Source organism: Diadema setosum, chromosome 1 (genome assembly GCF_964275005.1).
Source record: "Diadema setosum chromosome 1, eeDiaSeto1, whole genome shotgun sequence".
In the NCBI taxonomy this organism is placed as follows: domain Eukaryota; kingdom Metazoa; phylum Echinodermata; class Echinoidea; order Diadematoida; family Diadematidae; genus Diadema; species Diadema setosum.
In genome coordinates, this window is record NC_092685.1 from 32015650 (window position 1) to 32159828 (window position 144179).

The 144179-nt window shown below is 37.7% G+C and overlaps 3 protein-coding genes across 3 annotated transcripts in view; 2 read left to right on the forward strand and 1 right to left on the reverse strand.

Annotated features, from left to right (window-relative positions):
* Nucleotides 1-1693: 1693 nt before the first annotated feature.
* Nucleotides 1694-91090, forward strand: LOC140229804 (kinesin-like protein KIF16B). Its single transcript, XM_072310039.1, has 31 exons — nt 1694-1824; nt 4434-4503; nt 18691-18807; nt 23206-23322; nt 28216-28248; nt 28672-28727; nt 31122-31225; nt 31822-31891; nt 32505-32577; nt 33269-33336; nt 35465-35565; nt 38304-38438; nt 41054-41151; nt 41655-41726; nt 43138-43200; nt 64280-64339; nt 65006-65177; nt 66354-66491; nt 67182-67341; nt 69571-69624; nt 79537-79901; nt 80546-80742; nt 81539-82633; nt 83487-83632; nt 84205-84384; nt 85025-85070; nt 85499-85546; nt 86056-86169; nt 86760-86849; nt 88865-88948; nt 90871-91090. The coding sequence occupies exons 1-31, from the start codon at nt 1778-1780 to the stop codon at nt 91024-91026; spliced, it is 4329 nt and encodes a 1442-aa protein (XP_072166140.1). The 5' UTR covers nt 1694-1777; the 3' UTR covers nt 91027-91090.
* An 8203-nt stretch (nt 91091-99293) lies between these two features.
* On the reverse strand, nt 99294-124532 carry LOC140235446 (cilia- and flagella-associated protein 70-like). Its single transcript, XM_072315476.1, has 26 exons — nt 124509-124532; nt 123606-123745; nt 123011-123197; nt 122283-122464; nt 121363-121539; nt 120498-120625; nt 120053-120107; nt 119160-119254; nt 118471-118558; nt 118104-118173; nt 117489-117550; nt 116982-117143; nt 116032-116213; nt 115423-115545; nt 114814-114943; nt 114150-114221; nt 113050-113235; nt 112445-112525; nt 111896-112064; nt 111063-111347; nt 109868-110002; nt 104961-105142; nt 104108-104260; nt 103059-103220; nt 101893-101982; nt 99294-100822 (listed from the first exon to the last, which is right to left on the reverse strand). Exons 2-26 carry the CDS (start codon nt 123681-123683, stop codon nt 100592-100594), a joined length of 3465 nt encoding a protein of 1154 aa, XP_072171577.1. The 5' UTR covers nt 123684-123745; nt 124509-124532; the 3' UTR covers nt 99294-100591.
* A 4844-nt stretch (nt 124533-129376) lies between these two features.
* The window catches only part of LOC140235456 (serine/threonine-protein phosphatase PP1-beta catalytic subunit), a 26510-nt gene continuing 11707 nt past the window's right edge, over nt 129377-144179 (forward strand). The window contains exons 1-2 of the mRNA XM_072315486.1: nt 129377-129476; nt 134617-134745. Coding sequence (XP_072171587.1) covers nt 129425-129476; nt 134617-134745 — 181 coding nt within the window. The 5' untranslated portion in view covers nt 129377-129424. The remainder of the gene's footprint in view (nt 129477-134616; nt 134746-144179) is intronic.

A 144179-nucleotide genomic window follows, 5' to 3' on the forward strand; every position in this document is an offset into this window, starting at 1 on the left:
ACAAAAGAATTGCTTGCTAGACACATAAATCTGAACACCGAACGCATTAACGGAGAATAAAGAATCCAGACTTTTGTTCCATTTATAACTTGGATAATATAGATTGGCGTGCACATGATTGTGAAGAATAGAGTAGGGTAAGGTGAATGCGAAGGACATCCGGACCGATGTAATCTGCATAAAAGAAGAGAAAAAACACATGAGAATCTGTCACAACTCAGTGGATTCTGTGAAAACCAGAATGTTTGACAAAAATTGACTAAAATCGGACAGGTATTAAAAAAATGACAGCATGTAAATCATTTTGGCAGGTCAGGTGAAGTGCCATTCCTTGTCAACTTCGAGATTCAGGTCATGGTACCATCACCGTGCATCACTTTCATGCTTATTTAACCTATTCTCATCAAAATCAAAATATTTATCTGCTGACTCCAAAAACAAAGAATTACATGTAACCTTGATCATCCAGTAACTGTTTTCTTTGTTAAAGGTCTTTATCAATGTGACATCACGATGATTTACATGCATTGTAAAGTTTTGAGTACTAAAAAAGAAAAGAAAAACGAATCAAACGCAAGAGGGCGTAGTACAATGTATTACTATACAAAACATGTACCGTTTTGACAACAGAAGGTGGTGCGGGATGCGATACCCTTACCCTGGGTTCCTCGAGATGTCTCGAATTTCATACCACTGGTGACAGTTTAGTCTTGTCACAAAATGTCGTCACAGAATGATATAGAGTCTCACAGGTAGCGTAACATGTAATTTCAATATATCAAACTCACTCCTAGCTTGACATCAATACTTACAAGTGTTCTCCGTGACTGAAGGATAGTAGCTTGGACCACCGATGTCAAAAGCATTCATTGGAGTTACCTTATTTTGATCAGCGTAAGATTATTCTGTTAAATTTTTGTCTTGTAATCGAAAGTGAACGGTTATATCCTGGGAGATAGCTATAGCTAAATAGATGGAAATTGATAAATTACAGAGATATCGTCTTTTGCTGCAGGTGCTATTATTTCCACTTCGATATAGAGATAATAACTTTAGGCCCATAGATTCATACACTGCAAGAGTTAACTGTTTTCTCATCTCGTTACAAAAATTAATTTTCTGTTAAAAGAAAAAGATAAAGAGTATCGGATTTGTGTGAACGAGGTGAGATAGGAAAGAACAGATTTTTAAAAATACAATTATATATTTTGAACATGTACAGTATAAACCGCAATCTGTGCATTATACAGTAGTTTGTGGATGCATTGTAGTCTTTTTTTCTTTTTTTGTTGTTGTTGCTCTGTGTATAGTACAGAGACTGCGTGGATGACCTCCACAACGGAGACAATAGCTCCATTTGCATTGTTGTATATTATTCTGTCCCATTAATCACGGTTAGGAACTGCGAAATGTTAAGGAGAATTCCAGCAGGAGCTGGATTCTGTGCCAGCAGGGAGGTGAGACACCTCCCTTGTGCCAGCAAAGTGTCTTTGTGAGCAAAATATTCTAGCGCCACCTATGTTTATGTGAACAGTACATCACATGTGTGTGCAGCTAGCTGCTGCCAGCTTTGGTGTTTGCTGCATGCATCCTATGCCAGCGCGCCTGGCCTGCTACACACACACACACACGGTACGTTATACGTACGTCGCGTGTGTGTTGTTGATCAACATTATTTTGTGGGAAATACATATCATGTGAGAAGTGTGGCAAACAGTCTGGTAGGCGATCTCGGACAGATATTTTACTGATTAAGGACTGTGTGATCACAGAAATCATGGCTTCGGTGAAAGTAGCAGTTAGAGTTAGACCCATTAACGCCAGGTAAGTATATAATGCGTGTAATGTAATAAGCTGGTTGAATGTTGGTGCAAATTTATGTCAAGGTTTACTAGTGTATGTTTATGGAGCGAGCATTGGTCTGCTAGCCGTTGTTGAAGGTTACGCCAGGCCGCCGCCTGCAGTCGCACCAGAGCGCGCTCAGCTCACTGGCTGTCTCAAGTGTACCTCCTTGGTATACACGGTATAAGTGGCGGGGCAGTGGCGTTGCCAGCAGGGATTATTTCGCACAAAAGAAACCTTACTAACTCTTCGCGTCTTGGCGTTAAATTGCAATGTTAAGCCGCTTTATACGACAAATGTTTTGTCGAGTGAATACGTGAAGAAACATTGACAAAGCCACAGGCACAGTAGTAACGTGTGAATGCCCCCTACCTAGACCCCTTTGAGTGTTGACTCTTGCTCTGAACAGCTGAAAGTGGTAGTACTAGTTTAGGCCTACTAACGTTAGTGCTGTAATGCTTATGGGCATAATTTGTGTGGTTGATGTTGGAGCTTTGAAATTATTAATTTCTGAAAGGCAGTTAATCGGAATCTTGAGTAAGCATGCTCCGTAACTTCACCATTCTTTATATGACTTGATTTTATGAACCTAAAGTCTGGGAGAAAGTTTACTTTGATTTTATTAGTGACAAAAAAGAATCAATGAATTTTCCGACCAAAAAAAAAAAAAAAAAAAGAAGAAAGAAGACAATACCAGACAGTTCTGAGAATGTACGTGACCACTTATGACTCCCAAGTTGCAAGCAAGTTACCTATAGGGCAATACCATGTTTTCCAAAGATAGTGTAATTTACCTGAGTCTTCTCGTGTACAAGTGTGATTAATGTGTGCACATATAGTTGACGTTCATCTCTTAATTATGTATTAACTTGTTTATAAATGTTAATGCATTCATTTTTCTGTTGTATTTTTATGCATCTGCTTATGTATTTGTTTTTAATGCCACAATTAAGTTTTCTCTCAAAAGGGGAGTACTTTGTCCATAATTCTACTATTAAATATTTGTATCAAAGATATTCAATAGCTTTCAAATCAAGGAAAAATTATCTTCAATGCCATATTTGTTGTGATTGTGAGTCTAGAGTAGATTTCATATTGGACTGCTCTGCTTGAGATATTGTAGTCATATTATGGGTATGGCCAAAACACACCATGCCATGCACAGCAGCTATGCAAATCTTCATGTCCCATGGCATAACAATTTCAAATGGTAATTGAAATGATTGTAACTTTTCATCATTCATATGATTTCACAAAGATTTTTACTTGTCTTCTGCATGATAATGAGATATAAGTCGCATCCAAAACTACTTTTTCCTTGGGTTTTACAAACTTGATCTACATAGACTAGAGTCATCCGGAGTAGGTGTGCAGCATAAACAAGTACTAAATTGAGTCTGTTATAAAGTTCATTTTTAAAACATGAAAACATACAAGTATGCATGATACAGCATATCCATCAGTACACAAGCTGTTGTAGGTACCATCCAGATGTCTGCCATCTTGGAAGACTGTATGTTTGTGTAAACTGTGGTGATTACAATGTATTTCATGTGCTGCTCGTGAATACTGCATGGCATCGTGTAGAGCAAACATCAGAGCTCTTTGGTTCACAGGTCTGCATGAGAAACAATTACAATGTATGTCTCTCTGAGTTTTTGTGAGATTGTAGTGAAAATCAAGCAGGAAATGTGTGTATCCAGTAAAGTTTGTCTTGGGGTAGGTCACAACAAATCATATTTGGTTCAGGCCACTGACAGAGGCAATAGTACAAAAAGAGAAAATAGATTGTTGCAAAGCAGGAAATATTGTTTGCATTTTTAAAATAACACAGTGGAGTTCAATTTGTAGCTTTTTGGTTACCTAGTATGTTCACTCATCTTGAAAATTTGAATAGAAAAGCTTGTTCACTTCACTGTATTGTTCATTGCACTGAACAAAACAAACAAACAAACAAACAAACAAACAAACAAACAAACAAACAAACAAACACATGGCAATGAACAAACAATTTGATGCCAAGTAAGAAAGGTAGTTCAAATGAGAAACCATACATTAGACACTACATGTACAATTTGCAATACACTGGCCCTGGCAGATTGGAGCATTCACATCAAGAACTGCAGTTCTTACTCAATCAGCCAATGAATCAAATGCTTGTTATCAAAACATTTTAAACATGCCCCTCCCCCGTAAAAAACAAGCAAAAATAAGAAAAATAAGAAAATAAGAAAATCTTGGAGTATTTTGGTTAACAACCAATCTTCCTACCAACCCACAACATATCTTAATGTTTGTACATAAGGGCTGAAACTAAATTTTCATGGGAATGTATTAATTGCAGTGATGCTATTTATGTTAACCCTTCAAAAAATGCTCTTGACATGTTTTTCTTCCCTTACATGTATTTTGATACAGATCTCCACTTGTGTGTTTGTGTGTGTGCGTGTGTGTGTGTTTGGTGCAATATTATGTAATATGAATGGCATGCATTCTTGTTTTTGTGAATGAATCAGATATGTTGTACATTGTATACTCATTTTGACCTCCTTTTCCATCCTTCTGGACTTTGATTTCTTTTTCCCCCACAGGGAGATAAATCTTGGATCATCATGTATCATATCCATGGAAGATAAAAAGACCAGCATAACAAATCTGAAGGTAAGTTACAAAGGTCAAACATGCATCTTGAAATCTATTTATTTCAAGGAACGGTGCAGAAGAGTGTGATGTTATACAGTCAGGTTGCAATTAAAGCTTGGTCAATGCAAAATTAAGTATTAATATATCAAAGTGCCTTACAGAAGATACTTTGATTTATCCATTTGTCATTTTTTTTTTGGTGTGTTAACTTTCCATTGAAGATACTTTTTGTGTCTGTTATATTTATCATTGACTGATTCAAGAATGTAAGATGTAAGAATAAACCACAATTAAAATTATAGAGAAAGAAACCAAAATTGCCCATTGAACAATAAAATGAAATAAGAACACAAAAGCTTCAAAAGTAGGAATTGTGGTATAATTTTTCATCCTATAGATGATTTTTTTTTTTTGAGTATGGATGCTTTTTTTTTTTAGTATGGATGCTTTAAAGAAGAATCCTGTAATTTTGTCTACTTGTAATAATGTAACATCGTAAAAGAGAATGAACTACAGCCTAGCTGCAGTTACAGAGCAGCAAACATTATTATCAATCTGGTCGCATCCATAGGTGGGTGATCATGCATAGCAGGTTCTGTCAACATACACACCCACATACACGTAGGCACAAAGAAAACGGTTGATAGTATTGCTGAAAATAATGTAAAGGGAATAGTAAGCATTCAATCACAAGGTAGAGAAAGATTCTTTTATTTCATTTTTATATTTTTGATATGTTTACATGTAACTATGGTTGAAAGAGAAATCTCTCAATCTTCATTATTAAACTAAAATCTCTTCCAATGAAGGAAACCCTGCCTTCATACATCATATATGATGTGTATCACATGCACTTTAACAAGCCTGCTGATATTGTCATTACATATTAAATTGTGCCTCACAGTAGTACCCCTTGTGTTGTCATGGTGACGGTGTGACACATTCCTTTTTTTTTTTTTTTTTTGCTTTAGCTGTAGATATGATATTGCCAAGACATATCAGTGTTTAACTTGGACTGCAAATATATTCTGTAGAATGAATGAATTGTCCTTGAAGCTGATTAAATTGCCTTTTTCTGTAATACATGTAGTAGAAAGCAACATGAAGGGTTTGGTGTTATTGGCTGTGATGATAGAAGTTGGTGCTTGATCACAATGATAGGCCTTACCAATTTCCTCTCACTTTGAATGAGAAATAATTCTGAAATCAGTAATTAATACAGGTTGTATATACAGTACCTCTATGTATTCCTGTGAAGCAGATGAGGTGGAAGAATTTGTTCTTCATATTATCAGGAAAGATCTTAAGAATTTGTGCAGAAGGTAAAAACAAAAATAAATGGGAGTATTATTTTTTCCTCTATGTTGAGCAAATCTATAATTCTTAAAGGTCTGTTTGGGGAGGTATATAGTATGAAATTCAACATGTACTCAGTACATTTATATGGGACAGAAGCAGCTTTCACAACTCAGCTGAATTCAGTGGGCAGGAATGTGTCTAGCACAGTAGAGCTGTGATTTCACAGAAGCATGTGTATAAATTATTGGCCAATTTCGAGTATTTTATTTTCCTACTAGTACATCTATGTGAGAATTCTCATCTGTCAAAATTTAAGCCTTCAAATTGATTTGGCATTGCAATACATATAAGAATGTAAAATGTAGCAATTTCTGATTTTGGCTAAAATAATATGACAAAACCATGTACTTCTGTTATTTAGAGTTATGGTTTTGCCAGTTTAAAAGTATTTGATCAGAGCTGCTATTTGATTTGGTCAAACCACATACCCTCTCTAATTACAATTTAAGCAATGTTCAGAAAATCCATCAACCACAGCATTTGTATTATCAGTTATTTTTTTATTATTGTTATTCTTTTTTTTTTTTACTTAAGTCAGATTTGATGATGATTAAGAGAAAGGAGACAAGAGTAAGAATAACATTGCAAATGTTTCATGGTTTCACAATGCATTTAATACATGCTGTTACAAATACAAAGGGGAGGGAAAAGGGAGAGAATTAGAAAAGATAGCTGAAGGGGTGGAGAGATGGTATGAGAGAGAAGGATGAAGACAAAGAGGGGCTTGCTCACATACAGTGTTTCCATTCTTGAAATCAGATGAACATTTGGCAAACTTAGCTGTCTGTCCTGGCTTTTTCGTTGGCGGTATATACTAGAGAACCCTGCCAACAGAGAATCTCCTTTGTTGAGACCCAGGGGTAGTAGGATAGTAATGACTTTACCAGTTTAAACCGGCCACGAACTGAGGTCAAGCTGGGTATCCTACAGTGATCTGCATGTTTCTATTCTTGTAACCTGAAATTTGATTCAGAGGATAACGACAAGAAGCCATTATATGGTAAAATTAGGATACGAAAATTACATTTTCCCAAATATGAAAGATAAATATAGTGGTGTGTTTGCTGATATTTCTTATGCTGCGAGACAGTCATAATCCGTATGTTACATTCTGTTAGATGCTTGCTGTGATTGAACTTGTTTTGTACTTCATCATTACCATAGATCTATGAATTTGAGCGATGTGACTTGCACAAAGAGTGGTAGAATTCAGATAGATATCTCTATTTTATATGTTAACACAGGCCAACAATTGACAGGATATTGTAAACCAGAAACTGGATATTTGCTAAATTAGAGTAACAGACCCGTGAGAGTGTTTGTCTTTTTTTGTTTGAATACCACATGGAATTCATGATAAGCAAGGGTTAAATGTTTAACTTTATTTTTCAAAACGTCATTTAACCCATATCGGGCCAACGCACCTGTCGCTATACAAACACCCAAGTGGCCCAGCACCATTCGCGCACACACGCCGACAAACAGACAACTCTCCAAACAATCGCTTTTTATTAGCAAGCAATGAAAAAAACATAGACAAGTTATATATCATTTGAAAGAGGAAAAAAATCTCTTTAATATGGTATATGACATGATGCCATTCAATGCATAGAACAGTCTTGTAGTACTCAGCGGAAGTGAATGACGTCATTCATACAGTTGAACCTCTCGTATCCGGACAAGTCGGGACCGGGGCTCGTCCTGATAAGTGATTTGGCCGGATACGGGAGACTCAATGCTTTATATATACATGTAGAGTCTACATATACGGGTCATGTACTGATGTAGCCCATTGTAGTACCACATGTAGTAATGTGTATACTGCAACCTTTTCATTGTTACACACAGTAACAGACCCCAAAATAGAGGTTCATGTTTGCAAGAATGAAATCATTTTCTTTTATAAATTCTTGGGATGATTTTATCTAAATAATTATTAAGAAATGTATCCGTTGGGAATCCCCCTTTCCTCCCGTAATTATTAAAAAAAAGATTTAAAAATCACGGCGAGATTGCGTCCGGATAATAGAGAGATCCGGATAAAGGGAGGCCGGATAATAGAGGTTCAACTGTATGTCATTTCATTCACTACGGGATATGGTGGCCCCTGCGGCGTACGGACGAACTACGGAATATCCCGTAGTTGGACCGATATGGGTTAAGGAGCTTCTAGCAGGGAGAAGGTAAGGTAAATTTTCAACACTGCATAAACAAGGCAGGAACAAACACACAAACAAAAATGGGTCATGACTCATTCAGTAAACTTGCAAAATTATGTTTTGTTGTGTACTGAAAGGGCACCATGGCGAGAAATGCCCCTCTCTCTGGTCTGATGTATACCATGAGGAATCCTGTAAACTGTCATTTATTTCCTGACCTAAAGAGAGATCAGTGTGCAGTATAGGAGGAATTATATTGATCATTATGGTGTACTCTGCTGTCTGTTCAACAGATGTTGCGTTGCAAGAATTCAAATGAAAAACATGCAAAGGAAAGTGTTGCTTTCAATATACACATTCAGCATGCACATGTGTAAGATGTATATATGCATGAAATGTGTAAAATGATATTTGTATATATATATATGTATATATCACTAAAGACTTTTTTTCTAGTTTACGCAAATATACATACAGCTGTACTTTGTAACAGAAAGATAACAGATTAAAAAAAGAAAAGAAGATGGTTCTTACATGTACTTGTTGTGTACATGTAAAACAATTAAGGATCTGACAGGCTGGCATGTAAATGGTCAAAATCATTTCATTTATATGCTGTTGCCCATATTTTATCAGAGATCTATGTTACTTACTTAGAACTCTGCAATTACGACAAATGACTTTTTCTGTAAATCTGCTGTACTTCCTCATTTGAAATGAATTTCACTTCGAAAACACTCATGAATATGTTTCTTTCTTTTTTTTTTTAATTGTGTGCTTGCTCATGTTGACAATTAAAAGTACTTTTTGCACTCTCATTTCTCCAAACCAGAATTTGGTATCTTCTCGTTGAAAAATAAATATGATGAGGAAAAGGTCACTATCACAGTCACATACGTGTACATGTACTGTACATGTACAAATGTACAACACATGCTGGCTGTCTAGTGCATGCAGCCCTATAATGACTTTGATGAGTCTTGTTTCCAGAGATGGCCCCCAACAACCCAGGATTATATGAATCTCTGCCATCCACTATAACTTTCAGGAAAAAAAAAAAGGAAAAAAAAGGAAAAGAAAAGAAAAGAAAAAAACCCTGAATAACGAGAAGGGTTGCAGAAAGCTGAAAAATGAAACAGTTGTTTATGTCCTCAAATCTTGTCAACCCTTAAGAATCATGGTATATGATGCTGAAAAAAGTGACTGGTACTAGTTCCTAATCAATGAATTGAGTAGTTACTCTGTCCAGTTGACAGGCCTATTATGGGCCACCTGTGATGGACCTGTGATAGACAGTCTGTTGGGTTCATCTTGTCATTTCCCCACATGGTTCCTGGTTCTGGCTTGACCCCAAGTTTTGGTCAGTCCCATTGTTTGCCAGCAAATCTGTCATCAGTAAAGTACAGCAGAGGATTAAAGGGAATGGAGGATTAAAAGGGGAACACTCCTTCATGTTGATTATAAATCCAATACAAAGGCATTAGTGAAATGAAGAGGCAAAAGTGCAAAATTTCAGGAGAAAATTCAAACTTGAAAGCTTCCTCAAACTTTCTGCATAAAAAAGTATATTTACAATGTATGTCTTGGAGAAACTCCCCTTGAGCATGTGGTTACCCTGATGATGTTAGGTATGTCAGTGGTTACAGGGTCAAAGTAGGAAAATTGACAAATTCCCTTTACCACTTTTTACCAATTATTTTAAATAGCATTGTGAAGTGCTCAACTTGCTCTCAGATACTGAGTTGTCCGACTTTGCAAAATAATTGAAATTTACATCAACCTGACTCAAAGGCATTGTGAAAAGTTGGTTGGCTGAAGATCAGAGTTTTACAGTAGAAATTGCAGGAACTGATATCAAATCTGGGCCCATGGTATAAACAGAAGTGGATCTAGAGGGGGGGGGGGGGGGGTTGGGGGGTTGCAACCCCCCCCCCCCCAAAAAAAAAAAAAAATGAAAAAATAAAAAAATCTGGGGACCATTTTTTTTTTTATGTTATCTTTTTTTTAAAACTTGTAATTTTATTTTTAAAATTTTTATTTATTAAATTCTCCCTACTGTGGGAGGGAGGAACCCCCCTCCCACACCCTCCCCGGTTTATAGTAACCTCGCCTACAGCCACTATGTCTATTTTCCAATTGGTCTACTGGCATATCGTCTATTACCGATTAGTCTAATACCCATTTGGTCTACAACTCGTTTTGTCCAGTACCCATATTGTCTAATAGTCACTTTGCCCACTACCCGTATTGTCTAATACCCAACTCGTCTAAGGGGCATTTCGTCTACAAAACAATTGATCTAATAGCCAAATCGTCTACACTCACAATGTCTATTTGCCATGTCGTCTAATATCTATTTTGTCTACTACTAGTTAGTCTACTCCCACCTCGTCTACAAGTCATTCAGTCTACATTCACTTTGTCTAGTTATCATATCGTCCAACCCTTAGTTTGTCCATACCCAATATGGTCTATACCCATCTGGTCTACTCCCAACTCGTCTACTCCCAACTGGTCTACTACCAACTGGTCTACTCCCAACTCGTCTACTCCCAATTGGTCTACTCCCAATTGATCTACTCCCAATTGGTCTACTCCCAATTGGTCTACTCCTAACTGGTCTACTACCAACTGGTCTACTCCCAACTGGTGTACTCCCAACTCGTCTACTCCCAACTGGTCTACTTCCAATTGGTCTACTCCCAATTGGTCTACTCCCAACTCGTCTATTCCCAACTGGTCTACTCCCAATTGGTCTATACTCGTCTATTCCCAATTGCTGTACTCCCAACTGATATAGTTTTACTCTCAACAATTTACCCAAACTGATCATTTCCATCTGGTCATGCTAATAATGAATATACCACTTTGTCTAGTGTCCAGTCCGTCTCACTGTCATGAACTATTCATATCAAACCCTGCCCTTGATTAGCACAAAAATCAATATTAGACTATTCTAGTTGTTACGATGTGGGCGTGTAGTTGGATGGATTATTATTCTTATGATTGTGTATCAAAGTTGAATGGATGGAGTGTTGAAGTTTGGACATATAAATGCTTATTTAGGGTTCCTCGCGAAACGTGTATTGAGTACATTGCAGGCAAGTAAATTATTCATCTTAGTAGTAGCTATATATTGGCATGAATCATATTTTTGTGTATATGTTTCAACCTTTTTTGGTGCATTTAACCGTTTACATACATCAGTACGTGCCAGACAGAATAAAAAATACTGATAATGTACTTATAAATTGTTCCTTTTCATTTTTACCATTCTTATGATTGTGTATCAAAGTTGAATGGATGGAGTGTTGAAGTTTGGACATATAAATGCTTATTAAATTTTAGGGTTCCTCACGAAACGTGTATTGAGTACATTGCAGGCAAGTAAATTATTCATCTTAGTAGTAGCTATATATTGGCATGAATCATATTTTTGTGTATATGTTTCAACCTTTTTTGGTGCATTTAACCGTTTACATACATCAGTACGTGGCAGACAGAGTAAAAAATACTGATAATGTACTTATAAAGTGTTCCTTTTTATTTTTACCATACTTATGATTGTGTATCAAAGTTGAATGGATGGAGTGTTGAAGTTTGGACATATAAATGCTGCATGATTGCTTCTGATATAAATTACACATCCAACACAAAAATAACACAGCAAGTTTTTCACACTGTGACATTATCTTTTTTTCCTAAAAAATTGTCATAATTAGAACATAAAAATCTAAACCAAATGGGGCACCAAGAGTGTTCAACCTATTTAACTGGGAAAAAAGAAAATGGATGAAGTAAACTTAAATAACAAATATATATATATATATATATATATATATATATATATATATAACTAGTAGTAGACCAGTTGGGAGTAGACGAGTTGGCAGTAGACGAGTTGGGTGTAGACCAATTGGGAGTAGACAAGTTGGCAGTAGACGAGTTGGCAGTAGACAAGTTGGGTGTAGACTAGTTGGGAGTAGACGAGTTGGGAGTAGACCAATTGGGAGTAGACGAGTTGGGAGTAGACCAATTGGGTGTAGACCAATTGGGAGTAGACGAGTTGGGAGTAGACGAGTTGGCAGTAGACTAGTTGGCAGTAGACTGACTGGTTATTAGACTAATTGACTATTAGACAATGAGTTGTAGACCAATTGGGTATTAGACAAAATGAGCTGTAGACTATTCTATTCATAGACCTTATGATTACTAGACGAAATGGTCAATAGACATAATGGGTGTTAGACGAAATGTGACTTAGACAAATTGGACATTAGATAAAATGGCTAGTAGACGAAATGACAATTAGACTAATTGGCATATAGACAAAATGGTTGGTAGACGAGTTGGTAGTAGACGAAGTGGGTTTAGACGAGATGGCATTAGACTAGGTGGACAGTGGACAGGGTGGGTGTAGACGAGGTGCCAATTTACCCCCTCCCCCCCCCCTCGCTCGCTCCGCTCGCTCAGGCTCCGTCGCTACGCTCCCTTGCATACCGCGCCCCCAACCCCCCTCCCCTTTATAAAAAGCTAGATCCACCCCTGGTATAAAACTTTGGTAACTCCGCAATCAGTGGTTATCAACACCACTTTATTGTACTCCATGGTCAACCAAAGCCAACAAATTATTTTGAATGGTTTATTACCACTGCTTGGCATACCTACTGTTTGTCTAAAATAAGCATAGTAAATATGCTTTACATAACCATTAACCGTTTCAGTACTGCCACCTCAAAATAGGCCATGGGTATTGTACACAGACAGGTTGTTGGTAGTACTGGGAGAATTAACCGAATCATTATTTTGTAATTTCCATGAAAAAAAAAGGAATTTAACTGATTTTTCTGGTACATGTACAGTGCATACAGTCCACCCTCAGTTATCCTGTCATGTCATGACTGGTGCCCATCCGGATAAGTACTTGCTGGATAAGCAAGATACTGAAGCACAACGCTTTTGAGCAAGTTGTGTTGGGGAAATACACTATTACATGTAGTACGGTACTGTTGTTGGGACACTGTAAATCTTTAACTATTCACTCTACAATGATTTACATGATATTTGCATGTTTCATAATTCAAATAATGTGGAATAGAATTGGTCTTTGTTCTTTCTAGCAACATCATTTCAGTAGGTATAAACGTACACACAGTCTACATTGTAACATGGTTATTGATATTTACATGTATCTCCCAACTTTCTTATTTCCTTGTATTTGCATGAGAATCATTGCTTTGTTCTGTTTAATATGAAGTGCCATGCTGAAAATAGAGAGATTGAGATTTAAAAGTGATGGCTGGATAACAGAGATTTGACTTAATGATATTTCTGCTACGAATACCAAGTAGTTTTCAAAGAAATGCTTGAATTTTCAAATTTAGAACATATCAAGCACGTTGAAAGACATGAAGACTGAGATAACTTAGAGTTCATTTCTATACTAGTACTGCAGATTTGTATATATTTTGATTTGTGACAGACACCTTTTGTGTCAGGTGATGATGGTAAATGATGAGTATCATTAGATTACAATTGTATCTCTAAGAGTGGATCATGTAAAGCTCCTCGGTATTAAAAAAAAAAGTGAATGAAGCAAGTGAAAGAGGTTGATTGTCTTCTACGCGTTATCAGTCATCTATCGCTGTACTTGTATCACATTGGAATATTGCCTTGTGCTATACTCGTATTTACTGACAGGCAGAAGAGTATTGCAGTCTGTTCAGATTACAGTGTAGACTGATTCTTGAAGATGCAAAGCCATCAGTTTACTGCCCATTACAGATGATCAACAGCAACACACAGTCGAGTGTTAATAGTCTACCCACTGTACAATGGAGAACCCTTTTGGATGGATACTCATATCATAGCCTTGTCCTCTAATGAGGTCAAATCCACTGTTACCATCCTTGGTTTTACCATGTAGAGTAGCTCCATGGTTTTACAAACCCTACCAGTACAAGGTGGATGCCTCACTGAGCACTACGGAATAAACAAACATGTCTGCACTAGGCTCTGGCTCCTCCTCAAACCAGCTGCCCTCGTTTCAAGTTTCATGGCCAGAGAAACAAAAATATTGTGCTTTGTATGGGTTGTTGGTATTTGGATAAACTGGCCTGCTTTTAAAGAGGCAAAACATCAATATATAATTTTTGCCTTTATAGGGTAAAGGTCAGTATACTATATGTGAACCAGTATCTTTACACATTTCATACATTACAGGTTGTTGATATCAAGATAGACATTCAGCACACATAACCCTCCCTTGGAAATATAGTGAAAAATTCTGCCTTTTCTTTTCTTTGTTTCCAATTTCATCTTCCATCTTTATAACAGAATTTAAGATGAGGTAAAAAGAAGTCAAGGTTTTTTGTTTTGTTTCAACTGCAATGTCTAAAATCTATTGAAAATACACAGTCTCATGAAATTAAAGCAGTCCTATTCTGCCCAATTAAATCCTGTTGAACAGAGATGCAAAGTTTTTGTAACATACCCATATTGATTAATTACACATGCTGCCATGGACATTCGTAGCAAGAGCTGATGGAATTATACACATAGTACATTGGTGGCACATGCATAAAACATCCATTGCCATTGTTAAATCCATACATGAATTTTGAGTCTCGGCAATGTGAAGGTTTGCAGAGGTTAGTGCTACAGTATGAGCCGAGAAGATGCTCTGAATTTATTGCTTTGGAATGCTTCGTGTTGGAGAATTATCATTTCTTGAAAGTATAGTCACATCCTTTACTCAACTCACAACTCCCCTTCCCCCCCCCCCCCCAAAAAAAAAAAGCTCATTTTTTATTTGTAAAATAGGTGGTGAGATGAATGAAGGTGAACAAGATGTCTGATGCCAGTGGTGACTCATTTGTGTCTCCAAAACATGCCAATAAAATTCTCTTTGAAATGGAATAAAGATGTACTCCATAGCATCATTGACATGTGTTTTTATAGGATACTATTCCAACCCAAACCCTGCTCAGTTCAGTGAAGCTTGTTTTATAATAAGTCTGTCATGAGTTTACAATCGGCTCTTTACAGAGATTCAATAGGAGGTTCTAGACTGTCTGTGCATTGTGCAGTATTCAGGCTCGGATTTCTGTTCGATGCAAAATACATATTGACACTTGTTAGCAGCAATGTGTTTGGTTTCATGTGAGTGTAGCCCTAGTCTCATTCTAATCAGCTTGACACGAAGGCTGGATTTGTGTGCACATTTGTTGAGCAGTGCCTGTATGTTGTATCTCCTGCTTGGAGTTCCAACCCTTTTTTCTTTTGACAGTCACTTGGGCTGTTTCTTTTTTTCTTTCCATTTTGATGTCCGTGTCAAACATATGCAGATTAGGAGCAGGAAGCAAAGCTCTGAGTTTCACTTATCAAAGCCAGGCAGCAGACAGCAAGATCACACAAATATCCAACGAGATTTTTGAAAATGAGCTCTCGTTAACCCTTTCCTCATTTTTTTTTTTTTTGCCTTTGCTTCATTCCAGTGGCAGTGAGGAACTCTTGTGTATTTAAGCCGAGTCTGCCTTCGTGTGAGGGATAGTGTGTCTGCATGGATCTGTGTAAAACTCGCTTAAACGCTGATAACTTGGATTTCCACTTCTCAGCCGGGGATCAATGGCGGCTTTGAAGTACATCGAATTACTTCCTGGTTGTGGTGTCTCTCTGCAAAAATTTGATACCACAAGACATCCTTCCTTCCCGTCTCTCTGTATCTCCTCCACACCCCCCCCCCCATTTCCATCCCAGCTGCCTCTTCTAAAAATAAATGAACCTATTTCCACATACTTTTGTCATTTCATGTAATCGTGTGTCTACATTTGTCTCTTCTGCAGGCTGTTTTTGTCATTAAATGAAAAAAAAAGAGACATGCATTGATACCTGTATATATGAATGTGACTGGTATGAATCAATCTTGTGTTTCAGAATGTGTTTTGTCTGAAGGAACATTTCATGCAGTTGTTATTGACATCAGGAGAGATACAGCTAATGTACCAAGGCCGACCATGATTTGTTTATTTATAATTGTAATGGCAGAGTAAATATCAGTGATAGCTACGTGCAAGTCTTTTTTTTTTTTTTGAGATACAGTTCGACCTCGATTATCCGGCCTCCTTTTATCCGGAAATCTCTAATATCCGGACGCGTTCACGCAGTGAAGGACTTTTTTTTTTCATCCAAAAATTGAGAAATAACAGTGACTTTAAACTCAATTAAAATTTCTACAAAACTCACACGATTTACCTACAATATTCCTGACAGAACTAACATAAATTCACACCACATTATCATTGTAAAAGTAAGGGACTACAATTTTGTGCAGGCTAGCATAGATTACACCACTGTTGCGGGGTACGCTACCTGCCTAGCTGCCAGTGCACTGGGACGGCAGCTTGGACGGCAGCTATGTACATTAACATTGTGTCTCCCATATCCGGCCAATTCGCTTATCCGGATGAGCGGCGGTCCCAACATGGCCGGATAATCGAGGTTGAACTGTACCATAGTCAGATGGTATGATTCTTAGTATAGAAAATTAATTTTATTTTACAGAATATGAGATGGTATTGAGAAATACTGTCATTACAAATCTTGGTGTATCTTAGGGTTTGCTTTTCATTATATCTATGTGAAAAGGAAAACGGAAAAATTGTCTCATTATATGTAGAGAGTTTAAATGCAAAAACAGATACATTTGTAAAATATCCAGTTGTATGAACTTGAGATTTGTTGAGATTAAAGCTGCTGTGATAATTCAAAAACTATCTTCTATGATATTTCTTGTTACATTATGTATGTGTAATGAGTGTGGGACTGCATTTGTCACATTTTTTGCATTTTTTTCATTTTATGCAGATTTCGTGAGTCAAATGCTATTCACAAATTTAACAACATGTTAGATTATTTACATGATTGCGAACTTAAACACTTGTGAAATTGTCAGAAAGTCCTTTGTAATTCATGAAAAATTACAATGTAGACTTACTTGAAATGTGGTACGAGACTGATGTACAGTGTCATTGATTTTTTTTTTCTCTATTTGGTGATGACCTCATTGTATGAAATTTGGAAATGACATTTGTATTTTATATCAATCTACTCCATTCTGAGAGGGATTTTACCTGTAGCGTTGATTGACAATCCTCCCCTTCTTAGAGTCAAACTGCTATGGAAGTCAGAGAATAATTTTCCTGGTATTGCATACTGTAGCAATTTGCTATGCATTTTTGTACGATTGCTATACAAAATGCTATTTGCATGTATAGCAATTTCATTACATAGACTTGTACACTATTTTGTTCGAAATGTATGTCCATCGACTAAAAGTGCTATTCAATTTTAAGAAGGAAAATTATTCCCTGGAAATGTTTCCTGATAAATACTGCAGATGGTGTCAATCTGGTATACCCTACAATGTACAGGTGTAGTATACTAAATACCATAGTAAATGCACTGTATATGTACGTCCCTAGGAATAGGGGGAGTAGACAGGGGATTGTTGTGGGGGGGGGGGGGGGCTATTAGAGGGGGAGGGGCTATTGCATCCCAGGTACCCAAGGGTCAAAGTCCAACCAGGGCAGACAAGAATGTGTGTGTTGTCAACAAGCACTAGTCAATTCAGCTGTTGACATGCCAACGTCAATTTGGGGATCTGGGTTTACCATAGAATTCATTTAGCTCCTACTACTGGGTTGAAATACAAGGCAAGAAGTTACAAGACTTTACCTGAAGTCAGTGCGGTAATTGGACAAATTGGCAATCAGAAATGCACTTAATTTTACCAAGGAGATATCATGATTTTCATTGGCTAATTAAAAATGACACAATCATTTCATATTGTCAGAGTTTACGTTGTATCACTTTTGTGTTGTTGAAGGAATTCCATTTACCATTTACAGATGAAACAAAAGCCCAGCTGTAGTGCTTCAAAATAGTTCTAAATGTGAGTTTAGGGATAGAAACAACCAATATAAACATTCTAATCAGTATAATCAATGTTAAGTAAACCATACAAAATGTGAACAATAGTTATGATAAAATTGTTTCTAGAACAAATTGTCTACAGTTATGGTTTAGTGAGAAAAATAATGATATCTCCGTATATTTCAGGCTTTATTGCAAAATGTTTACATGGTAGCATGTTATGTGATACAACTGACCTACACATAGGCCTATATATATATATATATATATATATATATATATGCATCAAATGTGATAACTGTTTTTTTTTTTAATCACTGCTTTCAATGGTAAACAGTACCTTTAAAACTCACGATGACAATCATATACCGGTACATATGCTTCTCTTGTCATATGGCATTTTATTTTCTTTCTACATCCCTTCAGTTAAGTTTGTGTACATAGAATATCTGCGTCCCCTTTGCTAGCCAATATTCCATTTCTTTTCATTAATCATTATAGTATTCATTAGTCAGTCAATCTGTCTACCAACTGCATCCCTTTATGTTTCTAGATATTAAATACCTCTTGTACCAGCCAATCCTCCTACTCTTCCTTCTCTGACTGAGTTGACCTCAATCCATGTGGCTGCCCTCACAATTTACAGATTGATGAGTGATAGAATTTGATGCAGATTCTGGATTCTGTTCTCACTATTTCTGCTAGCATTTTTGTTATTTCTTTCTTTCTTTCTTTCTTTCTTTTTTGTTGCCAGATACCTCCATCATCATCAGAGAGAGTGACAGGGAGAGAGCGAGTCAAGACCTTCACCTATGACTACTCCTACTGGTCTGTCAAGAAGGGGGATCCCCACTTTGCATCTCAGGAGAAGGTGAGGGGTGGATCTTTAGCCGTCTCCTCAAGGGGAGACCGGTTTAGGGGTACATTGACACACCCCCTTACACCGTAACAAATGTAGAAACAGCTGTGAGAATAGTGCCTGAACCTCACCATAGCATTCTTCCAATCATCAGCATAACAACAGATTTCAAATTTTGAGATGTCTGAAATGGGGGGAGGGGTGGGATGGGAGGTGTAAGGACAATGTAAGGAAATGGTTGGTAAAGAGTCGGCATGGAAAATGTTTGAAATCTAGGGTAGGAATGAAATCAAAGAGATAAAATGTTTACAGATCAGAATAATCAGTGTATCATGTTCTGGGGAGAGGGTTTCTTCTTGTGAGTACATGAACTTAATCTAAAGTGATATAATGTGATCATCTGTAGTAGGGAGGATGAGAGGGTATGAGGTCAGAGAGTGGATAACGCCCATCATCCTGAAAAAACACACACACATCACACACACATGATTATAATCTTGCATGTCATACTCGTGTACAAATATGCAGATGTTCTATCCACAAGCAAGCACACACAACATGCATGCATCTACTTACATGCATGCGTATGCACATATACGTTTGTACAACTATGAATGAAATGTCAAGAGACATATTGGGTGAAATGACATTGTCCAAGAGAAATTACTTTTTTTGTAAAACTTATATATGTAGGTGTGCTCCTGGTAAACATAATAGTACTGTCTTTTTGGAGTTTGTGAATGGTGGGGGGGGGGGGGCAAGGGGGAAGGGAAAAGTTGTGAGGAACAAACCCACACCCCTGGAATGTTCTCCTTCCTTGTTCAACTGCTGTTTGACTGGATACTCCTCTGTGACGGGAGGGGGTAGGAGCTTCCTCACCATGACTATGACCTCGGCACGACCTCGGTGGAAAACATTTACAGTCAGTGACTCAGTGGTCTCCAGGGTCATTTTAGGACAAAATGCAAAGAGACTGAGATCATTTTCCATGGCATATTAGGAGTTAAAGTGATGGGCATAGTCTCTGTGTGCAAATAGTGTGACAAAGCCTCCACTGAGTATATGGTCACTTCTTTTTAGGGTAACTTTTCATAATAGCTGGACAAATACCAGTATGGTAAATTCGGAACATTTCAGGGTATGGAAATTTGCATGCATTTCATGGTCTAATGCCAGCAATGAGAGCCAAAGAAATACAAATATTTTGTTAACCTTGTTTTGTCATTGTAAGTATTTACTGCCACAAGAAAAAAGTGGCTAGAAATGGCAAATGAAAAACATGTAAATTACATCTTGAATAAAGTAGATTGAGTGCAATGAGAGTATAAAAGCCCATGAAAATTTCCAGTTTTTCCAGTGTATACAGTTGTGTGCTACAACAAACCACAAATGTAGCACTATGTATTATAAGCAAGTGAAATTCTTAGCAGTGGTGGAATGCCTGATATTATACAATCCATAGGAGAAGAATGTTCAAAAGTAGGAGCAGCTAACATGATTTTCCTGTGAGATTTTCCACTGATCAGTGATCTTGTGAACAGTTTGCGTGATGATCCTGTAACATTTTTGAGCATGTTACTGTGCTGGTGCTGAAGCATATATATGCACGTTTATTGCTTCGCAGGTTATCAATAGAATGTGAAATATTGTCCTCTGTTTTACAAGTAAACCAATGGGACGATAATGACTCATGATATAGTGAAAATCATTATAAAGGAGAATTGCTCACTGCAGCAAATGTATTCTGAACTATGCTATGGTACCGGTAGTTTCTTTCTCTTATTGTCAAGAAAAACAAAGAATAGACTGATATTACAACAGTATGACTGAAAAACAAATAGCTTAAAATACAAAAATAACTTTCTAGTGCCTCAATGACTTTTTAGACATTTCATAATGTGTGGAATAGTAAAGAACCAAAGAAAGGAATGCTTTCACACATCGGAAAAGATTATGGAATGAAAAATGTGAAGTGAAGAAACTGTAGAGGAATTTGAAACTTTGAAATGATTTTGACAGAAATACTGTATGCTCCAAATCCTGACAAGGTACCTTGAGACAGAAGGTTAGTGCAGCTGTGTGATTATTGGTTTTGTGCTAGTTAAGCATTACTATTAGTATTATATGGACTAAATGGCAAAATTGTCACATTCGTCATCAGAATTGTGAGAAGTCCAAAGTCGCCTCTCAAAGGCAGTGAATGATGTACTACCAGTACCTATTTATCACCATCTTGGTCCATCTCGTCTGGTGCATCTAACCGTTTCATGATAATTAGGTGTGATGTGTAATTAACTGCTAAGTAGCACTGGATAACGGACAAGCATTATACTCTGTACGCTGCTTCTGGCAGTCTATGTCCAGTATAGAGAGGCTGTTTCATTTTGTAGGGATTATGTTAGCATAAAAGCTGTGAGATTTTCCATGACAGAAAGGAAAACTAGTGCTTGTGAGAAACATTGAAAGGAAAACAAGTATGTTTTTTTTAGAAAAATGTTAGTTTCATTTGCCAATCTTCAGGAAATATTTGCCTGAAATATTCTGTAAAAGCCATGACGTCTTCTCCTTGGTAGTGTGTTTTGTTGTATTTGTTCTCTTTAGTGAGAAAAAGCAATCTGCATCCTTGGAAATTTTTGGCTCAGTGTTGTTGAAATGTTCCTCAAATTCCATTCTCACCTAATTTTCATTTACCTTGAAAATGATATAAATTGTGTTGATTTTTAGAATGCATTTTTAAAATTTATATTCATTTTTTCCCCCAGAGATACGTGTTGTACATTGATTTGAAATGATCTAGTATAATACATCGTGAGCTTTACACCTACAACTATACCAACACAATGTATAATATATCCCAGAGATAAAAGAAATGCAATTTAGCAAAAAGTTGAGGGGAAGGAAATAAAAAGATTTTATATTTTACTTGCTTATTCTCTTATAAGTAAGTAACTTGCAAAAATATTAAGAATCTGATTTTTGGATCGCTAGCAATTCAAAACATGAATGAATGCATGAAATTTATGTGCATTTCATGGAAAAAAATTTAATAGGTTGCTGTAGGTACAATGTGTGTATTATTTCTGTCAATGTGCATCCTGTTTGCTTATCTGTTTTGTTCATTTGTTTGTTTGTTTTTTTTTTTGGGTAGGCTACATATGTATCATACTTTTTGGGTAGAGATGGTATGGCTTGGATAGCCTTATTGAGCTAGATTTTGTACATCAGACTTCAGTTCAATCTCTTGTACAGTCTTTCAATATAGGTATTAAAGACAAAACATGATGAATTTTCAGAAGCAGGGCAGATATTTGCTTTGTAGCAATGATTAAACATATCAAAACTAATGGCTGATTATCTCATTTATTAGAAATATTCAGCACACGTGTTCCTAGTTAACCTGCAGGGGTGCAAATGTTTGCAATATGATCATGGAGTAGCTCCATGATCAATCAAATACCTCTTTATTAACTTCAGTGAATTTAGTCTTGTACAGGTGCTGTAGTTTGTAAATGTGATGTATTTCATTTTTTATCATTTCTTATATATTTTGGCCAATGTGTGTTTCTGTAGAGAAGCACTTAAGTCAATTTGATCCATGGTTGTTGTAAATGACATCGTGGATACATCCTGTGTGTTAGGATACCTGTGTGCAGATGCTGAAGGTAAATTTGTGTACTGTACCTTGAGTGGATATGTGCGGCAGGCTGTACACTCCTGTGCACTGCATGCCGCTGTTGGCAGAGTGAAATATATTGACTGATTCAAGGTTGTTACGGAAATTGAGTGGCAGACCCTTCTATGGAAAAGAGTTAGGGGAAAAAAGCTGTGCATATGTTAGCCAAGTCATGAATCACTGGCTGCAGTAAATGGTCAATTGTGTCACGCGCCACAAATTATCCTATCAATCTCCTGTCACAGAAGATGTGAAGTTAGTGTAGGTGAATGCTGTCTGACAAATGCTGACTGATATGCAATGTGTACTCATTCAGGTGGCAGTGTTACCTTAATGTCATTTACTGCACACCATATGCTAGTCAGTTGAACATTAGATCACAGAATGCTATGTAAAGATCAAAGGTATTATTAGTGTGTAATCATGGGACAATTTGAATGCTTGTGTTTTTGTAAAGCAATGTGATTGATAACTCAAAATGAAGACAATTTTACTCATGTGCATTCAGATTTATTTCTATTGCCCACAGTCTTTGATGATTGGACTAACTGTCTCAAAATAATCCAAGATACATAATACAATGTACCTTCTTGGTACCTAAGTGCAATGGAGCAAATACTGCTTCTTTAGCATTCTTGATACAAGTAACTAATCACTTCTCTTTATTTCTCTCTCACTTGTGCTCCTCTTGTCTGTCTGTCTGTCTGTCTGTCTGTCTTTCTGGGTTGACTCCTAAGGTGTACTCGGACCTCGGTGAAGATGTTCTCCAGTCAGCCTTTGAGGGCTACAATGCCTGCATCTTTGCCTATGGGCAAACTGGCTCAGGAAAATCTTTCACCATGATGGGTGAACCGGTAAGTTCTTACTGCCTTTGTATTTTAAAAGTCTAATCTATCCATCTATTTATTTATGTATTGATAGATTAATTCACTTATTTTTCCTTTTTAACAATTATGTACTCTTCAATTCATTCATATGAATTTATTTGTTTATTCATTTGTTTATAGAAATAATTTCAATATTCATATTCATTTATGTATTTATGCGTTCATTTACAAATGCAGGGGTCAAAGCTTTCAAACTTCTGTTTATGACTGGCATTCATACAAAACACAAGAAATGTATACTGTATGGTGTGATGCATGCTTCTTGTCAGTGCTGCAAATACAGTTCATGACATGCTTGCATGAAACTAATATCCCCAATTTTGGTGTGTATGTGTGTGTGTTTTTTTTTTTCATTTAGTAAATACATTTACCATGTGTGGTGATGAACCTGAACCAAATGGCTCAAGTGAGCTGTGCGGTCACTCACCGTCCAGCATCTGGTTTGTGATGTGGGTCGGGATAGGAGATCATAGTTTGTACAAATGATGGGAGGGGAGAGGGAGGGGGGTCATACAGTCTTTCATGTAGGACCGATGTTTATTGGTATGTAAAAGAACATCAAAGCAATACACAACAGTTATGAAAAATTTGTTGTATGTGTGTGTGTGTGTGTGTGTTGGGAGCTTTCAATATGGACTCTCCATACAGTAGATGTATGTATTCGCTTCTTCATTTTTGCAGATGTACATGTAGCCATAGCTGTGACTCATTTCTCCTCAAACAGAAATATTGCCAGATGTTTAGCCTATAATCTTCTTCTGTACACCAATATCTGCAGTACCAGGGCTTAATGAATCAAACATGCATACAATTGTAGTGAATCTGTGATGACACATGGTTTGCATTGTTTTGACACCTCCTTCAGTGGCTCTGCCTGGCTGGCTTTGAATGAAAGGGAAATCTCAGTGTATCGTAGCATATATGAATTTAGTGCTTTTATAGCATATACATGTGAGAGCCCCTTCAAATGTCACAATGGCATAGTTTCTCACAAGCTGATGGAAAATGCTATTAACATAATATTTGTAATATCTAAATAAACAAGTTGAGAGAATCATGTGTCTTATTTAGAAATCTTCCTTATTTCTGTAGTCATGTAAAGCAGAAAACTTTAAATGAACAACTTTTGTGTGTATGTTTGTGTGTGTTGATCTATTGGCTTTTACACAAGCCTACAATGTATGAGTTTTGTTTTTCTTTTGATGCAATATTGACAAAGCATTGAAAGTATCTCTTTCTCATGTTTTTTTTTTATAATTTATATTCAGTGTACATTGTATATCAACAGAACCAAACATATCTGCTTAGAGTATGAATAACATCCAAAACTACCTGAAGTGAAATATTGAGGAAAATATCATTAATAGGAGATCCCGTATGAAACCCCTTCTTCCTGAAACCATTTTCAATGGCAGATCAAAAAATATGTGTGCATCTTTTCAAGGAGTCTTTCAATAATGCTTCACTCACCATCTCTCCAAGACAAGCAGCCACAGTTGATTGAAAAGGCTCTTGAGAATTTACTCATTTCCATAATGATGAATTTAACTTGTGAGAAATTTGATAATTTGGTAGAAAAGCACAAAGAAATACTCAATGTCATCATTGTTATCACATATATAAAAATGTAAATTGATATGATAATCCATGCAGCCATGAACCAGAAGCACATGATATGGTCAATATACATATTCTTTTGTAAGGAAAGAATATTGGTAATATGTTGTTAAATTCTGAAGACTGGCGATGATCATTATATGACAGAAAATTGTTGCATTCAGCCAGGTTTCACCCGCTCAGGTTTTAGCAAAACCACCTATAAGGCTATAGATGTTATCAGCTCATAAAACAGCAAATAGGGTCATTGAGTGAAGGTTAACAATGCTTGAGTGGTCATTAAACCAGGAGATGAATGTACACACAGTTTGGTCAACAATTAGTGTACCAGTACTCATGTGAGGCCTGTGGGTGATGGGGCCCATTCCTACTTACAGGGTTGATATGTGACTTCACATATTTTTATTTACTTTACTAGCTTATGTGAACATGAAATGTTGTTTACCTTGCACAAGTGAAGTTGCCTTTCTGTTAGAGCAATTTGCAGGTTTGATTTTCTTAATTTGGTGACCAATATCAAGATTCAGGTGTTTTTAATTCATTTTTGCTGATGCCAAAATGGTGTGATATCTTCATATTTGTACTATTGATATTTTTCCTTTATCAGAGCAGAGGTATTGTATTATGATATTGTATGACAATACCAGAGATATACATAGCAGGGTGCTACATAACTTTTTTTAACCACTTGCCCGGTCGGGCAAGCAGATTGTCAAATTTGCTGCAAAACACTTGCCCGAATAGTAATTTTGCTTGCCCGAAAAGAAAGTCCAAAATATAAGGAAGTAATATAGAAAATCATGTGTATGTAAGTCAAGGGCTTGATAAAAGTAAAACACAATCATTTAAATAAACAGCGCATATTGATTCTCAAAACAATGGAGTAACAAACTTGGTCTGATCAAGTGTTGTTGTTACATTGCTTTGCTTCATGTAAGTTTTGGAAAGTTGTTGAAATGAAATATGAAGTGTCTTGCATCACTAAGGAGTCATTGTCTTGGGCTTCTGTATGGTAGACTTTGTGGGTTTGTTGGGGGGAATAAGTGGGAAAAAAGGTGGCTTCAAAACTTTGCTTGCCCAATTCGGGCAAGCATTTGTTCTCATTGTTCAAAAACACTTGCCCAATTTGATTTTTGCTTGCCCCGGGCAATCAGGCAAGTGCTTTTGTAGCACCCTGTACATAGGCCTATAGCTTGTAAGTAAGACAAACTCCCATACTGTATACCCTTTTGCTCTTTTTTTTTTTTTTGGGTGGGGGGAGGGTCCTCTGCAATGTTATTATACATAATAATGTTTTACAGGGCAATCTTAATAATCTCTCACATTATAGCTGATGAAGCAGTACTTCATTCTTATTTTCTTCACGGTCTCACAGGCTCATTAAGGGCCTACATGTATGAGTCATTCATCTTGGGGAATAGCCTGAAACAGGGCAAACGATTAAGGTGTAAGTGTGTGCTGGCTTCATTGCTTCTGACTTTGATCAGAAAGCATGAATGAGTAAGTATGATACGTGATGGCCATATTTCAAGCTATCACAGTATTTTGAATCATGGATGAATCAGACAAATTGTGAATCCGTTTACTGCAGGAGTTAGTCAATTTTTACAGTCAGATATGACATTTTTTTTTCTACCCAGTAGACAAGATATGGATTCTTTGTTGGCTTTTTATAAAGCATATAATATAAAGTACACTGTTACCTGTACCATGATGCCAGAAATCTAGATCATAGACCTACTGTAACCTGACTAAACCAAGAACTAACTTGGCATCAACAAAGAGTCCCAAACTCAGACCCCAACACAGAACCGATGATGAGGTTGCCTTGCCTTTTTGAATCAGGCATCTCAGGTATTCTGTTTTGGAGTTATGGAGTTAATTTTGAAACTGCCTCTCTCCTATAATTATAAAGAATGCTACCCCCTCCCCCCCCCCCCCAAAAAAAAAAAAAAAAAAGAAGAAGGAAAAAAAAAAGAAGAAGAATGATTCCTGGATCAGAGCAGTGATATGAATTTAACTGCCAGAACTAATAATTTGTTTTGAAGCCCATTTCTAACTTTTCTGGAACCTTTTTTTCCCCCTGGGTCCATTCACAACTTTTAGCAAACATTTGCCAACAGACATACATGCAAACATTCAAAAAGACAGACAGACAAGTACAGTAGAAATGTGTCAGTGAAAAGAAGAACCTTCTTGGTCAAGTTGATGAACTGATGATGACGCTGCTCAACCCTTTATGTAGGTAGAAGGAGGTTTTGCAAGGAGTGTCATTCATGTCGTGTTCTCCCTCTGGTGTCAAGGAAAAGTAATGCTAAATACATGTAGGTATTAAACTCTGGAGTGAGTTTGGGTTATGAATGCGATCATGGTTGCTGAGCATTGGGGTCTGATGCTGTTTCTGTGTCAATGTAAAATGTTCTCTTGGAAGAAAGCTGTCTCCATGTCATATATCTCATCGCGAGGGAAGATGTTTTGTTTTCTGGACAAAAGAGGGTTGTCTCTCATACTTCTTACCACGTTGCCACCAGACTGATGAATGCATGGTGCCAGAAGAGACGTGGTCGGATGATGCACCGGGGGAAATAAGATTCTGTTTTTACTCTAATGACTAGTGATGAATTACCCATGCATCAACTCTGCGTCCAGTCATATCAATGACCGCCCTCTGCATACGAGATGAATGCAGAAACGAAATGAAGTTGACTTCATTAGTTAGGTGCTTGTTCTCTGCATTCAGGATTGGGGCAGGAATGGTGTAGTGTTGACTGCATTAGGCAGGTGACTCACGTTTTCAATTTTGCTTCATTTGCGATGTTACTGACACACCTGACCCATGTATAAATTTTCTGCATGTGCACTTTGCAAGCTGTGTGCAGTGCCATCTAAAATGATATATTTCCAAATGAAATGATGGTATGGGATATCTGCCTTTTATATATGAAATATATTAGCTTAAATTATTATGAATGTTTTTGTTATTACTGTTGTTGTTGTTATTATTATTATTATTATCATTGGTAGTAGAAACTACTACTTCCATCCATGTCATCATCATTGCCATCTTCATCATTGTCGTCATCATTATTATGAAACACATGACATTCATGATGCTACCATTTCTTTCAAGGTGGTTTGTCATCACATTATCCATTTAGTAATGATGTTCACAGTAGAAGAACTTGGTGTCTGTGCTAATTCTTTTTTTTTTTTCTTTCTTTCTTGTTCTTCTTCATTGTGCAGGAGGGCCCAGGCCTGATCCCAAGAATATGTGAGGTGAGTTTCAAAGTCTGGAGGAAAAGCAGGGATCCTCCCTGACTAACCTACTCCTGTTTTCTTGTTCCTGACATGTCTTGTCTTAAAAGAATTGTTTGTACTGGATTTTCATTGCAATTAATTTTCTTCAGTCATATTTGAGATGATTGAACTTAAGAATATATGTGTGATGTTTTCTAGCTGTACAGTATGTATGTGGAATTTGAAAATTTGTCCCATAGAAGTTTTTAGTCCTGGTATGATTTCAGGTTTATGATTAATGTTGAGTTGATTGAATGTTTCAAGGATTATGTATGATTGCTTTTTAAAGTTGTTGTTCATTTGGCATCATATATGTCTCTTGTCAGATCTGGTGTTCAGATTTGAAACTCTGCTCTTTCCTACTAATCTTTACATTTTTACCCCTCCCTAAATGAATTGCAGGGTCTGTTTGCCAGAATCAAGTCAGACGACGATGTGTCATACAGAACAGAAGTCAGGTAGGCTCGGAGACAAATTGTTTCAAATCCCTCAAATATGAAAACCACAAGACAGTGAGAGGGGGAGAAAAAGGGATGAGAAAGTAAAGGGAGAGAGTGGGGTGAATGAGGGAGAGAAGAATAGCAAGTCAGAGAAAAATGGGCAAAAATTGAGGGAGAATGATGGAAGACAGAGGGAAAGAAGAAGAGGAGATCAAGACAGATAGGGAGAGATAGAGAGAGAGAGAGAGAGAGGTGAGGGAGGGAGGGAGAGAAGAACGGTAAGAAGGAGACCAGTAGAGAGAAGGGAGGAGAAAGGAAGAGAGATACATGAGGGAGATGATTAGAGAGGGAGAAATATACTGTAAAGGGGGGAGAGAAGAGTGAGAGAATAGTGCCGTTCTCATTGCAAAAATTTCAAAATTTGGGTCACCATCACAGTCATATCTTTTTGATTCAGCATTTTCACTGTAAAAAGATTTTAAAACTTTTTGAGTTGCGATTATTTGCGAAGAGCTGACCCGTGCATGTTATGAATGGTATACTTTCTTGTCTATGTCACAGTGCTAAGTCAGTAGTCAGTATGCCACAGTCAGTAAGAATAGCAAGGAGCGATGAGCACATCGCATTGCGGAATATAAAATTTTGACATTTTTTGTGGTTGCTGTTCTCACTGCACATTTTTGTATTTTTTTGCAGCAAAAAAAAAAAAAAAAAAATCATACAAAGTATTACATTCTGGATCGTGATGCAAATCTCGCAAAATAATGCGTTATTTCTGTTCTCACTGTTAAAAATTGCAGAATTTGTGTCGCAATCCTTATCATGTCCAGAAATAATGTGCCATTTTGAATGCAATGAGAATGGTAAATGATACAGATCGACAGAAGGAAGAAGAAAGGAGGAGATGGGGAGGGAGGGAGAGAAATGGATAGGCATAGAGATAGATAGGCAGACAGGGGAAAAAAGGAGGGGAGGAAAGTTAGAGAGGGAGAGAGATATGATGAGAGAAGGGAAGAGGGTGAGAAGGGGACAGAAGCAAGTAGTCATAGACTCCCAATGGAAACAGTGATACAAACTGAGCCTGGCTGTGAGCCATGTCTGATTCAGTCTTAACCACAGAAACAAGGCATGGGAGGGGAAGTGGGAGGGAGTATAATGCACAGATGATTGACATAAGAATAGATATTACATGTATCCACCAGAAATTAACATACCCACCATTCAGTCAACTACAAAGATTTAGTACTTGCTTAATGCTGTAATCTTCTGTGTAGGGATAAAACGTTTTACAGTATGTGTCTCCAGCTACCAAGCAGCTAGATTGTGTGAAAATATCTTTGTTGAGAGGCATGTAAAAGAAACGAATAAATTAATCTTTGAAGCTTATAATAGTGTTATGAATTCAGTTGAAGAGAACAAATCCTCTTGATGCTTTGGTCCCATCTATTTATCATGATGTTGTCTTTGCTGTGAAATTCATCCCTCCCCACTTCTGTCTTCCAAAAAATGAACATTGCTATTGTTAGGGCACACTCATAAGACCTTGTAGGTGTATATTTAGTGCCTGTGCAATGTTGTTAGTACCCTACATCGTGGGGAGTGTCAAGGGGAAGTGTGACGCACTGTGTACGCAAACAAGGAACAACTGGCCAACCATGTACACAGGGCCAGACATATTTGCTGTCATAGAGTACAATAGACCAATTCATACTGTTTTTATTGGCTCAGAAGTGTGTGCCAGAATCATTGTTCTCACCATTTGCAAGAGAAATATTCTGAAAAGCAATGTTTGCATCATAATTTTGACATGAACTGTACTCTTTTATGATAATTTTATGATGCAAAACTCCCATTTATAAGCATAACTAGAATATGTGTGTTTGTTTGTTTTTTTCTCTTTGGTGGGGGGCAAAACATTAGTGTGTAGTAAAAATATGCATAACATTTCAACAATCATCTAATTATATGAAATTGAGATTGTACATCTTGTGTGTATATTTGCTGCTGTAGTTTCATCTTTCATCTTCAGTCTGATTATGATATACGTACAATCATTGCACTGCAAGGATATTAAGGTTGTCCACATATCCATACTTGTTTATGTATACAAATAGCTACATTATGTCATGTGGCTCTTCTGCACAAAGAAGTGGGAGGAAATGAATTATAGGAAGTGTTTTCAATATTCAGTAACAAAAAGTCCAGCTAAACAGAGAGTTTGACTCTGCAAGTTTCATGGTGCAACTTGTCACCGATGGTTAGAATGGCAAGAAGCATGGAATGATTGCCATGTGATTGCAATAACCCTTTGCAAAAGATGTACCTGTAAATGTCATGAATTGTGGATGTATATATTCAAGACATGTCTGCATAAAATCAGGGATCTATGTTTTTTTTGTGTTCGTTTTGCAGCTACCTTGAGATCTACTGCGAGCGTGTACGAGACTTGCTGAAGACAAGACGAGAGCACACACTTAGAGTGAGGGAACATCCAAGAGATGGACCCTACGTGCAAGGCAAGTTCCACCGCAATGTCACCTAGAAAGCTCACTTAAGAGTAGTCCAGGTCTACTGTCATTACCCCTTTGAAAGATGATCAGTTTGTTTGTTTGTTTTTTCAATGATGCCTACTGGCACTCTGAATGTCTTTGGAAGCACCATGAATATGACTTTTACATCATAAAATCCTGTTCCCTGTTTACTTGTTGCTGTATGAGCTGTGGTTTTCACGAGGGTTTAATTTTCGCTTATTTCGTGAATTACTCGTGGACGGCAAATTTAACAACATGCGAAAATATTGTCATATGCCAGGCTAATAGTGCACTTACGATAAGCCCCAGTATCAAATTACAAAAATGTATGTGACTTCCCCATTTGCGAAAATATCTGTACACGAAAATAACATCTTATGCAGTACGTGATCAAAACTTTGTTGAATCATAAAGATTAGACAGGGAAACATACGACATTTAATCCATGGTTTTGAAGGTGTATTTAATGGATCACATGTTCAATTCTATGTTAATATTTGTGGATACACAATGTGTGCACTAGTCAGGAATTACCAGTTTGGTGTAAAATGCATTTGTTCTTTATTTCTTTCTGTCAACAGATCTGTCCAAACACCTTGTATCAGACTACTATGATGTCAAGTCACTTATGGATAAAGGAAATATACAGCGGTAAATTTTGAAAGTGTAAATGAAAAGTCTATCCAGCACGCATACGATCGTGAAATGTAGACATTCTTCAGTGTGAAAACTCGGTTTGCAGTTGTTGTACATTAATCTGATGTGACTAAATCATGGGTCTTTCCAACCCAGTGAATCACCTGCTCAACCAGCACACATAATTGTGTATGGGACTATTCAAAATAGCAATGAGCAACTTTAGAGCACCCAATGACTCAATCAATCTTACAAGCAATACTGTGTTACACAATCAAGTCACAACTGTATTTTTGCCATAAGCTAAGTACTAATCACTGATGTCTTAAACACAAAGTGCAGCATGAACAAGTACGTTTATTTACATCGTAGCTATAGCAGCTATGGCAATAACCTGCCCAGGGTGCATCACACAGTAGCGCTACCTCATGCAAAACATTGGCTATTGTAAGAAGCTATATGGTGTGAGTGAATTAAAGTTTTGATAGAATAAAATCGTACTCATGCAGGGCTATTTCTTTTTTATCGCCAATACGTGAATGCAGCTTGTAGGTTGCTGCAGCCTCATCGGCAGCAAGCAGTTTGCCTGAGAGATATACTTATAGTCTTTGTGTAATTGTTTTCTCAGGACAACTGCTTCCACCAACATGAATGATACCAGTAGCAGATCCCATGCAATCTTCACAATCACCTTCACTCAAGTAAGTGGAAGTTACGCAAGTTCTGAAACTTGTGATTCCCTTTCTATTACCTTTCATGCATTTTTGTTTTTGGTCTGTTTATTTGATGTATTTATGTATGTTTTTATTATTTTGATTTATTTTATTTATTGTCATTTTATTACATTCATTTTATTTAATCTTATCTATTTATTTGCTCATATATTCAATTCTAAGACTGAAGAATTTTGTGATAAATTTCTCATTTGAATGTGAGAATTATTCTTTGTAAATTTCAATGTTGATGTTAGAAATGTACAAATTTATCCAAGAGGAGACTAATTAGAATTTAGTCATTTTGTAGTGTTTGTGTTGTCCATATCAAACTTTTTTTGTTGTATAGTAATTTTTTGTCACCTTAGCACACTACCCCACTTTTCTCTGTTAGCAGAGATAAGAGAATCAAAGTCTTCCAGCATTTGTTGTTTTGAGTTCATTTTTCTATTTGCCTAGATTTTGTCCATTACTTTAAATGTCCAATTTGTCTCATAGTGACAAGTTTGTTTTCGTATCAGTATCAGCGGTCAATCATTTGTATAAAATGCACAGAATGTTGGCAAATCACATAGTTCGAACTATCAATGCTCTGTCATCTCACAAGATCTTACCAAAAGCACACTGCAATTAGGCATGACATCATTTCACCACACTGTTTATTTTGTCTCCTCTTCAGGCCAAATACATTGCCGATATGCCAAGTGAGACAGTTAGTAAAATCAACCTTGTCGACTTAGCTGGCAGGTGAGTTCATTGAAGAGAAATATGATGACAGCAGATTGAAAGTGGGAAACCGAAACTGCTTAGGTCGAGAGGAAGCTATTAGAAGAGAGAGAGTCCATGGAATTCAACACCCGCCCCCCCCCCCCCATACCAAAACAGTCTCATGCAATAGCAACAACATTTTATGGACAGTGATTCCATGAGCATTAAAAGACAAGTTCACCTTAATATACAGTTCAGCCAGCGATCAAGTTCCCCCTAGATCGCGATCACGGGCGATCAGTGATCGCATACGCGATATGTCGCAATTAATTGATTGTATGCCGAATTGCATACAATCAATGATCGCATATGCGATCACTGATCGCCCGTGATCGCGATCTAGGGGGAACTTGATCGCTGGCTGAACTGTACATGTGAATTGAATACATACTGTATATGCTGTTATTTTCGCGTACAGATATTTTCGGGAATGGAGATGTCATAGACATTTTTGCAAGATGTAGTTTTCGTGAATTGACACCAATGCTAACGTAAATGCACTATTAGCCTAGCGTAAGGAGACATTTTCGTGTGCTGTTAAATTTGCAATCTCATTGTGATTTGCGAAATTCGTGAAAATTAAACCCTCGCGAAAATAACAGCTTATACAGTGAGTGAAGGTTTGAGGAAAATCAGACTATCTGTTCAAAAGTTATGCATTTTTGAAGTTTCAGTGCTGGATGAGAAGTCTACTGTAGCTTGTGATGTCTTATGAACGATATGAAGGAAATATAAAGAAATTCAACATATTTTCACTTTTTTTTTTCATAAGAAAAGAGCACTTGACTTGCCTCTTTCAGAAGGTGGGGGGGGGGGGAATAATATCACCTTTAACATATGACAGTAACAGGTCAAGGGAATGTGAACTTTTTGCAAAAAATTTAATTTTGTGGAATTCTCTTCATATTTTCCCAATATTGTTCTACGCATGCAACATCATGAACTTATAGGAGTCTTCTTATCCAGCAATGACTGTGCAGAAATGTTAAAAATTCATAACTTTTGAACGGATTGTCACATTTTCCTCAAACTTTCATTGATGTGTTCTACCAATATTGCTGCATTCACTCAATCCTCATGTATATGAAGGTGAACTCGTCTTTTAAAGGGAAAATCACTCTTGTTGAATCCTATTTGCACTGTGCTTTTCATGGCTTTATTTTGTCCATGACAGTACGAGTAGATGTGAACTAAATTGGGAAAGCTAAAATAGGACTGTGATTATGACAAAGTAACACATGTCTTACTGACTATTTAATCAGTGACAGTTTGTATCCACCGTTTTGCTCTTGAGTCTTTGTTCTTGAATCATTGTACTCGAGTCCTTGTACATGAGTCATTTCACTCCAGTCTTTGTTCTCGAGTCTTAGCTCTTGAGTCCTATCTCTTGAGTCCTAGCTCTTGAGTCCTAGCTCTTGAGTCCTAGCTCTTGAGTCTTAGCTTTTGAGTCTTAGCTCTTGAGTCTTAGCTCTTGAGTCTTAGCTTTCAAGTCCTAGTTCTTGCATTTTAGCTATTGAGTCTTAGTTCGTGAGTCCTAGCTCTTGAGTCTTTGCTCTTGAGAGTTCTATTTTTTGCATTTGGTTAATTTCATTTTGTTTTTGTTTTGCTTTCTAATTCAGTCCTGCTGCTATTTGTTAATTGATTATGAACTGAAAGTGCAACTATTTTCATTAAAGAATGGAAACCTTGTTTGATGCTGATGAAGCTGTGTGTGGTGAAGCAAATGACTTAAGTCAAATCATAGCACTATTTTTTACACATTTGTTAATCATCAGTAGAATTTTGCAATTAATATTCAACAAAATGTGTGTCACCCATCACCTTGTGTAACCGCCAAAAGTCAAACTGTAATTTCAACATTGTCAAATTTCTGAATTCCTGTGGTTTCCAGTAAATCATGATATGTCCCACTTTATTTCCAAAAACTTCCCTGAAGGAGGTAATTTAGCCTGTCAGCAGATAAGCATTATGTTTCAGAAAGTGACTGTGACATTCAAATGCAGTCTGGCCTGTAGGACATTGCATTTACCTAAACGTTCAGACAGGAGAAGTTCAAGATTGGAAACTTAATTTTCGGATAAATTTTGGCCCCTTTATTTTGTTACAGTGAGCGTGCCAATGCTACAGGTGCTACCGGAGAGAGGTTAAAAGAGGGCGCCAACATTAACAAGTCACTGGTTACCCTTGGCAACGTAATCTCGGCCCTTGGTAAGTCATGTTTGGCCTACTGTCCAGTTCATCAGACATTTCTGCGTTGAATGAAATAAGAACTTTTAATACTGGTGCTGTTAGATACTGACATTAGTGCTTGACATTTACCTGTTGAGGATGAGTACCGAATATACTCTTGCAGGGGTCTATGGGAAATGCGTGTTGTAGCAAAATCAGCCTGTCCTCAATGGGTTAAATTCAGCAGGCCATTGTAATCCTGCTGAAATCTGTACTATTGGGTGATCCATCCTTAAAAAGTGTCTAAATGCATATCCTGTGATTCTGCAGTTGCCATGAGTAGAAAATTCATTGTTTTTGTTTTAAGTTTTACAATTTAAAACTGCATTTTGGCCTGCTGCAGAACCAGCATGGAAAACTAAATGTTAGATATGCCTTCATATGTTGTCTAGAGAGAATAGTTTTGTCATTGTTAAATGTGGATAGAATGCCTCAAAGGTTTGTCAAACTTTATTGTACTATTTTCAAAGATTTTCGTTCATGCTGGAGTGCTTTCATTGCTGATGGAGCTTAGATATCTAGAAACTGACTGTCAGTGGATGGAGATTACTTAATTCCCCCCCCCCCCAATCGATATTATGTTATCATGACCTTTGGGTGGAACTGATGCACATTGTTACACCTGATTGGGCTTGCTAACTTCACAACCAAGTCAAATTTTGATGGATTACTGAATGTGGATGAAAGAGTGTGGCAAATAAAGTGAAGTGCCTGGGCACACAAAGGCTTAAGTTGTTGGCAATCAAAAATACAACATGAAATTTTAGGGAAATACTGATGTATAGATGCCACACATGTGCATGTATTAGTTTTTGTAGTTTTCCCATCATTCTCCAATGGCTGTAACTGTTTCACCACAGGAGGGGCAGCCTCTAAGCTTTGTCTGTGGCTGCTGAGGGTGTTTGGACTTCTGCAATATTTATTCCCCTGCACCACAATATTGCTCACTTGATAAGCTTTTATATGATGGTGCTCAAATCAGATATCGTCAGTCAATAGACATTATTGTGGAATAAGTCTGTTATTGTCCAGGGGAAAAAAAGTATACCCTATATGTATTTGTTGACGTTCCCTGTTTGCTTTGCTCATGGCTGGCAGTCAAAGTCTGGTATGTCCCGTGCTTGTGGTAATGTGCTGTCCAAGCTTGTGGGTGTGTGTTTACCAGATGCGACTTGTACAGTGGCAACAATATTTACTTTTGCGTGATTGTGGTATATGACCCCATCAAACTATATTTTAGTGTCAGAGTCGGTTATTTGACACTCTGGCCATCTTTCAAGGTGCAATAAAGTGTAATATTGCACCGAATGCGAGATTTATAGCTGTATGAGCACCTCTACCACAGTATGGAAAAGGAGCAAATAGTGTACTTTTTTCCTTGAGAGTTCACTCTTACTCATTTATGATCGTCTCATATTTGTAACTTTTTCTTGTTGATATTTTTAGATGCATTCTGTCTTTTACTTACCAGTCATGTTTCTTGATCATATTTTTAATTGAAGATTAGATATATTGTTTGTGCCTTTTAAAAAGATATAATGTAATAAAATGAAAAGTAGGCATATTCTTCGACCTTGTAATAACTTAAGAAAATATTATGTCATTTACTGGGTTGCTAGCCCTTTCAGTAAAAGATTAATTTTCAGAGGGGTTCATGTATAAAAAGCAATGATGTACAATGTAAAATAACAAATGTAAATTACATGTTTGAATAACTATGAACAACAAAGCAACACAAAATCTACAATACTAAACATTATGTATACATGGTGTATATGGGTTGACTGCATAAGCATGGAAAGTATCCTGGGATGTCTTGAAATTTTAAGCCATTCTTCCATGTTTGTATTCTCAAGCAATTCTATTCTCATTTCGATATATATTGTACAATGTATTGTTTAAATTTTTCGATACCCGATACCGCTTCTATTACAGTATTTTGCTGTGGACAGAATCATGAAGGCAAATGAGATGGGGTAGATGAAAATGGGCCATATCTTTATGTTACTATACATTTACACCATGGTACATTGTATGGAATTCATTGAACAGTGGGTCAAAGGTTCTGCAGACTCTTATCTTTCTTAAAGGTACATATATATATATATATATCAAAGAGAAATAATTCCTATGGCCAAGGGCATCATAGGGTATATTTTGTGAACCAGCAACCCTGAAAGGGATCATATAGCTTTGGTTGATACCCAACATCAAGTTTCTAACATATTTTGGTGAGATAATGAGAAACTACTTATGAAATATGAAAGATCATATAATTCTAAGAGGAATTCAATGTTTATTTGATGAAAATTGGTTTTGAAATCCACGGCTGAGATGTCCAAAACAGAGTAATCTTAATAAAAGGTGGGACTTACCTTTTATTATGATCGCTTTATTTTACTTTGTTTTTGAATGTCTCGGCCATTCTTACACCGATTTTCATTAAATAAACTTTGTATTCCTCTTAAAGTATGCTGTGCACCGTTTCTTAAGTGGTTTCTTGGTAGGTATCTCACAAAAAGTTGAAAGCCCACTCCTCATCCCCACCAATCCCTTTAACTTGGGCATTCCTGTACCATCCCTTTAACTTGGGCATTCCTCTGTCTTTTGTTGTCAAACCAACATTCTTCTGGTGCCATCCTCTGTTGTGGCTGTGGCTTACCATTTTCTGTGCAAACCTGTAAATTGGTGTCCACTCTATCTCTTCTCTCCACCAGCCGATGCCTCCAATACAGTGACTAGTCCAGGGGGGAACCGGAAGAAGTCTCTTTTCATTCCTTACCGGGACTCGGTCCTAACCTGGCTGCTGAAGGATAGCCTAGGTGGAAACTCCAAGACTATCATGGTAGCAAGTAAGTATTACACCTTTGTATTAAACTCAATTACAAGTAATGTAGTATTAACAAGAGTTGAAGTACTGGTAGTAGTAGTAGTACTTGTAGTACTAGTAGAAGTAGTTGTAGTAGTAGTAGTAGTGAAGATGAAGTTGTAGTTGAAGTAGCAGCAGTGCACATTCAATAGTTGTAGTGCTAGTACTAGTACTAATAGTTGTTGTAGTAGCAGTAGTAAAAGTAATAGTACCACTTGGTAGTCATAGTAGTAGTAGATGTAGTGAAAGTAGTAATAGTAGTGATAATAGCATAGTATTAGCAGTGACATACTATTACTATTACTATTACTAACACTGTTAACACAGCAACAACAACTACTGCTACTACAAATACTACTACTACGACTATTACTATTACTCCTATTACTACTACTGCTGCTACTACTACCACTACTATTATTGCACTACTACTACTACTACACTACTACTTTTACTGTTACTGTACTAATAATACTAATACTACTTCTGCTACTTCTGCACTACAGTAGTGACTGTTACCTCTAATTCTATGACCTTCATTACTACTACCTATGCCCTTGCTGCTTCTTTTATGGGTACTGAATCAATTATTCCTTTTTCTAGTTCTCTTTACCCACAATTTATAGTGGTGCACTTGAGATTACATCACTAATTGGAAGTAGTTGAAATGTCATGCATTCTTAATTCATGGTTCATCAAGAATTGTCTTGATGGAGGATTTATACGATGTGTGGTATACAGGGTGGTTTGCAGTCAAAAGATTAGGCGTGTGTGTTTTATATCTTCAGGGAATCCAATTCTCCCGCTTTTGGCAGGAGATCTCCCATTTTGAGACCATTTTCTCAAAATCTCCCACTCTCTTGATCTCCCACTCACTCTCTTAATTAATTTTGCTATGTTCAAAATTAAGGCTAAGATAGCAGCAGAGAACATCTACAATCTTAGAGCTTCCAGGACCCGCTTTAGGGTCCTGGAACCCTTGCTGCAAGGGATGTCACACTTTATGCTTGTGATGTGCACTATGCTGGCACAAAATGTAGTGTGCGCATAATCATGCAATCAAGAATCTCCAGTTTTCTAAGGGGCCCAGGCAGGATTTCCTGTTTAAGAGGTGCTTGAGGTTGGAGTTTCTGTTTCTTTCTTTCTTTTTTTTTTTGGGGGGGGGGGAGGGGGCAGAACATGAAGTTATGTTGAAACTAGACAGAAAACCCACATGAATGAAAACTAAGTCCTTGTTGTGCCAGGTGACTCCTAGACATTTTGTGTTTTGTGACACTTGCTCTGAGGGAGAAGATGATTAAGTGATGAAGTTGTGTAGAACACAGCAGATGTGTTTCCTGTACTAAACACTCATCATTCTTGTCTTTTTTTTTTGGGGGGGGGAGGGGGCATTTTTGTATCTTGATAACATGAGATCTTTTTGGGCAGTAGACACCATGGTGACCTCTTAGTCATCAAGAATTTTGGCTCACTCAATGGTTTTTTTCAGTTATCAAAGGTCAGTGCAGCCACGGGCCTCAGAGCAGGTGGCTCTTTGAAATTTTGTGGTGCTAATTTTCTGATTACTCAAACTTTTACTTATTTGTAGGTCAGGTAATACATCTCTTTAGGTCTATCATACTTCTATACTGACATAGCTAAATCTATATGATCTATTAATCTCTCTAGATGTATCTGTCTTTCATTCTTTCACATCTTGTAGTTGATTGATAAGAGATAAATAGGTAGATTTAAATATGAATATATTGATTAGGTACATGATTGATTGATCGATCAATCAGTTGATCCCTTGATTAATTGGCTAATTGATTGATTGGTTGATTGATTGGTTGGTTGGTTGGTTTATTGATTGATTGATTGATTGATTGATTCCCTAGGGTACCCTATGATGCAAAGCTGGTTAGTTCTTCAATTTTAATGTTTAATCAAATATTTTCAGAAGTGCTAAATACCATGGTCTTGTCTGAGAAGATGTGGCAAGGCTTTGCCAAGAATAAACTATTTGCCATCTAGCCCAGTTTTGAGTCTAGTGACTTTCATAATCCCTTCATGTAGAATCCCAGTTTATTACTGAGTGGCTGTAACCTACAACAAAGTCAAATTGACCTAAGACCGATATGTAATGTTGGAATATATTTCTACTTTGTAAAGGACTTCCCATTGTCCTTCTTTCAGAAACCTGGGGGCTGTTTCACCAAGCTCTAAAATCCATCCGAAGTTCAATTGAACTCATCTTAGGGATAAGTTTGGGATCAAGTGACCCTCAGGAGTTTGAAACTGTTTGAAGTCATTTGGGAACAATATCTTGACTACGCCCTGCCACATTCTAGAATACATCATGAATGTCTGTGTATCCTTCTCAACTACATCTGATCTGAATCTGTCCCAACTTTGGGTTCTTCATTCGGCACAATTTAGATCTCATTCTAGTGAAACAGGGCACTGGACAGCTTCTTCCATCTCTCTTCTGTCCCCTTTTGAATAAACCATAGATTGTATTTGTCAGTTTTTCTGCAGCTTTAACTCTTTCTTCCCATATTGCTTTTTTGTATGCTAAAGCTCACCTTGGCTCTCTCTGCCTTTTCTCTCTTCCTGCAGCTATCTCCCCTGCAGATGTCAACTATGGGGAGACACTGAGCACACTGCGGTATGCCAACCGTGCCAAGAATATTATCAACAAACCAACCATCAATGAGGTATGCTTGTCCATTTATGTGGATGAAGAAAATGAAAGTATGTTTGTGGCTTTTGTTGGGCTGAACTGAGAACCTTCAATATAAATCAAATCACTCAAAGCTATTTTGTCATGTATGTTGTTGCCTGTGTCCTGGTATAATGATACACAATGACGCACATAATGAGTCTGACATCTTTAACCTGTGTCTAGTGACCATTTCTTCAGATTTAAACCATGGTTTTAACTGCCTCTCAGCTTATGATGTCTTTGACTAGCTTCAGGTTACCCTCACCCTGAAATTGTGGTTTTGGTTTAAACCATGATTTCAGCCCTTTGCTTCAGCAGACATGGATTATGGTAAAAACCTTCACAGTAAAAAAGAAAAAATCTGGACCACCATTTCAAATGTAGAAACTGGTCATCAGAGTTAAGATTTGCAACCAGCCGGACTAACGTGGGCTGTTGTAAATGACTTGTAACTTCATTAGCTTCATCGAGAGTGATTAATTCTTTTCCCCTTAGGATCCCAACGTCAGGCTGATCAGAGAGCTTAGAGCAGAGATCGCCAGACTCAAGAGGAGGCTTGGAACGTCTGTAAGTATTTACATCACCCATATGAAATATGATATTGACAGGAATGTTCTCTGTGAGATTAGGATCAGTAGCTGTCATTCTTAGACCTTTTTGTGATAGCCTCACCACTCTCCCAAGTACAACTTCAATTTAAGAAAGATATATTTTTCCCCAAAAAAGTACATTTTAAAAACACTTTGAAGAAAAATATCTAAATGTACACATTCTTATTAGGAGGACGTTTTGCTTTCAGAAGGGTATCCATATATTTCTGATGGCCTGGGAAAATGATAAAACCAACCTCAATTTAGTTCATAGCAGCATTTAACTTTCCAACAGTCTCTACTAGTTGAATAGATTTCTAAGATAACAAATTGTGAGAATTTGTTCTAGCTTTCTTAATATATGCAAATTTAAGTGTCAAAGTAATTTTGTGTATAGACAAGGCAGTTTCATTCTGTTTTATCTAATCAATTTTCATGGAGAATCCTTGACTAGTTGATGATGACTCCCAAATGTTGATTTGAAGTTTGTCATGTTAATGAACAGAAAGAGGATAAGTACAGCATTTTCCTTTCCGAATACTGCTTTGTCATTCCATTTCTGATACACCTTGTGCTTGGCTCGTCCTCCCTTCCCCCACCCCACCCCCACCTTTCCCCTCCTTCCCCTTTCATTAACACCTTAGCACCCCTATGCTGCTTTCATATAGAGGCCAAAACATTTCCAGTGATAGTGAACCCTCGTAGCCTCCCCCCCCCCCCCCCCAGGACCCATCTGCATAGATTTAAGCACTGTGCAATTTCTGCTCAGGATTTCATTTTTTCTTTTTTCTTTTTCAAGCAAACGTTTGGCAGTTTTTGAATGCCAGAAGGCACCATGATGTTCATGTTCATTTTAGGGTTGAGGTTTCTATATTGACCTTATGGAGAGCTGCATATGTCTTCATATGAAAGTGATCTGAGAAGTTTTTCAAATTTCTTGGTCCCTTTTTGTTCCAATAACAGTATGTACTACATTTTTTAAAAATGTTTTTTTGATAGAAGTTCGTGGCTATCAAGTTGTACATTTTCAAGTTCAGATGAGTGGTTACTTAAATATCACAGCCGTTTGTTCCTTTTAATATCCGCCATGAATTTACATACTATCCAGATCATACTGACCCATGTTTAACAGTGTTTGTGTTTTGAGATATAATGGTGCTTATCACATCTCTATATGGTGAGTTGTCAATCGCTTTCAACACATGCAACCCAAGTCCACAATCGCAGGTTTTATCTGCCAACAAGATGACATGCTGCCCATGCCATCTGCAAAGTTAAACATGAAGATGGCATCTTGTTTGATGTTAGTAACAACATCTTGTCTTAAGATTAAAGAATTAACTTAACAATAAATCAAATGTTTCCCTTTTCCCCCACTCACTCCGAAGGACTTTGACGATCTCCAGATTGGTAGTAATATGAAGGACAAATTGCATGAGAATGAAGAAAGAGTGAGTAAATCACCAAACATTTTGCACGGGTGTTAACTGGTAGTCCTACGACAAATGTGTCTCTTGATCTGTATGTCTGTCTGTGCGTGACCTGATGTTTATCCTTGTGCTCTTGTGGATGTGGCATATTACTGCATAATTTGTCTTCAGTGGTAACTGCAGTTAACAGAGGGACATTGCTGCAATGCAGATATGCTCATAATTTAGAAAGCACCATTGAATTAACTCTCTTTCACCCAGTGATTCTTGGCACAGTCTTGAGTATGCTATCTCATCTATCCTGTAATGCAATGTGTTGAAACTGCTTTCTCATATCACAATGCATGGAACACTACTGACTCATTTATTTTATCTTCTTCCCACTTTGTCTATTTTTTATTTTATTTTATCTTATTTCATTTTTTTTACTGCTTCATTGCCTTTTTCTAATTTTTTTTTTTTTTTTTTTTTTTTTTGTTCAAGGGGGTACATTCAGGGTCTGACATCTGTATTGGCAGAACAACCTTTGAATTTCAGAGTATGTTGAATCTGATAATCATTTAGATTTGCAGAAAAGCTGCAGTGGTTATTGCTCTTTGTTTCATTTTTACAACTTTTATGCTAGATAAGGCAGCATTTTGTCTCATGTTTTGATATCTTTTTCTTTTTTTTTTTATTCTGGTGAATTGTGATGCTATGTGGACTGTCACACTAATGTCTTGGTCATTATTTCATCGGCACATACACACCGTCATACACACTAGGGGTGCAAGATATCTCTCTTCCACTTCATGGCACACACATGCAATACACACATTTTTTTTTTCCCCTTTCAAATAATATTTATTCACTTCCAGTCAAATAATACACATCAATTCACTTTGGTATTACTGTACAGCATACATGTCTATATGCACATATGAGTAGTATAGCGAGGTGCCCGCACCTCGTCAGGGGCCCGAATACCGTCACCCCGCTTAAAATTGTTTTAAGCGCACTAAACAAAAATTTATGCCCGGGACTGTGTTCAGTAAGCTTGAAACTTGGCAGGGCTACCACAACCAAGCAAACTGTGGTGAAAACCGAACGATTTTTCGCGAAAATCTGAAATTTAATCGGAATACGTGTTATAAGTATCACAACTGTCCCCGCACGCATCTTTTACGTGTATGTCTATGGGAGCATCACGGTCACCCGCACACGTCTTTTACGTGCTTTGTCTATGGGAGCGCGGGTGACGAGTTGCGGGCCCCCTTCCTTAGCGCGCAACTTTTTCGCATCGTTCGCGTTTGACGACGATAGCAGCAAATTTTCGATATCGATCAGTGAAATTGTGGTTCCATTGGAATTTTCAGCATTTTTCCTGTATGTGAGTTGGATTTCAAAGAATTTCAGTGGCGAAATGTGATTCAAATATGCGCAAACATTAACTATGACGAGGTGCGGGTCACCCAAGTATACTGTGGATGCTGAATATTTTCATAGGGTATTACTATCATTAATTTTGTGCGTTAAAAAAAAAAAAATTAAAATAGAAGAATTGATAAAATATTGCCCTCCAGTGTAGAGTGTGAGCACTAAGTGTGAGAGTAACAGTACAAGTTGTAGGTACAAACATGCAACATTGGCAGAAGACAGCAGTTAACTCAGAGACCTTGCTTACTATTTACTGTGTTCTGCTAATAGGTGGTTCCCAATTTTAAATTCAACCAATTGTCTTACAACTCCTGATTCATAAAATATCATGCCTGCAGATACATGGCATCTACAGTACAATACAGTACAGACAGACCAAAAACAAGTAAAAAGGACATGAATTGTTAACATCAGCTTGACTTTGCTTGCAATTCCATTGCTGTAAATTATGGAAACATACTTGGATTTACAGATCATACAAACACAGGAAAAGATGTTACCAGCTGTTGAGTTTATGCCCTATATCCATCTAAGTGTTGGATGCATTATAGTTGTAGGGCTCAGGTTCTTTTTAGCTCTCTAGCAACTCATCACACCAAAAGCAGACAGGGCAGTGATGAAAATTACACAAATTACAATTGGATTTAGTTAACTCCTTCACTTTATGAGCATTTAACTTGAGATTGGGACATATGACTAATATGAATTAAAGATGCGCAAAAGACATCTTCCTACATTGTTCAATGTGTTGCCATGGTAACAACATTTTTATGAATGAAAGTCTGACAAAGATATTGAAGATTTAGCTAACTCCCTTAGTTTTTGAACATTTGACTTTAGATTTGGTGCAAGGACTAATATAGATTTTAGGTACAGGATGCAAAACACATCTTTTGTCAATGCTGAACAATGCATTACCATGGTAGCAGCATATTACTTTGAAAAGCACACACAAATTTTTGGATTGAACAGAATACCTTGGTTTTTGAGCATTTGGCTTGAAGTTTGGCAAATGTAACCATGATTATGTAGGTGTGTAAGCTTCATCTTTTGTCATGTCAAACACTTTTGCCATGATAACATTTTTTTTTTCTGAATAAAAACTACAAAAATATTGTGGCTTGGGCTAACTCCCTAAATTCTTAAGCATTTAACTTAAAATTTGGCAAAATGAACATTGTAGTTTTTTAGATGTGCAAAACACATCTTCTGTCAATTTTGAGGAATGCGTTTAACATGATGATCTCTTTTTGTTTCAAGTAACACATGTGCTGCCCTGTCTGCTTTTGGTGTGTTGAGTGCTAGAGAGCTAAGAGAACCTGAGCCCTACACAGTCGTATTGTCAGCCTGTCCTTTGTAATGGGCCAGAGTCTCTTTATATTGCATAAAAATTGATAGTATGGTAATCAGATGTCAACTTGATGTCATATCACATGCCGGTACCCACCAATAGACATACAAAATATTGCATTGAGTGGGCATTTTGAAGTGACATTGATAATCTCTGCAATGCTTGAAGGTATTTTTATGAAACTGAGTGCAGACAAGTATTACCAGCTGTAGAAATTCTCTAGGGAAAGCTTTGAGCCATGGGTTTGGAGTTCAAAGGTCAAGTAAAAATGCTAAAATTTCACATTTGTCTCCATATTTTGGAAATGGCTTGTGTTAAACTTTTATATATATATGCATGTTCTGCTTGACAATTATTCTTTCAAGAATTCTTGCATCCTGTGGTCAATGTTCAAGGGTCAAAAGGTCAGGTGAACATCACAAAATTTGCTGTTTGATGCTGAAATTGCACTGTTTTCTCCATGTCTTAAGGATTACCCAGTGCATACACTTAATTAAGCTGGGTATGTACAGGTATTACTGCACAATGATTCTGTAAGGAAAGATTTGGGCCATCAAACTTTGAAACATGTGATTTAAATGTTTTTACCAATCATGTGAAACTGTCATCTCGCACTATCAAGGTGTACAACAGACCTTTGGGAGAATAATGCAGTATGGTGGAGGCATACCAGTCACCATAGTAACATTTCTAGTTTTCTTTTATTATGTCTATCTAATCTCACCCATTTGCAGATATTAATGGTAAGTATTGGGATTAAGATAAAAGTACAGTGCAGCACAAGTAGGCTTGCAATGCATTCGCAACACTTGCAGGAAAATCGGGTTTGTCCAGTGCTCACAGTTACCTCAGAAATGATGATATTGACTATAAAACTGTGCACATATGTTTGTGTGCCTCCTCATGTGGGGGTTAAGTCTTGTGCAGTTCTCCTTTGTACTCTGCAGAGGCATGGACAGTGCTTTTTGAAAAAGACTCTGCGAAATGTAGAATTTGTGATCATATAGATGAACGGGTTTATTGTGCTGTTGAACTTAGCCAGGAACCCAAATGCGGCGCTGAGCTGCCACGGGAACTGTTTTCCAGTGATGGCGCGGTACTGCATCCCGACTACAAAGGGCCCCCAGCAGGTGAGGAAGGCTACAAAGACAACAAACACCCTCAATGCCTTTGTCACATGCTGCTGAGTCTCCCTGATTGAGTCAAGTTCCCCATCCTGCATGGCTGCCCTTTGGAGATAGCTGCTCCGCTGGGCTCTCCAGCTGATGCAGGCGATCCGGTAGCAGCAGAAGCAAATGATGCAGAGGGGGGCATAGAAGCCACATGTAAACAGAGTGAGAGTGTAGAACAAGGTCCCCTTTGTTGTCACGGCGACTGCACAGTTGGAAGCTCTGGGCTGGAACTCGGTGAAGTGCGGCACAGCTGCAGAAGAAGCAGCCACTGCCCCTCCATAGATCCAAGTGAAGAGAAGCAGTCGTGTGACACGCTGCTTGGAAAGGAGCCGCTGATAGCGCAAGGGCCTCGAGATGCAGATGTAGCGGTCCACGCTAATAAGGGCGATTGTCACAATGGAGACGATGCCAGCGACAATGGATGTAGCAACCATTAAGTGGCAGAAGAAATTCTTGTCTCCCACCTGTGTGACAGGGAAGCAAAATGGAAGGCAGAATACCCCAACTGTGATGTCAGCAATAGCCAGGTTGATAAGACAGAACCCTATGAGGAAGGAGGAATAAGAATAGTAAATATTAGGAGATGATGTTGATGTTTTCTTTTCAATCACATTGTTTTCTAATCAACCATATTGTTTTTCAGTACTTGATGAAATTAAACCCTAGATGATTGTTATGAACAATTCATTTACTCTCTCTAATTCCCTCAAACTTTCCATTATATGTCGTAGGCTAGTATACAGGAGAGAGGGAGAAAAAAGTGATGCATTCAGGGATTTGTACAATATGGCCTTTAAATATCACTTTTTCTCTGAAATAGCCATTTCCCTGCCCTCATGTAGTTCTCCTTTCTGGATGGTGGAAAAATAACCAACTGGTACAAAATAAATAAAAAACAAACAAACAACGTACTTCCAACGGTTGTGAATCGCCTCACAATTTTGTGAGCAATTAAGCTACCGCCTTACAGTTACTGGTATAGTGATGCCACTCACCTGTTTGATTGAAGAGACTGGACGAGGAGACTATGGTTCTGATTGACAGGCAATTGCTTGTGGTAATGACCGCAATGAGGATGCAAATTATTGTTATTAAGGTATAGTTTGGTACCACGACGCCAGGAGGCACCAACTCTGTTGTCTCATTGAGAAGTTCTGTTGTGGTTGCAATGTCCTGTAAAATACACAGCCAAAACACATGACAAAAATTAACAGTTGAAAGGAAAAGTGGACCATTTTGTATTTGCTTACATGTACGTAAATGTAATCATCCAATTTTATCCATATGTATCCTGAGAATCTTTTAAAAGTAAACCATGTGATTAATCTGCTTCAAAGCTGTGCATTTTCAGTTCTAAACTTTGAGTTTTGAAATGTTACTTTGTTGGATAATCATTCCAGTTTCATTGCTAGTTACCTCCGCCAAGGGAGGAGGTTATGTTTTCATCGGCGTTGGTTTATTTGTTTGTTTATTTGTTCATCTGTATGCAAAATAAAATAAGAAAGTTGTGAATGGATTTGGATGAAACTTACAGGAAAGGTTGAGAATGATACAAGGAACAGTAGAGTGGAATAGTACAAAAACAAAAACACAAGTGTCCTTGTGAGCTTTCTGCTATAATGTCACACACCAGTTTCAAAAGTGCAACTTATTCCCAATTATTTTGTATTTTGATACTACAGTGTCACTCATGTCACTCTTGCTTTTCATGATTTTTACATTTTCAGCTCACATAGATTAGTGATATTGCTTCTACCAACATCTCCTTGAAGTTAAAGGTCCTGTTTACCCTTGGGAGCAGTGATTTAAAAGATGTTCAAGATATCACTTTTGATGCATATATATTGGTCAGTTGTTTGACAAAATATCCTACCATATAAGATTTTTGCAATAAAGCCTAAAATATAAGGAGATATCAGTATTTTTCTCCTTGAACTGTAACTGTAGACGGTTTAGTCTGGAAACAATTTTGTTATAACTATTTTTCACATTTTGTATATTTAACAATAATTAACATCGATTATACTAGTTCAAATTTTTACATTGGTTGTTTCTATCCCTAACTCACAGTTTAGAACTATTTTGAAGCACTATTGCTGGGTTTTTGTTTCATCATTCTGCAAAGGGTAAATTATGCCTTTTAAGGTTTGTATCAAATACCCCAAGGGACTGTAACCACAGGAGATTGTTCAGTTTGTAGTTGGGGGGGGGGGGGGGGAGAATGGGGATAAGATATGAGTTGATCAATGGAAGAGACCAAAAGTGGTATGGTCAAGGCTGCAGATATTGGGTGGTAATGAGGGGCATTGAAGGAGTAAATCCTTTAATACTGTACTTTGTGTGCCCATTGCCATAGCAGGCTGGAGTGCTTTCTTTGGCTGGATGGGTATAAGAGATTACCTCATGAACCTCATCCCCATTGTGTTACCATGGCCTTCCTGTTGGGCTGTGGAACATTGCTACACCTGAATGGGCTTTGTCTAATCTACAACTGGTGGGTCAAGTTTGATGGGATTACGGCATGCTTATGAAGAAGCTGGGCAGTTAAGCTGCATTGCCTGGACACATCAAGAGTTAACCCATTGAGGACGGGCTGATTTTGCTACAACACGAATTTCCCATAGACACCTGCTCGATATACTTGGGACTCGTCTTCAGCGGGTTAAGGAAGACACGTTTTAGTGACTGGAAGTGTAAATATGATGAATGTGACGTACATGTAGTCTTGTTGGTCATCTTGTGCATTGCATGTAGGGAGCTTTAGATTTTGCGACGTGGACGCTTAACACAACGACTGCATCGACCATTCTCTTCTCTCCCTGCATTGTGTTGCATAATAGCTTTGGATTACCCGAGGTCGCAACCTCTAAAAAATAAAATGGTGCCTCCATATGATCAGTGTATCAAGTAGCTCTCTGCGTCGTGAATTGAGTGGACGGGAAAATAGTCCAGAACGCGTAGTGAAAACTCAGATGATGTGAGGTACTGTAAAAGTGGAATTTTTTGCGGTGTTGAAATTTTCGCACATTTCGCGCAAAAAGAAACAAGCGCGAAAATAAAAGTAAGCGAACGTTTTTGCTTCCCGTATGTTCTAGCAGTTGATGTCTTGATTCCACAGAACTAAAAACACACAAAACTCTTCTGACCAAGCCAATCGCGAAAAATTAGTCACATGAAAATATCCACTTTTACAGTATATATATATATATATATATATATATATATATAGTCATAGATGGATTTTGATAAGCTGTTTTACGCATGTGCAGAATGTTTTTTTCTTCTGAAAGTGTGCGTCGCAAAAATCTAAAGCTCCCTCGTGTGTAGTGCTGTATGTCACAGTTATCAGTGCCCATTGGGCTAGCTGACTCCATAGGTATTTATGTCTTTCAGAATTACATTGGCGCTAAAATCAAAATTGTGTGCTTTCTCCACTATTTTCTGTTTCCGTTTAGGGGTGCAAGAAAAAAGTTGATCTATGGGAAAAAAGAGGAGAAGGGAGAGAGAAAAAAAAAAGAATTTTATAATATCTATAAGAACATTCAATACTGGCATGCAGTCTGAAGAGCGTGTGTTATACAGAAGTCATGTTGGGTATGTCTTCTGCTCATAAGGGGGAAACAGCAAAAGGGTTAATTATGTAATGATCAATTTTCTCTGATTGAAAATAATGAAGTAATTTGTGTTTCAGTTTTTGGAGGGGAATATGAATAAGATATTTCACTTCTTTTTTTTTCTTCTTGCAATATAAGACCAAGGAGGTATTAGGATCGCCTTAATTAGACTCTATACCCATGTATTATAATTCACCTTTGATGAGTTTTTTGTTTTTGTTTTTTGTTATGTTTTTGTACCCCATCCACACATAGTGTGTATGGGGGTATATAGGAATCACTCCCAGGCTGGGTGGCTGGATAGTTACCGTATGTGAATAATATACAAACTTCATCTTTTGTCATTGTTGAACAAAGTGTTGCTGTGGCAATAGCATTTCTTAAATTATACAAGTATTGTAGATTTCGCTAACTCCCTCATCTTTCGAGTACTTGACTTGAAATTTGGAATATGTGACTGCTGTAGCATGTAAATCAGGAGACTTCATCGTTAGTCATTCAAGTTGTTACATAGTGGTTGCCTTGGCAACAGCATTATCTTTCATGAAAATCATACAAATTGCCTGTGGATTTAGCTATCTCCCTCAGTTTTGAAGCAATTTGACTTGAGGTTTGGCGCATGTGACAAAAGCAAATTTCAGATGTGCAAAACACATCTTCAGGCAATGTTGAACAATGCATTGCAATCATGGTAACAGCATTTTTTTTTTTCGATATAAAGCATGCAAAAAATTGTGGATTGAGGTAAGTCCCTCAGTTTTTCAGCATTTGAGTTGAAATTAGGCACATGCAACTGCTATGCTAAAATGTGCAAACTTCAACTTTCATCAATGTCAAACAATGTTGCTATGGGAACAGCATTTCTTCAAATGAAAATCATACAAATTACCAGTGGATTTAGCTCAACTGACTCAGTTTTTTTTTAGCATTCTATTTGCAGTTGGCATGTGTGACCAACTTCAATTTTAATGAGCAGAACACACCTTTAATCAATATTGAATATTGCATTGCCATGGTAACAGCATTTTTTGAAATAAAGAGCATACATTAAATATTGTGGATTAAGCTAACTCCGACAGTTTTAGACGGGATTATTAATCTCTGAGCGATAGTTCTAATTTTTTGCTGATATGTAATAGGATTTCCAGACTGCCAATGAAAATAAAATACTTGTGAGACACTATATTCGGATCCAGGAATTCTGGTAAGGGGGGGGGGGGGGGGCGCAACTAATATTTCTGGTGCCACTTTCGGGTTTCACTTCATTTTTTTCGTTTTATTTCTTTTGTTTTTAACAAAAAATAAAGGGGGGGGGGCGTGCGCCGGTTGCGCCCCCCTCTGGATCTACCACTGGTGTGTGTGTGCGAGCGTGTTCAGTGTGAAGAAAGTAAGTGTGTGTGTATCTTTGTGTGTGTAAATGCTGTACTGTGTTGATAGACTGTTTTTTCTTGTAGTGTGTTTGTGTATGCCTCTCTTTGTTTGTTTATTTGTTTTATTTTTTCAAAAAGGTAAAAAAAAAAAACCCACTATCAGCCTCAGGGCTGTTTTTTCAGTGAGTCCATATAAATCAATTTACATGGTATAAAACAACAAAATATAATTCAAAACAAAAGATAGCATTCACAACACGACAAGGGACATAAAAATGACAAAAACAAAAATACAGTAACAAAGCCTGATAAGGTAAAAAAAATCGTAAAGATACAAAAAAAAATATGATACCATCAATGAGGTTACATTAAATCTTTGCATATACATGTGTTTATGAATTATTCAAACTGACATATTTCAATGAGGATGTACATGGACTATGGACATTTGTAAAAAGTGAGCATCTCACTTATACAAACTTTTAATCTCAGTCCTGAAAGTTATCAAAAGTCCAACAAATGAGGAAGACCCATAGTCAGGTATCATAAAATATCTGCATGTAATATAAATTCCAGTGGCAACTTTGTGCTTGATTCAAGCTCAATTGTACAATTACTGCATGCTCTGTGTAGTCAGTATGTAATGTCACAATTTTATGTATAGTCTTAGAGGCAAGCAATGTGAACTGAAGGCCCCATTTTAGGTCTTAACACAACAGTATAAGGTATGGAACCTATCATTCTATTTAGAATTGAATGACATCTGTATTTAAATCTTACAGTGGTTTATACTGGTCACCCTTATTTTTTTTCCTTTTAATAGGAAACTCAGGCTTAATTTTCCATGGACTGCTAGTAGGCATGCAGGGTATTTTTATGTCAAACAATGACAGAGTTACAGTTTGTTGTAAGCTAGAATTTTTGATTGTTTGTGCAGAATCTATGGTCCTGGTCTAGGCTATCCTAGAGCTAGAAAAATAAGTGTTAAAAATACACTTTATTTGCTATAAAAAATTACATGCTCTTTCATGCACTATCCTAGCCAATATACTGTACACTCCAAATACACAATTAGCCTTGTGCAATTCCATCTTTTCTTGCCTTTGGCCTCCGGGAAATAAAACTATACTTGGGCTAATTGTAAATTTGTCATGCATACAATCTAGTACAGTGTATTCAAAATCGTGCAATATTTGTGTATTGTAATGCATATTTCCATAAAAGAAAGTGGATGACAGAGGTAATTGGGTTACATTCTTGTCCAATTTCTCATTTCCCTCCAAGAAATACATGCAACCACTCTCAAACATCCAGTCACAAATGCACACACCTTTAATAGCTGCCTTGGTCTTTCACTCTAATGCCTTTTTAGAGGTTGTGTAATACATTGTATAATGTTTCACATTCCCACAAAAGAGTTAACGATTTTCCCCCTAGAGATACAAGTACTGTCTCAAGAGGGAAATACACACAAGGCAATATACATACAGTTAAACTCGCATAAGTCGATCTTCTCGGGACTGAGCAAAACACATCGACTTAGGCGAGTTTCGACTTGTACGTAAGTCGAAAAAAATCGACTTAAAGTTACACCACACGTACAGTGTACATGTATGTTGTCTACTCTGGAGCCGAGAGCTGGAGCGGTGTGCCCGATATTTGCCCTTCAGCAAGACACTTTATCCACATTGATGCAGGCTAGGGCTCCACACTAACTTTTATTTTGGTGGCCCCAAAATGATTGATTTTTATATTTTGGTGGCCCGAACAAAACAAAAAAACAACAACAAAAAACAAGCAAAACTAAATCGGTCCTACGTTCGGTCCGAAAGTTACCGTTATTTATTTCTGATTGTAAAAGCAATCATCCGCCATTTACAAGTATTTTAACACCTTCCGGAGCCGAATGTTGCCGTTAATCATTTTCAAATGTAAAAACAAGCAACCGACATTCATTCTAGGATCTTACGGAGCTGAATATCATCCTTATTCATTTCCGAACGTGAAAGCAAATATCCGCTTTTTATTTCATCATCTAAATGAGCCGATTGATACCGTTAATCATTTCCAAATGTAAAAGAAACAATCTGTTACTTACTTTAGCATCGTACGGAGCAGAATATTACCGTTATTCGATCTCCAAATTCAAAAGCAAACTACCGACATTTATTTTATGATCGTAAGGAGCCGAATGTTACTGCTGTCCACTTCCGAAAGTGAAATGAATCATCTGACATTTATTTTGGCATCTTCAGGAGTCGAATGTTACATGCTATTTACTTTCGAACGTAAAAGCGAACTTTCGGCAATTATTTCATCATCGTACTGAGTTGAATACCATAGTTATTCATTTCCGAACGCCAAAGCAAACATTCAACATTTATTTTAGCATCTTCCGGAGCTGAATGTTATTGCTATTTACTTTCGAACATAAAAGCAAACATAAGGCATTCATTTTATCATCGGACGGAGTTGAATACTATTGTTATTCATTTCCGAACGTTAAAGCAAATATCAAACATTAACTTTACCATCAAACGCAGCTAAATGTTACTGTTATTCATTTCGAAATTTAAAAGCAAACATCCGACAGTTATTTAGCATCGTATGGAGAAGAATATTACTGCTATTCACTTCCGAATGTAAAAAACAATCATCTGACATTTATTTTAGCATCTTCTGGAGCGGAATGTTATTGCTATTTACTTTCGAAAGTAAAAGCAAACACCCGACATTTATTTATCATCGTACGAAGTTGATTATTATTGTTATTCATTTTCGAACGTCAAAGGGATAATTCGACATTTACTTTAGCATCTTCCGGAGCTGAATGTAATTGTTATTTACTTTCGAACGTAAAAGTAAACATCCGGCATTTATTTTATCATCGTATGGAGTTGAATATCATTATTTTTCATATCCGAACGTCAAAGCAAACATTCGACATTTATTTCAGCATCTTCCGGATACTTTTTTCATCCTTATTCATTTCCGAACGCAAAATCAAATCTCTGACATTCCAAAAGTATAAGCAAACATCCGACATTTATTTTAGTATTATACGGAATCGAATACTACCGTTATTCATTTCCAAAATTAAAAGAGCAAACATCTGACATTTATTCAGCATCTTATGGAACTGATTGTTACCGCTTCATTTCCAAAACTGAAGGCAAACATTCGGCTTTTTTGGTGACCCGGCGTGCGTTTTTGGTGACCCCGGTCGCAAATTAACCATTCGCGAAATCGTGATTCGATTCGCGAAAAGACTCCGCTAAAATAAGGCATAGATCGCTACACTCGGCAGGGGCTACGTCGTCCTTTCACCAGGTCTCGTTACAAAACCAAAATCTCGCGTGAGTTCTTGCGTTACCTATCGTTAATGTTAACGAAACATCGTTAATTTGCGCTAGGGATCGTTACTCATCGTTGCTACAAACGTTAATTTTCCCGATCGTTAGTTTACGTTACTAACGATTCAGGTGAAACCGCTTGCGTTAATGAAACGTTAATGTTTATTTACGCAGTTTCTTTTGGTATATACTGTATGTTAACAAAAACTGGCGTCTCGTGATTTTGACAGTGATTTATTACACAATAAAATCTTATTCGACTTAGGCACAGTGAATTCAATGGTTTTTCCGTGAAAGTGTTCTTGGAATTTCATCGACTTAAGCGAGTATTCGACTTAAAAAATTCGACTTATGAATGAATTAATACACGTAAGTCAATGGGGAAAAATCGGGACTTTTTAAAATTATCGACTTGCGCGATTATTCGACATATGCGATGTCGACTTAGGCGAGTTTAACTGTATATACAATATGTATATTATATACTATAATATGGTCAACAAGTAAAGATGCATTGTCGTCTTATCCCATCCCTGTTGGCAGCCAGTCAAATTCTTCAATGATATTACCTGATGTGATGTCGCATCCTCACTATATTAGTCATGTGATTGCATTTTGACCAGTTACCAGCTAGTTTTTATGCTGTGTGGCCAGACGATTTGTTATCATTTGAATCATTTGTTTTAGATTAATATAGGAAAGGCAAATGGACAAATTCAGCTCTGGGCTGGAGCTCAAAAGCATTATGGAAAAAAAAAATCATTGTTTCAGACCACCCAATCTTAATCCAATCTAAATCAGTCATCTGCTCCTAATTATGATTTTAGATATATCTGTTTATGTATCAGGGCCTTGGTGTTAAGGCTACATCATATCGAAAAAGCACTTTGGAGATCCCTCCTTTGACCCCCCAACCCACAGATTAGCATGCACCCTGCAGTGCTTTCTTTGCAGGTTGCACAGATGTCAGCAGCCTGATTGTCAATGAATAGAGATTACCTAATCCCCCTTATCTCTCTTGAGTCACCATGGCCTAACTGTTTGACTGGGGCTCAGTGCTGCACCTGAATTGGCTTTGACCTTATCTATAACTGGGTCAAATTCAAGTGGACTACTGACTGCATATGAAAAAAAAAAACTTCTGGCAAGTTGAAGTGCCTAAGCACATAAAGGGTTAGTTGTTGTTTAATCATGACTTTATTCAAGTTCAAGAAAGTGTGAGAATAACAAGTATACAAAAGAACCAGGTCCACCGTTTCATTCAAAACGAATGGCAGGTTTAGACACATACATGGGGGTACAAAACAACAATATTAGAGTTTACATTATTGCAACCCATATCACACTATTCTATTCCGATCTATTCCGATCTATTGTGAACACCTGAACTTTTGCATTACTTCTATGACGTGAGTATGATGTCACTGAGGATAATTGGAGCATCTTATTAACTTATGAAACTGTAAATCTTGGTTGCATGTATGGGCACCGAGGGATGACCGCTGCTGAAAAACCCCTGCAGAACTTTTTAAAGGCGTGCAGCATCTGTGTGAACAAAGAACACGTCTCATGATGCTTCAGAAAAGTAACCCTGGCTAATGATGTTATGTGCATGCATCCAGCCCCTCCCTCCCCCCCCCCCCCCTTCCCGGGTTCTCAAGCGATGGGTTGTACACTGATCATCTATGGGTACTTCGCCCCATGCTACCAGTGTGACAATTGAAGAGTTTGCAGAAATAGACTTTTAAAGGATTCACACTGTATACAAATACCATCATATGCATTCCTACTTTTTCATCTAATTTCACTGCATGAATAACTCTTCATAATTATGTAGCCATTGTTTTAAGGGCGTGTTTCGAGGTCTGATTTGTTTTTACCCTGCACTTGGCTGCAACATTCATTTGTTTGTCTGTTTATTTGAGTGTATGTTTGTTTGTTTTTTTCTATTCTGTTGCGCCCAGTAGATGGTTATGCTGCCTGTATGTGTGCCTCTAATGTCCCAACCCATCTTGCATTTACTTATACTGTTATATTAACTCTTCATTGTGATCTGAGTATTGGTATGTTCCACATTATTATTATTATATTCATCTTAACCTATCTTGTTAATCCTTTAAATGTGATACTGCCTAGTAGTTGGGGGCCTAAGGGCTAAAAATGGGTTGTTTGGTTCAGATTCTTCCAAAAGCACCAAATTTGGCTCATAGGTCCCTTGTACCATACTCTTTCGATTTTTGATGGGCGCCAAGACTAAAAATCCTTGGGGCCGCCATATTGGTGAAATCCAATATGGCCGCCATTCGGGTTAAAGGTCAACTGCAGTTACAAATTGAAAAGGTTGATTAATGTCATGAATCCCATGTGAAAGATTTTACGGGGTCAGAGAATGTGATTCTAAATATAATTTCTGCAATTCAAGGTCATTAATCACCTCTCAAGGTCACTTTCAAGGTCAAATAAGGGTCAAATCAGGCATTTTGTGCATTTTTTTTTTGAAATGGCGTCTGTGTGCATTCAACTGCAATTCACTGGTACCCCTAATTTGTCCCAATTGTCATCTCTTCCATACTCCTTCAATGGTCAATTAGGGCCAAGAGGGGTTCAATCCCCCTACATATCAATAATGATTATGACAAATAAATGAAAAAATATATTTCATTGTATATATACATATATATATATATATATATATATATATATATATACATATATATATATATATATATATATATATATATATATATATATATTGAAATTTTTAGCACAGAAAACAGGCTTCCGTCGGTTTCGTTTTCTTTTCTCATTTTCTTTGCTCAAAGTTTTCACTATTTATTGATTGTTTCTGGTCAGTTTTTCCTTTCTTTGTTTCAATATATATATATGTATATATATATATATATATATATATATATATATATATATATATATATATATGTATATAAATACATAAACATGCTTAAATACGGCCGCCATAGTATTCCAAGGTGCCGAATCAGGGTGCAATGGCAAAGAGGGTAATAAACACGCCTAATCTTATTTTGTCTTCGTTTTTCCTTCTGACGAGATAGCTGGATAGCCCGTATATGCAACTAACTGGTCAGTTGTATGTACTTGGGGAGGACCATTTTACCGGTTTATGCACCTTGAGTTTTCCGATAACGGAATGCCGATTCGGGATCTTTTCATGTGTCTGCTGGGTTTGTGATTCTTTCACACAAGTGACTTCCATTTTTTATATCTAAGTGATGAGGTGCAAAGTGTTGTGCCTCTACTAGAGGGGACGGTATGACAACACACACCATTGCTCAGCTAGACTTAAGATAAGTGTGATTCGAACCCGCGCCGTAACACAAGTCTTTAGACCGCAAGCCATACGCTACCGACTGAGCCACCTCGTCACCTTTCATGGTCAATTATATAACTTTCAGCTGGCAAGCGATATGATTCTCCTCCTGCTGAAATTGGTGTATGCCTGTTCTCCCTTGACAAAACAGCGTCTGCTTCTTCAGTGAAGGAAGCAATGGCCGAAGCTTCCAGGGAATTGAGCTCCTCAATCCAGGTCAGACCAGTATTTTAGGGGCAGTTAGCTAAATTCGATTATTAAAGTACTTTCATTGCAGTATCTTATCAGAGTAGGTGAAGACAATTCAGCTGAAGTTTTTTTTCTTATCTCTTTCTATTCTCTTTTTATCAAACGAAACCGTTTCTTTACTGAAAGAGCAAATGACTAGGGAAACTGAACACCTACATTGATGTTGTATGGGATACTGATCCTTAAGAAAATAATCTTAACATTTTTGCGCAGCAACACTGCATGTGCAGTCCTCTGACAAGAGATAGTGATGGCACCATTCAAATCTCAAATTATGACAGGACGAGTGTAGCGGCTTCCTGAAAATTAAGATTGAAAAATAAAGAACTGCCCTCATTTATCAGCGCACAGATATCCAAGAATAAATGGGACGAACAACTCATCCTGAGCACCTGATACGAGACGGAAATATCCAACAGGAATTGTGATCTCACAACCCTTCAGCTTTCCAACAACTTATATGCGATCTACGCAAAGATATCCTTACAAAGGATGACATAACGTTTTCTGAAAGCATTTTCTGAAAACAGTATACATTCGTACGGATGAGCATAACATCACATTTTCGGTAGTGTGCTTTCTTTTTTAATCCCTTTGATCTGAGGGAGTTACGGGTGGGTCGTGGTATTGAAAAGATAAAGGCCTTTTCAGCTCGTTCCTGTATAGCATACCTCTCTTCCAGAGTCCAACATCAGGCACTGACAGGGTGCGACATTACTTCAGACTTGCTTTGATGTGGCATGCAAAGTGCCTAAGTAGTATGGATCAGCAAACCAGAGCTCACTGACACACTAACTACCTTAATAATCGTGCTCATGTCCAGCAAGGACTGATGAGCAACAAGGTATATGGGGCAACCAGCGTCAACGAAGGCAGGCATCATCTCGTCATAACGTGGGAGCAGATCTGGCTGCTGCAAGTCAATTTCTACTGGAATCATGACAGCATGGGTCATGATGTGATCCCTGACTTCAGGGAGCGGAGTTGGGGGAAAGATGGCACAGGTACATGGCAATTACTAGTACTATCGGCCACTCTCCGCAATGCTTCAGTACCAAATTTCATTCTTCTACACAACACTCAAGGCATGCATTGGGAGGTGGAAAACATGGAAATGGAAAAAAAATTAATGAAATGAATGAATGAATGAATGAATGAATGAATGAATGAATGAATGAATGTGAAAATGCACAATGTAAGAGCAGGTGTCAGGCGAGCCATGGTCAGTACAATGTAGTTTGATATCGCTGCAAACTTAAAGTGGGGGGGGGGGTGGGAGGGGATTGAGGGCCTATCTGACGGGAGGAGACATTGTCGCTATGCCAGCGTCTCGAAGAAATTATTTTCGCTGTCACAACTAACGCGATTTCCAGAGCGACGTCCAAGACGTCTTCAAACAAAGGGACAACTTGTTTGCTTGGAAGTCACGGGGATGTTGGCACGGCTTTTGCAGTCGCAGGGACTTATCAGAGACGTCTTTTCTCAGCGACTTTCCCCTTTCGTCGCCATTATGTTATTACGGTCTCCACAAGATGCGGGGACATCTCGAAGATGTTGCAGACAAATTTAGTCCCCAAGACGTGGCCGCAGTGATGGAGACTTCGCAGAGACGTCTCGGAGACAAGCTGGAAGACGGAAATTAGTCTCTGCAAAAATCGAAAATGTTCGATTCTCCTGCGAATCCTGGAGATCGGGCTCGTCTCCAGGAGACGTGCGTCGTAGAGATGTTGCGGAGAGTAGAGTTGCAACCTATAGTCTTCAGACTAACGAGATACCAACTTATAAAGTCTTGTGATATCATACCAATTTGCGTCCAAGCACTTTGGACAGAATCTTAATATACCCTAGAAGGTGTCATGAAAGTTGTATTATAACATATCTAATCTGTACCCTGTTAATGGGGTCACAGTGGCACCAGTGAAATATGCTTGTTCCCTACATGGCGTCACCAGGACCGTCATGTTCTCTGAACGGCATATTTAGCTGTGGAGAAACATACAATTTCCTATAAGGACTTTAGAATAGAACTTTCTTACACAAGTTCGAAAATAGCAAATTGATGCCAACCTGATGTACTAAAAACTCTCTTAAACACGAAAGATTTTTTTTTCATCCAGATTAGGAGTGATCTTCATAATTATTATTTCATTGAATTTAATTCTGAATTATGAATATCTATTGCGATTGAGGATTCCTGAACTGCAACAGAGAAATAAAAACACTTCTTTTTTTAGTGGCAACATCAAGGACGCTTGTAATATAGAGAGTAGCCCCCTCCCCCTTATTGCTAAACTATCAATATATTAGGCAACAATAGGATTCTATTTCTCATATATGTATGTTTTTATTGCATTCCTTGCAGATGAAGATGAAAACAAAAATGCAATATCAAATCTTGAAAACTCTTTGAAAGGGCGTTACCCAGAATTCTAATTAACTATTTTGGCTGTCATTAAAGCAAATGCAAATATATTGAATTCCGCAAATGACCAGTCGGTGAGGACATTTCCTCTTAGCGCCTGTTATGTAAAAATAATTAATGGAATGATTGTGACGTGTACTATGATATGCCATAGCTTTGGACAGAACCTCACTTAAAAGCTTGTGTAGCCATATTATAACAGGCCATTATTGAATTGATGCAGAAAAAAATTACCGTAAGTAATCATTAAAAATGAAATTGAACGGTTACCAAGTCTTCAAATTTAAAGGACAAGTCCACCTTTTAATACCTGTGGATTTAATTAATGCAACAATATTAGTAGAACACATCAATGAAAGTTTTGGGAAAATCGGACAATCCGTTCAAGAGTTACGAATCTTTTAAGTATCTGCGCAGTCACCGCTATATGAGAAGACTACTACAATGTATGATGTCATATGCGTACAACGATATAAAGAAAATAAAAGGAGAATTTCACAAAACCTTACTTTTTGAGTAAAGTGCACATTTCTTCGACTTGTTACTGACATAATGTTAAGGGTAATATTATTTCCCCCTGCCTTCTGAAAGAGAGAAGTCAAGTGTTCATTTGTTATGCGAGAAAAGTGAGAATATGTTGAATTTTCTTTAATCTTTCTTTATATCGATGTACACATGTGACATCACAAGCTATAGTATTCTTCTCATTCAGCCTTAAGTGAGCAGAAACTTTAAAAATTCATAACTTTTGAATGGATTGTCCGATTTTCCTCAAACTCTCTCTGATGTGTTCTACTAATATTGTTGCATTCACTGAACCCACATGTCTATGAAGATGAAATTGTCGTTTAATTGTGAAATAAGGATCTCAGTAAGGGGTTCTTATTATAATTCATGAGTGTATGCCTACAGTGTTTGAAATCTTAACATGAAAGCAGATATATTGATGTTACTCGTGAGAAAGCCTACCTTTCCCTCTCCCACAGCCCGCAACAACTGCAATTCTATTAGCAGGGCTTGCGTTCCTCCTATATTGACTATAGGCAAGCCATTTTCTAAATTACCTATTGTGAATATAATGGTTTGACCCCAAATGACCTTTAGGGAGACCTTATAAGGAAAAGTTGACATTAGACCATAAAAACAACTTCAGAATCGAATTCCTTGACCCATAAACCTTCTAAAGCTGACTTTCCAAATTATTGTAACACTTTAAAGGTTTTTAGTTGCTATACTGGCCTTTAAACGTAGGTGGCAGCCATATTGAATTTTGTAAATATGCCGCCCCGGAGGGCGCCCTTCACAAGAAATATCCTTTTTTCAGCCGTCGACAACTGCAATTCTATTACTAAGGCTGGCATTCCTGGAATATTGACCATGGGCAAACCATTTTTTTCAATAAAATGTTATGAATACAATGGCTTGACCCCTAAATGACCTTAAGGTGACCTTATTAGGAAAAATTGACTTCAGACCATAAAAACAACTTCAGATTCGAATTCCTTGACCCAGAAAACCTCTTAACCTGACTTTTTAAATGATTATAACCCTTTTATGTTTTCAAATGCAAGTGACCTTTAAACCTATATGGCGGCCATATTGGATTTTGCCAATATGGCCGCCCCAGAGGGCGCCCTTCTTGGCGCCCATCAAAAATCGAAATAGTATGGTTTGGGCTACATGTGTGCCAAATTTTGGTGCTTTTGGAAAATTTTGAACCAAAAATCCCTTCCGCCCCCCACTATAGTTATTGTATGATGATTTTAAGAATACCAAAACCATCTTGTCTATATTCTTCTTTTTCATTCTTATAAAAAAAATACCCCTTACAAAATATACATTTTTTTGTGTGTGTGTGTGCTAATCTGTAGCCTTGCATTTACAACACATGATTATTAGATCTTTTAAAATGTGTCATGATTTGTGTACCAGTTTATGGTTCAGGTGAGTTTTGTTTGTCATGCATGAAATATCACTTGATTGACATGGTTAAGATAGCTTGAAGTGATACAAAAAAATTGTGTGTAGAATATTACATACTCAAGTTGTATATGGACTGCATCAAGTGCCTGGTCCTTTAAGTGTATATTGGTCGTAGCTCTATCTATCTATCTATCTATCTATCTATCTATCTATCTATCTATCTATATTTTTTTTTCAGCTTTACATTCGTTTGCTCACCCAATTTCTACGTGTATCCATGTTTACTGGCCTTCGTGCATAAGACTCATACTCATGTGTTATATAATGTAGAAATACCAGGCTCTTGAATATCATTTAATGAAAAATCATTAAGATCTTGCTTAATGTGAAAAGAATGAGTCATGAATGTGCATTGCCCTATTCTTACCTTACTCAAACAAAGCAAAAACAAAACAGCATTGCTTGCATGGAATTCAGTATTGCATATTCTTTTATTATGCTTCCTATCATGATTAACATTCATTTGTCACAAACCTGAGGTAGGCTTTCACACCCGCTTTCTGATAACAGGTATAAGCTCAATTTTTCTCATGTCCATATTTATCAGTTTCTGGTGTTGTTGTTGTTTTTTTTTTCTTGTAGGAGGTGCTGCAAAAAAGAAGAAGAAATGTATATTATATTCATAGAATGCCTGAAAACTAAGTCAAATCTTGCATGAAGCATTTTTCGTGTCATTTAATGATTACTGTGTCAAATTATATTTATTTTGTACTGTTTAGTGACTGAGAGGAGATCTAAGCTCTTTATGAGACTTTGTTCACAGTGAACCAGTATTTTAGTTGGTTTCATCTCAATATTGATGTAATTTTCTTGTGTGTGAACAGGTGAAAGTTTTGACAGAAGAGTGGGCATCAAAGTGGAAGGAGACTCAAACTCTTCTCAAGGTGAGATATCAATTTGAAGATGATACAATGTCATCATCATGTACGTTTTTCCCCTCATTCTTTTATAACCTGTCGCTAGGTTACCAGAAACCATTGTCATCTTGGGGGAGTCCACGGTGAAAAGATTACTGCACCAAATTTGGAGTGATTTGTTACTCAGCCTTGGTAAACTCGTGTGCATGATTTTGAAATCTTCTGTGCAAATATACAGTAATTTATATCGACTCTACTTCCAGTATAAATCTATCTATGGTAATCTTTTGTGGACTGGGTGTTAAGTTATATTGAAGCTGCTTTCAACCTCCATTTATGTCAAGTAGATTTCAAATGCAGTTCTGCTTTAAATCAGATTATTAGAGTATGTGTGTGTGTGTGTGTATTTGTATATACGTAAATGTTGTATTCATACTATATGTTTATATTTGCTATTCTGTGTTTGATAAATCAAATCAGGAAGTGTAGAATCAATGCATAGATTATACAGATTAGCTCTCTCTTCATTTCTGTTTGTCTGTTACAGTAGATCAGGCACCTGCTTCCACAAATACACATGTATGCATACACAAGCATATAAGAACAGTACTTTGCAAATGATATATGTATATAAACATATTCACCTATCTATGTTTGCATACGCATTCCTGTCCCTGTGTGATCATTGAACAGGAGCGCACGCTTGCACTGCGCTCAGAAGGTGTGGGTGTGGTCCTGGACTCCGAGCTGCCTCACCTGAGCGTGATCGACGACGACCCTCTCAGTACGGGGCTGAAGCTGTACCACATCAAGGAGGGTACGACCACCGTGGGCCACCAGGATGCTGATAACAAATATGACATCAGTGAGTTCTGACTCTTTACACTCTTTATTAACCCACAATGTTTAGAAACCACAGTTTGTGGTTTGGTGCTATAATTACATATCTCTTCATTATGATTCTTACTGCTCTTTCCTACTATTTCGTAGAGTAGAATAAAAGCGGTCAACAGAGATAGACCATCTCTGTCATCATCTATCAAGAGTATCCAGGGAGATAGAAAGAAAGAACTATGGATAGATGGATAGATACTGGTAGATTGATACCATATCAGGGCAATTACCCCCGGAGGGCAATTACCCCCAGTTAAATACTGGATAGTGACTAGGTTAGAGTAAAAATTAGGGTTAGTGTTAGGTTTAGGTTTCAGGGTTTGGGTTAGGGTTAGGATTAGGTTCAGGATTAGGGTTAGGGTCATGGTAAGGGTCTGAGGTAATTGCCCAGGGGGTAATTGCCTTAGATCCACTGAGAAAAACTAACAGACACAGAGTGATCTATATAACCATAAATAGATCCTTGTCATTTGATTGGTTGTTTGATGTTGATCATTTGTCCCATCTTACTATTACATCATCATTCATGCAAATGTGGCTCCATTTACTGTGCAGTCATGGATCTCTGCAATTTGCTCCAGAGCCCAGCACACTATGTACGTAAAATGCTTGCATTGGAGTGTGCAATGTGATCAAGCATATTAACCGACAGCGCGCTAGCGTATAGCGATCAGTGAACACTCTCTTGATCTCAGATCTTGCACATTCTCTCTTGTTTCTAAATTCATGAAACATCAAATGACAAAGATCTATTCTTGGGTGTTATATAAAACAAATAATAAATGTTTTTCATTTGTGTAAGGTAGAGGTGTGAGATTTCTTCAATTTGTCTCCCTTTACAATGAAATTTGTAAGGGAGACAAATTGAAGAAAACTCACACCTTAAAATTGCATCAGTAAGGGAATCAATGAAATCATTGGTAGGAAAAAAAAAAAAAACACCTCAGCATCTCACTTGCTGTGACAACAGTGCAAATGTGCTAACTTTTGACTAATGTGGAGCTGTTATGCAAAACTTTGCCGGGGATGAATGACAAGAATAGTGAAGATCAAGAGCATTCAAATGCAGTGAGAATCAGATTGCAATATCTTTCAATTCATCCGACAACCTGCATAATGTGCGGTTGGTTGCTTATTTTCTTTCCAGTGCTGAGCGGTCTTGACATTCAGGATGAGCACTGTCGCTTCATCTGTACCAACGGCAGCGTTTTCCTCCACCCCATCCCGGGAGCTGACTGTGCCGTCAATGGCAAGTTGGTCACAGAGCCAATGAAGCTCACTCAAGGTAAGACCACATAGATGTCTCATTGCTTTTTATGTTATCCTCTTGCATTTGTCATAAATGTGTTTTTTTTTGTTGTTGCATTTTTGTGTGATTCTTGTATGTTTATATAACCTCTTATTGCTGCAATATGTGTATCAGGAGAGGGAGGGGTGGGGTACATGTCCCCCCTGACATTTGCAGCAAGTCTTGAATCCCTCTGTAGCAATTGCAGAAGATATTCCTTGACGTATCAAAGTTCACAAAGGTCAGCGATCTTTCCTTGTTTGGGTATGTCACAAACTGAAAGTTGATTATAAACTCTGTGTGCTGGGATAAGGATCTCCTAAGGTTCTGTAGATTGTTACAAGATTTTGAAATGAAGCAAAATTGATATGAAAGGGTTGCTTAGCTTTGAATGCCGTTCTTTGCCCAGTTTTTGATTTCTTGTATAATATACATTACAACTCTTACCATACCTCTCTGTCCGCATCCTCTTCATCTTTCTTTTTCCTTTTTCTTTGTCTACATTCTCTTTCTATCCCCCCTTTATTCTCTCATGTCTTTCTTTCCTTCTGCTTCATGTATCTATATTGTTTTGAAAACACACACACACACACACACACACACACACCTTCTGTCTTTCCCTCTCACATCCCCAATGTCCCTTCTATTCCCCCCCCCCCCCCCCCATCTCATCTCCTACTCCTACAGGGTGCTTTGTGTCCATCGGTCAGAGTAACCTCTTCCGTTTCAAGCACCCTGCTGAGGCCAGACGGCTCCGTCGGGAGCTCAAGTCCAAGTCCATGAATGACCTCTCCCTGTACCGCTCCATGGACAACCTGTTGGCACCCTCGCTCTTCTCTCCACTTGGGTGAGAGAACAAATAAACTTGTCCTCTGTTATTTATTTATTATTATTATTATTTTTTTTTTTTTGCTGTAGGACTCTAAACAGACAAAAGAGTGGTGTTTTTTTTTTTTTTTTGACAGAGAAAAAGATATTTACATCTCATCATATGAAAATTTCATGTAAGTTCAAATTTAAGATGCTCTGCAAACAGGAGAGATGTTGATGAAAGGTAAAAAAAACAGAATGGTGATGCTGTTTGCAAGGTAACCATAACGACCAGATTTGTCCTCATCGTAGATATGCTTTGCTATTACTTTGGTGTTTTACCTTCCTGTATGCTTTGTATTCATACTGTTGCTCACATTGCACTTTGCAGCATTATAAATTGTCACTTGACAATCAACTTGGGAATCCTTTCTTATTTCTCAAGTGTTTTATACTTCCTGTGTTAAATAACCATTGTCATCTGCTTGCTGTCATAAAAAATGATCATGCAGTTGCAGTTCTGTGCAGTGATATATATACATTATACATATACTGTGTATCTGCTTTACTCTTCTTCAGCTTCTCATGAGAAAAAGTCTTATTGGGTTAAGTTGAGCATCATGAAAATATGAATTATAAGAATTAACCAATGTTTATAGTCCTACGTTGTCTCTGTACTGAACAAACAACACACATCACACACAGTACTGTATACCCCATGTATGTTGTGAGGTTTTTATTTTCGTGAATTTTTAAAGTCCTGCACTCTTCGTGAATCTAACAATACTCAAAAGCATTTACTCTGATCTGCACTCAAGTGTGACATGCAAAAGTACATCTCTCTGTTCATTGTGTGTGCGTCACAATCACATGTTCAACCACTCGCAAAATTGTGGGGAAGTCCCGATTTGTGAAGAATTAGTCTCACTGAATATATGGTGTATACAGTGTGTCAACTTGAATGAGTCATCACGCATTATGGGACTGATCTTGCTGTCTTGCACAGACATCCCTTTTTCCCAAAATTAGTTTAGCTTCCCCCCCCCCCCCCCAAAAAAAAAGAAGAAAAAGAAATACCTGAAATGGCACAGTGACATGAGAACTACCCACCAAAGCACTGTGTATAACTCCATATGCAGTCTGTGGCCTATTTGTGAAGATGGATAGTATGTGCTTGTGGATTTGTTCCATAGAGACAAACGGTTTGTCATCCTTGCATCAGCTGCAACATCTTTTGGGCAAGAAGGGTGCATTTCGTCTCTCCTCCATTTTTGCCTTGTGTCAGAAATGCTTGCTCAAATGCTGGCTTCATTTTCTTCAGTGAGAGAATAACCTTTGGAATGTTCCATATCTGCAAGGCCATTCCTTTCTTTTCTCTTACTTCAAGTTTGTCATCATTATCCTATACTGTCTGTGCATTTGTGTATCTCACAGTCCAATCTATACCCCCCCCCCCCCCGAAAAAACCCCAAAAACACCAAAACAAGCAAACACACACCAAGAAGATATTTGTGATTGTTGTCAAATGCAATAATCGCCAAGACTGTTGAGCAAAAGCAAGTACACAGCTAATCTGTTATTGAATTGTGAAATCATTGCCATGTTAACTGCCCCTGTTGAAATTCTGAATGATTGCAGACAATTTGTTAATGGACCTTCCAGCTGGAATTCATAAAAGTACAACACGTAATCTAGTCCAAAGGTTAATAACATGCAAATTTCAACTGCTTATGTATGCACGGTACATTGCACATGCTAATTGACATCCAATCATGAATGCACACTGAGATATGCATATCACAAGGTGAGCAAATTTCCCATGTTTTTATCCTTGAAGTAAATGTAAGCCATTGTTTTGATTCAAACTGCCATGATGAATTCAGACCACTGTATACTCTGGCGTCTGAACCGTAATACTTCACTCTTTGGCCCCCTAAATCATATCGTATTGTACAGTTTCTTTCGGATTACATTGTCTCAGTCCTGTAAGTCTTTTGTCCATGACATTAAAGTAACTTGCATTTGCTGTTTAATATATTTTTTTGAGATCTGTCTCTATCTCTCTCTTTCTAGCCCTAACTCTTCATTGTCACTTGCTCTCTTCCTTTCTCACAATGTATGTCTGTTTGTTGATTATTACTATTTTATTGTAAATCAACTCATTCTGCTATTTGTCCATGTATTCTCATTTTCTTCTTTCTTTTTTTTTAATTGGTGAATGTTGTGATGTGATTTGTGAAAGCAAAACTGTATTTTTGCATTGCAGCCTTAGAATCAGAGAAAAGAACCAGCAAGAGTGGAATAACCTGAATCTCAAGAGGTCAGGAGCCTGCGACATGTTCTCTCTTCATTATTTCTTCTTTTATTTTTGTTTACATTGTTTGATGTCGTATTAACCTCATCGCCATGACAGTCAAACAGCATGCAAAAATCAGGAATGTGAAAATAGCTGGTAGTGAACGTTGCCAATTTGCAAACTGCGCTGCTTAATGAGTGTCGTTGACGTTTTTGTTGTCACTGCCGTGAGAGCCACAATAATTGGCACTGCCTCATCGACCCACCATCATCAAAGATTTTAGTTCACCCATCTAACTTTTTTTTTTCTCCATCAATTATTTGTTGTATCAGCCATTGGACTATGTGATACTTTACTTGTCAAAGCATGTACTGTCTAAGCTGTTATTTTCGCGAGAGTTTGATTTTCGTGAATTTCGCAAATCACTGTTGGACCGCGAATTTAACAACATGCAAAAATTTCGCCACATGCTGGAGTGATAGTGCACTTACGATAGCTTTGGTGTCAACTCGCGAAAACAACATCACGCGACAAAGTCTGTGACTTCCTCATTTGCGATAAATATCTGTTGGTGAAAATAACAGCTTATACAGTATCACGTTCAAGAACAAAATGCTTGGGCCCCATTTCATAAAATGTTACCTTGAGGGACAACTCTGGCTAGAATAGCAATTGTCTCATTAACAATCGGCAATAATCATGGTAGTAGCAAAAATTCAGCGCCCTGATTGGCTGTTACTACAAGAAGTTGGCATTCTGGGAAGAGTTGCTATCCTAACTTTTTTTTTTTTTTTTTTTTTTAAATGGGGCCCAGGTGCTGTGTGATGAATACAGTTGTCATTATTTTTGCACTAAACTTATTCTTGCCCACAGGATTGAATTACCAGTTTAACTCTTCTGTTTGTTTTTTTTTTTTATATTTATTTATTGTTTCACTTCAGCAAAATTTACTGTTGGTGTGGATCTTGATTTAGTCATCTTTCAGTCATTGTTTGTTTGTTTTTTTCATACAGCCATTGTTTGTTTGTTTTTTTTCATACAGCCAAAGCAGAAAAAACAAAACAAAACCAGAATTGAGAAAAAAAGCGATGGGAAAAATAATCTTTGGTAGCGTATACATTGTCTGAAACAACCAGACACATACCAGTATAGTCTTATTCAAAGAAAATTTCCAATATGCAAAGAGATGTTTTGGCAAAGATTTGTGATAAGCAGTCGGTGGATTCCCATTCAATTTCATCATATATTTGTTCACAATAAATGCTACCTGATGTAGTTTGCTGGAAAGGATAAGACACAAACTCGCACAAATCATGTGAGTATTGTACAGAGGAAATTGGGAGTACATGTGTATCTCAGTGCTGTATCTGCATATATAGTTTGCATATTTGATATGATATCATATCAATGCAAGGTCAGTTAACAAGCATGGAATTCAGAAGCATTGGGTGTGCTACTTAAATCTTGTGTGTATAATTATGTAGAAGCATCTTTCCACAGACAATCAGTCTGATCAGCCATTCTAACTTTATTCATTTACATGTCAATATATCTCTTCATCATGGTTATGACTCTTAACGCATGAAATTTGTAACTCCTACCCTGTACATATATGTGCTACAAATGAACATTCCACCAACTGATGATTACATCTCGAATTCTTGATATATCGAGTTGTTTTTTTTTTTTTTTTGAGTAAGTAACACCTCTGCAAAGGTAATGTGTTTCAGGTTTCTCCTCCCACTGAATATAATTCCACAATATGTTATTTCATAATCATTTGGGAGAACAAATACCATAGAAGCTATCTCATATTTTGTCTTATGTGATATTCCGAAAAATGGAATATGAATATATCTCACAAAGACTTCAAACACTACTGGAACTGTATGTCCACCCCTAACTTTTACTAAACCTGTTAATAATGCCATGATGCTGACAAAACAAAACACAAAACAAAAACAAAAAACAGAGAAAAAAAACATAGGGGGGGGGGGAAATATGCATCTTAGCAATACTGTGTTCAGTTTGACATGGCTCTCAAACCATCTGAAGAAAAAAAATGATATCAGTGTCATTTACCTGTACTACATTAATTACTTGCAGTTGCTTTATTTAGTTGTGTTAATTTGAGATATTTGCTAGCATCTGCAGTCCAGAGAAATGCAAATCTGAAGATATTTATAACCCAAAGCCAGAAACTCTTAGAGTACAGGTAATCTAATCATTCAATATTTGTGTGGACAGTTATCTGTAAATCTGATTTTATTCACTATAGAATATTGTTACGACCAAAATCACTCTGAGAATGATCGCACAAAAGAAACAATCAACTAATGTTCAGGCGGTTTATTAACAGTGATATTGTGGGTACAGACTCGTAATCGGTTTTCACATCAGTACGATAATGATCAATAGAAACAATTATAAATCGGTAGTGGAATCACTTACACGTAGTACAGCCAAATTTGAAAGCAAGTAATCCTTTGACAGTGTCCAGATACGATGTTCGATGCACAGATGAATGATCCGCGATGCACCGATGAATGATACCTCAGACGAAAATCCAAAGGCGCAGGTTGTGATAATCCTCGTTATTAATCCGGGGCAAAAATCCAGGATATACGTCCAAAGCGAAACGTGCAGAATCCACAGGAAACGGGCAGAATCCAAATGTTATGACGACCACGTCCAGTTGATGCGTTGAATGATGATTCACTTTATAATGTCCAGCAAGGAATCCAGCCCGTCACAGCTTTGCCGTAATAATGTCCGTTGACACTAAAATATGGAGTCTCTCTCCAATGTAGGCAAATTAATTCTCTGCAGGCAAAATGTCTCCCAGGCCTTATCTCCACAAACACAGTTTGTATAGCAGGTCAGCAGGTAACACAGGACTGACTATAACAAGTCGCTTCAGAGCCAGAAGTGACGTAACTCTCAGAGCAGAGGTGTTGGGTACTCTCCCTACCTCAGAATTTCTCCGGCTTATATACTATCCATTCACCCCTTTCTAGTACATTCTGTAATTTTCTCCAACCTGGGGCCACATACCTGAACATACTAGCAAGTCCAAATTCCAGGAATCCTGGATGACTCCCTGCCTAACTATGTGCATAACATCATTGCCAAAATTAACTACCAATCACATTGGGCTTCAGGGACAGTGCCTCACTCAGCCAAATATGTAAGCACTTCCCAGAATATTCTGGAATGGGTTAAATCATTCTAGATTGAGTGAGCTATAATGTATTTCCTGTCACATGCATACATGTACTTTAGCTACATTATATACCACGTAGAAAATTCTCCACTGATCTGGTCAGCCTGTATGTACTATATCTATATCATATAGAATGTTCTCCATTATTCTGGTCACCCTGTATACATACAATGTACACATTAAAACAACCATGCATACAGCCTTGATACATTACACATGTACATAACTACTTGTGTGTACATTTGTGACAATATGCATATCAAGATCTACATTCAATATCACTTTGGTTTATTCTTGAAATGTTGGCAGTGGATCACTTACATATTTTATGAAGTGGTCTGTTCATGTGGCAGATGTGGAAAAATGTTGAGATTTTTTTTTTTTTTTTGGGGGGGGGGGGAGGGGGAGGGTTTGCTACCCTACCACATGTGTTGTCGAGCTGTCAAGCATGAATTTTTGAAGCTGGTTGACATTATTTTACTACGTTGTGCATCATTACTTGCTGAAAATGTCCTCAAAAATAATGAAATGCTATACAAATGAAAAAGCAATGAAATGAGATTATTAAAGCAATATTATTTCACTGATTGATAAAAGCTGCTGCACTTTGAGGCTGCACCAGTCTGTGGTAAGGCGGCAATGAGAGAAAAAAGAATTGAAAAAACGTAGCCACCATGACTTTGTTTACAAGTGCTGCTAGAAGCATACTTCACCCATTTTTGTGTCCTCCCATATTGTATCCTATCATCAGTGCATGCACAAGTACAGAGAGTAAGCACACGAGCAAAACAGTTTCTTCAGTTGCAATATGTTTGTGAATTGATGCTCATCAGTATTGCAGATAGGGTACTCATTTTTTTTTTCCCCCGATGGCTGAAAACTGGGCACAGTTCATACATCGGCAAATATGATATTCGTACAAGGAGATTGCAATATTTAGTGTTTAATGCCTAGTTGCAATAGAATGACCTATATTTCAAGATGATACATTTAATTACAGGAAAAAAGGTATTTGTGTTGTTGCATGTAATAGATATGAAAAAAAAATCATACAGTGGAGGTATTGATTAGATATCGAGATATCTGTAGCAAATATCTTGCACATATACAATGCTTGTATTACTTTCTTTTTCTATGAAATTGTCTGTGTAGGTAATGCATTTGATGATCATTGTAGACTGTTCCTTCACCCCAGAGTCAGATGAAAGAGGTGGCATTAGCAAAATTTATTCTGGTGAATCGTGATGTCACTGATTAAATACAAGTTGATTGTTCGGTTGCATCTGTGATACATTCCCCAATCACTTAATGGCAGATATCAGACTGTGTGTTGTAGAAGTGCGTTCCCTGTCTAGGATGTGAGTTAAAGGAGACCTCCAGATGATTTTCAGACTTTTACATATGAACAACTATAAATTGGTTACACTGGGTGCAGAGTTTAAGAATTTGTAGTGATTGGGATGAGGAATATGAGTGTTTTCAAAATTTGTAACAAATCACAATGAACAAGGATGATGACTTGGCAGCCTCACAATAAGAATGCATGAGTTGGGGCTCAAGGAAGCAGAACAAAAGAAGAAGGCATGCATTAATTCTACACAGATGAACTTGTTAGGCATGTGGTATTGTAATGGAATTACACTGCTACATTTCTGAAATAGGTGAGACTCCTATGTCATCGTCTTTGTTCAGTGTAATTTGTTTTGGGTTTTCAGAGTATTGATTACTGTATACGCTAATATTTTCGCGTACAGATATTTTCGCGAATCGCGGTATCAGTGGCATTTTCGCATGTTGTTAAATTCGCGATTGATGCTACAGTAGTAGTGGTAGGGTCTACTGCCAAGCCCGAGAAACACGTTCAAACACTTGCCAATGTACTCGTAACGTTTTTCCATTTGCATTGTGACTTCCCAAACACGACAATAGAAAAGACACAGTAGAAGATTTATAAAATGAAACAATAATTACGGGAACTTGCAGTGAGACACTCACACACGGCATTCACAAGTACCTACCAAATGTTGCAACAAATATAGATGTAGATGACAAATTTTCAGAGCTGCACTGAATTGACGGCCAGCGCATACTCACGCAGAAATCTGTAAATTTGTGCGCATGTAATGTGTGCACATGTGCTGGCCGTCAATTCAGCGTGGCTCTCAAGCTCTCCCAGGTTCCTCTCGACCGAGTCACATTAAGTCATCAATTCGAACAGAAAGGGACTATTGGCAGAACCAAACTTTGCACAAACCCTGTTGTCAATACTTTAACTGTACTGGTAAGTTTTCAAATTAAAAAATTTTTTTGATATTAAGTTGATATTTGTCCGCGATTCTACCCTGTCGTGATCCTAAATGCTACAGTCCGCAGCCCCATAGCGTACGTACTGGCCGGTGTAACAGCCGCGTTGGTCTGGCCAGCGTTGGATGCATTTTGTCATCGATTTGTACCTAAGGTATGACGGGGTAATATTTTCGTGTGTTTTTAATTTCGCGATCAGCCCGAAGCTCGCGAAATTCGCGAAAATAAAACCCTCACGAAAATAAAACCCTCGCGAAAATAACCGCTTATACAGTACTCTGCTCATGGACCACAATAAATTCCACAAATCTATACATGGAACTGTTGATTTATGTACTGCAGGATGTGAAATTGTGAAAATCGTCTGGAATGCCCATTTAAGGGTGTTATGTAATATCACTTCGCTGGTGGCGACATCTTGTAAGTTTGTGGAAAAAAAGCAGACATTATCAGAAATTGGTTATTAGTATGCACACATTTTTGTTCTCTCCTCTCCTCTCTGAAGGAGCTGTCACCAAATGATGTGTAAAACGAAATTTCAATCACAGCGAAAAGTTTCTCATGATACTCTGCCGAAGGTTCTTGCTTTGAGCCCAAACCATGCACCTACTAACATTCAGTCGTCACCGCTTTCATCTGCTTCCATCGCTGACTGCACAGCATGCACACAACGGCATGCAGGGAATATATCAGCTTCCCTTGGAAAGGCCATGCTACAAACTTAGACCTTGGATGGCCATGATTTGTGTGTGTGTGTTTTGTGTGTATGTGTGTAATCTTGTTCATGGTGAAGTCGGCTATATATCACTGCATGTATTGATGGAATTTACACTATTTCAAATATGTATGTGGTCAATAATAAGAGAATATTAAACATCATTCTAGTCAACTAAATGAGGGGATGTATGTAACATGTTGAATGAACTGTATAGGGGCAATTCCATGGGAATGTGGACATGGCACTAAAATTTCAAGTTCATTATATTGCAAAAGAATTACTCATTATGTATTACCCATATATTGAAGTTGAAGAAACTCAAAGAATTATATCAATCGGTCAAATATTTCCTGAGAAACAGCTACAAATGTTCAAGACAATTTTTCAGTCATCCAAATTGCTAAAATGCATGCTTAACTTGATATACATTTTTTTAAAAGAAAAATCCTGCTAGCACTTCAGTTAAATCATTTTAAAGAAGCAAATTGGTTCTACTTCAGTCTCCCATGAGAAAATTTCTATGCCACCTTCAAAAAATTTTTATCACCACCTGAAAGTTCAGCCCTTGAGCCATGTAACGCGAGTTACCGAAACAAAAAATATTTTTCATTCTGAAGGAAGCAGTGGAGGTAATTTGTTGGGAATCATAATTTTCTAAATTCATCACACCCTGATACTGTACACAGGATGTTGACTTGAATAAACACTGTCATCACATTAAAAAATGTCAATGAAAAGTGTAACGCGAGTTACCATGTAACGCGAGTTACCGGTATGTAACGCGAGTTACCGACTATAAACACAAGTTTCCACCAACGTAAGCAAATTTTAACACTTAATTGAGCTATATCATGGTGAAAACAATCAAATCTAGTGTTATGCATACTATGCTGGACTGAAACAAAGGAGAGTAGCCTAATAAACTGTGATTGTATAATACTAGCATCAAGGCCACTGATCACATGCCACATTGAGGAGTCTAGCCAGGCTTACTGCATGTGTACATAGTCTGTACATGTACATCCAGCAGTGAACGAGGTTAACCTAAAATTTATCTTCTGAAATTCCTGCATTAGTATTACAGAATTTTTATTACAGTAGACCTATAAAGCAGCAAGTGTTGGTTCTAATACTTATTCGGTGGTCTAGTGAAAATGACGCCTGTCTGGAGATCAGGAGGTTGTGGGTTCGAATCCGGCCTGCTCAAGTACCCATGTGTGCCCATGATTTTTTATCATGGCTACTAATAAAACACTGATCAATTCAGTTTTTATTATGTTGATGTAGGGCAATTTGTCAATTAGTTGCAATAATAACATCTCAACGAAAGAATTTCATGAATTTGAATAATTATGCAGTACCCGCTGCATGATATAAGGATTAGAACCAACACTTCTAGTCGGGCGGAAGTTCGGTGGTCTAGTTGCGAGATGATGCCCGTCCGGAGATCAGGAGGTCTTAGTTTGAATACTGCTCGAGTATGCACACCCATGACTTTTTTAATCATGGCTACTACAAAAACACTGATCAATTGAGTGCTTATTTAAGTTCATGTAGGGTAATAAGCCAGTTCGTAATTACACTGTAGTTCATGTACACATTGGTACAAATGACCTTTCTTTTCTCTCAGTTGGTTCGGCACTTCACTCTTTTTCAAAGTGGCATAATGCATAAAACTTGCCTGACATAACAATTTATGGAATTCATGTTCAAAAAAAGAATGAACTTTCATTTCGATCAGGGGATCAGAATACTCCCATCAGTTTATAATTTAGCAAGCATCCATTTCATTGTTTTGTATTGAATGCAGTAACAGCTTATTTCCTTTTATATTGCAAAATACCATTCTTGCTGTCAGGTGGATGTGCTGGCAAGCATCATTTAGATAAGGATCACATGAATAATCATCACATCACAGATGCTTATATCAGTGAATTTACAAACCAAAATGCCTGTTGGGACAAATGAACTTTTTCTGCTCATGCGCAAAGTGGAATTACGAACTGGTCTATTTGTCAGTTAGTTGCAAAGAAATTAGAGTTTTCAAAAAGACAGGATTTTAATTTTTGAAAGATTGTAGGCTTTTTTGTAAACTTGTCAATAGGGTTTGATACTTTTATGTTTTGTTTTTAAAAGAATTTCAACATCTTTCATTTTTACACTCTGAAAATTATGTACTTATACACCTAAATCATCTGGGTATATATTGAAACATATTCAGGGTCTCTTTGAGGAGTAAAGCTCTTTTTAGTCTTAAAAACATTCTTCTCTATCAATTGGGTTGATTAGTAAAATATTTGTTTAACATTTATTCATTTTACTATGTACTAAGCATCTCTCAAAATATTCAACACAAGATTCAGTGCCATCAGAACAGTTGTATGTCATCAATTTGTGTCACCCTGTGTTAGTGGACATAATGTAACGCGAGTTACCGTAACGCGAGTTACCGATAAAAAGGCTCCCTACATTTTACCAGGTCATTGTTACTCAACTTTGATAGTGTTAATTCATGAGTCCTAACCCACTATCAATTCAAGGTTGGAAAACTTTTATCAGGATTGTCTAGTATGAGGAGACTTTCCAAAAAGAGGCCTTTATAGAATTGACCATGTCCTTTTTGTGTAACGCGAGTTACCAAAATTAAATGATTCAAGAATCCCAACATGTTTGTCCTTTATTTTTCTTTTTGGATTCATTTAGTTGGTGTATGTCTACTTAACCAATGATGAAAAAAGTAACTTGTGGATCCTTCCAATTACAAAGATATTGGCACATTATCCCATAAATGTACCCATTATTTGTAACGCGAGTTACCGTGGAATTGCCCATAGGCATCACATTTTATCCGTTGGTTTCTGAAGCTAATCCTCCTACAATGTTTTGTTGCCTTTTAAACATACCATATCATTAGAGTATGTATGCCTTATCCTTTCATATACTAGCAGGACTAGGCATTAAGAAAAAAAAAAAGAACTTTATAGATTTGTTATGCAGTTTGCCTTGCATGGGATCTCTACTGATTAAAAGCGTACATAATTCTATGGTCAGGTTTTTGGAGAGAAATCTTTCTACTGCCTCACTATCTGCCTGTCTCTGTCTGTCTATACCTTTTCTCTATGACATATTTGGTCTTGCTGTCTGCCTGTCCCTATGTTATTATGCCTGCCTTGTGTGTGTGTGTGTGTGTGTGTGTGTGTATCTCCATAACACAATTCTGTTTGTATTTCTCAGTTTCTCTTGTTTGTTATTCTTTGCCGTTATGTGTTGTTGAATATCTCAGTCTTCTCTCTCCCATCACCGTGCCATCTTCCTGCCTTGAAACTTCTTCTCTTTGCTGTTGCTGTCCATCTGTGTCCCCCTTCTGTCATCCAATCTGTACATTTTTCCTTTATCTTTCTTCACTTTGCCCTTCAATTCTATTTACCTTTCTCTCCTTGTCTCACAACAGATGTCTCTCTTCTTCTCTTACACTCTTCATGTGTTGATGTCTTTGTTTTGGATCGTTTTCTCCTCTCTTTTTCTCTGAAATGAAATCATTTTGAATATATATGTAATAATGTACACATATAATATATATCTGCCTTCATGCCTCTATATATCTCTCTCTTTCTTCATATATCTCTGTGTGTCAGTATGTTTCATGATGACTTTCTATCTCTTTTACACACACACACACACACGTACACAGATCTGAGATCCAGCAGCTGGAGGAGATGCATCGTCAGCAGGAGCTTACTAGGCAGCAGGAGCAAGAGGCCCAGGAGCGCGGGCTGCAGGAGCGGCTGGTGGCGCTGGATCGGCTGCGGGAGGAAGGGCTCTCGGCCCAGCAGCAGACGGCGGAGGCGGAGCGCCGCCTGGAGCACGAGCGCCGGCGGCTCAAGCGCCAGAGCGTGGACATCATGCAGCAGCTGGCGGAGTTCCAGCGGGAGAAGACGAGGCACCAGCGGGAGATCGAGGAGCGCCTCCGGGAGCTGGAGGGAGAAAAGGCCTCACTGGAACACATCCGCACCACACTGGAGGGTCAGATGAATCGGAGTCAGCAGGACATCCAAGGTGTGTGTGGTGTGAATACGGAGCATCCGTATGGTTGAGGTTCACAGGATTGAGAGATTTCTCGATCTCAAAACATTCATGAGGCTGGTGTGTGCTAACTTGCATAATTCAAATGCACTGAGAAATTGAGCTTTGGTATACTAGATTTAGATTATCTTCTTTTGAAGCGGAACCCATGTCTGTTTTACATGCATCTGTATGCCAAAACCTTCTGTGGAGCTCATACAAGCTTCCTTACCATGGGCAGACTGACTTCAAATAAAAGAAAGTAATATAGAAATAAAAACTCTCAAATTCATATCTGCTTCACATTCTTTAAACACAGTTGTTTACAATGCAACTGATTGACAAATTAAGCTACACCAACTTTAAATAAAGGGTGCTTTGTCAATTATTTGCAATAGAAACAGATCAATTCAAGAATTCATTAATTTAGAAGGCAACATTTGTTTAGAGTTTCAATATCTCCTGTAATCTTCAGCTGACATCCTTGGGGTTATACAAGACCACCCATAATAACCCATCAATGGAGGCATGTTAATTGCTCTGATTCTCCACCTACACTTAAATTCACTTTCATATAATGCAGTGATATAATAATGGGATACGACAGTCAAATTATGATGGAAACCCGTCTTTTACAGAGGATGTTGCCATTGAGAAAGCCAAGTTATCAGAGCTTGAACAAAAGAGGGCAGCAGAAGTCTTGGCAGCAATTGGAGAATTGACGGAGCAGAAGAAAGAGCTGGAGAAGCAACTCGCTGAGCAGAAGCGGAGACTGGAAGAAAATCTGAGAGCAATTGATGAGAGGGAGAAGGAGATGAGGGAAGCCATGAAAAAGGTCTGTCTACATTCCTCTACTTACTGTTCATTGGGTTGCTTTGGTTGAAGAAGGAAGTAAGAACATGTAGTGAATTGAGAGATTTTTTTACCCATCATCATGACAATGTCCGTAGTCAATTTCAGCACTTCGTTGAAGTCTTGATCAAGAACATTGGAGATAAATCTTTGAAGGCTTCCGTGGCTGTAGAACATTGGGTGGTAGAAGGCTTAACGATGCACCACATATTCTTCATAATGACCAGAACATGCTTACCGAACATCAGCAGTGGGTAGGCCCTTTTTAGGGCCACACACATGTACACACCCTAGAAAGAATACGGGGTGCACCTTTAAGCCTTCTACCACCTGAACATTTGAGAATTGTTCAATTCTTACTGATGTTTGTTTGCTAAGTCAAGTGGCACATCTGCTGAAGTGCCTTCCTCAAAGATTGACACAGACATCTGACAACTACTTGTTGATTGATAGAAGTGACCTAATCCCCACTAATCCATATTGTGACACCATGGCCTTCCTGTTGAATTTAAAATGTGCCTGAGTTGGCATGCAAACATGCAATGAGGTCAGATGATTTGGAATGAACAGAATGCTAATGAAAAAAAAGGCCAAATAATCAACTTGCAAGTAACCGTAAGTACCTTTGCAGATTGAGAGATGATAGCAGTATATGTGATGCAGCTGTCAATATTTCAAGGGAGTTTTCTCAGTATGAATAATAGGATATTACCATTTTAAGTAGCTATGTTTTGCAATGTTTTGCAATGATTTGTAGTGTTCAATGTTTTGTTGAACAGTTGCAAGATGAAGTGAACATGAAGAAGGAGAAGCTGCAGCAGGAGAGGGATGAGGAGCGTCACTTCCTACAGGTGGAACGAGAGAAGCTGGATGCCCTCCGGGACAAGCAAGACATCGCCCAGGGCCTGTCCGCACAGATGGACGATGCTGCCAGAGAGAGACTGTTCAGGGAGAGCGGCCAGATCGCCGAGGCTCGTGACGAGTTTGAGAAGTTGAAGCAGCAGCAGCTGGATGCTGTGGAGGAAGCAGAGAAAAACATCCAGGCCAAGGCAGAGTTTCTGGTGGGCAAGATTTGGGAGAAGCGGTCGCGACTGCAGAGCGAGCTTCAAGGACTCGATGATCGGGAGCGGGAGGGGCAGCATCGGCTGGAGAATGGACTCTTTACTGGTGATGAGGAGCGTACACTCCTGGAACAGTCCCTGGAGGAAGTTGGAAAGAGGAAAAAAGCTGTCCTTGAGGAGAGAGACTCACTTGATGCGGAGGAGGAGAATGTCGAGAAACTGATCGAGGACGAGTTTGTGGTGCTGGAGCAGCGCAAACGGAAAGATGAGACGCTGCTAGAGGAGCAGTGGAAAAGCCTGCTGCAGATCGAGGCGGCTAACCTGCAGTTCATCGAGCAGGAGGTGGTGGACCGATCCATGGCCTGGGACAAGCAGAAGAAGAAGCTTAGCAACATGGAGAAGCAGCTGAAGAACTACCACCAGCAGCAGGATGACCTGTGTAGCCAGGAGGCTGCAGCCACGCAGCAGCTGGATTCGGAACGGACAATCCTCAAGGGTGAGTTTACGAACCTTGAGCAAGGTCTCCAGGGTGAGATTGCTGGGGTGGAGCAGAGGATTGCGGAGGTGGATGCACACGATGAGGGTGGGGCCGCCATCAAGGTGCAGAAGGGACGGGTAGAAAGTATGGAGAACAAGCAGGCGGACATCCTGCAGAGCTACCAGGAGAAGGTGACATCGACGGAGGCCGAGCTGGTGAAGCTCAATGAGGAGATCGTCAAGCAGCAAGGGAAGCTGGAAGAACTCAACCAGACTGGAAGCTTTATGGAGAGCCAGTTCAGGGAAGAGCAGAAGAAGCTTGACCAAAAGCTTTCGGTAAGCTAATTCTCCAACCCTGCCCTATTTTGTATCAATATTAGTCTTAGTATGCAATCCTGATAAAGATCTCCACTAAGTTCAGTCATTGTTTTTGTGTACACTGGTATTCTTCATTGTGCAAGGGGAGCGTAGCATGATTAATGACTAACATCACATTATCCTCTAGGTTTTAGATGAAAGGGAGAGGCAGTGTCATATAAATTTGGAACCAGCAGTGACATTGGGTAACATGACTTTGGTGCTAAGATGACATAGTTACCCTAAAAGCAATCCACATTAGCTCTTTTTGCATAATAAAACCAATTAGAATGCACCAGTTGGTGTGAATGCAAACATGATCTGTGGTTGTTGCCAGTGAGTGTAATAAATAGCGGGGTATTCTTCAAATCACACCAATTCATGGAAGTAGATATATAAAGAGACCATTGACCAATATACCTGGGACTAAAGCCCACCACACACTACAAGACTTGCCATGATTCACTTGTCATACGACCTAAAGACTGGAAATGCGGCACCACCAGCCTTTCCAGTTTCCAGTCATGAGATTTGGTTGCAGTTCCAGCTGTAGAGATTTCACATCTTAAATTTTCATGACCAGTTGTGGACTTTCAGCCAGTCACACTCTAGTGTATATATTGACACTAGTACAATCACAAACTTAGCTGTTTATTCTAATCGCATAATGTGCCGTGTCGAGTCTCACAACTGGTCGTCTGACCTGGCTTACCTCAACAGTCATGGAACCGTTTGGATCATGTAGTGTGCGGTGGGCTTAAGTCAGGCATGTGTGTCCATATGTGATGATGTTAAGAAATGACATACATCCTCTCTTCTTGTACTTCACCAGAGTGTTCAAGTTCACGAGGAGCAGATGCTGCAGGCGGAGCAGGAGCTGCAGAAGCAGCGCGAGAAATTTGAGGAGGAGCGGAAGAGAGAGCTGGAGAAGATTGAGGAAGAGAAGAGCAAACTTAGCGACCTTGAGAACCAGGAGAGGTGATTACTACTAGGAAAACAAGTAGCCTCTTGACTATTTTGGTCTGATATGTTTTTGGATGTAATGATTGTATGTAGTGTGCAGCCTCACGACTACCATGGTAGTCTAATGTCCAGTCACTTGTTGGTCAACCCATTGGATGGCGTGATTGATATTGTAGCATACCTTCTCCATAGAGCCTGGCCCTGATGTGCTCCAAAGTTTAGACTGATGATAACATGTATGTTAGTTGCTCTGTTCTGCTTGTATGTCAGGCAAGCAATCCATCAGCAACACAGAGCCTCAACTAATTTGTGCAGGATGCTATGCAAATCAAAACTAGCATTTGATAGTCCATTAGTCAGATTGGATGTCAATACAACACTGTCACTGCTGATAATATGTACCCCCCCCCAAAAAAAAACAACAAAACAAAAACAAAAACAAAAACCCACACACACACACACAAAAGAAAACACACATTCCGCATCCACAATTGGTCGTAGGTTTGCAAAAGGCATCTTCTTGTAATCAGTTAACCTGGAAAGCGATCTTGATTATTCTTTCCTTTTAACCCGACTCTGGCTGATAGGATCAACCGCCTCATCGAAGAGGAGGTGAAGAAGCGCCTCCTTGAGGAACGCATGGAGCGGGAGAACAGTGCCCTCATTCAGAAAGAGAAGGAGAGGCTTGAGAAGGAGCAGCAGATGGCCGCCCTGCGTGATGCCCATGAGAGAGAGATGGCAGAGATGAGGCATCAGCTGGCCATGAGGTAACCATAGCAACTAAATCACAAATTAGAGAGAAACTGCTAAGTTCTTCATTTTCTTTTTTTGTGAATGTGCGTCTGTGTTAATGTTAAGGATTTGCATGTGAAAACTTTTCTGGCTGTATGAGTTACACATGAAACATCGACTGTAATTTCTCGATCTTGTAGTTAAAGTAGATCAAACTTATTGTAGGCCATTCAGTTACTGTGACACGATTGATACAAATTTGAACAATATGTTTAAATGGCTGTCCATTGGAAGTTTTTTGTTTTGCCTTTGTTTCTTTTCATTTTTTTTTTTTTTACAGAGAAATATATTTACAAAGATGCTTTATGTAAAGAAAGAGTGCATGTGCAACCAGGGGTACCTCTGCATTCTTTGAGCAATGGCAGAAGCCAGCCTAAATATCTTGTTCTCATGATGTAAACCTCTGAGGCCTCAATGTATTTTAAGAAATAGGAAAGTATCTCCTATCAACACCAAGCATTCTGCTTTAGATTGTATTGCTCCTTTGATATTCTGTGTTAGATGGTGTCAGTTCTATTAGAATGTATGATACTGTCTTTTCAAGTTTATTTTTATTTTTTGGTCATGTTAGTGTAGATAATAGAGTGACATACACTGTAATTCATATCTTTCCAGGGGCAGTCACTCAATTACTGATTTGCGCTCATCGAGATTATCTTTGGTAAGTGAACGATGTTCCATGAACTGGTTCTTTGTCCATTTACATTTTGCTTTAATTAGGTTTTGATGTGTCTTTCCTAGAAAGCTATTTTTGGTGTTGGTGTTGTTGTTGTTATGATTACATAACTAGATTTGGTTGTGAATGAGCCAAAGTTACATAGTATGTACAGAGGTGTGTATGAATTCAAGAAATGTGTGTGAACAGCCCTGCATTGTACAATGGGAATTTCCACTCTAGCATTTTGTGGTAGGGTATTTGTAGTCATGACCAGATAGATATAATGTTATTTCTTATGATCATATTATCGTTTATTGATTAAAAAAAAACAACAACTGATTTTAATGAGGGAGCTCAGAAGGTATGACTGCACCAGCAATTTTTTCCTTTGTTTTCATTATTTGATTTGTGTGTTTGTTTGTTTTTTTCAGAATGCTAGTGCAGATGGTTCTTACACAACAGAGCAAAGGAGAATATCTGTGAGTTCCTTACTATATCAATTGCTGCACTCAATGATTTGTAGACGTCATATAACATTGTGTATATATAATCAATCATAAAGTGTTGATTTGCCAGAATAGAGGTCAAATGTTTGTAGCCATCCTATCTCTTCCCATTTGGTATTCCATTTTTGTTTTTCTCCAAACTCTTCAATTTTAAGAAATATTTGCTTTTATTTATGTGATAAATTTGTATTGTAAATTTCTTCAACAATGTAAAGATTATTGAGAAGCAGTATTAATTCTGCATATCAAGAGGCATTGTAAACAGATCATGGAATGTGGACTGCCTATTGACCTCTATGCCATATGCACTTCAAAAATAGTTGTCAAAGAAAAAAGACATGTAGGGAGAAAAGATTGACCAAGGGCGAGTGTTACATTTGTGATACATACATGCATACCAACATATTTTAAAAGAGATAGTTATGCTCAAGGCGACTTCTTAACGACTCCAACTTGGAACCCATTTTCTTTGTACTATTCAGGATTTCATGGAGGCCCCGCACACAGAAGCTATCCGAGATGCGATCGGCATCACCATACCACGCTTCATGCAGCGTGGACACGGCTGGAACTCCTTCTTTGTCTTTGAACTCCATGTGAGCTTTCTCTCTTTTTTTTTTCTTTTTTTTTACTCTGGTCTTCTCTAGCACGAGAGCACAAAATGAATGATGGCCTTAGATGTCTATGTCACTGTTTTAATCACAATCTGCTTGTTAGTAATACTAGTACTGAAAATTGTTCAAAACCTTACTTTTAGTCAGTGAAGTTTTGCAGAATGAAAACAAATTTGACTCAATTTGCATCCATAACTGCACGTCTATCAATGTTTATAAAACACACAAGTTTTGCAGATTTAAAGTAAGTTTGACTCAATATTCAGCCAAAACTGTACGTACACACGCAGATGTATTATCATTGTTTACTAGTATATATATAACACACACCCAATGCTATGCTGTGCAAAGCCCTCAAAGCAGCACAATTTGCTGATGTACTTGACACCATGGAAATTCTGCAATGGCGTGTCACGATGTGAAAGTTGACTTTGAGTGCTTGCAATTTCTACAAATGTGTTAAAGAATTTATTTGTAAAGAGCCCAATGCCAATAGGTGGCATTAGACAAAGTCTCATTTCAGGATGGTCCAGGTAACTTCTTGTGAAATTCATTGTTTCATATTGTCACAGCTAAGGGTGTTAAACGAGACATGGGTGGTCTTTCGGCGCTACCGAAAGTTCAGGGAGCTGCACGACTACATGAGGAGAAAATACAATGAGGTAAGGTTATCTTGGGACCTAACTGCACATCTGACTTAAAAATTATGCCACCAGAGAATAAAAGCAAAGCAAAACCAACTCTTTCCATCCTGGAATGAAATGAATTTCAAAACTGAGTATTCAACCAGAGTTTGTCATCATTGTACAGGATGAGAACTGTAAACATCATGATAAAGGTTTCTAAAGACTCATCAACAGCGCATGAATTCCTTATTTAATTTTACTGATTGTGTTCCATGTTACCCTGGGCAATGAAAGCAATGTTTTTCCCTGCTTTACCATTTGGACACAGGGCAGATATCCATTCAAGGGACCAAACCAGTACATCTTACGGCCAGACAGGTACCATGTAGTACATGGTACCTGTCTGGCCGTAATTCTGATTGCCCTAGGCCAAGCTGACGTGAACCAAAGATTTTCCAACATTCCTACTTATTATTAATTGTGATATCATATTAGAGATCAGAATGCAGTGAAATATACTTTAGATAGATTTTAGTCATTTTAGTTTTATGTGCATTGCATAAAAATCAGATGTTAGGAAGCAAACATCAATATCAAGGCTGTGCTGGATATGTTTTGGTTTCTCTCAATGCTGCTGGTATGTAGCAAGATTTGTCTAGAATGTTTGTCTACCCATGTGAAGCACAGGAATGTCAAATCTATGTGTCATGCGGCTACCATGATTATATCGTGAATTTATCGTTGCTTGTCATTTGTTCCAGAGTCATGTCTACATCATGACGCAAATCTCTCGTTTGAAGAGGCTACACCCCCGTAAATAATGCCAGTGTATATCTTGGCAATCAATGACTTAAAATCAAAGATATAAAACTCCTGTTTCTTGACCCTGGCCTAATCTAAGCATCAGTCATCACCGCGAGAGGAGGAGATTGTTTTGGTTTTGGCATGGGCTATGTAGCTCCATGGTGTGTGTGTGTGTGTGTGTACGTGTGTGTGTGTGAGTGTAGACATTCAGCGTATGCAGACAGAGCATGCCTGTACTGCAGTGACCGGAACTATTGTCATTCCATTTTGTCTCTCCCCCATCTCCCCCCCCCCCCCTCTTTCTCTCTCTCTCCCTCTCTCCCTCCCTCTCTCTCTCTCTCTCTCTCTCCCTCCCTCTCTCTCTCTCTTTCTCAATGATCCAGTCAGCAGGCTGATTGTAACCAGGGAGGTAGTCTCACCTCCCCGTTGTATTACTCACTGCCAAATAGCACATTGTCAGCACCGGCAAACTGGCAATGCTCTCCTTCTTATTCCTGTATTTTCGTTATTTAAGGGTCAATTTTTTTCGTTCGAAATGTAAAATGGATGACCATAGAATTTCTCAATAGAATATAAAATTGAAAACTTTAGAAAGGATAGAGAAAATTGAGTTCACTTTGAATGGTCTGCCACAGGCAGATATCCTTATCATGCTCTTACGTAATACGACAGCTGCTGGAGTCATCAAACCCTGGCTTGGCCTCCAGGTTTGTCATGCCGAGCAGAAAGTTTATTTGCAATGGACAAATACTTCGACTCCCAACTCCCAAACGAAAGTCTTGAAAGGGGTATAGGAACCCCACTTTGGGGACCCCCAGTTGGGGACTCGCCTCAAACGAGGGATTGACGGCATGTTTCATGAAAATCATACTAGATATTGTGTAGCACCAATTTCCAAAAATTATGTGTGCCCATTGCACATATACAAAGAAATGCTAAATTACGACTCAAAATATATGCTGCCCTTAGTGTCAATGTTGATTATCTGAGTGTGCATGCGACAATTAGAACATCAGATTTGTCATGCTCCTGCAATTTTGAATCTGTTTGTGATTTTGCTCTGCATCGTTGCAATCCAGCCATTCATTTCACTCTCTCATGTTATTATTAGTTAAACAGGATCTTATGCACTGATGCCCATGACAGTACAGCTTCTGTGTGCTGTGTGCAAATGGTGGTAATAATGCAACTTTCGATGCAAGGCGCCTCCTTCAAATTTTTGTGCATCTCTCTCTTCTTCCGTTCAGGTTGGGGCGATCCCGTTCCCTCCTCGGCACCTGTTTGGCAACAAGTCTGAGAGAGTGGTCCTGAGAAGGAGGGTGGAGTTAGAGGTGAGGGGACCAGACTTTGATGCATTTCTTTTTATGCCTCCGCCACGAAGTGGTGCCGGAGGCATTATGTTTTCGGGTTGTCCGTCCGTCCATCCGTCCGTCCGTACGTCCGTACGTCCGTACGTCTGTACGTACGTCCGTCAGCATTCGTTTACGCGATAACTTGAGTAATATTGACTGGAATTTTACCAAACTTGGTCCAAGTATAAAGTATGATGGGGCAATTACTTGATTAGATTTTGGGTGAAATCGGCCAAAGGTCAAAGGTCAAAGGTCAAGGTCAAATCATGAAATTGTATTTGTTTGCGCAATAACTCCAGACTGGATGAAGCAGCTTTCACCAGACTTGGTCCAAGGATGATGTATGATGGGGCAACTAGTTGAGTAGATTTAAGTGACATTGGCAAGAGGTCAAAGGTCAAGGTCAAATGCTAAAAATGTTGCTATTTCCCCCATATCTATGCAGTGCCCAAAGGTATTTTCTTGAAACTTAGTGTAGACATGTACTACTATGTAAAGATTCTCCAGAGAGAGTTTCATGTCATAAGGTCAAAGGTCAAAAGGTCAAAGGTTAGGTGAAAATGTAACAATTTCACTTTTCTCGCAAATGGTTCAATGTATTTTCATGGAACTTGGTACATACGCATGTACTGACTGGCAGGGAACTTAGGGGTCATGGGTCAATAGTCAGGGGGTCAAAGGTCAAGGTCAACTCCTCAAAATTTTACTCTTTCCCTCATATACTAGTATATTATGCAATGCTTGCATTATTAGTTTTAAAACTTAATATATATACATGTATTACCTAATGGAGATTCTCTGCGAAATTTCCAGCCAGAAGGTCAAAGGTTAAGGGTCTATTTCCAGCCAGAAGGTCAAAGGTTAAGGGTCAAAGGCCAGGTTTAAATGCAAAAAAAAAAAAAACTATTTTGTACTGTACTTACACTCTTTCTTCATACCTTGAGAATTACTCAATGCATAAACTTATAAAAGGGATGGTCAGAAGTCAAGTAAAAATCCTCAATTCCCCAAATATGTGTACCTGCACTCTTAGACAATTATAGCAAACCCAGTTCAAGGAAAGTGAACATTCAAGATATTTCTGACAAACCTGTCATTTCAATATTTTGCCATTTATGTGAAACTGTCATCACACATTGTGAAGACATTGTACTATACACCTATTGGGAGAATCACGCAGTATGGCGGAGGCATCAGTCGCCATAGCGACATTTCTAGTTTTTTTTGCTGTCTATATATATCTGATTTTTATCATTCTTTTTTTTTTTTGGGGGGGGGGGGAAGGGAAGGAAGGGGAAGGATGAGGCAGGGAAGAAAAAAAGATTTTGCCTGTGTCTAACCGGGGGGTGTGTACAGAATTTTAAACATGTTAGAATTGTGGGTGTATGTGAGCCCCAAACATAAAGAAGAATATCACTCTAGCAAAGTCTCGACTTTTTATGTACTGCCTTACACAGTCATCTCTTAGTGTTGTGTGCTGCAAACATGATACAGCTAGTGTTTGCCTGCTGTAGTTGTATTGTGTTCATTAAATTCTTATATGTCAATGCTCATGCCCTACCCCCCCCCAAAAAAAAAAAAAGAAAGAAAGAAAAAAAAAACCATAATAACAATGATAAGAAAAATCATTTCATCCTCAAAATGAGATCCTAATCATACATATATATCATAAGTCAACATTGCATCATAGAAATCATAAGCCAGTCCAGATATGAGAACCTTGTCATTACACGTAAGTATACTGTTTTCATCAGTTGATGACCAGGTTATCCAATTTCATTTCTTCCCCTAACTTTGAATTCAGTAAATGTTTGTTTTCATTCTGTGTGCATAGCAAATTACTAGCTGTCAGACACCGTGGTATCTGAATTTATTTTTGCTCCTAAAATTTCTAATTTCAGAGATATCTTCAGAACCTTGTCACAGTCTGTCAGAGGATACCGAAGTGCCCCATCGCTCCTGGGCCGGGCCGGGTCCTCTCCAAGCAGGTCCTGTGCGATTGGTACCCATTCTTCCGCAAGGGGGCCTTCGACGTCACCAAGTACGGCACGGGATGAAACGTGTGGAGTAGCTGTTTTGTCGCATGTCCCGGTGGGGATGTATTACCGGCAAAGACTTCAGGTTACAATCTCTCCAGGTTACAATCTCTCCACGTTACAATGTCGGACATGTGACAAGTGGAAGTAACGCTGCGATGCAAAACTTGCCAAAGTGTGTTTGTGGGTAGATATCTCTTACATGCTATGTTGCCACTGAATCACTTTTAATGGATTATCTCTGTATCTTCGAGACCGTCCCTACTTGTAGTTGCCCCCAGACTGTGTCACATCTCATCCTACAAATATGAGACAATACAAACAGTGGCATTTTTGTTGTTCCTTTTTTTTTGGGGGGGGGGAGGAGGAGGAGGAGAAAACTGTTGTTTTAATTGCGTATGTACAAGGAAGACACCCCCTCCCCATAAAGTATTGATTTCTGTACCCTATAAGTGAATCACTGTGTGCATTTTATTACAAGGCTATTTAGCCTAAGTCCTCTTAGGGGATTGGAATTCTTTCTTCTTGTGCCATATCAGTGCCTGGAAGACATGCATCCTATCTGCAGGGTTCTACTCTTCACATAACATGGTTATGCAATTAAAGACTAAGTAAACAAGTGCAGTGCTTTATACATAATATGCCTGTGCCATTGCGGCAATGTTACTGTCCTTTAACCCAAATGTGCATTTTTTTTTTGTCCCTCAAAATACAAACTTAAAAAGCTGCTAACAATTATGAGAAATATGATATTACAGGGCTCATGACATATGTGCTTTTGCTATAGAAAATCGGCTGTATATTAACCTACTTCTCAGAATGAATCACTGTTGTAAGAAGTTTAATGGCTGGAATCTTGCAGCCTTTAATAGTATGACAAAGTTTTTGTGAATGTTGCGTCAAAATGTTTTTGAAGTAATAATTATGTCAAGCCTTAATGTGCTGAGTAATTCTTCAGTCAGTGCCAAGATAGCCCTACAGTGCCATATCTGTATGGAGACTCGAGGGGCAACTAAAATTGGTCGATGGCTCCGGCAAAAGACTACTGGTCCTTACTGGGGGAAAACAAGAAAAGAACTTGATTGCAGTGGACCACCTAAACCATGTAAGCAGCCATGAGTCCAAGTCAGTCTGCTGAAACAAATAAGCATTTACAGTGACTGTATGCTAACTGAAGAAATATGAGTGGAGAAACTAGTGCATATGAATAAAACAAATGCAACAAATGCAACACTCAGTCAGAGGGGACTAAATGTGACTGTGCCTCAACACACACCCATGCATTCAGTTTGATTTCTTGGAGACCGTGTGACGGCCACAAGGAATGATGTACAAATAATATCAACATCTGCTGGTCAAGACAGGGCGGGGCATTTGAAGGGCTTTATGGAAAGTTGTCCAGAAATTGGGATGCATTTCATATTCATGTGTAGAGTGCCCTCGGGAGGACAAAGTAGAGATATCCTTGATGACTCAGTTATTTGTGCAGTTTTTACAGTGATTCTCTTTTCTTCCTTCTGTGGAGAGTTATATCTGTAGTCAGCCAACTTGTTGAGACTAACTTTGATATCAACTTCTCAACTGGTTGGTTGACCTTCAATGTATATTACAATTTCTAAGAGGGATCATTGACACTTGAACAGGGTAAAAGTTCCATGCACTTTAAAGGGGACAAAAATGTCCCCTAATGTTCAATTTGAACCTTGGGGAGGGCCACCTTTCCAAGTATTTAGAATATCTGAAATTATTAGTCACAGTTTTAAATGGATACCACACTATATTTTGTGATCTTTTGGGGGTGTGTGTGTGTGCACAGTTGTTTCTCATTCATGGTGCATCTTTGTGCTTTGTCCTTTATATGTTTGTTTTGTTTGATGAAGGTAATCTTGGGAGTGATATTGGATACATGAGTTTCGAGGGACAACATCTAGGTGTAAGTCAAGAATTATGCACCTCTGTGTTGATCTAAAGACAATGCCTTGGCTGGAATCCCTCTTGATAGTCAGCAATCTCATGGTCATTGGTGGTATTCAGATTTCATGGAAATGTATTTTGATATTCTATCTAGGAAATATTTAATCATATCAGAATTTCCACGTCTTCCAACTTTTCTACCTATGCGTAGATCATCTGACTTTGTTGATTTTGAAATTGATATGTCTGGTAATTCTCTATGGTGCGTTGGAATTGATACTTAACTGGTGGGTCACAAGTGCAAGTCTCTCATGGAACCTTCTCTTGTCTGTCTTAGTGTAAGGATGAATTCCACTTTGCCTTGTGCAGAGACAAAGTATCAAATAGGATAACTGAAAACTACTACAACAACTACAAGCAAACTTGGACTGGAATAAGGAAAGTGTGCAATTGAAGCAAGTGATGTTACAGTAGTGATGCAGAGTGCACGTGGAGTGCATGTAATCCTTATTGCATGAACAGGCTCAGATGGATAGATAGCAAATGTCCAATGTTGAATGCCAGCTGCTGCAGGAATTCCCTGCATGACGTGCAGTTTCTGCAGCCATGTTGTTGCATAAGTCTTTTGCGTGCAATTAGTTGCATGAGAAAGACTGAGAAGAGAGAACTGACAAACATGAAGAGATACCTTGTATGGTTGAGGGGTCTAGATGTCGCGCACGAAAATTTGTGATGCTCTTATAATAGAAATTATTCCACAATCGTATCTGAATTTCTCAATAAATATCACGAAAATGCAGAAAAATCACCTCCCAGAATCTCCTGATGATACGATGACGGAGTAGTGCGCTGTCGCCGTTTGTATGTCGGACTTTTTTTTTATGCGTTCACCTTCTCGGGGTATGTAAAGGTCGCACAGCTGCCCTATGTAGTTTCATGCGTGAAAGTGTCTGCCCCTCTGCGGCTGTAACGTGCTTCGGCTTTCGTAGAATATTATAAACGATCGATCGAACAAATTACGAATTCTATCGGCTACGAATGAGACAAGCAAGACGACACGTCTAGGCTACAACATCCTTAAAACAGATTTTAAGCAAAGTTAGGTAAATTACAAGGTAAAAAAATGGAAATTTAGTGAAAAATTTGTTCGAAAAATTGGAAATTTAGTGAAAAATTTGTTCGAAATCAAAATTTCTTACCTGCTTCCTTCTCATGGTTAGCGGTTGTCAGGTATGTTTATTCCATGGGCGTATCGGCAAATTTTGCGCTTAGTCCTACGCGTAATATCGCTTGCTATACGCAGTTTCGCTATGCGCGACCATTAAGTCCCTGCGCGAGATCTAGTACCCTTACTATACTTCGGGAACCGTCTGCCATGCTTCAGTGGCAGTCAATTGCAACGTTTAAGCAAATACAGGTAATTGTGTAGTACATGATAAAGCCTTCTTTAAATCTTTACAAAAGGAGTGACAGATGACAATGTGACTAATATGATATTTGATTGTAACTCTTACACGAGAAATAAGCTATTCATCAATGCACTGATTTGAATCCAATGTTCGGGCCTATGGAATCACATTCTAGGTTTTAAATTGTCAGTAGTTAGGGTTACATGTATTAAATGAAAACTTTTCTTTTTTAGATACTAAGAATCTTTTAAAAAATTTACTGTTGTGAGATGTGTTGATGCAATGCATTGTTTGGGCTTCACCTCAATTTGAGATGATTGATATTGGTCAGTCACTATTGTGTGCTTTAGCAATCTCTTGCTAGTGGGAGTGGCAATTTTAGAGTCAATACTAGAATCAACTTTACATACACTTTGTAACTTTCATGACACTGTAAATATATTTTGAACTTACATTCGTCCGAAATCCATGACTCCTTGAAATAGAATATCAGGCATGGGATTATTGTTCGTACACTACTTGCTGCTATTTTTTTTTTTTCAATTAAGGGGTTAGAAATTGTTTCTTTTGTGAAGAAGAAATCTTTCTTTGCACTGTATTTCTTCTTTTTGTGTGGTGTATTGCATCAGTGCATTGACCGTATTTACTGACATGTCCACTAATTGTTTCATGATGATTTTCTGTTTTTGCTGCTGTTGTGTTTACGCCATAGTCAACAATGACCTAGTATCGTTAGTGTTGCTTGAATCACTGATACCATCTCTGAAAATCATGTTGTGTTGCCTGTAGCTTTATGTGCATGTGTTGGCGAGAAGTTTCTGGGGAGAACACAGCAATGCCCCTCTTTACAGCGTACATTAGATGTCAACCACATGAATCTATATGTAGCCTCAGTACCTATGACTATTGGTGGATATTGTGTATGCCTCAAACATGAAGTACTAGAAAACTGCTTCAAAATGTGGCAAGGTCTAAGATGCTTCATTAAACTTAACAATTTTGACAACTTTCTGTTATGACTTTCTGTTATATGGGCATTGTCCTCGGAAAGAATAGTTGAAGTTGTTAGATGCAGAACGCTAAAAGAAACCCAAACATGATACTATGACTGTAAATGGGATGATCCTTAATGAGAGGTATGATTTTGGAAGTGTAAATGTAATTTCATGAAATCCTTCTTGTACCATCATGCATTGGTAGCCGACCCTGCACAATGTCATGGATGCATCACCCTTCATTGGTTTTGTTCAAGTTTACACACATTTCTTTCTCTCTCTCTCTCTCTCTCTCTTTCTTTTTTATGAAGTTATAGCTATTGATGGATCTCATTTCAAAGCCATGTAGACTGATGATTACCCAAATATGCTTGATTTACAAGAAAAGGGAATGTGTTTATTTATTGAGACATATGACATGCTTGTTTTGCTTGTTTGTTTTTTGTCCATTTCCAATGGAGAGACATCCTCCATGATGCATATTTGTCAACTTGTGAAGATGGCAAAATCATTTCATTGAATTTAATCAGAACAGAAAGAAAAAAAATTCTTCAAGTCTGTCTAATTTGCTCAGTTTACAGTTTCTCGCAATATTCTGTGTTCATTCAATCAACATAATTTTCTGAGAACGATGCCCCTGAGAAGTAGCCCTGTCTTGTGACAAATGAATGCTGAAAATATCCAAATTTTATGTTTTCTTGTGTACTGAGGCGAGTTATGCATATGTGGCTGTTATGGCCTGCTGAAAAGTGCAATAAATGGAACCACATGCCTGTAAAGGTGATTGTGTTCTGCTAAGACTTAGAGTGGAATAAGACTTGTGGAATCTGATACGTGTCTGTTTGAAATCCTGTGTAGTTCAATCAAGAGCTAGTTTGATTTTATCATCATCATCTTGCCATGACCAAGGGAGAAAAAGCAATTATGGAGCTGGTATCGTAGGTGCTTTTTATTTTTGTCAGAATAATGTTCCTGTTGCTTTCTTAGACCTTTTTTTTTTTTTTTTTTTTTAAATTGAAATAATCATCTTTGAGAACTGCAATACCACTATCTCTCGGTTCTTGAGCCTCTTGGCTTGTTAATTATTTGGAGTAGAGGCTTTTCTCTCATCAGATATTCATTTGGGAGTATCAGCCATTGGTTTGTCATGCCTTGAAACAATTAGAAGCAAAGTTGAAAGAGGTCCCCTTATCTCTTAATTGCTTATTGTTGTGTTTGATTGTTGTATTATTATTCTGTGCATTGCATCATTGTATATGACGAAGGTAATGTTTGATAAAACAACCAAGAAGGTCCGTTACTTCAAACAAGAGATTGATATTCAAGGTGATCCTACTGAAATTTGTCCTAAAATTTGACTTATTTATAGAAGAGCACCAAGGTGCAGTTTAGTGTGTTCCTACAGACTTTGAAGGGTCTCCCTGCTGTAGAAAAATCATACATTTTGTGTAAATAGTGTGAATTTAAACTATTACATTTCTATTTTTCATTATGTGCAAATCATGTGTGGATGCAAAGCACAGTTTTTGCATCGTACGAGTTGAATTTGTTGGTCCTACACGTGTATGTGAAATAATCTTCTGGAATTGATACTCGGGCAACACACACTAGATACAGTGTGTATGTGTGTTCTTGGTAGTGGCATGATAATGTCACTACATGTAGGTGCACCTTTGATCAGAATGTACCAGTTACTCATCTCATTCAGGTTTGTGATCATGTTACATTTGCTTGGAAGGGACATTGCTGGCGTTTGGATTGTAGATGGCAACATGTGGCTTGAAAATAAGCTCTCTTTCCCGTCTCTTGGAAAAAAAAAAAAATCTCATGAAGAGATGCTATAGGAGAGAAAGAAAAATGAGAAAGGAGAATGTGTTTTCTCTTGAAAAAAAAGATGATAAGATAGAACACCTTCTTCCTTTAAAGACTATTTGTGGTTGGATAGCCAATGACCTCATTCACCTCTCAGCTATTACTCCTCCCAGTACACATTATACCTTGTATCTTCCCATGATTAAAAATTGATACACGACTGTATATCAGTTCCCTATCACCTAACCTTTTCTCTGAATAAGAGTTATGTCAGCTACTATAGACCCAAATGCATATTTCTGTGGTAACCGTACTGGATGCGCCCATGTATATAGTTTCGGCAGTGAACTTAATATTGGCAGAATGTAGAGCATAAGCTCTCTTCTGTGTTGTCTTGCCAGGTAGGCATCCATGTTACAGTGTGTGTGTGTGTGTGTACACATAGGCAAAAGAAGAAAAATACCAAGTATAACTGAATTAAAAAACATTTATGTGATTGTCGTACACTGCACCTCTGGCAAGGAATCCTTTCTGAAGAAATTATGTCACGTAAGTCAGGTGTCGTAGAGGATTAACACATGTACGGTGTATTGATTTTTATGTCGCTGCAAAATGTTGATTCTTTCCAAGTTGTACTTAACATGTGAGCAAGCTGAGAAATGCCAGTGGGATGATGCAAGTATTTTTTCACCTTTTTAAAGAATAGTTTGGTGCAAAGGGGTCTCATCTGTAGCAGTGATGAAATATTTTCAGCCAGTGATGAATAAAGATAGGAAGGAAACATTTTTCTAGAAACTTCTGACGATGTTAAAGCAATTGCTTTGTGTCTGTGTTTCATTACCATTGTTTCGAGCTCGGTAACCAACAGTACTACGTCCCAATGTTATCAAACAGAATGAGCACAGCTTATTGTGTGTGTGTGTGTGTGTGTGTGTGTGTGTGTCTTTCTCTCTCTGTTTAATGACAATACACTTGTCTTCTCCCAGCTGCCATAATGCTATTCAATCACTCATGAAGACTTTGTGTGAAGAAAAAAAAAAAAAAATTATGGTCGTACACTTTTTGAAAAGTTTAAAGGGATCTTACAGTTTTGGTTGAGACCTAATTTCAGGTTTCTAACATTTTTTGGTGAAACAATGAGAAACCTCTTATGAAATATGAAAGAGCATGTAATTCTATGAGGAATTCAATGTTTATTTGATGAAAATTGGTTTGGAAATGGCCGAGATATCCAAAAAAGAGAGATTCTAATAAAGTGTGGGACCCACACTTTATTACGATCGCTTTGTTTTAGTATGTTTTTGGATGTTTCAGTCATTCCAAACCCGATTTTCATCAAATAAACTTTGAATTCCTCTTAAAATGGTATGCTCTGTACTATATCATGTGTTTTCTTGGTATCTCACAAAAAGTTAAAAGCCCAATTCTCATCTCCACCAATACTGTATCATCCCTTTAAGATATGTTTTCACTTTTTTAAATGCTACACGTATACTATGAACTATCTGATTAACTAGGAAACATTTACAGTGTAAATATCAATACAGTGGAGCATAACTTTGCAAATGGGAAAATGTGAAAGTACTGGTAGTGATAAAATAATGAACAGTACTGTATGTGAGAAAATGAAGGCGGCCATGGCAGAGGATCATGACAGTCACTTAATGGCCTTAGGGTTAATGGACATTGCTGGACATTACTGGACCTTCAGTCTTTATCCTTGACATTCTCTTGGGCATCAGTATCGTTACGAAACCACAGCAATGACATCTCAGCAATTATGGCGCTCACATGCTGATATTTCCATACAACAGAAAACCCATATGCTCTCCTCACATACAAAAGAAAAAACAAAACAAAACACACGCACACATAAACTAACATCGTTTATCCTATACTTGCCCTTAATTAATTGTGCTCATGGAGTTGCATGGCAGGTGACAAAATGCTTTTCTTCTTGTGCAAGGTCATCTTATCATCTTCTCTTTCCTTTTAAATCACAAGCAGTAGTATTCAAGGATCAAAAAGTTGAGTGAGCATGAATTTTGGCTCCCCTACAAGTAAGTAGGAATGTTATGGGGCCATTCTCAATGCACTGTTCGTGTGTAGAGTCATGCAGCAATAACAAAAAAAGAAGAAGACATAAACATCAACAGAGTGCGATAAAAATCAAACCCAGCAACAATGAAGGCACAGATGTAATCCATGTCCTTTAAATCTTTGCTGAGGGTTGCTTTTATATTTATACAATATATTCTTACATATGGAGATAACTGTATTCACAGTAAATGGTATGATAAAGGATATTTACACAGAGAGTGAAAAAAAAATCCCAACTTACATATGTACATGACATAAGAAATACATTATTAAGTCTTGAAAGATTGCATATAGGTGTTGAATGTTCTTTGAAGTGGACGGATATATCAGAATACTCAAGAAGAAGAGTAAACTTCAGGAATTCTCATATTCATGTTGGTGTATGAATGATGCATGCAATTACTAGTTATCTCATTATTATACTTGATGCTATAGGTAACTGAGAAGCAATGGGAATTATTGCCATGGACTTTTTCTATACCTCATGCCTCTCTGATTCTAAGCCCAACATCAAAAATTTTCAGGACAAATGCTAACACTTCAGACAGGCACACTAAAGGGGGAAAACTTCACACACAGAGGATTGTTTCATTATGAAAAGTGATTAAGTGTAAATGCATGAAATGTCTGGTAGTGTGAGCTAAGTGTCTGTACACCACAACACAAGAACCTGGTTGTATATCGCTGAGTTTGGCTCCAATAAATTGGAATGAATAAAGTCCCAGTACTTTGGTGTCCTATTTCATAGACAGCAATCGTAAAAATACATTCATTGAAGTTCCTAGGGCAGAAGCAACAAGACACGCAGTCAGTTTGAGCATTCAAGTTGTTGCCGTCAATGGTAACTGCAATCATTGTCACTATCAATGATGGCAAATGTCTTTTCTAAAATGTAAACACAGGTGCAGATACAGTTCCTGGTTTCAATATACTACCCCACAAGGGAAACTGATTATCTTCACCCATCACTTGATACATGTATATTCTAGAGAAAGCCTTGTCCTCCCTTGCAACAAGCATATGAAATGACTATCCCATGATGGTTTGTTTGCAACATCACAAAATGCAACTACAGTAATGGTCTCTTTGCTGGGGGTGTGGTAACCTTATTTCAATATGAATACAGGTGATGGAACTTGGTGAGAAAGTGACTTCCTAGACAGAAATTGTCATAACATCCACAAGGCAAAGCTGTATGACAAGTTGCAGTATACAAGTGACCATATGGTTATTCATGAGCACATTCTACAGTTTTGACAGTAAGCATTCTTTAATTCTTGTCATAGATGCCTGTCTTGCCTCAATAGCCAGTCAACATTTTATTTGTCCACGATTCAAGTCTGCAAACAGCGCCCTCTAGAACTGAGGATTGCCAAATCCGACCTCCTCCTGCACCGCATGCACCTCTCCGAGGAGGTCCTCGTCACAGAGTCCAACCTTGAGGGCATACTTGTAGGCCTGCTCAGCCTCTTGCTGGCGTCCAGTCCGCAGGCACACCAGGGAGAGGTAGCCCCAGACCTCGGGGTCGCTGTTGTTTAAGATGTTTGCCTCACAGAGGGCGTCCTCTGCTTCGGAGAGCTCACCCAGCTGTACGGACAGCAAAGTTGGAAACATGATTGGTATAACAGATAAACTTCTTATACAAAAACAAAAGGATAAACCTAGTATGCTCCATTGCATTTAACAGAGAACTGCCAAAGTGTTTCCTTGTAGCTTTGCTGGTTTTCAAGTAAGAGTTTCGGTTACTTCAGGAAATGAGCATGACAGTAAGCAAACATTACTCATTGTTTCCTTCATGTCATTACAACAAAGTAAACAGATATATAGTGTCCTATTAAAGACTCTGACAAATGCTTGATGGCAATTGTCTACTAGATTAATTCTAAGTCAACTTGAGAGGCATGGTAAGAACATCACAACTGTTTTTCTATGGCATGCTATTTGAGAAGTGTGCCCTGGTATCATTTCAAGTAGGTTTTTTTCCTATCATGCCTGTTATCACTCGCAAGGTATAGTTCAAGTTATTCAAGACAATGCTTTCACAGGAATTTGACGGCACTTTCACATGTACTATAGTACTACATTGTTAAAGTGTGCTCATACCAAAAGCAGAAAAATTGTCATCACATTGCAATGAATAATTAAAAAAAAAAAAAAAAAAGATATTTGAGGATAAATTGACCCAAGAACTGGACCATAAAATTCTGTTGGACTCACTGGTCATTCCAGTCGGGAAAAAAAAAAAGGTGGGAATTACAAGATAATGGCAAAGGAAGTAATTTTCATAAATTTCAAGTGCAGTCTTTACTTTTAAGGAGCTTGTTGGAAAGAACGACACACAAATAATACATCTAGAGACTTAACCCATTGAGGACGAGTCCTGAGTATACTCGGGCAAGTATTTATGAGAAATACGTGTTGTAGCAAAATCAGCCCATCCTCAACGAGTTAAGATCCTCTATTCCCATGGATCCCTTGATTTCCATTACTGATGCTTGTATAAATCACACCAAATCCAACCCAAACAGCACAATCCCTGCTGCCACAAATCATTAGTGTCAGCCTCTTCTCACCAGACAACAGGATTGTCAAGATGAGGCAACCATCTCTGGCCTTGTTACCTGGGTAGGACAGACTCTGAGAGGGGGTTTACTCACCCGATAGCAAGCTATTCCAACGCCGAGCCAAGATATGCAGGATGGGGAGTTCTTGCATGCCAAGAGGAATGTTGTCTTTGCTTGCTCGTACTACAAAGATATGATACATATACAGTAATCAACAAAAAAGAAGAAATTGATAATTACTAAGAAAACTGTTCTTGCAATTTAATTATCTGAGCAGTGAAGCACCTTACATCAGTCAGATAATTGTTCCAAGGACTAATTTCTATGATGTACACATAACTGTAGCATAAAAAAAGTGATAAATTGAAGGCATGCACATTATGAAATGACTTTGTCAAAAATAGAATGAATGCTATATTTTGAAACAAAATCATGTTTGATTGTCGCTGCACAAACTGAAGTTTAGGTCTCCTCTGTTTCCCTTGAAATTGGAGTTGGCCAGCATATTGTTCTCTGCTTTGAAACTTCTCTTTATTCAACAAGAACTGATGTCATAACTGCAATGTCCATTGCTATTGTAACCTGAAAAAAATAACTCTTAAAACACAATGGCTTGCAGCAAAGAAAACAAAAACAAATAAAAACCAACTAGAAGATGAATAGCACATCATTAGGAGCTCATATCAAACTAGAGAAGCACGCTGACAGCACAGACCTCCGCCAAGCAGCTCGTTTCAACCACTGATCTTGTTCTTTCATAGAGATCAATGATTTCCACCAATACGTATGCATGCTGAAAATCGCCCGATTTCCCAATATAGAAGCCTTTTGTTATGTCAACTTTCAGCTGCATGGTGTGCCTCGCCCTAGCAGAAACTAGAGCATGCACTTTAGTGCACATATGCAAACCTCAAAAAATGCACAGCTTGAATTCCCCAAGTTCATTGACCCTACCTGCCAAGATATCGAAAATCCTTCATAAAATCCATAAAAATTTCCGGATCACTACCAAAATCTAATCATCTGTTTCTTGAGTCATTCTCAAACTTTCCTGCAAGTTTCATCCAAATCAATTCAGAACTTTTTGAGTTATTCTGCACACGGACAAACCAACCAACCAACCAACAAACAAACAAACAAATAAACCAACGGTAATGAAAACATAACCTCCTCCCTTGGCGGAAGTAATTAATCGGCATATTATGACATGTATGTAAACATATAAGCTGTGACAAAACATTTCAGACTATGATGCTAACCTGTCCATCCTGGAGGTAGATGGATGCCAGTCTGAGGTAAATTGCATGCATCTCTCGGGCGTCGGCCACAAATGACAGCGTCCTCTCATAGCAGTCCTTAGCCTCCTCACAGTTGCCCTGGAGATAGCGCAGATGGCCCATGATAGACCAGGCATCTGGGTCCTGCACACAGATGGAAGATGGAGAGTTTGAGAACCAACTTTATATCCACTTGAATATGTGTGCACAGAAATCTCATTTCTACATTGTATCACAAATCTCTGGGTTCTGAGAATAGGGGGGGGGGGGGGGGGGGAATCACCATTACTAGCCTTACAGGAATAAACAGTATACACTTCTTGTTAATGACTTCATTGAAAATAATATTTTGTCACTCTCGTGAACTTGATGACTCTTCACGTACTTATGTTTGCAATTGCTAGCTCTATTACAAAATAATACTGCTTGATAACACATTCCCTACACTTCAATCTAATTCAAATAATCCAATGGTTGCAATGTATGCTCTGTACTGTTATCAGCATGATCATATACTATAATATATGCCATATATTTAGCGAGTCTATATTTTCTGGGCCTTCCCAACGATTTCACGATCATGGAGCACATTACTGAATGGAGAAATGTACGCATGCAGGTGACATTCATGTCGGGATCAGAGTCAATATTTTCGTGTGTCTTTAAATTTGCGAATAGCACCCGACTCGTGAAAGTTACAAAAATAAAAGCCTAGCGAAATATTTGGTGTATATGTAGTACATGACAGCTATGTCTTTCCAACATTCTTTTCATTTGTTTGTTTGTTTATTCATTTATTTTCCATTTAACATTAAAAAAATACACAGAAAACTTAAATCATACATAAAGAATCAAAGATTACAAAATGGATGGATTGCCCATTTCAGATTCATTATTAGAATGATACTGTTCTTCCATGGGTTCCATGGGGACCAATGCACATAAATATCTTTACACATTGTGATGAAAAATATTACCAGATCTTTGGACTGGAAAAAAAAAACACACAAAAAGGCAATGTGTCATCTCACCTGATAGTTCAGGACCAAGGCTTGGTTGAGGCTCTCATTGGCCTCATTCAGTTCCTTCTTCTGAAGCTTGAGTCTGGCCAGGGCCACATGGTAGGCAGAGGTGGGTCCACCTCTTGGGTCCAGGAGCTCATGGGAGAGGGCTCGCTCACAAAACTAGGATTAGACACGATCGGACCAAAAATCTGAATGTCAGACTTCTCTGGGAGACAGAAGGTGATTATTTTCTGTCAGACTGGAATGTGTTTACTGCACAGAAAATTAGATGCAATAAATCATGTAATGGAAAACTGCTGTGTTTTTGGTTACATCATAATACTCATTCTAAATGTCAGACTTTCCACAAAACATAATACTTAATTTTGGCCACTTCTGTTTGAGGCTATGCCCGTCAACAATGAATGTTGGTATTTCTAAAGGCACACAACAAACCAAACTCTGTTTAGCAGTTGGTAAAATTTCTTAGTATCTGAGTGAAACTGAAAAAAAAAATATGTGCAGTTCTTTGGTAATAAATGTACCTGTGCTTCTTTCCTTGTTGTGCATTAAAAAAAATCAAAACTTAAACAATATACACAACATCTTGATTGGGACTTATGTACATGTGGTATATTTCACAGTTTTATTATTTTTGCACATTTCATAGGTTTAATGACATTTTTCAAATTGACAGCGGGAGAAAATATTGCAACTGTGCTTTATTTCAGCTCCAAGGTGGGAAATCTATAACTTTCTTTACAAAAAAGAGATAAACATACTTATTTCTCTTTTTTGCAAATTGCCTTACAAGTCCTCATTCATGAAATATAGAACATGTAGAGTACAACAACAGCTCTGATCAGCTGCCACAACCTACCTGCATGCCTTTGACCTCGAGCAGAAACTCTACAGCAATCATGAATATGCTGGATTCCGGGACTGGGGTGCTTTCCCGGGGGCACCCCGCCCCCTCGGCTTCCTGCTCGGCAGATCCCGGCCGGCTGCTGGCCCTGATGCTGCCCGCCCTACCGCTGGCGGCACTGCCCACACGCTTGGGGTCTAATAAATGACGATGACGTTTTGGACGAAGGGGTTGAACTTATGTAACATGAATATTTGGGTAGCACATGTAATGCATTCACACACGATTATGTGGGGTTCATGGGTTCATGATGAAGCAAAAAAAAAAGAGATAAAATAAAGAAAAAGCACTGCATGATTTAGGTAACTGCAGCAAACAATGACAGATGAGCAACTTAAAAACTGTGCAAGACAATTGAATTTTGGTACGTATGAACACTATTAGCTTTCAATCATATATTATTCACATACAGCACACCACACTTCCACAGCAGATAGTTGCAAATGTAACAGTTTGACTAACTGATGGCTACCAATTCATATCGTGAGTGCAGGACTGCACCTCTAGGAGATCAAAGAAAGAAAGCAACAAAACAAATGGTGGGGCAACAGGTAGGAATTCAGTGTACAAACACTCCCTAATGCCCATCTCCAGTATATCATACTAGAATAATGGCAGGCTGCAGGAGATCTTACAGTGTAACTTGAAATCTTGAAGGAGCTGAAATCTGTATCGAAGACATACATTGTATATATCCTGTGTTATCAACTCAGGATCTTGGTCTGATAGTGAATGGATAACCGTCAAACATCTATGACCAAGTTGCAGATACAATGTTAGATTTTTCGTATGCAATGTGATGTAAGCTTTGGCATTGTTGTCAAACGTGAGCACACAAAAACAACGAGCACACAAAAACATAATGCCTACAAGCAACAACAACGGCAATTTTTCCGGGTATGCCAGACACCAACAAGATAATACATTAAGGAAGCATACGACGGCTACGGGAACATTTACATGTAACAATGCTTTCACCACATCATATCTGTCAGATTGCAATATGATATCCAAGAGACCCATCTTGTGATCTGCAATTAGAGACCATTCTTCACTAAAGGATGTTGTTAGGCACATGGCATCAACAGATGAATTTATATTCTTTGCACATTTGCAGCATTCATAAATGACTTCAGTTTTTGCTTCTACTTATGCATGAAATTTCCTATGACAGGATGTACATGGTAACTGTACCCTTCCTAGGTTCTTTTTTTTTTAATACAAGAATTGGACTGTGTAATTGGAACAAAAATACTACCAACTATATTGCAATACAACAGCCACTTTAACTGTTGATTTAAAAGGTGCATGGTATATGAGAACTTATCTAACTTTCACATTTGCTGAATATCACACATTTCAATAATTTATTTATTTTTTTTAAATGTCACATTTTTTAATTTTTCTTTTTCATTCTATCCAGGCTATGTCAGGGACCAATACTGTTTTATGTTTCTTGCAGTGTCATGGACTGCAACAAACGATTTACATTCACAGACCTCCCAACCTCTCTGACTGAAAAATACGGATGATTTGGCTCAAAAGTAGGAAAGAAACGAGTAGTTCCCAAAGGAGTGTGTAGTAAAATTATCCAGAAAAATAGGAAACTGCTGTTGAAAAAAAAGAGCTGGGAATGGTTTAGATTCTTTCCTCCAAATTCAGAATGGTTGGGAGGTCTGCATTCATAGCTGTGTTTCATGTGAAAAGCTTGATAATATCAGTCACACATTAGGCAGTTGAGTCGACAAAACTGATACAGTAAGGCAGTCAAAGATGAATGAATTTTGAAAGTGAGAAATCTCTCACTGTATATACTTGCTAAAGTCAATGTTAAACACTGGTGGATCAAACTAATGTAAGAATCATACACAGCAAGGTACAAAACTAATCACTTCTTTGTTTTTTAAACTTTTGTTGTGGTTTGGTGTTATTTTCTGCCAGTTTCCTCCATTCATCCTTTCATCATTCATCTCAAATTTTATTTTACAGGACCGCATAAGCACTATATAAATGTTATTTGTTTTTAATCTTATTATTCTTATTATTACTCTTATTCTTCTTCTTCTTCTTATTATCATCATCATCATCATCATCATCATCATCATCATCATCATCATCATCATTATTATTATTATTATTATTATTATAATTATTATTATTATTATTATTATTATTATTATTATTATTATTATTATTATTATTATTATTGATTTTATTTTGATATCATAAGCTGTTGCTCCTGATAGTTAAGAGTTGCTATGCTTTCCAAAGTTTGATTAGAGCGTGAAAGTGTATTCCAGTAAGTTTACAATCTTGCTTGCTTGCTTATACATGTATGCATACGGGTATCTATCATTTCTTTTCATCTGTCATGTTATCTATAAATATGAAGAGTTACATTGCAAAACAGGTTAAAGCCATTTTTAAACACTTCATAGTAAGTCCATCATCAGATAGAGCAAAATAAAACCATTCCAGTGGTACCTTACTTGTTATGTAACAAGGACTAGTCTTGAAGTTATGATTAAAAAGTCCCAATTTTTCTCTTCAATTTCTTTGTTTCTAGCAGACTTAATCACAAATATCTGAAATTTACAAGTAAGGAGTTAATTCGTGTTGCAATCAAACTCTTCATATTGACATATACATATTGTGTATATGATTTCAGAGTGCATATTGAGGATAGATGTGACTAGAAGCAAATCAGTGTACTGGTAGTTCACATGGTTATTTCAATTTTAGAAATTAGTGGCACAGTCATCAAGATATAAGTTTTAATTTTGACATTAATTGCTTGGAAAAATATTTGATTTAGTTGGCACACAGGATATTAGCTGATTTAGATATGTGACATAAAGGTACAGAGTAGTATAGGGCATGCTCATCATTATCATTTTATTGCTTTGCTTTAGTGTCTTGAAAACATTTTTGTGGTACTTGAAATTGCCAAATATACATAGTATTAGTCTGACAAGCCCTAACACACAAAATCAATGAAAAGTTAAAAAAAAAGAATAACAGGATTATATAATATGGAGTTTGGTTAGGTCCCAGCATTTCCCATCTAGAATGTAATATATTCCTGCATTTTTGTTTAAATAGCTATTGCTCCTACAAATATAATGAGGTTGAACTTGGATTTGTAATGAAATCTACAGTGTCTACATTTTTTTTTCAATTGCAAATAGCAAGTTACAAACTAGTACAGTGAGGTAGATTTGAAGCTTGTCTAGAATATTACAACCGGATTAGTGTTATCATCATATTTGCATTTCTATGTCTAAATATATCCAATTTAAAATAGTGGCCGAAATGTTGCACAAAATGATGAATGAGCCTTCCCCTGGTAACAATGCACCTTCACATGTATCCATCTGTAATGCTGCAGTTTTCATTATGAGTAGTCAACATGAAGCTACTTTTGTCTTATAATGACTTGATGTTGAGCAGCGGATTTCTTTTTTTTTTTTTCAATTGTGCATTTTGACAATGCTTGCACACAGCAGCTTTCACAAGAACTTTGTCCCTGCTTTCCAAGTCATACTGAAAAGAAGTCAGAGCAGTCATGACAGATATAAATTTTGCATTAACCAGCATAGCAGTAAAATAAAAAAAATATATATATATATATGCATACATTACAGATGAACTATATGATTATATATATTTAGTAGAAGATTGCCCTGACCATCAACCTGTGTTACCTTTAGCGCCGATTTGGTTCAGTGACTGAAGGGAGTCTGAGCAATAAAACAGGGCAACAACCAACAAGGTTTGAGAAAAAACAACACTCTGACACACAAACAAAAAGTTTTCATGCAACCAACGTTTAAAGAAAAGAAACAAAAACATCCAAGGAAAGAGCTTAAAACAACGACGACCAACCACAAAATGATATGACAAGTCATGCATGCATGTTATTCCATTATGAGCATATTTGGTAAAGAGTCAAAGTTCTCTAAGGGGTGAAAAACATGTTTGATGACACACTAGCTGTGATTCATTTCTTCGGAATTATTAGTTAACATCAATTATTCATATCTCATAATGTCCAGAGAAACTGAATTTAGCATTATATCCTGACACAACAAAACATCATTCAACAACGGCTAAAAATGCTCCTACTCCAAGTCTATTGCACTGTATGACATCAGGAGCATGTCATAACATATGTGACATAATAAGTCTATGTACTTTGCCTTGGCAGGGAGTCTCTAACACGATTAAATGTCATTAGCCAAAAACTGAGGGGAAATCCATAAAAATCCATGGCAAACCTGCTAGGTAAACAGGTAAGGAGCACAGGGCTATTATCTTAAGTCTCTGAGAAAAAGACTTATAAGGAAAGAACTTTGCTGTAATTCAACTGCCCACTGGCCACCCAAGTGTATCAAACGTCCACACAAGATTATGTGTTGCGTCATGAGCTGTATCGCAATATGTCGTTAAGTTGGTCATGTCAGGTTCAATGTGATGCCATGAGTAGTGATGTATAAAATCGTCACGTCTTACACAGAAATTTTCTAATGATCATTACCATCAAACATGGTCTCGCTGCGCTTACGGAAGTGATAGAGACAGACAGAAGAGATGGTGCCAAAAACAATTACAAAAGAACAGAGATAATGAAAACTAAATGTATGTACAATATGAGGAATGTAGTCATGACAACAAAATTTTGCTCAATATATCATGGTCATAAAACAATATTTCAATGACTGCTGTAGTCCAGTCAGCGAATTACAAAAATTTGTGTTTTTTTTTTTCTCTCTTTCTCTTACACTGCTCTATCCTAATCCTTATCCTAATCTGAGCCACATCTGGGCTAATCCCAGTCATATTCTTGAAAATTATAGCCTTACCTGATTTGGATGAAATTGACATTCTCTTCTTGTTGGTGACTGGAGGTGCAGGCTTGACTGCTGGAGACTTGTTTTGGCCCTTCCCAACATCTGTGGGAGTGGCAGGGACTTTGTTCACCGTCGGCACAGAGCTCTCTGCAGTAACGGCAGAAATGAATGCTAAACCAAGTTAGGATGACAGACAATCCATGCAAGGAAGGGGAAGGAATACCTGTAATCTATGATTACACTATAGCAGCATGAATACATGCCACACAGGTTTCAGTAGATGTGCATTGAAGAGGTAAACAGTGTATGAAGCTGGCCTGATGTGCGTATATGCAAATAGCTGAAGGAGCAAATACATAGCAATCAGAAGAAGAAGAAGATAGGTATTGCAAGAGCTGCCATGATGGGAGAAATACAATCAGGTTTAAAAAGAAAAGCAACCAATGAAACAAACAAACAAATGAACATACAAACAAACAAATATAAAGCAAAAAGAATGAAAAGAAGACAAACCTGTCCTAAGTGTGACATTCCCATGCAATAGATTCTACATTTGGTTTATAGCAGTACAGTGCCGTGCCATGTTCATTTAAATGACTTTGATGAAGAGTATGGCTTACAGTTAAACCAACAAAATGGCAGCAGTGTCATGAAAATCAGATATAAACTGCAGAAGTAACAGAATGGCTAGGTTTTTATGTATTTTCACTAAACAGCAATATTGGTTGAAACTACACACACCCATGCAGATTTGGTGAGGTAATGATGTAATTGCCACACAAAGGTCTCGTGGAAGATTGCTGTGCAGGTCAATGGGACACTTGTGCAGCAACAACAACAACATCACCTCTGATTTTACAAATGTTGTTGTGACTGATACTGCAATGTCCTGAAATCACACTAAACTTTCAAATCCAACTACTTTCTCATTTGGTGTCCGAATTTGATGACATTTTTACCACTGTTTAGTTATTTTTACGATGCACAGGATTTCCTTTTCCATTTTTAACCCTTTCCCTTAAAGCGCCAACAGACACTATGGTAGTGATGTGCGCTATACAAGCAGTGTATTATCAACCCGATGAGGACAGACTAATTTTGCTATATCACATTATGATTTCCCATTGACACCTGCCCGAGTATTCTCGGGACTAGTCTTCAACGGGTTGATATTATTACTATTCAATCATCAAAATCTCTTCCTAACCTTTCTCACTAGTGGTGTCCTCTACCGGCCCTCCCTCCACTGCAGAGTTCTCCTGGCCTCCCTCTGGAGAGGCCTCTTCCTCTCCCTCAGCGGGTGGGACGACGGATTCTGATTCGTCCAGTGCCTCCGTGGGAGCTGCTGCTGCAGCGGCCGCCGCCGCTGCAGCATCTTTGGCAGCCCTGGCCGTGCGCTGCTTGGCTGCCGCGTGAGCCATGTTGAGGCGACGCGCCTCCATCAGTGCATACTCGGCCTGGATGTCACAGTCTATGCCATCATAGTAAAGGCCTAAGACGGGTAGGGATTGTGAAAACATGATCAAATCATTTGCAGCGCATTAAATTGAAGAATTCATGACACAAGGAAGGCATAGTGGCGACATTAAATCGTTTGTCCTAAACATATGGCTTGCTCTGTGTTTCTTGCGCTTTGTGAGTAGCAATAGTAGCAATGGGATGTGCACTTATTTGCCTGCACATGACTCTATATCTCCTGCATATACTTGAACTTGACTTGGTAATATATTCTGGAACAGTGAGTCAAAATGGATCTGCTTGCAAACACAGTGATAAGAAAACAACAAAACAAGAGCAAACAAAGAGATAAAAACAACTCGAAAAAGAGCACATGGCTGAAAAAACATAAAGAATGTCCTGTCAATTACATTATCTCTTTTTTTAAGATAACTTTTTAAACAATTTCATGTTGCTTTTCATAGAGTAGGAGATGAAAAAATGTTCTACATCAGTAAATAAAATTCAAGGTGATAAGACAACAAAAGTGTCGATGGCAATTGCGTATTTGCAGTAGGTTTGGATCATGTAACGCAGCCGTACCACGCATGGTCCAGGCTAAGACGCTGGATGGGTCCACACAGGTGGCCGCCTCAAAGAATGTCTCAGCGGCGTCATTGCCATCCTCCATGGCGCAGACCACACCATAGAGCAGGAGGCCATGGATATGACGCTGGTTGATGGAAATTGTCTCCTTGAAGCACTCCTCCGCCTGGTGACGCAACAGAATAAAGTCTTGTCAGTTAATTGTCAGTCAGAGGAAGGTCATGGGGTGTTCTTGGTAAGACATACACAACTTGATGAACGAGCAAATCATCTGCAATGCAGTGTCTTTTCATGTATATCATCAGAGGTGGGGATCCAGATCAGGACTTAGCTAAAAATGATTATTTAGGCATTCACTGTTATGTGATGCATCAAACATATAGTCATCAAGTGATATTTATATTTTAACAATTTCCGCCATATTCAAGCTTCTCTTGTATATAAGGGAGAGGTAAGTGTCATATATTATGATGTCGTGGTTAAAACAGAATTTATTTCCATCACTGAATAAAGAACTCTGTCCCTGTAAGAGATCATTTTACTAACCTTCGCGACATCATTAATGTAGAGACAGAAACAGCCATAGTCAAACCAGTGGTCAGCATCATTCCTGTTCCGGGCAATACGCTAGAAATACAAAAAGAGAGAATATATACAAAGTCATGAATTTAACTACATACCTTGCCTCAGAACACTTGGTTGAATGGATAACTGACTGCACAAATGAATGCATAAATGAATTAATGAATGATGAATTGAAGATGGATGAAATGGATGGATGAATAGATGAATGAATGAATGAATGGATGAATGAATGAATGAATGAATGAATGAATGAAGAATGAATGAATGAATGAATGAATGAATGAATGAATGAATGAATGAATGAATGAACTAACGAATAACACTGCATTAACATGGGCAATGGAAAAGACCATACAGTTTTGAGGGGCACTTCATGAAGCGTTTTGTTGGATATTTTTTTTTTCTGATTAACTGTTACAAGCTACTGAAATCCTTGCATCTGACTGGCTGAGAGCAAATCTGTCAGACAAATGAGTTGGACAAAACGCTTCACGAAATGCCCCCCTGAGATAGTAATTTATCCATGGTTTCCTCCATCAATCCCCCATAGGCCTTGCAATCTTTACCTCCTGGTAGTATTTGGAGGCCAGCTCAGGGTTGTCATTGACCTCAGCCTCCCGGGCAAAGTGCTTGAGCTGGGCGGAGTCAGTGAGTGGGGCAGGGACTGGAGTCTCATCCTCCAGTGACAGCACTTTCCCTATCCCAACATGCATCTGGTCCACCAGAAAGACGTACAGCTCGCTAAGGAATGCCTGTTGGTATGCGAACAGGAGAAATCTTAGTTGTTGACGCACCTCATGGATATTCAGTAACTAATAGGTGTGTTAAAGAATGTGCAAAGTGTGATGATATGATCAAATAATGAGTACACATTGTATCTGCTTATACAACCTACTGACTTTAATAATATACGGTAGTATTGGTATTAAAACAGATTGTGTAAAAAAAATGACATGCAGTGTAAGATGCATACATGTCTGTCCTATGGGAAACAAACCATCTAAAATACTTCTCTAGGATTGATTCCTCAACACGAACTTGTCAGAACTTGAAGTTGCCAACAACAACAACAAAAAAAAGAAGAACAGATGGCATCTATGTCTACATTAAAATCATATAAGTTGTCCACATTTACTAAATTAAACATATTTTCTATGCTTAAAATTATATAGCAGTCTTAAGAAATCATGGTGCACAATAATGAAACCAACACACACCTAATTCTAATAGTAAATGCTGTTGATTCTGTCTTGCTAGAACCCTCCAACATAAATTCATATGTTTGATTCGACAACCCTAAATGTTATGTAAGGCAATTTCTCTTTGGTAATCCAGAAAAATTACAAGAAATGGAATGACATCAATAAAGCTTGTACAGGATTTAAGATTGAGTGATTTTATGGTGTTGTATAACATGTTCATCACACAATACAAGCATGCAACACTTCCTGCATACTACAGAATACATTAATGTAGCAGAGATTACACAACCTACATACTTTCATTAACCAAACAAAGGCTACTTTAAGGGTAGGTTGAAATTTCGTAGGGTATTCAAAACACTTTGTTAGGATTTACAGAATGAATGAAAACTTAGGGACACGCCGGATTAACAAAATGCTCCTCGGTCATAACATACATCCTTCTTCAAAATCAGATGCCTTACCTGAAGTTCTTCCTTGTCTTCAAATGTGCTGGTTCGCAAGTACTTCTCTCTGACAATCTTGACAACAGAGTGCTGGAATAAAGCAGGAGAGACATATATATTGTGACTGCCTGTGAAGTCATTTCTGACCTCTTATTTTAATCAGTTCTCTTTTAGAATATGAGATCTAACTCCTCTACTATAGTGATATATTAAGCAAATTTTTATTTCATATGGTGGAGAACATTGTTGCTGATAAAGTATGAAACAAGTGAACTATCTACAAGCTAAATGACAGAAATATATTTTTTTTAAAGGACTGTTGGAAGTAGTTATTTCTGAATCTTGTATATTTCAGATATAATCTTAGACAAAGCTGTCTCAGATTTAGACTTCAACTCTTGCTTTGACTTTGCCTGAAACCTTCATCACATTGGAAAAAGCACACACGCTATAATTTTTTTTTTTTTTTTTTTTTTTTTTTGGTGGCTGTCAGAAATTATTCTCAAGTGACTACAGCAACACAAATGATTATCACATACTAATGGATGGTCAGACAACAGACAAATGGACAAACTGAAAACATGATGCACCATCTCACTTGAACACAGTGTGGTGACTACTGAGTGGGCACAATGTTGGTTTTGCTTTCTCTCCATGTAACCTTAACTGAATTCAGTCATACCTTAAGCTGTTCTTTGAAGGCAAAGTATTTCCCAGATGTGTTCAGTTCATAAACTAGTTTGCGCTGTCTCTCCTCTTGCACATCGTTGTTGTTTTTGGTGAGGTCTGTACTTGGGTCACCAAACAGGCCCCTGTGTTGCGAAAGTGACACACATGACACTCTGTCTTTATTAGAGGTATGTTACGACCTACCCTCAGCTAATACCTATTCTGTAAACACTTCATCATTCTAGGAACTAACAATCATTTCACTGTGAAAAAGGCAAATCAAGCTTTTGAGATTTCTTTCTGCTGCCATGGTAGCTGCAATCACTGCAAATCTCTGTTCTCTGTTACAGCAAACAGCCTTTATACAATAGACATATCCATAAACAAGACATACAACTGACATATAGAAAATAGATGGTCAAAGAATATGCAAATGGTAACTACTCTTATTGCAAATTCAGTCTGCACATTCTAACGTTGATCCATGATTTTTGTTTCCACAAACTAGCAGAACAAATATGCACGTACAATCTGACAAGTGAATTTATCCCATCTTCACTATATTATAGCTACGATATAGATATCTTAGACACAAATCTATTAGTCTTGATTCAAAACTTGCCTGAATTCTTCCAGCACCAGCTTGCTGATGCTAGCCACCTGTGTGTGGAAGTCCTCCACTGCCTTCTGGGCTCCATTGGTCCTCCTTGGGAAGAGGGGCCTCGGGGGAATGTATTCAGCCACTCTGAAGGCAGCCAAGATGGACACAGAAATGTACAAACTCACATCATGATGATCCACTCAAATGTTTGAGAGGAAAATAAATTGTGGAAAATTCTCAGACAAAGAATCTTACACCAATATTTGTGCCGTTATTGTTGTCTCTTGATTGAGGAAATACTCATGTTACAAAGGGTGCTTTTTACCCACAACTGCACTATACCTTTCACTGAATGAGATGCCAGTGACTGTTAGTAGGAGAACTATAAAGTAAAATTGATGTTGGAAACTATGCATGAATGCATCATTGAAGCAATCTACCCTCATAAAATTTATATTTGGCAATAAAGCACCTCAATGAGTTACTGTGATACAGTGAAGCTAACCTTGCTAAACATACTGAGGACAATAATGTAAAGTTTGCAGCATCACCTACAGTAAAAGCAGGAATGATTGTCTATATAGATTGTCTTTGTTTGAACAGTAACAAGCAACACAAACAATGACTCACTTCTTTGCCAACTCTTCTGGCGCCCTCTTTGGAACAATTGGCGAGTCCAGTTCAAACTCTATGACGATGTATGTCGAGGCCTCCTCGTACTGCATCCCTTCCACATTCTGTGGGGGTGGGGCTTCTGTGTCTGCCGCTGCCTCCGTCCCTGGGGCACCTGGCTTTAGCATCTGGGAGGGTTGCTGTTGGGGTGAGGGATGTCATATAATGGGGTGTGAAAAGTTTGTGGGCAGGTATAAACCGAAACATGTAAATATGTACATAGGTTTCTTGGAGGTGAAAGCAAAATCTGAGAACACTACACCAAACAAAAATAAATGAAAATGAAAACAAAAAATTAGCGGACTAACTTGCGACTCTATGCTATTTTTAGAACAAATTTGCACATGCTTGAATGGTAACCATACATAAAGATGGAACAGCTCTTTACACTTGAACTTCAAATTATCACATAATTGTAGGCCAATTAGTTTGTTTTACTACATCAACATTGATAGACAACATACCTAATCTGGTCAGGGCATTATGAAATGGGATTATCATCTCGTGATATATACAACGTTACAATATGAACATGTATGCTATATGATGATTTCATTATTGTATAAATGCGCAAGAGAGCAGTTGTCAGTGGCATGAACATGCAATCAGACAATCACAGATAAGCTTGTCTGAACTCTCCTTAATTATGGCCTTTTGCACAAACCTACACACCACAAGAAATAATAGTTTGGCAACGAGGATAGAATTAGTGCAAAAGTGTGTGTATTTCATGGACTGATTTGCTGCTTAACTAGCCAAAAAATACTTAAGGAGATTGCAATTTTGCAAACATATCTATTCACATTAAGTATATAAATTCATATTAGCTTTTCAGTATACTTTAAGATTATGTTGTCTTTCAAGTGAATGTTTACCTTTGGGGCTAAATATACACATTTTTTCCCTACCTTTTTGGTGGCAGCATCTTTGTCCTTTTCTTTCTCCTTGTCCTTGCCCCCCTTCTCATCCTTGCCCCCTTTTCCTGCTCCCCGGGTGAAGGGGGATGCATTCCTCAGCATGTTGGTTGCCATGCGAGCAGCCTCCTCGGCCAAACCTCCTTTCCTCTTGCACTGTGAAAACAATTCGGGAGATGTTTTATCAGTGACATGAATTCAAGTGTCATATTATGGCAACACACTTACACACTCAAACACATACGATAAGCAAATCTCTGTACAAATTTCTATCTGCCGGTAACAGTAATGCATAAAAAAGCTACATACTGATCCAACAGATGTATCATTGTTGAATTGATAAATTGACAAATTGTACCTGGGCATCATTGATATGTGTAGCGCTAACAAAATGTTTTGTAACCATGGCAGTTTTCATTCCTGTGTATGTCTGCTACAATTACATACATACAGTGAACTAGGCATTGTACATGCTTCAACACATAATACACATTTCCTTACCTTTTCAAAGACTTCTTGTTCAGTGAATGCCTGAACTCTGTATGCTCCTCGAATTTTCTTGACTGCACAGATTTGGAAGAGAAAAGCAGAAGTTCTGAAATGTGGTACAATCTATAGCTTTTAACTATGTCAAGTTCTTATCAGATGATATCATACAATGCCATGTAAATTAGTTGCACAGTTAAATCAAGTGAATTAGAAGTATATAACTTTTCTACTCTCACTGTATTCACCTGGATGAAAATATGATTGTGATATACAATTCATTAATATCTCCATAACATTCTGAATTTGCAACTACTTTTTACGTATTCAGTTGGATTGTTTGAATAATTGTACCTCAATAAATAAATACCATATTTTGGGAACTTAAGATAAAACTGATTCTGTAACAATTAATGCAGAGTTACAGGCCATAGTGGTAGTGGAATGTCTTCTGTTGTACATTTACAATGACATTAAACATGACACATTTTTGCAATTGCATTGCAATTATTATAACCATTATCATTGTTGTCATCCTCATTAGTGTCCTCATCATCAGCTGACCAGAAATTCTAATCAGAGGCAAAGGCTTGAACAAAAATAAAAGAAACAACAACAGCACTGTCTCACCTCCTGGATACAACAAGGGTGCCATGTTGACAAATGCAACACCATGGAAGAAAATCTGATTGTCTTCCTCCTGGAAAAGAACATTTATAGAATCCATTTAGCCACAACACACCTCTAGTTGAATAACTTTAAACCATGTTTAGCAGGTTTCTGCAGGTGAAGGACACATGTCAATGTTATCGACTTTTTTTTTCTACTTGTATAAAACCATCAAGGAACACAAATGGATAAGTTCTACAAAAAATGATCTCAATGACATAGTCAAATCTAATTCTGAATTAGTGATTGATACCACTTAAGGATATCATTCTGAATTCTACAAAAAAAAAGGAAAACAAGAAAAGAAAAAAAAAAGCACTTGACTCACCTTCCCTTTGGGCTTGGCAGCTGAAGGCATAGGCATCCTCATGATCTCAACAGGCCAGTACCGGGTCTGAGCAATCTTGGTTTGAAGACTATTTCAATTTATACACAAACACACACACACACACGCATATGCATAAACAAATAAACAAACAAAGAATGGAAAAAACATGAACTGAAAATCGTATCTGGCATTATACATACATACATACATGTATCCAAAAAACTGAGCACATAATGCGCCTTTGGTATGTGCTTACCCTTACAAGTCATGTACGAGTTTTGCCTTGATTTTATTTGACTCACAACTGATGGAAGTTTGATGCATGTATCACACATAGATGCACTAGTAGGAGACTTCCATCTAATGACACTCTATACTTCATCTATATGAACTTGAAAGTTACCATTACAAGTATCAATTATATGATCTCTTCTTTCTTTTTGTTTTCTGGTATCAGCAGAAAAGAAATTTCAATCTGATGTTTTCCTTATATGATATGTCTCAGGAAAAGTACTTGAGTCTTTGTAAGTGTAAGTAATAATGACTGCATGTTATTTTTTTTATTCTTCCCAATAAGTGTGCTTTGCAGCTACGCAAATATGAGAAGATTTTAAAAAGAAGAAGAAAGAAATACATACAATTATCAATACATAAAATTAATGTGTAGTGAGCATTTACAACACAAATACCTCTGGACTGCTGTGGGGTCCATGAAAGCCCTTCTCTCACAATTCCAGTACACTCTATTCTTCTCTGCCTCTGCTTCAGCGCGGAAGTCTCGATCCTATTTACAACGAAAAGGGGGGGGGTCCAGAATTTCATTAACTATAAGTCTTTCTCCTCAGTTTCCACAAAGCTCATGTTTAAATGTTTGTGAACTTTCTTCATCTCTGAAGTATTCATTCACAAGCTCTCTTACACTCAAAGTAAGAACACATCACTAGTTAATGTTGATTCATCCACTGAACGAGCGTAATCAATGACAACTTTAAATCAAGCATTTAGAGTTATTTCCTTCTATCAAAAAATATTTCAGCATCTGTCTTTTGAAGCTGTTTCAATATGCTCTATGATCAACTATGGAAGGAGCTGGCATCATGAATGGTGGGTGTTACACAAACTAGTAAACTTGAGCTACACAATGATCAACTGTGAATCCTTGTATGCACATACGACACAGCAGTCCAGCAATGTTGATACTGTTTGGGGGAAATATCGACAGTTTGAGGGGTTTACTCTGAATAAGTCACATCCATAATATGCTGGTTGAGAGACCAACCTCTTGTGATGTGTCTATTGAAAGAAGAAAACTACTAAAAGCCAAAAATAGACAAGAAATTAAGCAATACTAGAATTACTACCAACACCTACAAAAGTCCTGAGTTAATTATCACAAAAATAACAAAAACACCTTTACAGTACTACTCAGGTTTCCCTATGACTAGAGGACTTTATTGGCTCGTGATGGCCTCTACAAGATAAGCAAGAAATAAATGATTAAATATGTAAATGAGTAAGTAAACAAACAAATAAAAGAAAAAAGAAAAAAGAAAATGCAAAAATAGGTTGAAGATTTACTTACTTCTTTTGATGTCATTTCACCATCTTCCTGATCATAGCTACTAGGTTGTACAAATCTGTAACAAATTGTAACAAGGAAGAAATTCAGTACATGGCAATTAACTTTCAATTCATCTGATAAAAATTCCACAATCTCTCCTCCTCATACACCCATTCTCTGTACTTGTACTAAATCCCAAATATTCCATTTTCAAAGAAATTCTAGGGAAATTCAACAATCTTGAATATGTCTTAAAATGTCCTTCTTCCTCTTCTTCTTTTCAAATTGAATAACTAGAATCAATATCATTGGCTGAAATACAGTGAAAATTGGAACAGGTTTTACACTATCTTGCCTATCATAAAAAGCTGAAAACAACACCTAGAATCTGGCATACGATAAATAGGCATAGTTCTGCAGTGCACTAACAAGAAGAAGAAAGAATTAGAAGAAGCAAAAAACATACTCGTCAGGAATGTAGATGGCACCACCTTGTGCTCCACCCGGGACTGGCCACTTCTTTTGTTTGGATGGTATTTCTTTATCATTGACCGCTTTAAGGACACCATTGGACATTACCACTGTTGATTCTCTCTGTCAAAAAGAAGAAGAAAAAAAAATAATGAAAAAGAGATCAGCTTTGTCCTACACAGAATATCTTTGCATTGCTTACCCACACACCAAGGGAGTTCAGACTGATCAGCTATAAAATCTGTTGTGTTATAAAAGATTAATCTGAAAGATAGGTTCAAATGTGTATCTTTCTTTTTTTTTACATCATGTTTTACATGTTTTTACATGTTTTACATCATTTTTTTTCCACATCTCAATACCACCTCTGTATCATCATTTAGCAGCAAGTTCTTGCATCATTCATGACATCACTGTCAGGATATGAGGAACGTTACCATGCTTCTATTACCAGATCATAACATAAAGTCAAGCCTGTAGGATTCAGTCGATGGCTGAAGAGGCTGAAAAGTTCATCTGTGATACAAATACCTGTTAGAAATACGTAAAAGTAATTTAACTGAATTTCTTTTCCTTTTTAACTTTACTTTCTGTTTCAACTCTAGTTTCTGTTTCATTATTTTTTACATTCATTTATTCATTGAGCATGTTATAACAAACCTTTTTAGGCCTATATCTCCTTTTCTTTTTTTTTTTTTTTTTTTTTTTTACTCTTACAACAGTTGGCTTGTTATTCTTAGCAACTACCTTGTCATAGAGTGTACATATTTTTTTTTTTTGATTCTAGACTAGTAAATCTTCTTCTATTGCAATTCCAAGGTATCTAATCAAATTAGAGTTAGAGACATGTCCACACTTACCTCCTCAGTGAGCGGAATAGGCAGAGTGACATTGTACATGTACTGTGTGCCAGTGGGATTCCAGGCCTCAGGGACAGAGTACAGTGTCTCAGATGTGATTGTCAACAGGTTGCCACTCTTTAGCTGGTCTTCAGTCAACAGGGGCTCATTGACATAGACTACAACATCCATCTCAGGCTATGAAAGACAGAAAAAGAAGGGGAGAATGAAGACTCTATGGAAATTATATCAACACAGTTTTTGCTTTTCTTGCCTTTCCTTAAAGAAAGATGAATGAACATTACATGTATGTATATATTCCTCCTTTTGTGCAGTTCAAGCATTCAAGTCTTGAGAGGCTATCTGATGTTCTTCAACAGAAACAAACACAAATAGACGAAAAAGCAAGAGCTGCAATGAACGAGATTTGCTACTATACACATGAAACATTAACAGTAAATGTTAAGAGTCATAATAAAAAAAGTATTGCACTAAACCATGAAAATGTGGATGATGCTGTATCATCTTATCCTTATATTTACCATGTATTGCTGGTAATACTGCATTACTGCTAAGGTAGAATAAAAACCTTCATTTTAGCCCTATTTTGGTCATATACAATTGTTCAGTTTGATTGCAGAATTATCAAAATCTTCTAAATCATTAAATCAAGTCCTGATCCTTCATTGGCAAAATATTCTAGATGATTACAGGCCCTTTTTCTATCTCAAATTACCAATTTTTTGTATTTTTCCTCATATGATTTTCTTCAGATTCAATGAATTCACCCAGTTCCATAAAATCTTTCTCCAGAACAATATACGCAGTGAAAATCAGGGGTACCACATTAATGACAACATGTGAATCTCTGCAGCAAAATGCCCCCAGGATTTGATGGGTCAAGATGCAAATAAGCCCGCCAACCACAAGGTCTAAAGTACCTTTGGGGCATCTGGAGCAGCGCCCTCTAAAGGGGATCCCTGGAGAGGGTGGATCTGAAGAGTGGTCCGATACTTGGTCTCTCCCTTGACGAGGGGCAAGAGGTCGATGGTGCACTGGCCCAGGAGGACAGTCTTCTCCTCCTTCTGCTTCTTCTCCTTTGGAAGAACCTCCACAAATGTCACTGGAGAGAGACAAAGAGAGGGTATGGATAGGATTATAGAAGAAAGAAACATGAAATTAAAACAACACCTTTGATAACAGCACAAAATTCATGCTTCATATTGTTGGAAAGTGGAGACAACTTTCAAAATGTACATTTGCAGAAATATACATACTGTATACAATTTGAAGACAAGTTTTGAAAAGTGAGGTGACCTTACTGAATATGGCCAGTGCCACTTAAATTACCATCATTGCCAAGAAAAAAAAAGATAGAAAAAGAAATATGCACATAATGTTCACTTTAGGTGACCAGAAAGAAAGTAAAAATTGTAGCTCTTGGGACATGCCCCTTTCATGGGGCAGTTGTCAACAATACCATAAATCAGATTTTTTTTCATGAATTATTTTTGTCTTCTTGTCATCGAGTATTGTTTTTACATTCTCATGACCACATGAATCATCTTAGATAAAACATAGCAGTACAGCATTTATTATTGGTATTCATATCAGCCATTTGAAAAACAGCAGTGTGGTCAGGCCACAAGATCATTCCAGTAATCCTCACCGAGAACTGGCTTGTATGCAATTTCATCCAGGATGGACGGATCCTCAAAGCTGCAGTCAAACTTTGTGTTGAAATTGTACTCAGTACAGAGGTCTGGACCAGCATCAACTTTAGCAGACTCTCCCAGAAGATTTGTGCCATATTCCACACGAACAAGAGAATTAAGGGTCTCTGCCTTACTCCCTTTCTGTTGATTGATATTGGTAAACAAAATATTGAATGCAGAAAGATCAACAAAGATCAACCATTGGAAAAAGACAATTTTCAATCACATTTAAAACATATCATAACAACAGGTCAAGAAAGCCCCTACAATATGCCAACAAAATGAATGCTAAAGCACTTACATGATACAGCTCTACACAGCTATTTTATCTTTCTTTTAGAGAATATTTGAATGTTGAGGAAAAAAGAAGTAACTACATTGTATGCATAGCACCGCAGATAGGGCACTGAATAATACAACATCTCTAGGTGACAAAGCTTTCAAATTGTCATGATCTTAAAGTCAGCACGACAAATTAAAAAAAAAAGGAAAAACAAAGAAGGAAAATATAATAATTTTACATCTCTATGGAATCAGAAGTTCACCTACCAAATTTCTTGCTCTTAGAATAGTGACATTCACTGGCTCTGGAGGGCGCTGTTTCTGCTGCTCCTCTTCTGCTGCCATGATGCTGTAAGTAGTCTCTCTATTTTGACGGTAATGTTTCCACTCTCTTTTACAGAACTGCACTGCAAATGAAAGGAAAAAGGACAAGAAAGGCAAAAGGGTAATATTATTAAGACAGCGTTGAGCATACATCATCAGGACTTGAATGTCAGCAAAAAGGGACAGATTGCACATTATTGGACATTGAAAAACAACAGGGCTTGACATTTATTTAGCATCAGTTCAAAATCCGTTGGCTCATTCCCCCCCCCCCCCCATGTTTAATTCAGCATGAATAGGACCTTAGGAGTGATAGGGTCATGCAACATTTCTTTTTCGAGCTATCATCAAAATGTCATCTTCAAAAGACTAGTGGGGTCCCGGGGTGGTAAAGTGGCAGTAGCGATTTTGGTTCAGTGTAGTGACTTCAACCGTTCAATTTGGTTATGACGTATAATTCGCGATATTACTGGTCTACATGTATTTAAAAAAAATATATTTGCGCCCACGTTCATGTAGATTCTACCCTAAACGCTAAGACTAAGAGTCTACTAAGGTCTAGTAACTCTTACCCGGTACGTCTATAGGTGCATTCCGATCCCTGTACGGGAAACTGTAATCGAATACTAACAAAATTTCTTACGTATGGGGCTACGCAATATGGACTTTCATCTCGGCTAATTGACGGACGCCCTCAGACTCCCAGAGACATCAGGAGCCAGCCCTAAACAACGAATAAGCAATGTTTACAATTCACTATGCAATGAATGCAGATACACTTTATAATAATTCATACGACCACTCAAAGGTAACTTTTAATTTTAGCAGGTCTATTCATGTACTTACGTAGAATCTATTTCCGTTCTCAAGATCGGCGCTGGAAGCTTCGTAGAGTTTCCATAGTAATACGTACGTGCGCGCTCGTTCTCTTTACGGCCTTTGCCACATCGTGCATATGCATTGGCGGCGCCGCGTTATCGTATCGCACGCGCGCGCACCCCAGAAACAAACCACGGACCATAGCTTATACCAAAAATCAGTCAGTCTCGGGCATCCAAAATAAAGTGAAAATCACCAGTAGACATGAATTCAGACTTGTGGGAAGTTTTATTAGCCAGATTAAAATGAAATGTATGGGTATGAGCTTCAATTGTCCATCAACACTTATTGTTCACAGAGTACAGTAATGAAATTCATCAATGTAAAGTCAGTGGCTATGATTGAAAACCACCTGAGTTTCTGATCAGTGAAAGTGATAGAAGAAGAAAAAAAGTGGGGGGCTGGGGGGGGGGGGGGGGGGCAAAGTGATGACACCTTATGTATTCCTTTGTATGGTGCACAAAAAGTTCCGCCGGCCATGCATGGTGTAGGCACCTAATAGTATAGTAGTAGTAGTAGTAGTAGTAGTACCGGTAGTAGTAGTGGTGTTAGTACGGTAAGAGTAGTAGTATTATAAATATCAGTGGCGGATCCAGACTGGGGTGCGCCCCCTCTTTATTTAATTTTTTTAACAAAAGAAATAAAAAGAAAAAAGTGGGGGAGGGGCGCTTTGCGCCCTCAAAGGTACCTCCCCTTTGCGGAATTCCTGGATCCGCCCCCTGAGTGTATGTAGGAGTAGTAATAGTAGTAGTAGCAACAGTGTATAGTAGAAGAAGGAGGATGAGCCGAAGCAGAGGGAATCTGGAAATTGCATGATTCTGCAAGTCGTATGTTAAAATTTTATATCATAATGAGGCTAACCGGGTGCGAATATATATACACCGAATACGCTTAGTAGTACCTGTGTAATGGCTCTGTTGAAAAAAACAAAAACAAAACAAAACTAGTTAATCAGCAAAAGATGTAGATATAACACAATTTTTGAAAGTCGTGGTCTTGCCTTCATCTCAGGTCTCTCTGTGCACCAGCATAATCTAGAGATAGGACCTACTAACTTATTTACTTCTTGTCAAGAATCATCACATAATGCAATGTAATAATGAAAGCGTTGTATTGAAAACTACCTAGTTACCTTGCAGGCCAAAAGAATAATCTATCTCAGCTCATTTTGATAAAAATTACAATGTAATACTGTGATGTATATCTAAACAATATTTCTCTGTAAAACATATGATATATTTCAGGGTTTACTAGATAATCTGACACTCATGATTTTGTCACCTCGCCTCGACTGGAAGTTTGCACTGATTTCGATGTCTTGTTATATGACATGATAACGAATGCAGTATCATTGAAATGATTTATTTTTCTCTCTCTGATGATTACCTTATTTAAAAACTTCGAAAATAGCGTTTATCTGTTTTTGCTTTCAAACACTTTGTGATAATGTGACAGCATGGACGATAAGCATTTCATCATAACAAATATGAGAGAAAGTGGAATTCATGAACATTGTAGAACTTCTCAGATGCATTGTCACTAATTTCTTGGAAAAGTGCAGTGTTACTCTATTGCATTGTTCATTTGCCTTCAGAGCCACCTTGTGTAATATCACAATGAAACATAATATGTTTCTTTATATACATGATCAATTCATTGTCAAATTCTGAATAAATTGAATTGAACTGAACGATACTGTCTTCAACTCACAACTCTTCCATTTATTTACATCACGGACTGTCTATGAAAATATAATTATGTTTTAGTGAGTGAGTAACCAAACTACATGTCCCTATTGTACGATATCCCCCCCCCCCAAGAAAATAACAAACAAAGTATAATGACTAGGTTATTGCATCTGGAATGTAAAGGAAACTATCCGCTAGATTTTTGCTTGAGGGTTTTTTTTTCTGCTTGAGTTTCATTTAATTTCATTCATTTCATTCATTTTATTTTACCACGGATAAAAAGCCCAATCAGCAAATATGCTGTTTTTCAATGGGGCCGTGAATCAGTGTACAGAAATCATATTAACATGATAAGAAATGATTTAAGTAAAAACAAACAAAAACATCAATATTTGTTGCACTTCATCCACAAAAGTAAGGTTTAACATGATAACTTTCACAACACAAATCTACACAATAATCACATAAATAAGCATAAACATAAATATAACAAACTATGTATCACCGTCCCACCCTCCCAAATGACATAATACCCCCAAACATCCAAAACATTTACCATTTAAAATCCATTAAAACATCAATATGAAATTATATGCAATACTTCAAAAAAATATATGTATGACTTATCTGTCATGTCATTCTAAACAATTTCTTATTTTTTTCTTAAAAATAGATATGAATCTTATACTTTTAAGATCAGTAGTTAGATTATTCCAGGCCATTCATCATACACATACCCACACTACACAATGAAAGTTAGTGTCAATCGTGTGTATATAGAGACCATTAGGTCATCACCATCAGTTATTGGCATCAGATCAATTGTTATAAAATATGTTAATATGGGAAACATTCCATGACTTCCTTATGGATTTCTAAGTCCAATTTCGTGGATCTACGCCATTCTGCTTGTTTGGTTTTACACTTGTTACTACTTGGCCAAAGTGTGAAATGTTACTTCATTATATGCGTATAAGTATTTTAATTGCATGTGGTTTCTATACTCATTGTACAGTTTCAGATAGGCCTACAATATTTTGACCAAAAAGGCAAATTATGTGGCGAGCATATGCAACCATTGTGAAATCCTGGTTAAATCTAAATTAATGTTGCACGTAAAGAGGTTGTATATCTAATATAACTTGCCACTTTAGGCTTTTACTTTTATTTCTCGAACGCAAGTAATGATAATGATATCAATAATGGTGTGTGGGATAGCGCACATATTCCCCTTTCAACTCTCATTGCATTTTGATACAAAACAATCAATTACACACGTGACATGATACACCTTACACTAGCTATAGGAGCAATTGAATAATGGGTGCTGTTCGTTATTCCGAAGGTTCGCTATTCCATAGGTTCGTTATTCAGAAGGTTCATTAATCCGAATCACACAATTCCCTATACCTATACTAATAGAGGTTCGTTAATCCGAAAATGAAAAGGGGTTCGTTAATCCGAACATTTGTGGCGTTATTCCGAAGGTTCGTTATTCCGAAGATTTGTTAATCCGAAAATGAAATTCGGAATAACGAATCTTCGGAATAACGAGTCTTTGGACTGAAGAGCCTTCGGAATAACGAACCTTCGGAATAACGAGCTGTAACCTTGAATAATATAGAAATACAAAGAAGGCATGGATGATTAAAGATTGAATAAATATGTTTTGAGTTTTGATGAGGGCGATGTGGGAGGGGAAACACCTCTCTTCCACAGGAGGAAGAGTGCATTTTTAATAATGAACTTCAACGATCTGGTGCGCATTATAAAAAAAAAAAAAAAGATTAGGGAAACTTTCATTAAAAAATATAGGACGATAATCCTTTTGTTGGTTACTTATCTTATAAGTTGTTAGAAAAAGCCCCAAACCAAAACTAGATCCCGTCATTCTATCATTGTTGTACAATTTCCTCAATACTGATCAAATCAGTTTTATATGTTTTCATTTTGATACAATATAATACAATTATTTCAACATTTCAAAGTGCAGGGACGGGGTCATAGGAGGATATCCCCTCCTAAACACTAGAAAGCTTTTGAATTTCGGAATTTAAATTCAATGAGCTGGTTCACACTTTCGGTGAAATATTTGCGAAATTTTCTATAACAAAAGGAAAAATAGATATTCAGTAAACTGTGAATAGCTAAATCAGGTATATAATAATATCTGTCACCTCACACGCAATGACAAACTATAACGTTATGTAGTTCAGCTGGGCTCCATTTCATAAAGATGTTCGCACAGCATCTTTTGCTGAAATGGAAACTTTCCATAGCAACAGCCAACCAGAAAAGTGGATTATTGTCATTACGATGACAATTGCCATTCCAGCAAGAGTTGCTATCATAACTTTTTTATGAAATGGGGCCAGATTGCGCAACTGATTCTGATGTCCAGCCTGTTGTATTTTGGTCTAGAGGGTGTGATTCAGGAAGAAAAAAAAAAAAAAGACGTTTCGAGATAAAATTAATGGCATTGAACTGCCAGAATATTACTGCCATTACATGAGCTGTCTCTCACAGAATTTGATGATTTGGAACATTTCTAACATTATTTCTCTCCATATCCCCATCTAATGGATGATAATACCCTTGGGATACCCGTCACCCAAATAAGGGAATCTTCTATAACCCATGACGTCATGACCCAGCCTTCGGCCCTGCCCGCGATATCGATACAGGAGCACGGACTTTTTCCATTTCACTTGTAAATATGAAATACATGAAAGCATCAAATAATTCACATTCCATTAGATTATGCGTGAATCTGAACAGCAAGTAACGTTCTATACACATAGCAAGGCTAAAATACATGTTTGGAGTAATTTCTGTCATTGTTATTTTTAATCTGTACGAATTTAAATACGAGTCTATCGAGAGCTACCGATTGTGTTTTTCTCAGTGGACGGTACGCCGACGGTACACGTTGTGCCGGTGGGCTACTATTGATCGATCGATAATTTCTCGCGGATGTTTGTTCGATTGTTCTCTACGCTGAGCGCTCTAGTTCGCTATCACACTCCCTACACATCTACCACAGGACGACGACCGTGCGTGTGAGGGGCGGCCGTACGAACACGGAACACAGGCGGTGTACAAACTGTTCGGTATCCTGCTTCTAATATTGTGAAGCGCTCTAGCGATCGAAAAAGATAAGATTGCATTGACACACATTTGGAAGAACCAGGAAACATGGCGGACGAGAAACTGAATATCGACAGCATAATCAGCCGGCTTTTAGAAGGTGAGTCACTTCGTTTCATGATTTCCCACCCATTACTTACATTTCTAAATATGGCAGGTATCTTATGGGTGTCCGGTAAGGTGATATTAAAAGTCAAATGCAAGGATTTTTTAGTGGCAAGTCAAACCGATGGGGAAGGAAATTCGAAGTAGTCAACCTGCGTAGAGCAGTGGGTCTATCTGTGACTGTCTGTAGGCCTAACTTTGTTAGACCCTAGTTTATAAATTATAGTAATGTATTCTAGGCCCTAGGTTTAATTTACTAGTATGATAGTAGGCCTACTATTTCTACATGTAAGTAACTGTTAGATCTAACCTTGATGTAGAATCTACACTGTAGGCTCTATTCTATTGCCGTATTCTCGCAGTCAAATCACTAACGTTACCGCGATACCGAGTCGAGATCTACTGCGACCAGCCCCTGCCATACGCATAGCGTATGGTTGAGGGGTTTAGATATCGCGCACGAAAATTTGTGATGCTCTTATAATAGAAATTATTCCACGATCGTAACTGAATTTCTCAATAAATATCACGAAAATGCAGAAAAATCACCTCCCAGAATCTCCTGATGATACGATGACGGAGTAGTGCGCTGTCGCCGTTTGTATGTCGGACTTAATTTTTATGCACTCAATTTCTCGGGGTAGGCCTATGTAAAGCCAGGTCGCGCAGCTGCCCTGTGTAGTTTCATGCGTGAAAGTGTCTGCCCCTCTGCGGCTGTAACGTGCTTCGGCTTTCATAGAATATTATAAACGATCAATCGAACAAATTACGAATTCCATCGGCTACGAACGAGACAAGCGAGACGACACGTCTAGGCTACAACATCCTTAAAACAGATTTTAAGCTAAGCTAATGTAGCAAGTAGGTAAATTACAAGGTAAAAAATTGGAAATTTAGTGAAAAATTTGTTTGAAATCAAAATTTCTTACCTGCTTTCTTCTCATGTTTAGCGGTTGTCAGGTATGTTTATTCCATGGGCGTATCGGCAAATTTTGCGCTTAGTTCCACGCGTAATATTGCTTGCTATACGCAGTTTCGCTATGCGCGACCATTAAGTCCCTGCGCAAGATCTAGTACCCTTACTATACATGGCACATGGAGCTGCTGGTCGCAGTAATGTACTAACGTTAATACCATGAACAGATTGGTGAATTGACCGACAAGTATGTCTAATTCCGCGAAAAACTTCTCATTTATAATAATGACATTTGCTGGGTCAGTTTTTCGCTTCTTTAGACAGTCGCCATTGATACATACGCTATTGCGACGGTTTCAACCGTTCTGGTTGAACGCACCTTCGACCCAGTTCCCCCCACATAAAAATGGTTATTATTTTTTCCAGCTTGGTTTTCAAACCAATCTGGAAAAAACAATTTATACAGGATTAATCGGTCAACATTTTGACTCACCTCTTCCACTGTTTCCTCCTGTTTTCTGGTTGTTTCCTCCACTTCTTTGCAGCGCTCCCCAATTCATCGCCGCCTTCGTTTGAAAAATGACCGCACGAACGTCTACGGCAAGCCAAATGCTCCATACAATCACTATATCGGTACACTTACGTTTATTGACTAAAGTACTAGTAAGTTGTTCGAGCGTTGAATTTAACTTTGTAATATTGTGAATGAGCAAGAAAATGCTCATTCACAATATTATATTTTTCAAACGAAGGCGGCGATGAATTAAAATAGAGATTCTAGACCTCAAGGCCTACCGTAGTTATGGGTAAACTTGGCCTAGCGAGTCAACTCGGCCCCCAGTGAGCGCATTACAACTACACATACAAGTGCCCGAGTTTACCCATAAGTACGGTAGGCCTACTCTGATTTTCCGATGAAAAAAAAAATGTTCACCTGTCAATTTTGATGTTGTTGGCCATCTTGGGATATACCGCACATGCGCACCGGCAGCTCCAAACACAAAGTTTTCGGGTCGCCATAACCCCAGGCGCTATGACCAGGAATGTATCGGTGTGTGGTTAGGGCCACCAATGCGGTTTAAAGAACCTACATGTTGATCAGCTTGATTTGTGGGATAGAGCATTCAAGCTCAATATGGGCAATTTATGATTTGTCAGTAACAAATATGAGTTTGTGTTTCGACTAAGTTTTGAAACAGAGTGCATGTGCATACAGTAGAATATTGAATGTCACGCAGTGACCATGGCTATTTGAGGGGGGCATTGCTGACAAAGCTGGGGATCTGTGTTTTTGTTTTGCTTTATTTTTTTCATTATTTTTTTTTCTAAAGATTATAGTTGGAAGGCTGGGAATAGCCTCCCTTCAATTTATTTGTATGTTAACACCGATGTGTTTCCTTTTTGACAAGAAAATTGATATCCATTTATTTATGTTGATGTAACTGAGAGAGTGAAGCAAAGTTACAATACACTGGCAATGATACCAAATTTAAAGGTCTTGTTTACCTAGGGAGCAGTGATCTCAAAAATGTTCAAGATGCATATATGTGTACAGTTGTATCACAAAACATCCTACTATAGAAAATTTTTGCAATAAAGCCTAAAATATATGGAGATATCACTATTTTTCTCATTAAACCATGACTGCAGACGGTTTAGTCTATAAACATTTTTATTATAACTATTGTTCACATTTTTGTATATTTAACAATAGTAAAAATTGATTATACTGGTTCAAATTTTTACATTGGTTGTTTCTATCCCTAACTCACATTTTATAACTGTTTTGAAGCACTAATGGTGGGTTTTTGTTTCATCTGCAAATGGTAATTTATGCCTTTAAGTACGAAGCTCTGCAACTGGAAAATTTCAACAAGATATCACTTTACCAGCAACATTGTTAAACTAGCACAAGATTTTAAATTATAACTGATTTAAACACCAGTGGGTTTACACTTACTTCCAAATGATACCAAATTGATGTAGCTACAACTTGAAAATGTCTGTAAACATTCAAATCTATTGGGAAACAGTTGCTAGTCACCATTTCACTACTGAACTTTACAACAAAAAGCTGTTCCAATGATGATAAAACTTGCATAACTTTGTCACAATAGACCTATATTAAGCTGATGTAAACATCAGTGTGTTTCTTTTGTGACGCACATTCCAATGATACCATATTTATATAGTTGCAACAGGAGAAAGTCTATCAAAGATTCAGTACATTGGAAAATAGTCATTTCCATTGTTTCTCTTTTGAAATTTACAATTACAGAATGAATTTCGCCACAAAAATAATGAAACCTGCATATAGTACTAGTATCTCTGTCAGAATTAAAGATATAAAGCTAATTTAAACACCATTGTGTTTCTTTTATGACAAGCTCTTCATTGAGAACAAATTTGTTGGGCTGCTGTATTAAAATCCATTTTCCATGGTACTCCATATATTTACGCCATAAATTAGTCGAAACACATCACTGATCAGTTTCAGTGAAAGTTTTTGAGAAAAATTGGACAATCTGTTTTTTCTGCACAGTCACTGCTAGATGAAAAGACTAACCGGTAGCTACTACATTTGTACAGTGATAATGTCACATGCATAGAACAATATACTATGTAGATTCTAGATGTCTAATAAAGGAAATATGGAGCCTAGCTAGAGCTTACCCTGAATAGAATTTCACAAACATTATTATTATTATTTTTTTAAAAACAGGTACACATTCCCTCAACTTGTTACTGACATGTAATATACAAATGTGTATTAAGCCTAAGGGTAAAGTTAGATCTAATGTTATCCCCCCCCCCCCACCTTCTGAAAGAGGCAAGTCAAGTGTTATTTTATTAGATCTTATCTAGTTCTATGCTAGCCCGACCAGACACTGTGCGAAGCACACTTGTGTACAGCAACAGGGCTCATCATTTGGCATGTTGATACATTTTTGTAGGTTTTCAGCATACTCATATTCATATGCTGTTGACTAAATTTTCATGCTGTTAGTGTTATGCTAAAAGAGGAATATTGGGCCACTGATGCACTTTCCTGCTCTCTAGATCTTGTAGACTCTCTAGATCTCGATGCTATGTTTGACTGCATAATCATTTGTGCATCGCTAATAAGCCACTACACAATCCTTTTTCAACCTTAAATTTGAGCTTTTTGGTAAAAACAAGAGTTTTGTCAGAAAATGGGTGATCACTGAAAAAACTCCATTTCCTGCTCACAATGAGCTGCTGTTGTCAGTGTTGACAAATTCATTCACTCTGCTTGCATGCAGCAGGGCACGTTTGGACATTATTATTGGTCAAAGTGAACATTACAGTATTTTATATTTGTTTTTATGGCCATCACAGTATAAGTTTATATGTCATTAAAAATAATCAAATAATCATAGTTCTCTGTGTTACATTATTCTATGATTACTAAAATCTGCATTTTATTTTTTTTTTACATAATATCGATTGTTTTCATTGTGTACAACAATCTGGCATTCCTCTTTTATGAAAATTGGCTAGCCGAGTTTACGAAGGCTTACAAAGTTATTTTTATAAATGAGTTTGTGATCCCTTTTCAAGACTTTTTAAAGGAATGACTGTGTTGTATTGAAGCTGTAAATCATATTTCAAAAATAATAAATCATTGTATTTGTAATAATTTTCTCTATATAACACATGAGACATGTGTACTTCACATTGTCTGAAAGTTATCTGACAATTTGGTCTGTTTAATACTGATAGGGGAAATTTGAATACAGAAAATCAAGAGAATCTGTTCCAAAGTCATGAATTTTGTCAACCTTTGGTGCCACTATCTCTGGGTAGCAATGCTACAACAGTTCATGATAGACATAGTAGTGGATTGATATGAAGAAAATATGAAGAGAATATCACATATTCTATTTTTCTAACATTACATAGTGTATGAAAGAGCAGTGGACATATCTCCTTCCAAAGATAAGGGGAATAATATTACCCTCAACATACATGTTGCTAATTACAGTAGTTGAGGGATCATGTGTTTTACATTAAATGAATTTTTGTGGAATTCTCTTGATATTTTGTGTGTATGCAATGTAGTTTCACTAACCATCACAAATTGTTGTTTCCTTTTTATCCAGCAATGATGGTACAGGGATTTATTATCAGAACTTTGTAAAAATGAATAGCTTTGAATGTCCTGATATTGTTAAATTCTCTTCCTTGTCCCAAACAGCCAGAGGAAAGCCTTTCAAACAAATCACTTTATCAGAAGCAGAGGTCAGAGGGCTTTGTGTGAAATCAAGAGAAATCTTTCTGAGCCAGCCCATTCTCCTAGAGCTAGAGGCCCCTCTGAAAATATGTGGTAAGTTTCAAATTGCTTCATCACAATCCAGTGAATGATTTCTTTGTGTATTTATGGTTGGCATAGTAGATGGTGTCTGCATTCATTAACACGTTAATGTCAAGATTCTTGACATGCATCTGTGTTTTTTACATTGGTGTGCTTTATGTATCGAGATGGCCAAAATTCAGCACTCTGCGATAATGATACTAATTCCCAATCCCAATACCAATTAAGCCCTTTTATGGATTTTTTTTTTCATGGTAATCACATTGATAATAATATCAAATACTTTATATGTTTTCAAAACATGTTACCACAGTTATGAACAGTAATTGAGAATAAGATCATGTTAATCCATGAACTTGTCCTATTACTTTAATACCCTGTATTCTACAATGAGTACATCTTTCATGGATTTGTAATGCAGAGTGCGGTGCAGCTGTTTGTGCTTGACATCGATCACTGGTGAGTGGTGCTGCTGTTATGATGCTGCTGCACTGCTGAGAGCACTTTTGCGACAAAATTTTCTTCCATAAAACACTAAGAATTATTTTCGCCAAATTTTTGGTAACCCATGGTACAGTGCTAGAAAAAGTAAGAATGAAAATATGTAAATAATTCAACAGAATGTCGGATTTCTATTTGGTACCCCAAGTTACTGAAAACTGCATCACATACTAAAGCCAAAACATAGTTCTGGTACGCCTGCAAAAGTTGTCAAATTTAGCTCCCAAATGTGAACGTATGCCTAGGAAATATGTGGAATAATGCTGTAATAACAAGATATTCGATGGGTAACGACGAAAATGCGAAATATTAACCAAAAAGTTTCAGTCTCAGAACTTACCCGAACGGGGTCAGGCTAAACTCGGACTCGGGGATGTCTCGGCCCGCTTTGACGGCGGGCTGAGTTGTATTGGTTGTCCCTGTGGATTGTACAGTGTTGTACTATGGGGGTGGCCTGTATAAACTAGCGCTTCGCGTTCTGGCTACTCGCAGTAAAGGTCCGAGTTGTTACAACGCGCGCATCAAAAAACCTCTTTGGCACGCATGCAAAATTAGTGTGCTCCTATCAAGCACCTCTAAAAACAATCAAAGACGCTTGATAAACAACAAAAACTTCAAAGGCAGCGCGTCTCAGCAACTCAGGTGATGTGCGTATGGCCTTGAGGACCGCGCGCTGTCCATTTGTTTTGTATGCACTTTCCTGTCTGTTCAGTTAGGCCTTGTTTGGTATTATACAGTAGAATATGGCGATCACGAACTGCGTGTAAATTGTCTGAAATAGGGTCGAGTTTTCCCTGAAACCGAGTTAGTCTGGATCCTTCTGGAATAAAAGTCAGTTTTCCGATTTTTATTATTTTTCTCAAAATACTCCAAAACGACTCATCATCCCGGCAAATCGCATCAGCCAGGTAAGTTTCTTTGTAGACTCTTTCGATATATTGCAAGCAAATATGAAATGGTGCCAGACGGGTTCTCAAACCCTTACCAACACATGTTTTCACTTTAAAGGGACTATTTGAGAAGACACCCACAAGTTACACAAAGTCTTGGCTGTTATTCATGGACAATGTTTATTTTGTATGAACAAACCTTCATACAGTCATCTGATGATCGTGAATCAGCATTGGTACAATATTGCTAACTCCTTAGAATGACAGTTAATAATGTAATTTGTTTCTACCCAGCCTACATTAATTTACAATGATAATGTTTACATGAAGGATGACTATGATACAGATAATGAGTGGAATTGCCTTTGAGGCAAGGCAAAGGAGGCATTGCAACTACATCCTATCATAAACATACCGCAGACATCATATTTTGAGTATTATTTAACTTCCAAATCTTCAAGGAGTGATTAGTCATCTGTCTGTTTATAAGCTAGAGGGGATTTACTTAAAAAGGACTTGGCAAAAAAAAAGAAGAAAAAAAAAATTAATTCAGATTATGGTGAAATCAAGAAATTACATAGAAAATATATGTGCAGTATAATGCAAAATTGAAAAGTACAAAGTTTCACTGTTGGTACTGTGCATGTCTTAAATCATCAGGCATACATTATAGTGTCTCACAACGCATTGACCTTAAAAAATGGCCGCTAGTCCATGTGGTCATGTAATTATTTGAAACCCTACCAAATTCATATTTTTCTTTAAGTCCTAGCCAGATTATAAAACAACTCCTTGCCCTAGTAAAGTGGAAATGTAGATTTCATTTCAGTTCTTTAATACATCATGGGCAGAGTATTAAAAAACAGATATCACCTAAATGTGAAAGATGAGCTGGGAATGATATCATCAAAACTCAGAGCACATGATTAGTATTATGCATAGAATATCACATGCATGTATGCCCTAGTAGTAGATGACTTATAATGTAACAGTTGATGTGCTTGCCAAACACTGTTTTAGGTTAGTTTATGTGCTTACATTCATAGAATTGGAAATTTATGTTTTTATGTTGTATTCATTTTTCTCAATCTAGCTTTTGTTTCCCCACATCCACAAACTTAATGTTTCATTTATACAGAAGAATATGTTCAAATTATACATTCTCTTTTATGAAGGTTATTCTGATGTGAACATGGATACTTGGTCTTGCTTTCTCTACCGTAAAAGTTTTTTCTTAAGGGTTTAATATTCATGAATTTCGCAAATCACTGTTTGGCCGTGAATTTAGCAACACACAAAAATATAGTGAAAGGGTATAGGCATTAGCGCACTTATGGTAGCCTAACTATGTGAAATTGCGAAAATCCTGTATACGAAAAAAAAAAGAAGCTTTTACAGTACAGTATCTTTTTTTTCCTGTTTTTTAATTTTCTCTCGCTCTCTCTCTCTCACTCACTCTGTTTGGCTAAATATAGTTTTTGAACAAAATTCAAAACTTTTCTGTGTAGAAAAGTATCTCTGTGTGATGAATATATTGAACTTGCCTCAGGCTCCACTCTTGTTCATCCACAATCCTGTGAAATGCAAGGTTGTACAATGGTTACTCCGACCTTCGTCCACTGATGTGTTAAAAGAAAAAAAAAAAGAATCATTGATAAAGGCTTTGATCCCCAAAATGCCGAAGAAATATGTGAAAAGGGCTTCTGTTCATGAGTCTCTAATATGAGTCCCTATTGTTTACTTATTTTTATGCCTCCGCCACGAAGTGTCGCCGGAGGCATTATGTTTTCGGGTTGTCCGTCCATCCGTCCGTCCGTAATCAATTTTGTGGACAGCGTATCTAAAAAACCGTTAGAGTTATCCTAATGAAACTTGGCATGTATATGTATGAGTGGGCGAAGTTGTGCCTATCAACTTCTGGGCGCACATGCTCAAGGTCAAAAGGTCAAGGTCAAATGCTCAAAATTTCACTATTTCCCCGATATCTCTGCAATGCCTGGAGGTATTTTCTAAAACTGGGTGTATACATGAACTACCAAATAAAGATTCCCCAGAGAGAGTTTTGGGTCACGAGGTCAAAGGTCAAGGGTCAAAGGTCAAGTGAAAGTGTTATAATTTTTTCTCCATATCTCAAATATTTTAAGGTATCTTCATGGAACTTAGTATATATGCATGTACTGACTGGCAGTGATCATGTAGGGAATTTAGGGGTCATGGGTCAAAGGTCAAGGTCAACTCATCAAAATGTCATTATTTCCCTCTTATCTATGCAGTGCCTGCAGGATTTTTTCTTGAAACTTAGTGTATGCATGTATTACCCAATACAGATGCTCTTGAAAGTTTCATGCCAAGAGGTCAAAGGTCAAGTGAAAGTGCTAAATTTCACTTCTTCTTTAAACTTATAAAAGGGTCAAAAGTTGGGTACAAATCCGCAAATCCCCAAATACCTGTACTCTTAGACAGTATAGCCATTCATCCAAATAAACCTAGTTCAAGGAAAGTGAACATTCAATGCATTTGTGACAAACCTGTCATTTTAATATTTTGCCAGTTATGTGAAACTTGTCATCACACATTGTCAAGACATTGTGCTACATGTATAGACCTATTTGGAGAACCATGCATTATGGCGGAGGCATACCAGTCGCCATAGCGACATTTCTAGTTTATGTATTTTTTTTTTCAACCAAAGCTGCTCCTGCACACATCATGTACAGTATGTCTTGCCTGGTGACACGACATTTGCTTCTGCAACAATTGCTGTAGTCTATCTGCTCTAACTGTACAAATGTAGGGTTAGGGTTAGGGTAGGGTTTTAGGTTTTCAGTACTTTTACCATGTTTGGTGGATAGGTTGATGGCACACAGCATGTATGGTTTTTGTCTGGCCTGCCTAGTGGAAGCGAGATGTAAGCATTGCCATTCTGTATTCGTCATTGTCAATGTCATCTGCAGCAGCGGCGGCATCAGCAATTTGTTGTGCTCTCAATAACTTTCCACAGCATTGAGCTACAGAATATTACCACCAGACTCACACCACAGGTACATAACCTAAAAATGCATGTCAGGTTCAAATATGGGTGAAGTACAAGACAAATTTGCTGATAAGCACGGTACTCACAGTATCATCTTTTAACAGCTTTGAGCTGTGACCAAAAAACTCACACCACCTATGCAGGTTTAAGTACACTGTATGATTACTGTAAAACGAGGAATGTTCGCGTGCATTTTAATTTCGCGAATTTCACGAGCGCCAAGATTCGTGAAATTAAAATGCACGCGAAAGTTCTTGTCCACACTATATGCATTGAATGCCAGTGGCAGTTCGCGAAAAATTCATGCCGCGAATATATCATGTTTTACAGTATTGCTGTAGCCTGACAAGGTCAGTGAAATCTACCAGACAAGCACTGTACTCATATTGTGTTATGTCAATAACTGTCCACAGTTTTGAGTCATGACCACCAAATTCTCACCACAGCTACATCACCTGAAGATGCTGGTTAAAATCAAAGGTCAAAAGGTATATACAGCTGCTGTACAGTTAAATGTAGCTGTATGAACTAAAATTGTGAAACACTAATCACATTATTGGGGAGTACTCTCATTATTATATGAATTGTATGAAATGCTGCAATTTTATGATTTGTTCTTTTTTTACAGTTACATGTACTCAATTAAAGCTTTAAAATACGTGAATGATTTTAACTTCAAATATAAACAATTTCTTATGGAAGACCATACACATACAAAAGTGTAGCTAATTTAAGGCACATTTTTGTTTTGTTCGTATTGTTATCTTTCATACAGTCTGTATACATGTACAGTGAAACCCCGTTATAACGAGGTACGTGGGACCGGCGATATTACCTTGTTATAACCGGTACCTCGTTATAACCGTACGCATCAAAAACAAAGAAAAACATAAGCACGACGTCATACCGTCAATCAAACTTAAGAACATCCCTTGCGTTGTTGTTACACAATTATGGATCATTATTATAGAGACAATTAAGGGAAATTATTTGTGAATTGATACATAAAAAAGACAGAGAAAAGTAGGGGTTGAAATGCATTAATTCTTTATTTTTATTCCAAAAATCTCTTCGCATGATAGTTGCACATTATGTTCTTGAGAAGTAGGCCTACTCGGCAGGATCATATTCGTTATTCTTTCTACCCAGCTATCTCTTCCTGTTGTATCGAACCATTCTGAAAGAATGTTTTTTCGTTTGTGAAATACAGTGTACAACGTAAAATGACAATTAACAAAATCAGATTGTATAAAAAGCGTTTGTTAAGTTTTTCTAAATACCAGCGCAAATAGAGTAACGTACATGTACATGCATTGCTTATTGTAACTTGCGAGGTATGTTATGCTGTTGGTGCCCAGCGGGAATGCGATGATTTCATGAATCATTTCGGCTGTAATCCTATACAATGCATGATCCAGGATGCAACAATGATTTTTGTGTCCGAAGGGATTTAAAAATGCGTTCTTTATTTTCTCCTGAAAAGCTCTACGCGTTTTGTACACCCGTTCTTGAAAAATATGTGACAGTGTTGAATTTGAAAGGTTGTGATCCTTTTTACGCAAATCTATACCTCATAGACCATTCTGAAAGAAAGAAAAATCTTCATTGTGAAATGCAGTGTAATTTGATAATGAACAAACCCAGATCTATTCAAACTGTTAAATGCATTTGTTTCTTTTTCTGAACACCAACTCAATTAATGAGAACAACATGCGCTATTCAACTATTTTTAAGCTACTGTCACCTAGCGGGATCGCGATGATTTCATTAATTATTTCGGCTTTTTAAAATCATTCACACTCATATTATATTATCATTTGTTACATGATAATGAACAATTCCAGATCTATTCAAACTGTTAAATGCGTTTGTTTCTTTATCTATATGATGTAAATACTGACTCAAGTAGATTAACATGCGTTATTCAACTATTTTTACGCTACTGTCACCCGCCGGGATCGCTATGATTCATTAATTATTTCGGCTGTAATACACTCAGTTACTAGCCAGCAAAATGACTGGAAGTCGGAACTAAAAATGGAAAGGATATAATGATGAGTTGCACTAGCATTCCAATATTATTGTCCATTTTGGCCACGAGTGTCGCTACATGAAAAGTTTTTGAATGTGTTATATTTTTTATTTCTCTCATTGCGCTGTGGTCTGACCTAGTGTATCTCGCACGTGTATCTCGCGAGAAACAGAATCTATTTTTATTTTATTCAATAACTTAGTTGGAACATCGGAAGGTATTTCTGTGTCTTATCGCGTGGTGTAGAAAAAGACATGAACTACTCTTCAAACCGGGAGAGAGACATGAATAGCGTGAATTTGGTTTTCGGAATTTGGTTGTCGCATGTTTGAAAGCGGCAGGTCAAGAAATCGAACCTCGCGAAAAAGAAAATGGAATGATTATGATTATGTTATGTTATGTGGTTTAGAAGAAACATGGAAGGAACGGTACTACTCGGTTATTCGTCACTGATAATGGGCAGTAAAGAAGGATAACGGCGGGACTGAAACATGTTTGTTTCCGAGTCTTCCCGCTTCAGATAGTACATATAAGAGATCGAGACGGGACGGGCACTTGTGCAGTGTGTTATTGCGTTCTATACACAGACTACTAGTGTACATGTATGTAAAACGGGGATAGCGTGAATTCGCTTTTCAATGTTTCGTTCGTCGCATGTTTGAAAGTGGCAAGTCAATGGAACCTCGTATCAGATCAAATTGCTTATGTTTCTCTTTATCATGATGCACCGAAAATGTCCTCGTTATAACCGGAATCTCGTTATAACCGAACTTGTTATAACCGATTCGTTCTGCCATAGGTTTACACGCAAAGGAAAATGGGACTGACGCAATCACCTCATTATAAGCGGTTCCTCGTTATAACTGAACTCGTTATAACGGGGTTTGGTACATCTTTGTAGTTTGTTTTGAAATGATTGTATTCTTTTGAATTTTTTTGTTTTGTCTACTTTCATAGCTGACATTTACATAGGGGATCTGTTCAAGGTACTTGTTCACGTGGATCAGCTACTCACAAAGGATTTTTCCTTTCTTGCTGTTCTCCCTATTGCATTGTCTTTGCTGGGATGTTCTACAACCATGTTATTTCAGATAGTATGTTGTATGATTTATGAACTTTGTGTATTTGTATACTCACCTCATACCTTCTTGTTTTTATTGTATGTTCTGTATAATTTCAAAGTTTGGTGCAAAATAAACTAAGTAACTTTCCATACTGTAGCTTTGAGTTATGACAGGTTTGTTTTGATTTTTTTGTTTTTATTTTTGTTTTTAGCTTTTAATAGAGAACTTCAGGTCTTTGTGACATTCCCTCACTTGGGAACTGTGTCAAGTTATTAAACCATCATATATACAGATTATGATATGCAGGCGAGATATCGCTTCCCTTGTTTCAAGCAAATTGTCCAAAATTCATGGTAAATGCTTCTATGACCTTATTATCAATACACTGTACATATCAGATAGTGGGGATTGTGCACTGTCACGAGACAGAGCTTGATGTGTAGTGTCAATTCACCACAGGCATGATCTCTTTGTGGTGGAGTTTCCTTGGTGTAATTTTCCTGCTGTGTGTACAAATATAAACAGTGTAGGCTTCACCAGACCATTAGTACTGTGTTCCTGCTTATCATCATCTATTCTGATCATAATTTTGAAATACAGGAGTTCACAGTTTATTGTTTTAGTGTCAGTCGGTATAAAATAAAATAAAATTTCTACTCCCATTTTAAACACCTATTGAACTGGAAACTTCAGGGTTACATTGAGCATTCACGTCTGTAGCAACATTGTCATTCACACTCATATGTAAAAAAAAAATATATATATTTCGGCACACTGTATCCCAGGTGGAAACTTCAGGGTTACATTGAGCATTCACGTCTGTAGCAACATTGTCATTCACACTCATATGTAAAAAAAAATATATATATATTTCGGCACACTGTATCCCAGGGTACAGTGTTATGGAGCTCGCCATCTCGTGCCCATTATCATACAGTTGCACAATGTTGTCATGGCAACTATTTTCTCATCTTCAGCACCGCTATTAAAGGGGAAGGCTAGTAACTGATCAGTGGGAATCAGTGGAAATGCTGGGAGATGATTGTTCCAATCCTTATGGGATTCATTCAAGAGTTCATTGTATATCTATTGTTGTGTGAAAATGATTTGCTTCAGAATGGTCTCATATTCAAGTAATGTGCAGTTTAATGCTTCCAGGTTAGCGTCCCTGGTCAGTGACGGAGCATTAATCTGCACATTACTTGAATATGAGACCGTTCTGAAGCAAATCATTTTCACACAACAATAGATATACAATGAACTCTTGAATGAATCCCATAAGGATTGGAACAATCATCTCCCAGCATTTCCACTGATTCCCACTGATCAGTTACTAGCCTTCCCCTTTAATCTGAGCGGTGGTAATGATCCCAATGCCGATTTTCCTTCCATGTCAACTTGTGTTCATCTAATCACAATGATTTCACTGATTAGCTACAAATGTATTCAAGAATTTATTATCATTATCTTTTTACAGTTACATTATTACACAATCATTAGACAGCAATACAACATAGCATGTAAATGAGAAAAAAAAGTTATTATTTGCATGCATTAGTTGTTGCATAATCGTAAGCAAGAAAGCATTTTTGTGCATAATACAAAAAATTATTTTTACACATTTTTTGGTGACCCATGGTACAGCGCTGAAAAAAAAAAGGAATTCAACAAAATGGTGAATTTTCATTTAGCACCTGAGGGTACCAAATATTGCATCATATCATTCATTGGTTGTAATACTGTTCCCAATGCTCTTTTATTGCAGATTTATTTTGTATATGTGTGTGTGTGTGTGTGTGTACACTGTGTGTACACAGCAGGGAATATTTTCTCCGTGCTGAATGGAGGTTTGCTGCGCATTTAACTATAAATTTGACTCACTGCTTTGTAAAACATCTGAGTATCAATTTCACTATAAAATTATA

Coding starts and splice junctions, on each gene's coding strand:
- LOC140229804 (XM_072310039.1), top strand. CDS start 1,778: ATGGCTTCGGTGAAAGTAGCAGTTAGAGTTAGACCCATTAACGCCAG. Junction 28,249..28,671: donor TGATCCCAAGAATATGTGAG/GTGAGTTTCAAA, acceptor AATGAATTGCAG/GGTCTGTTTGCCAGAATCAA. Junction 64,340..65,005: donor AGACTCAAACTCTTCTCAAG/GTGAGATATCAA, acceptor ATCATTGAACAG/GAGCGCACGCTTGCACTGCG.
- LOC140235446 (XM_072315476.1), bottom strand. CDS start 123,683: ATGGCAGCAGAAGAGGAGCAGCAGAAACAGCGCCCTCCAGAGCCAGTG. Junction 120,108..120,497: donor GCCATCTACATTCCTGACGA/GTATGTTTTTTG, acceptor AATTTGTTACAG/ATTTGTACAACCTAGTAGCT. Junction 113,236..114,149: donor AAGACAAGGAAGAACTTCAG/GTAAGGCATCTG, acceptor GCATACCAACAG/GCATTCCTTAGCGAGCTGTA.